The following is a 135,854-nucleotide window of genomic DNA, read 5'->3' on the forward strand; positions in this document are numbered from 1 at the left end:
TACAGAAAGGATGAGTGCTAACAACTGATATGGGTATTTGGGAGAGCTGCTGCAGGGAAGAGAGCATCCTGGGAGCCCGTTACCACTGTAGTGATGCTTCTTATCTGCAGCAGCTCTGGGGTGGGCAGACATACATTAAGTTCACATTTACCAAAAGAAAATACTGAGAATCAGAGAGTCGAAACAGTGAGCAAGATGATTACGTGCTGTTGCTTGGCCTGTCTGCTGTTTAACCGTCTGTTGCTGCACTGAACTACTCTGTGTTGCATTTTCTGGTTTACATTTTTCTTTTAAACAAAACAACTGGCTAGATGCTTTCCTAGATTCTCTGTGTGGGAGCATTAAAGCTCTGTTAAACAAGCTCTGGAAGAGGAGAATTAGTTTGATGGGTGCTGGTCAGTGAACTCCAGTTACTACCAGAGATCTGTGGGATGTCTGTGGGGTGAAGGAGAATGAAATCTTTTCACTACTGACAGCTGTAGTATAAATCTTTATTAGTTTTATTACATTTGATTAAAATAGTTCCCAGCTGGGCTCTGTGTGGAAGTCGAGGCTACACATTGACCCTGTTTTTCACCCTGAATAGGGATTTTGTTCCTATGATCATACCTCTGATGTCATGAGCTTGATTTTACTCTTGATGCGATGCCCACTTGTACTTCTTCCCTGGCTGCCTGCAGCACAGCAACAGCCAGAGGGAGATGAGGGAGCCTGTGTGTCCAGTCATCTACCCACCGGGGCATGGGGCTGAGAACAGAAAAGGAAAATTAATAGAAAGCAGTCCAAATCCCAGTCCGAACGAGCTGAATAAAGTTACAGAATTGGATAAAATAGTCCCTCTCACCTTTGGACCTGCTGTCTCAGCTCTAGAGGCAATAACAAGCCGGTTTTGTTTTCACAATCCAGCCTCTGGTTTGTGGAACAAGGCTGGCAGCCAGCTGCCCTTGCCCTGTGCTGGCAGGGGACCTGGGGGACACTCTCTCCGGGACAGGCAGTGGGGAGTTTGATTTAGACATATCGTGCACACCTCAAAAAGTCTTCATTTTCCAGTACTTTGATGTTGTTTGGGCAAACAAGAACCTTTTCCAAGGAAGGGTTGATACAGTAGAAACAATATGCAATATTTACCAAGTAACTTTTCCCTCACCTACTATCTTAAAAAAATAAATTGATAATATATTCTCAGCATTTACCCTGTTTTAGAATAAAATTACTTGGGAACAGAGCAGAGAAGAAAGGAAGGCAAACAATAACTGCTAGTGATATGTCATTTTCCAGCTAATTTATATTTCAGAGTCTGCTTTTTCATAACACAAAACCAGCACAGGACTTATTGACCATGAAACTCACAAGTGAATGAAGAGTAAACATGTGTGGTAAAGTCTGGCTAAGTCTGTAAGATAACCAAGAAAAATATTGAATTTCAAGTTCTTATTAATTCCTACTTCTAGTAATCACAATTCAGAAAAATCTTGCTAATTCTTCCACATGTGATAAAAATGCTGAAGAAAAGAATGATCACAATGAGTGGTAATATTTTATATTAGCTTGTGAAGGGAGATGTAGAAGTGCACTAATTTGTCTCAGGTGCTACTATATATCTCCACAGAAGATGAGTTAGACGGGAGTTAAAAATCACCATTGAAGAAAAAAGGTGAAAAGAATAAAAAAGGTCTTTGTTGAATTATTCTGCTTTCCAGTAAGATTATTGTAAAACTGCTTAACAACATCAGTTAATACTAAGTTTTCCCCATCATTTCCCTTTTGCAGGTCCTATTCTCAGTTGTGTATCATTTTTCTGAACTCTTCATTTGGACAAAATTTTCCATGTCTAGTGTCTGCTTTAGGCTGCTTTATTTGTGGAAAAATCCAGCCAAAATGATTCACTGGTTTCCAGGTAAGAGGTTAGTTAAAAATACATTGTTTTTCACACAGTAAAAATGTTCTGGTAGCTTTTCCCTGGAGGCACTGAAGCACCCCCCTCATTTGAGACATGGAGTAGAAATTGGGCTTGGCACTAAGACTGGGAGGAGAGGGGTGCTCAGGCAGTGAGCAAGCTTAGAGCACACTCTGATGTATATGTAGTAAACCAGCAAGTCTGATAGTCTCTCCTCACTGGGCTGCTGCCAGCAGATGTCCGTCAAACCTGTTGCTGGGTGGTGCATCTTTTTTCCCTCTTCCTTCTCTGGCACTCCAGTGCAAATCCCCGCCAGGGCTGCCAGCCTCCAGCCTGCTCTTTCTCAAGCTCTTGTTTTAGAAATGCAGTCTCAGACCGCGTGAGCACAGAACAAATCTGCGCTTCTACCCACTGTGGGGTGCCTTGTGTTGTGTCCCAGCTGCTGCTCCAGCCCCCGGCGGCAGCGGTCTGCAGGAACCAGGGAGCTTCGGCCTGTCTGCCCGGACCGCTCCTCAGCTGGTGCAAACTGTCGTGGCCAAAAACTGCAGATGCTTCTCCCTCCTTGTCCAGGAGGAACTGAATTGTAGGCATTTGGCTGTTGAATTGTCAACATCTGGGAAGAGCAGTTGACATTTCTATAGGTAGTATTTAGTGGCATCCCTCTGATTTTCTGTCCTTGTTATTTCAAAGATGAAATTGCAGGGGAAAAAAAATTATTTTGAAGAACATCTCCCAGGATGCAAAGTCAGGTAGTGACAGATTGGCTCTCCCCATGTGCTCCTTTTCATCGTGTGCTGTTGATCTTTGTCGGCTGTCTTATCTCAGCAAAATCCCTGCCTCATCAGTTGTAGAGAATAAAGGGTGGGAAATAGTGAATGGTGTTAAGAACTGGCTGGCAGGTTTAAAGTAACACAGCAGCTGCTTATTCAGCCTATGAAAATATACATTGTTAGTGTGGCTCGTCTCTGTACACAGGAGGAGCACAGAGGCATGGTGCCTGTGGGCAAACCCCAATAATCATCAGAGAAAAGGGGCACTGCCTGGACCCTCCCAATGCATCACAAGGGGAGCGACTGGCCCCATGGAGAGTGACTGGGGTGACAGCCACCACAACAGTTAAGGAGCGAGGGTCTCTGGACCACCCCACAGATTGATAGGGGCTGTGCCTAGGAGTATGGGACTCATTATGGACACAGGCGAAAAGTATTTAGGGATTTATTATAGGATGTTTAGGGGAAGAACTAAAGGCAGGGAAGCAGAGTGATCAAGGTGGTTGGGCAAAAACAAGGGTGGGAAAACACAGGGCTAAGGGGATAAAAGGGGCCAGTTGCACATGAGCAAGCTACTCGTCAGCACGCTTGTCTGTGATGCTCTGTGCCACATCAGCACAGCCTGCCCTGGCTTCTCACTGAACTCAATTTCTAATTATTTACCACTGCATGTGTGCATATAGGGGTCTAAGTGCCAGCAGCTGGAGCAGGACCATGGGTCACAGAGCCATCTGTCCACGTGCCAGCACCTTGAGTGGATGAGGGGATGTGTGTGAGTGTGTGACCATCAGTCAACATCTTACTGGTCTGGCTGGGCAAGGGCAAAGGGTCTAGGAGTTGGGGGGCGGGGGGTGTCTGTGTGTGTGCGTGTATCTGAGCACCAGCAAATGGAGCAGGACATTGGGCCATGGGGGCTCCTAAGTCCAGCAGCCAGCTACTGGAGGGATTCACGTTACATATATGTAGGTATTGCCCACAGGCTGACCTTCATCATGAAATGCCAGAGAAGGGAACAGGATTAGGCTGTTTGTGCTGTCCATGCATGTGTAAGTGTCACTGTTGGTGTTTGTGGGGCCAGCCACATGTATACATATATTTGCATGTATGCATACGTCATGTTTGTGCATGTGTACCTGTAGGGATACATGCTCAGCTTTGCTACTGGCTGGACCTGGGGACGTGCGGTGGCAGCAGCCTCACCTCTGTTGGTAAACCAGATTCAGCAAACTCAAATACATATTGTATTTCTAAATGTAGAGTAAGGATCCCGTGAGCTAATGGAAAGATTAAGATGAAATGGACAAATAAAATAGGAAGCTAAAACTGATAAAAGTCTTTTAATAATTCCCACTAGGTGAGTCCTGAAATGCTAGAATGTTTAAACCCCTGCCTCTCCCACAGCCTGTCATTTCTTTAAACAATGATTGTTGTCGCTACGTTCAAACACAGTAGTCGGGGCGGATGGGGATCTTTCTGCAGCAGGAGCAGAGCCCCAAGAAAGTGCCCCTCTCTGCTGGGCTGTTCCAGCCAGGCGAGGTGATGTGGGCACCCGGCATCCCGGCAATGCTCTGCACAAGAGCCGGAGCTGAAAAACCACCCTGCACTGCTGAGTGCCACGGCCACCGGTAATAGCTACAGCGCTAGAGTTATTCTCCCTTGGTACCACAAGATGGCAGGGCCTTAATTTTAAATCTCTGTTTCATATTTCTATTTTGTATATCCTGCTATTTTCAATTTCCTTTAATTTTGGGAATGTCTGATATGCTCAGGTACTGCTATCTACGTTATTAAGCTTAAAAGAGGAGTTTAAATAAAGCTTTTTTAGTGATGAGGTTTTGTCTGCATAGCAGTTTTGCTTTAAAAAATAAAACTGCTTTACCAGCATAACTTGATGTAAGTGCATCTTTTTGGCTCCTTTTTGGTACCATTTATTTCCTTTTCCTTCTGGGATTAGGCCAGCCACCACAAATATTTTTATACTAGCACAAATTACAGAAGATATAATAGTTTACAGATAAAATGCCTCAGCTTTTGTCCCTGGACAAGACCTTAGCAAAGAGACTTTTATCTGAAGAAGGCAGACGGCTGGGTTGGGTTGACGGCTGTTGTAAAGGTATTTTCTCAATACTGACAAAGCCCATTGCTGGAGCTGCCTGATGTCAGCTCCTCCACTCCTACACCTGCACAGGATGCTAAATCAGTAGGAGATTATCAGGTGGGGACTAAGGATTGTTTTAATGCATGCATGTACACCGAGCCCTCCCCACCTTTCTTTCTCTCATTACTACTGAGCTCTCCCTCTTGCCTGGGAGGGCAAATGGCAGGGTTTAGGACTGGCATCAAAGACTGTTTAACACCATCCCCTCTAGCTCCTTGTCAGAGGAAGGCATTTCTCCCACCCTATGAAGTGTTTAGGCTTGAAAAGCTTCGAGCAGATACCACATGCAAACCTCTCAGGAGGCAGCAGAGAGTGCTGTTCAATAAGCAGTTAGTTTTTCAGCCTGGTTCTCCTTTTTTTTCCAAGTTATTAAAACTTGAAAATCGAAGAGGAAAACATACAAGGAGAAAAAATAAGTACTTGACTGCTTGTAGGAAAGATTCCTCTGTCCTCTGCAGAGTGGTGCACTGAATACCAGCTGGTATTGCACCAAAAAAAAGATGTGAACAGCTTGTCTTGTGCAAGCCCTGTATCTCCCTGTTTGCTTGGCAAGTCCATTCTTCCTGCCTGGGTATCTCAGACCACATTGCTTAAAGGCTAGCGGGTAGGCATAGGGGGGCAGATCTATAGCATACCGTGGTGAAGGTGGCACTTACCTGCTACCAAATCCAGAATTCTGCCCTTTAAAATTTCTCCTCTGCTGTTACCCACTCTGCAGGCAGGAGTAGTGCCCTTGTTCTGGTAGTCATCAGGGCTGAACAAGCAAAATAACTATTTCTTGATGCCAGCCAGAGTAAAGTAAATGGCTTTTCTTCTTAAGAGAAAAAAAAAAAACAAAACCAAAAACAAAAACAAAAACCACCAACCCACAAAACTTGGTAGTAAAAGCAAGATCAACAAGGATCTTGCGTTACACGTGATGAGGTAGCAAAGGAATAGGGAAATTCTAGCTAGGGCTGTGGAATAGGAATAAAAGGAAGAAGCCAGAGAAAGGAAATTATAGTAGTAAACCAGCTGGGAACTAAACCCAAATACAGGAAGATAACCTTTAGACTGGCAAGTACTGACTGAAAGGGAACAGCCCTTTCTGTTAGTGCAGAATTTGGAAACTGAGAGTTTTCAGTGAAAATTAAACTTTGAATAGGACACAGTCGAGATGGATCTATTATACTTTCCATGCTGGAGTTGAGGCTGAACAGTGAATTTGATATGTATATGGAAGAATATATTCATATGGGAAAAGATATGAAATCTTTTCCTCGACTTGCAATTTCCAAAATTTCTAACTTGTACCAATGTCATACAAACACTTTTAAAAAAATAGAGGCAAGCTCTGTGAACCCGTATTTTAGAAAAGAGAAACAACAAAAAACCCAGAAGAGAACCATTTCTGAGTATTAGCTTTGGCAGATATTGGTCCTTTAACACAGTTTTGATTATGAACATGATGCATGCAAAAATATACTTACAGAAAAAAGAGTGTTTGGAAAAGGCATGTTTTATCTTTCTATTTACAAGGGAAAGTTCCTATCTGCTTACCAGACTATCTTCCGCCAATACAGGAATGTTCTTTAAAGTAGACAGTTTTTGTCAAATCTAAGATTACCCTTCCCAGACAATAAAGCCCCAAGACTCAAATAGGAGATGAACAAGCAGTTGGACAGATTTCATAACCAGGAAGTCTCGGCTAATTGTCTTTTCCAGCCTTCCATAACTACAGTTTGCATAATTGTCCCAAAAGTCCCTTTAATAATTCCTTCCCATCTTCTACACCACATATACTCCTTGTATATTTCTGGCTGCCCTCTATCTCTGTGGTATCCAGCTCCCACATGTGCATTTTCACAGATTTAGCCACCATCACCCTGTTTGGAATGGTTTGGAGTACATATTAGTTTAACTGCAGACATGCTTCTGGTGATGGCATGGGTAGGCTGCTGAACCCCGGACTTCTAGGCTTGATTCAGTGCATTAGGAATGAAGCCAGTTGTTCTTTCTATCGTGACTTTCAAAAATATCCACAGATTTCACCTATAGGGATATTTTATCTCTACAGCTCAGTTCTTCCCCACCTTCACTAAAAAGCACTAATCTCTAGAGGTATGTTCAGCTGGACATATTTATCTTTACATTTTTCCTGCTGTCTGATTCCTGTGGCGCCTTTCTCAACTTTCTGACCTGCTTTTCTACATCTTGCCAGCCTTGCAGGGCAAACTCCTCTGTTGCTGAAGGATGAGGCAGACTCATATAGCTCAGTAATGGGTTTGTGTCACCCTACATCAGCAGTGAATCCAACCTGTTAAGTGTAAGAATGTATCCAGGTTCAGTATTTCAATTACAGTCTCCCCAGAGAGGAACAATCTGGGAATAACTTCTCCTAGATTTATTACATGATGCCACAGAAAATGGCTAACCCTTAGGCAGTTTTTATGGCTTTCACAGCATATTGCAGACTTGTAACTTGATGTCTAAAAGACGCAGATATTTATAGAAGTTTGCTGTATTCCCCAGAAATGCCTTGCAAGTTTTTGCACAGGTTATAAAGAAGTTTTCAAACCCTAGCCTCTTAAATATCTTAAGACATCCTCTGATGACAAGCCAATCATACAATCTTAAGACAATCAGTGAAAAAGAAAAATGTACTGCATGACATGTTCTTTTAGACCTGAGTACAGAAATTCTCACTAAAAACAAAAGGAGACTCACAGAAATACTATTTGTTTTGATGAAATAGGTATTTTTAATATGTTTCCTCTTGCACTGATGATCTGTGCTTAAATAAACTTGAAAGGTATTTGAGATTGTCGCATTATTTTTGCTCCTTCATAAAGCAAGGCTCTTCACAGTATTCTGTCAAGCTGTAAGGATCTTTTATTCCTGGCCCCTAGGTTAGTGCAGGGGAAGGAATCAGCAACTTGGATTTTGGCAGATTTCCTTTCCAGAGATTAGAAATTTCCAGTAAAAAAATACCACTATCTTTCTTTAAAATCACTCCAAACAGGGAATTTAAATCATGATTAAATAATGATAATGTGCTGAGGCAACGGTTGCTCAGGTCTATAAAACTGAAAAACAGAGTAATCATTTTGCTTTGCCACTATTTCATAAGGGAGCTGCAAACCACCTGTAATAAGGCTGCCTGGTGGTTAATTAGTAAAAGAACCACATTCAGCTCCCATCTGCTTTCTTGCTCACTGGGATGGAAGAAGCTGGAAGCATTTACAAGGTGATGTATATGTAATCCATAGGAGGCATGCACAGGAAAGGACAGAACAGCCCCACAAAAGGCAATTTACTTTGCCAGTAACTCTCTGAGTATCCAGGAGTATTTATACAATTTGTTTGTGTTTTACAACAAGAGTTTTCTGTCTCTCAGAGCTCACCTCAACAACACAGTGTTAGTTGTCATTGGTAGTGAAATTGCAATATATTTTCCTAGATTGGATGTGATGCCCCAGGCTCGCTGTTACATGAGTCTGTGGCATGTAAAGGAGCAAGAGTAAAAAGGCATTTGCTTAAAGTAAGTATTCTGTTAGTATGATCTTGTGCAAAGTGTTTCTTCGTATGAAATGCTGTCAGGGGAGGGCTGTCCCTCCAGGAGGACCCATGTTCTGCACTGTCCACCTCTGCTACATAGAGCCGCTAGAGGCCTCAGCCGGCTTGAAGCTAGGTAGAGGTAATAACACTTGGAGCCAGTTAAGCAGCTCTGGCACATCCCAGGTAAAATCAACAGTATGTAGGGATGCATGGCAGCTAGGGAAAACAGGCTGCCTTTTGCACAGTAAGTAAAAAAAAAAAAAACAAAAAACCACAACCCACATATGTTTTTAACATCTGAGGCTTAAAATACAAGGAAAAGGTATAAGCTGAATTAAGAATATGTCCCACTGCATATTCTGTATCTTTTCAAAGATTAAAAGGTTGTGATATGTCAAGATAGACAGTGAACTATCTCCCAAAAAGCATGCTCTGCAAGCTAAGAACTGCCGCAATATATATCTATTTTGTTAGTTATCTATATACTGCCTATGACATAATAGAAGTTGATTCCTGCAGTACGATCTGGACGTGACCTTAATAATTAAAAACATAATAGAAAGAGTTTAACTCAAATAATAATAAACAGAAATAATTTAATCCTAATAAGTCTGGAAGATGAAAGCTTTTGGCCTGTCCTAGCTAACACAAGCCATGCTCGGCCCATCCTGGACTCTTCCAGTCAAGGGAGCAAGCAAAGACTCACACAATGATTTTATTCTGAGCAAGGGGTGATAAGGAAGTTGCTACCATCTGAGCCTGTAACATTATCACTTACGCACTCCCAGAATACCACCCTTCCCTCTTCTGAAGTCATTTACTTACACTTTTAGGGTTTATTTGCATTTATCTAAAAAGGTGGATATCTAATTCACAAGACCTTCTTAAAAACCTTGACAATAGAGTTTAAACTTCAGTAATTTTAAAAGGACACTCCAACAAGTATTTAATCAGCCACCTCCACACTGTTCATCAACCTTCGTAACTATGCACGATGGTTTTATGTTATAATGAAGATTTTGCTTCTAAGGCAAGTGTTCACAGGGTTCTGAACGTTTTCCCTGTATACCAAAAAACTATCCTCCTTTGCACTGTTAAAAAGTCCCACTTTCTTTACACCTTTACATTCAGCAGCCATGCATATTTAAAATCCATGTAGTGTATATACAATCCGACTATGTGGTTTCTTCAGTTCAGAGTTCCTGTCGCATATTAAAATACAGTTTTACCCAATTTTGTAAGTGTATTTTAAAAACCAGGAAACATATTTTGCCCACGCCTTACCAGTTTCTTTGAGACCCAAGGCAATTTGCAGGACAGCCATGAAAAAGCTGGTGCCCACAATCAGCTCCAGCCCTCCTTCACCACGGCCAAGGGGCAAAGAGCAGCAGAGCCTCTGAACTTCCCCATGCACAGCCAGCACAGAAGTCACTGCTGAAGTCAGAAATGACAGACCACGATCAGTGCTACAAAGACTGGAAAGGCAGGACATGGAGCAAACAAATGTTGCTGGAGTCAATGGTTCACTCACCCCAGTTGTCTGGGAAAAGTTTCCCGTTCTCTGCATATTTTTACAGCTGTGGTACATGTAGTCTTGAAAGTTTTTACAGGTTGTCTTGAAGGTAGTCAGATTTAGCATAGCTAATGGGAGCAGGAGTTACTATTCTCCTCTGCCTTCTGTAGTTAAATAAGCCAGGGCAAAGTAGATTTTAGAACAATTATGTTAATGATAGCATTTAAAAATCATTTTGCACCATTTAATGTTGGCACTTACACACTATGCGGAACAAAATGGTCCTCCATGAGCATTACCTCATTTGGGTAATACTCATATTATCTTACCTTGAAGAAGAGCAGGATGAGTAGGAGAAATGATCACAAATTCAGCAAACACATTTGTACCTGTAAAAAATTTGCACTGTAAGTGTACCTGTTGAAAACGCTTTTCAACATTGAAGTCTGCAAATACAATGCAAACCAAAGGGTAATAGGAAGAGCCGCATCTGATTATGTGGGATCATTGAAGTGGTGATAGGTGTGATTCTTGCTCAGTGGTTTGGAAGAGCTTGTACTGAATTTTAGCATGTCTTCTTTCGAGCAGGGTGCAATAACTCATCCTAAAATGGCCAGCTCTCAGAAGCAGACTATAAGTCACATTTTTACACATCTCAACTCATCTTATGTTCACCTGATATCTTAGAGTTTTCCTGCAAACTAGAGTTACCACAGAACTAATTCAGTCTGGGAAAATATTCTACTTTGCGAGTTTTGATGTACAAACATAAATTATGTCCATACCTTTATCCTAAGTGAGTGCACTAAACACCAGGCTTTAGGTTTTTGTAGCTGGGGGTGGGCACCTGCACTGCAAGCACTTTGCAGGGGCTTCATGGCTGCACTCATCCTTTTGTTCAGCCACAGGCCACTGGTGTCTAGGGGGCTGATGCTCCCAGGGATATCCATGGCCCAGGGAAACCTCTGTGGGGATGGAGGAAGCAGCCCAGAAGAGCGCTCTGTGTCACAGCTGTCATTTTCTTCTCCCAGCTTTCCCCTCTGCTAAAAGGTTTAGGATAAGTTTGCTATCTTTCTCTCATGCAAGACAGGGATGTACCAAAAATCAGAAATAAGAGGCAGAGAGCGGAAGGAGTAGAAATTCTTAAACATTCCAGAAGTAATAATTGGTCTAAAAATAGTCACTTTCGGCATGAAGGGAGGAAAGAGGAGAATAAGGCCAGTGTTTCTGCTAGGCTTTATTTATTAAATTTGTGCCTCTTTGGCATCTAGGATAATATGGCCATACAGTCCCTCTTTTTGACCAGCCAGTCTGGTTACAAAGCCAGGCCTTCCCAGTGAAAGGGCTTAAGCCCAGCACAGGTGCACTCCCACTGGCTGCTGCTCTGCTTCTCGCCCTTGCGTCGGTCCACACTTGCACCCAGCCTAGATGTCTCTGTGATGCAGGCAGAGATGAGCTGACACCATGGGCCTCATGGATGGGATATGAGAACAGAGAATGACAACCTCCCCTACAGGGGCAAATCAAAGAGCTATGTAAACTCCAATGCTCCTTTCTCAGACTTCCTGCGTCCTGGTCTTACAACAAACAGGCAAAATCCCAAATGGTTGTTGATCTGGGTAACGTGAATATTTGAGGAGAGCCATATGTTCATTAAATGTAAGCTTCATAATGAATAAATAACAAAACCAAAAGGGATTAAACAGTATTAATAATATATCTATAGGTAGTCTACAGGTGACAGGCAGCTGGACCATTGTGTAGGAAATCTGATTTAAGGAGAATGGGATTTTTAACTGATATTCCAGAAAGCAACTCCTTACGCCACTAAAATAGTTACATATTTAGCTTCTCTCTAGAAACTCTTAACACATTTCTTCACACAGAAAAGCTCTGAATAGCAAAATTTTTAAAAGGAGGTATTACATTTAGTCATTTTGTGCTCATCATCTCTAACTTATTGATCTTCCAGTGTATACTCAATATCCTCTCCTCTATCACGGTTTGCTTGAAAACAGTATTTACTGTATATACTTTTAACTATAACTATTATGAAAGCTTTGGGTAACTACACAGTGGCAGAATATATAGTTTAGCATAGCACAATATTGAAAGAAAACCACAGAAATCTGTGCCTCAGGGCTTTTTTCATATGCAGTGTGACTAAGTATCTGTTTGCTCCTCCTGTTTTTTCTTCAGTGGCATGGAATTAGCTTGTGGCATGTTTCACCTCTGTCCTTGCTTTAAATTTTTGACAATTTAAGATTTTGACCTTTTATTTATCCTCTTATTTTAAGTTTCTTTCTTATTGTAATGTGCACATTGGTTTGGATCCTTTTACTAGGAAGTATCCCAGAACAGTATCACCAGTCTCTCCTTTTATTTACCTGTGAAGCAAAATTTTCCTTTCCATTCCTCCAGAAGTCATAAAACAGTTGCAGGTTAAACAAAAGCAAACTTTTAGTGTATATGGCAGGTCTTCCTGATATACTAGCAGTTATCTCTCACAGACATCCTTTCTGGGCTGGCTTTGCTTTACATCATCTTGTGGCCTACTGGATGGCAACAACAAACACCCATCTGTGCACATGTTCTTAGGATGGGTGCCCATGGAAAGGAAATCCCTGTAGATAAGAAACTGCATCAGAACAGAAAACAGCCAAGTGAATGGAAAATAACCCTAGATCTGCTTTACCTTTGTTGCAAACCAAGTCAACAGAGGACTGATGCCAGTAGCCCACGTCTATTAGCAAATGAGAGACAACATTGCATGCAAAGGGCCTCCCCTGTCCAATACAAATGCTCTTTTCTCATTTCATTCCCTATTGGTTTTTCCCTCAACCCCTGACAAAAAGCTGTTCAAACATGCCCACTTTAGGGACAGCTTTAAGTGTAAGAAAGGCCAAGGCTCCCGCTGACTGCTTTTACAGTTAACGTGCACTCTGGACTCTGTGATATCTTAGCTGGAGGATGTCCCAGCTTTTCACTTTCAGAACATATTTGTACAAATAATCACTTGGAAGATTTTTCTGCTGTTACTTGTTTTTCATTTTTCAACTGGTTCTGTTCAGGAACACAAAACAGAAAAGCATAGCTCTTCTGCTGGCAGAAAGGAGACCCCTAAATAGTTACATTTCTTTATTGAAACTTCATGGTTTTGACCAAAAGAAAAATCCATATGCAATTTGGCATACACCTTTTCTTTACCTTATCCAGCACCAGTGAGAAAGATGAAGACATACCACTGTCCAGCTATATAGAGCAAGAAGCTCCCCAACAACAGCAACAAAATTTCCCAGGATTTAGTGGGATTTGCTCTTATCCCAAGTGCAGACTGCAGCATCAGGAGGATTTAGTAGACCCTGGGAACCTCTATCTTCATGCATAAATTTTGTAATGAGACTGTTATAGCTCCTGGAAAAATAACCTATACTCAATTAATTCCTCACCTCTACTTGAGGCATTAGCTGCTTGGCATTGGCTACCCACAAAGGAGACTTACCTGCTTTGTGATGCTTTCCTTTTCACTTCCCACATACAGAGAAGACAGTTCCCAAATCCTCTCATATTCCTTCTCATGTGGTATTTCTTTGCATCAGAACAGCCTGCCCTCATTAAGAGGTGCAACTGCACAGACAGGTATCAGTCATTAACAGTCAATGGACTAAAATGTTCAGAAAGCCAGTTTATCTCGGCTCAGTCAGGTTCTTGATCTGCTCTGGACTCATCACATTGCACCAGGGCGCTCAATGACATCCAATGTACATAACAAAGTCTGTAGAGGTTATTTGTAGTGCAGGTGTTACAGTGGTCAGGGAATCACTCTCAATGTCCAAACCAACTTATTCTTTTAAGTCACATTCCAGTGAAGTTTATGCAGCACTGTGGAAAAATTACAGTTTACTGTAACTGCAGCGTGGCTACGGAAATAAGGGGTTTTTTGGATGGATGTTCAAAGTCCTTTTCTATTGTGTTACATAATTTCATTGGGGAGCAATCAATTAGGTATCTTTTGGGAATCTTCCTAAGACCATCTGAGTAAAAAGGTTGCATATTTCCAAATAAATAAACAACAACAAAAAATTTACACAATATACAAAAAGAACCTCTTAATCAACAGTTTGGCCTATCATGATGCTCGGCATGTGCTAACAATAGCTCCTGGCAGGCTCATACTCCAGTTCCCTGTGCATGCCAGAGCCTGGCTGTGAGACAGATCTTTATTGCTGCTGCTAGCCAGGTCAAATCTAGCAAAGACGTGCCTACCCCTCGCCAAAGCTGTAATCACTGTACAAATACCTTAAAACAAAAGAAACACTGAATTGCCAGGGACTGGGGAAGAGATGAAGAACAGAAAAGGGGCAGAGAAATCCCTGCCAAGTTGAAAGACTCGTACAGCAATTGCTATGGGGAGATCTGGGGTTCATCCCTTTCACACCCATAGTGCTTGCTTCTCTTAACGTGGAGAGACGGCTTGCAATGCGTTGCTCCCATAAACGTCCTCCCTGAATGAATCCTTCCTGTAGTTTTACATCAGGTATCTGTCAGACATACCCAAATACATGTTTGTAAGACCTGTCCATACAGAAATAATTTCATAACCTGCAGACGTCAAGAACCAAGACAAAATAATACAGCACACACCAGGTTGAATGTGGTTAACTAAGTTGCTTTTAGTTTATTAATTTTACTCATATACATAGTTGGTTTTGAAAACGCCACGTGAAAGAGCCAGGACAAAGTGTAACAAAATGGCAGGGGAAAAGATTTCAATATGCAATGCACCAGTGTACCTACTGTGTTTTATACATACTTTACACTGAAAACCAAAAACCCACAGTTTTCAGAGGAAGTACACATTTTATTTTGAACTGGCAAATTTAGTTTATTAATACGTAAAAAAATAAATCTACAATACCAACAGTGCAAACACATCAGAACTCGCATGGCATACAGAACACAAATGAATAAAAATTATTATACAAAGGGCCCAATGTTTCCTAAGGTACTGGCTGTGACATGTACAACAAACAACAGGGTGAGGAATAAACTGCATCGTAAACAGGAAGATGAGCTGCATATTACTGGTTCTGTCTTGTATGGTCTCTCTATTTCAGGGGGTAAAGCTGTCATGCCTTGGATCTGCAATTAGAATAATAAAAATTGATCAGAGCTTCATCACGTAAGATTAGAGATCTGTATTTTGCTCTCTAACTAGTTGGCAGCTTGCATGCGAAATTGTTGTTAGTTTTGTACTGGGGTTGTGACTCTTACTGTGCAGGCATCAAGCTCAGTAAAAATATTAATATATTGTACATCAAATGATCTGCCAGTGTGCACATCCATTATTCTCAGCTTGGGAACAGCTGTACACACTGGCATCCTCTCCAGTAAAACAAGGTTAGCCTTTTGTTGATTTGTATGACCTAATTTTGCTTTGTAGGATTGTTTGGTTGGTTTGGTCTTTGTTTTCATCTTTCTGGCAGATAAAAATGGAAGTTTACAGTGCTACAGTGCTATAGGGATATTGGATGATATTTGAACATCTTCATTTATACATACAAGGCTTACACTTGCCTGTACAAGGCAGTTAATTGTGCACACATTTATTTCACAGAAACACAGAGCGGTCGAGGTTGGAAGGGACCTCTGGACATCATCTGGTCCAATGTCCCTGCTCAGTCAGGGCCACCTACAGCAGTGTCATATTTCTATATATCGAGCATTTTTTACTCTTCAATTTTTATGGAGTTAGGCATAACTACCTGCCTGTGCTGGCTTTGAGATAAAATTGGAGAGATCTGGGTACACTGCTTGGTTATGCTTTAGCTAAAGGTACTCCCTACACATCAAAGAAAAGACACTGTGCGAAAAGCGAGCCCCTGGACACAAATATTTTTGAAAGCTTGAATGCCCACCTGACCAGGGTGTGCTTGCTTTGGGTTTTTTCCATGTTGCAATTACCCTGCACTGCAGAAAAAAAAATCTAAATACTGAATTAATCTTAGCAAACACAACACAAAGCTAAAACTGATCAAGGGACCACCCCTACAGAAGGATGAAGTTCAAGTTCTTTCTTGCTTCAAGTTTTTTCCTTCTTGTAACAATTGTTTGGCAATTCAGGTTAAATCTGTTCTTGATTTTGATGAGGCTGGCCAATTTAATGTAATATCACTAAGAAGGGAAGGGAAGGGAAGGGAAGGGAAGGGAAGGGAAGGGAAGGGAAGGGAAGGGAAGGGAAGGGAAGGGAAGGGAAGGGAAGGGAAGGGAAGGGAAGGGAAGGGAAGGGAAGGGAAGGGAAGGACTCCTAATCTTAGCTTTGATTAATATGCCCTAGTCATTTGAAATAGGAAACTATGATTAAAAGGAAGAACTAAGCACTCCCAGTTACAGTGAGCTCACTCTTTGACTACGTTCTTTAAGTCAAAAGTATTGTTCCTTCATCCCGTAAGATGAATGGGAACAGCATTTTCCAGAAAGCACACCATTTTTCAAAAAAAGAAGCCTATCCCCTCCTGATAAAATTTCTGTGTGCTTTTCATCATCTTAACTTGTCCTCTGACAAATAATTGGTGAAAGAGTGGCTACGCAAAACTGCTACTGGCCAGCAGTTGCAAAGGTCAAGAAGTTTAGCCAAAACTGGTGAACAGTCACATGTACTGTCAATAACTACTTTTCACAGAAGGTCTGCAGTGGGACAAATATTAGAAAAAAACAGAAACTCTTTGATTACTTATAGTATGCAGTATTTCATTGACATCCCATGGGCAGAACAGTCTGATAAATATTGGCAAGAACCGAGAACGTCACTAGGAAGGGCAATTTCTCCCCCACGTGAAAGCACTATGTGACCTACTATGAGGCAACGAGGGCTGTTTTGAGGGGTGAAGAGAATGAGGTAAAGGTCCTTTCCTAGGAAGTATTTCATCAGTAGTATCATCTGGTATCAGGTCTTTTAGGCTGGCCTAAAGTCATGGTAGGAGATAAGCCAGTACAATGAGACAATCTCCCCTTCTGAACAAAAAAGCTCAAAAAATTTAAATGGAGTCTTGATTTTGGACTCTGTAAAGGAGTTCAAGGAGCAATGCATATTTTTCAGCATCTACTTTAGGGATGATACTACATGCACTAGTGGTTCTTTATAAACACGCATCAACACTAAAGATGACAGTTTTTCCCAGCAGTCCTGTAAGAACCTTTAGAAGTAGACATTTAGAATACATAATAACTTACTGGGTAAGACTCTACAGAGTCACTCAGGGAAGAAACCTGATTTAGGGATTTTGAATCATCCATTGCAAGACCCTAAGATAATTCCCTGACAATGGAAGCATCCAGGGGAAAACAGCTTTCTAACTTGGTCACCTAATCTGGACACATATGGTTACTCTCTGATCAGTTCCAGGCACACTGAAAGACTATACTCCTATCACTGATCCCAAGTGCTGATCAAAGCTCCAACCTTTCTATTCTTTTTAAATACTTCTAGAACTCAAGTTAGGTGAAAGCATTGATGAAACATTCTCACCATTTGTTATTGTATGTAAATGCAATATACCTGTGTAAACAGTCTGAAGACATATAACCAGGTACTCATTCATATGTAATGAAGCGCAGTAAATTAGATTTGTTTCATGGCATTGTTGCATCCTTTCCAACACTTAGACTTACCGACCATTCTGCATTATCTGTTTTTGAGCATCTCACATTCACTGGTAGTTTAAGCACAAGTTCATTATAAGAGAGACCCTCTGATCTGGACCATTTGAATTTGTTCATTGCATCCATAAAAGACAGGTTTTTATATTGCTTAGGACTCTTGATTATGAAAGGCCAAGTCCTAAAGGAAAATAAATGAATAGGTTTTTAAAAATAGATAAATGCCATCAAGTTGGAACTAATGAGGAAAAGCTTTTGGAGAATCCATTCAGAAAAACAAATATACTATTAACACGTACATTATGCCTAACTCAGAGTCTCAGCTAAGTTCTCTGCTACTGAAAACTGATGCAGTTTCATTGATTTTAACAGACTTATGAAATGTTGTCAGCAGTTTAGGACTTGCTGCCAGATGCTTTTAGAAATGAAAGACCTTAAGTTAAGAAAAAGAATTTTATTGCTGTTCTCTGATCTACAAACTGAATACACAGGCAATACAAAACAGATCTTCTGATGTAACTTCTCAAAAAAAAAAAACCCCAAACCAAACAAAACAAAAAGCCACACCCTCTACTAGGCTTGGAAGACAGTGTTGTAAAGAAAAGGTTGCCATTAGAAAGCTGCTTCCAGATGGCTCTGCCAGGCTCTGGTCATAACTCAGATAACAGGTCAAAACTCAGCCTAGCACAGGAGTTGCTCTGACAGGCATAAGTTGGCAGCAGTGCCAAAAAGACCAAATGAGGATAACTGGTGTTGTGGACATGGCCTTTTGGCATGCTGCTCCATGCTGACTGCAAGGGGACTTTTGACCAGGGGTGGAATAGAGAGCTGCTGCCCTGCTGTGAGAAAGCTGACTATTTGCACAGGTGTGGGAACCCTCCCTGTGAACAGGTGGGATCAATCTCATTCCCCACCAGCCAAAGATGTGGAAAGGGAAGGAATGAGATTTCTTGTCTTTCACTTAGTAAAGAAAACTCAAAAATAATAACAAAAGAAAACTTTAAAAAACAGCTAAAGAAAACCTTTTCCATTGTTCTTGCTTCCTCTTTGTTTGACTCTACTGGGATGAATGGAAATAACACGATGGATGGGTCAAGTTTTTAAAAACAGAAAGTCCAATACAGAATGAAAGTAGCTAAAATTTTATCTAAGTAATCGAATTAATACTTTGGTTGGAGCCTGGGTTATCTTTTCAAAGCACTTTAGACAGATCTGTATTATCTTGCAGTAGGCTGTGTCCCACTTGCTTTGGGTAAAGTGCTGCCTATGCCAAAGTTGTGCTCTACTCAACACTTAGGCATGGGAGACATAATTTTAATCAAGCACTTATTTTACACTGTTGTGGCCCAATGGCTTTCATCTCAGCTCCCCATGATTTATACCACTGTCTGTGCCACCAGACTGAGGAAAAAGTTTTCAAGTGAGCCACAGCGCCTTGATCCTGCTTCCCGTTTGCCTTCATGTGTAAGTCAAGAGAGACTTTAGAGGAGTCAGTGAAGCAATTCCAGTGCAAGACTGACACAAGAGAGATGAGTATCAGGTCACATATCCTTAGGCTGACAGAGCTTAATGAAACAAGAATTGTGGATTAGGTCATAAATACTAGAGGCATTAATAATCTCTTCTTCTAATTACTATTCCATTTGCGGCAGACAGTCTGCATACTTACTCTATTCAAAACATCTTTATTTCCCCAGGCCAAATGTGCATTTTTTCCTTAAGTAGAGTTATCATGAATGAAAACTCAAAAGAGCATACATTTGTTAGAATATTTTATTTCTAAGCTCAGAAAGGCTCTTTTAGCTAGAACTAATTTAGAAACTGTGTTCTCCCTTTATTAAAAGAGATTTTAAATAGAAATAGTGTGGAAAATGAAGTAGACATTGATTGCATTGTGACTTTCTTCAAACTCTTCTGTCTTGGATATAAATTTCAGAACTAAGACCAGTAAGCCTGTACACCAAATTACTTTGCAATAATAGCTTTATATGGCTTTGTTAAGATAAACTGTATAAGGAAAGGCAACTTTTAAAATTCAAATGTGATTACATACTATTAGTCTATCCATTTTATATTAAAATCTTACTGTTAGTTTAGTGCAACTAACAATGCATGTAATTCTCTTTTCACCAGTAATAGTGCACCCCATTTTCTAATGTTTGATTGTTTCTCTACATTTCATTCATTTGGGAACTTTCCTCTTTAGACTGTTATCACTCTGTATACAACCACTTCCACTGCTCATCTGCTATTGAGATGCTTTAATTTTAAGCACTGTAAGGAACACTTAAAAACTGAAATATGCTATTTATTGATTTTTATATATTCACACACATTTATCCTGTCTATAGTGAGCTTCCTCCCATCTCCTAACAAAATTTATATTTTATTTTAGATTCTGGAAATTGTTTTTGCTCTTAGCAAGCAATATCATTGTGCAGGTCATACCATTGACATTAAAGGGCAGAAAAGACAGACCCAACAACATGCTGGGAAACATTTTGTTCTTCTCGAGGATCCTCATGATGAAGGACAACAAGACTTCTGCTGACTAACTGGAGAAACTGTAACACCTTGTTTAAAATTCACTGGCCTGTGGTTTACCCCAGCAGTCAGATGCCAGCTGAACTGCATGGACCTTCATGGTGGTTGTTGTAGATCCCGAGTTGCCTAAATGGTAACAGCCCCCACCACTCACCATTCACAGAGGGGATATTTAATATTTGTGGAGCACTGAAGTAGACAGATCTTACAACAAAACAATACTACACCTTTTGAGCTGAGCAGCGGGCCAATATTCAGATTCTTGTGGATTATTTTTATTAGGAAGAGGAATTGATGAATGAGTTCAGGACTTTTTCTTTCTGGCACAGATTTACATCTCAAAAATGTGCAGTGTCCTGCTTCCCTGAATAGTAGGAGTCCAAGACTCGGAATACAGTGTCTTTGCACAGAATTGCAAGACCCTGCAGCCTACAGTTCTCCTAAAAAGCTCTTTCCCTCCTCTTGGTTAGATTCCTACCCCTGGTTCCATGTTTTTCTCTCTATTTACCTTGCATATCATCCTCTGACTAACATATTCCAAAATCTCCAATTCTCTTATTTTTCTCCATCATGGTGCTTATCTACCATTTATCTTTTACTATGAAAAATTTAATAATCTCTCAATCCCTCCATTTCCTTTTAACTTACAACTTCTTCCCCTTTTGTGTACTTTTGTCAGTGTCACTGAGACAGCATTAAGCTCTACATGTGAGCAACAGTTCTAGGATCTGGTTGACTAGGAATTGACTTCAGCAGAATTACTGACAACAAATCTACACAGGGTAATTCAATACCTGTGATCCCAAACTCTTTTTTCAAAATTATCTCTATATATTTGAAACACTGATATGCTTCAATAAATTGATAATTTCAACGTTGATATGACATTGATACATAGTCTTTTTACAGATGGTTGTGGTGAAAAAAACCAAACTGTTGTGAGAAATATTTCTTTAACAGAAGAAACTCCTTTTTTACTTTAAAAAAAAAAAAAAAAGATGCAAAATAATTTGGCAGGACAATTAAGTAGCAGCACAGAGTGTTGACCAAGAAGAAGTGGCATGAGTGACCCTGCACCATGTTGCACTACCAGAAAGAAGTAAAGGTTGTATAAAAATGACCCTGTAATTCCACAGACAGAAACAGAGGTGCTACGCATATTCATAAACATATTACTTGCCTGACTGGTCTATAGATTTCCTTAACACCAATGAACTGGAGCTGTTCCATTATATCTGGAATACTTGCACATCTGGTGAGGTTGATTCTCGGGTAATAGAGCAGATATGACAGGCACATTTCATTCCTGGTGCTCAGACCACCCTGAAAATTGGATATTTTAATCAATATAGGATTGGAATTCCACAGATAGAAACACTGATTAGCATTTATATGCTGATGAAACTTGTATCAGGAGGCTCAATTCAACAGGTTTATCTTGCATATTAGGTTATCAAGTAGCAAGAAATTATTACATAATTAATTACAAAATACACTGCAAGCTCAAGCAATAGCTCCTGAGCTTAAAAAATGTCAGAAAGAACAACTATCAATAAAAGATGACTCCTATTATGTTGAAGAATACTAGCTGAGAAGTTCAGGTTTATTTTCAGCTGTCTCCAAGGTACTTATATCTACCATGTTTCAGAAAAAGGGCTTCAAAGTGGAGCAGATGTAGAAAATAACCTGGTAGGAAAATTAGTACATTTAATAAGAAATTAAATGAGCTTTGCCTAGTAAAATGGAGGCCAGGGTGAAATATGTATCTATATGGACTCTCCTTGTAAGTACATATGCAGATAAACAGTAAGAAATAAAAGAGTTATTTAAGCTAACAGATAATGTTGTCTCAAGAACAAATGAGTACTAACTATAAAATAATTAGTTAGACTAAGATTTTTAGCTAGCAGACGAAACAGACTCTAAAACAGTCTTCCACTGAGAGCCATGGGGCAAACAACTAATTTAAAACTAATCTTGGTAAATACGCACCAGGTTATAGGCTGCACATTCCTAAATCGTGTGTGGAACAGTTCCACAAATCTCACAGAACCACAGGAATAGGAATGGAGAAAACAAAACACATGAGCCAAGGGCCAAGAGGTCACCACACAGGAAAATAGGACAAAAACTCAAAAGCCTTCGTTCTCACTCTTTTGCTTTTCTTTATATACCTAATGTATGTGCCTACATGCAAGCCATGATTTGGGGCGAGATATCCCTGTGCTCTCCAGATGCCAGGAACAGGTCTTCCTTGCTGAACAGAAACCCCTCAGGTCTCACCTCCCAGAGGTCTGGATCCAGCGTCTCCTAAGGAAGCGGGATCAGCCCCTGGTGAAGGCTGGCTGCCAGCAGCTATGTCCCACCCATAAGCATAGTGGGTCCGGCATCACTCTCTGGTTTTGTAGCCAGATGGCACAGTCCAGCTCATGTCCAAACAACCAAATTTGCTTTACCTCTAAAACCAAGTGGCCACCTTGCAATGACCAGTACCTGGCCTCTGCTCACCTGGGACACTATGCGCTGCCATGTGCCAAGCCAGCGCCGGACCCCTTTGACCCCGAAGGGGATGTTAACCCCCTGACCATGGCCTTGTCTTGTCCACTGCCCTGGACGTGCACCCAGGGGTGTGGCAGAGCCGCTCCTTGTGCCACGACTGCAAGAAAGTGAGGGCATGGCACGAGCTCCTCCTGCGCCACCCCAGGGGAGGAGCAGCTGTCTGGGAGGGTCCCTGCTGCTGGAAAACCCACCGTGTGAGTGAGAGGGGTAATGTGCAGATGCTCACTGCACCCAGACTCCTCTTCCCAGCACAGAGGACCTGCATTCTGCCTGGATTCTGTGACAGGCACAAAAGCAAGTGTCCCCATCTTGGTCACAGCATAAGAAAAAATCAATACCTAAGAACAGGCAATTATAACTTCAGGGAAAAATATGTAAGAAGTTCATAAAAATAATTCATTAGGATATGCAGAATTTGCATGTAAATACATAGTATGAAGAACGCACTCCTTATACTAGTAAAGTCTGATTTTAAAAGATTTTTTATGAGCTGACTTGCTTATTTTTACAAACTAGTCATGTTAATGCCTTATGCAAGAGATCAGACTATGATCATAACAGTCCTGATGACTCTAAAACCTAAGATTCTATGAAAGGGAATATAATACATAATTATGTGAACACAGGCATTAGCAAGTAAGTTCACACTTCTTAAAAGCATTTTTGAAATAGACCATAGTCCCCAATATTATCTGTGTACTTATTTTGATCCATTAAAAATTTTCTTACCCATGTCATGCGAATTCTATCCACGGTACTGTAGTGACATTCTGTGATTAAATTATCCCCCTGAAACACAAGATTTAGGAAGTTCACAGTTCTGGGGTTTATCAACACCAGCTTCAGGTAACCACAGATGACAGCACATACTTAAGAAATAAAGATCAGAGCATTGCATACGACTTTTTGAAAGAGCAAAGATTAGGTAATGGGCGTATGATAAGGCCTTGGCACTTAGCATTCATATTATCCCAGATCCTCAGGGATCCCCCATGGATTTAAAAGGAGTCTTACTAAAAGTCTGGTCTGTTTTTTTAAAATAGCAATGGAAGTGCCCAGTTATAATCCTATTTTCAGGAAAAGTATGTATGTAGATGATGTATACACATGATTCTTGCTCCAAAACTCACCCAGTGCTACTTTGGATAGCTTTCCCCAGGCTAATTTATCCTGCCAACTTTAACAGAAATACTTGCCAAATGAGGAAAAGAAGGTTTTCCACATCACAATAACAACTATTTATTTGCCAAGCCTGGGAGTAGAGGAGTGGCAGGCAAACACTTAACTAATTGACAGATATATATGGGAAAGGCTGAATACTTATCTTCTCAACACACAATTAAGTTTTTGCTGTCTTGACAAACTGATCTACAGTTTGGTAGTAACTTTCTTCCCAGTACCTAATCAAATACAAATCTCAAAATCACCAGGATAATCAAGTGGAAATTAAAATATTGAAGAAGATAGCCAGACATGAAAAATCTGGTATTTTGCGGCAACTTTATATCACAAGGATGCCAGAGGTTTATTTGCTTTGGTTCCTTTTTTTGTATCATCATCTTCCCTTGTCACCCACTGTATTAATCTTCCCTGAAAAAAATCAGATCACCCTTCAAACGTCGAGAATTTCTCCTTTCCTGCAGGCTGTTTTGTTGCCAGATCAATGCTAGTGCTAACCATACTCTGGGCTGCTGGAAGACGGTGTGTCAGCCTTGTGTTGGCCAAATGGAGAGAGAGCTTTCTGAAGCAGCATGTACTGGCATGGCTTTGCTGCTCCCAGCAGGAATATGCTGGTTCCCACCAGCGAGGTCTCTGGCTCTCATGGCTTACAGACTGGCTAACATTCACTAGAAGTATTCCTTCTGGGAGATTAGATCTTTTGCTTCCAAATTCAGAAGAGAGTGCTAGTATGCGAAGACAACAAATAATCTGGACTCCATGAGCTGAAAGAAGGATTCACCATTGGAAGAGATGGCAGAAGTAGAGAATAGCAAGAACTTCTATGAAATTTTTTAATATTATTAGTTAATTGATTAGACTGTGGTCTGAGTTACACCAGAATGATGTATGTAAAGCTGTACTGGTAGTTTTGTATAAGATGAAAACAATAAAAGACATGAAGAAGGCTCACTTCAGAGAAAGCATTCCAGCTTCTACTCAAGCTGTCTTTTCTAAGTTGCTGATATTATCAAATACCTCTTTTAGTCTTTTTGCTGTCTACTCCCTTTTGTTCTTGAATGTTAAGAGGCCTTTCTCTAGAATCTGCATGGATTTTCCTAAAAATATTAGAGGTTTTCTCTGCAAACCTGTCATCTTCTGCCAGCTGTCTTCCTAAACACTTCAACACTTCTTTCCTTAAAGAGGTAACACCAGTTTGTCTTTGAAGTCCCTGTGGAGTACAAGCAGTTGGACTTCAAAGAGTAAATGCTGCACCTGAACATCCAGATTTCGCTGTAGAAATTAAATTAGAAAGTTAGCATTTTAGCTTCTTGCCTTTAAAGGGCAAATATCAAACTATCCCAGTGTGGGAGAAGAGACATAGGAAAGGAAGGGACTTGAAGAGAAGCCTGGAAGTTTAAATCATGGGGCTCTTCATCATACTTAAGTTCAGTCATTACAACGGTCTTTTCAGCTCCCTTTGCCTTACTGGCTCCGGTCACAAACAAAATCCAATTTTGCACGTGACCAGTTCCATGAAGTAACAGGCTTGTTCATATGCACCAGGACAAGCACATCTCCAACTGCTCTGCTGGCCAGATCTGGAACACCCAACCTTCACAGCATTAAACCTTCTGTCCTCAGGGCAAAGCTTCAAAAATAGATGCTGGCTTGAACTAACAAAGGTTGAGCGAATAATTTTTAGATTAGTGACTCATCCAAAAAAAAAAAATAGACTCTTTTAATGCAATACCTATGGATAGCCACAGCTTTATAATGTAACTGCAGTTGGGATTTTTCTAAAAGATACATTACATTATTCCCACAAAAACACCAGATAGAATTGCATGATTTCCTCTTCTGAAGGGTTTGTTTACTCAGTGCCATCAGATCTGATTGATCACACCTGTGATCCTATAATCTGCTTTGTTCAAACAGGTAATCAATAATTGATTAAATCAATCAATCAGTCAATCAAATCAAGTCATTGCGGACACCAAACACACCCAAAGAATAGCTTGAATTGGTGGGCCAGTCCAGTCTAGTTCTGTAGCGCATTGGGTGGACACTCCTGAGACACTGCAACTTTAACGCATTAGCCACCCTGCGATACGTGGAAAAATGAACAAAACATTCAAGAAATTCTGTAGCAAAATTAATCCTAAATCCGAGTAAATATTAGGCACACAATCTGTTAAACACTTTCAGGGAAAGAATTAAGAGTGTCATACTGGTAAGATGGTTCTTTCTTCTTTCAGATACTGAAACTCCTGGAAGTTGAAGTCAAACTCATCGTCATAAGCAAGGAGCTTCTGCTCCACGCCGTTGTGGAAGTGACGCATCCTGATAGCTCTGCCAGCAAGATGAGCATGAAGAAGTACAGCAAATACATGAATCCCAGAAGGTCTCTCAGCACCTAGAGCCTGGCCAGGGGAAGGCAACGCCATCAGTGTGCCCAGATGCAATGTATTGTAATGTAATGCAAGATACAAACAGAGTGAAAATATATTATTACATGCATTTTACACTCCCTCGGTTTACAGCAAAATGCAGCCTGGAGCAAAAACAAATCCGTATGTGAAATTAGGGTTTTATATACAAAAAAGGCTAGGCTTTTTTTCTGTGTTTTTTATTTTAAATAAAAATGTGTTTGACTCAGGATTTTTAAGAAAATCAACTGGACTGCCAATAATTCTCAGTAGATTAAGACTTTCCAAGGTTATTATACTAAAACCTGCAAATTATCTTACTGTTATTGGGCAGTACTGCTGAATGTGGATGTTTATTATGGAGAAGAATTTCTATGCAGTTATGAATGATGTTATCATCAATATTGTGCCAGGAGAAGCACTTTAAGAGACTGTAGTTACAATATTCTCTATTTCCCATCTTCAAGCCAACTGGTAGTGAAATACTGTAGGTTTATATCTGAATTTTTTTCCAGGTCAAAAACATTTTAAAATGAATCTTTCCAAATTGACACAAATCTGACATCACTCCCATTCCAGTTGAGCTCTACGGATCTTTACTTTTGGTATGCTAGACTTTGATTCTTGTTCAGAGCCCGAACTAGAAATAATCTGTTATTGCAACACCTTTCACGTACAGCTTTAAGCTCAGAAACCTCATGATCGTAGATTACTCAAGTGTTTTTAGGCTGAAATATGCTATGACAATATACAACATTTAACATCACCAAAAACAAACGTAAATTCTGTATCTAATTTGCCCTTCATTCCAAACCACATCATAAAAAGCAGACGTTGATTCAGCCTTTCTCTATAAATGACAAAGTACATAAGAATCTCCCATGATACCTTAATCACAGATTTTAGACAATGCTTCCATTATCTCTAGAAATATTTAAATTATCTTAATGAAACCAAGTGTTTAATTAATGTATAATTTTGTACTTTGGGCCATACAACAAAACCTGTTCGTATCTTTAGTTTCTGTGGTTGGTCTAAGGACACTTTTCAGGCTTTCACTTCCCTGCTAGGAGCCTTTTGCACATGCACAGATCTTAATTAGTCTCTCTCAACATTTTTTCTGGGCTAGCTATTCCCGGCTATTAATAGCTTTGCCATGGAAGGCAATGTATGCTTATATATTGAACACACAATTAAATAATCGCAAGCACTGTGTCATCCAGTATTACTTGTATCAGTAAAGCAGCCTGAATATTGAGCACCCCAAATAAACAGACCAAAAAGACTCAACATTCTGGAGGACAGCATATAGCAGATGCCTTTGCTCACACATCTTTAACTGGTAACTATCAATCTTCCCAAGAAGTTAAAGAGGCTGTCCAAAACTATTTCTAAGAATGAAAACCAATGGATTCAGGCAGGAGACATACCTCTTCCAGACATTCCAGCGTGCAGTGACCCTCTGACACAAATTCAGGCATGCCTGGTGGGATATTATGGAAGAGGCTGACCCAAAGACCAGCTTCAATAACCCCAGCATCGTATTTCCTTAAAACTGGAGTATAAATTAGCCTCAGACCAGAGTTATCTACCAAACCTGCAACAAAAGAACACAGTTAGCTGTGGCTCTAAGACAGTATTTTTTAAAAAAATTAAAAATCAAATTGTTACACATTTTTCAAGGCTTGTCCTAAGTTTTGGACAGGAAAATCAAGGAATCAAGGAATCAACCTCAATAACCTGGAAATGAGTCAAACCATATGCAGGAACCAATAAATAGGGATAGCCCACAGAAGGGTTGTTAAACATGGTATGTTGATATCTGTGGTGTTCAGATGTGAATGAAAAATACATGCTGTTCATAGCCTCCGTGTCCCTTCTGCTAAGTTATCCAACATAGACCTCAGAGAAAAGAAGGTAGATCACAGACAGAGCAAACAATACAAGGAAATAATAATACTTCAAGAGGTGCCATGTATGATTTTCAAATGAAATATTTAAAGCAAAGCTTCAGGTTGCTCTTTAAAAATTTCAAGCCCTGCGTTGTCTTCTGGTTGTGAATTTAACTATTCCTTCACCTTGAGCCCTAGCATTAATTATACTTTTTCTTCATTTTGGATTGTCTGTCACATTACAACATACCTCAGATGACCAAATACATCACTTTTGCAATCTCTCCAATTAAGAGAGCACCAACTAAACATATGAAAATTGGCTTCCTAAATCCCAAACTTGAAGATAATACCAGCACCTTGAGTAAAGTAGACAAGAGAACTACACAGGATTTTAATGTTGCATTCACTCGAGGACTTCTCTTGATTTCAAGAAGTAGTTTAAGGAACCAAAGCCTGATGTAAAAAGGTTGAGGTTTTTAAGACTCAAAATTATATGAATCTATTTCTTTCATTTAAATGTTTAGCCATGTGTGTTTGTGTATCTACTCAGAATTTATGTTGCCCCTATCATCTAACTGCTTATAATTATTTCTCTTACATTAGCCATTTTTATTAGGAAAAATACAGGCAAAAACCAAATACTAACTTGTGTTGCAGAAGCCCTACATTCTGTTAGCTCATCTCTTACCTTCTTTATTGTCCCTTTTCAAATTTCAGCTTTGAAACTTAAAAATGCAGAAAACCTACCAAGTACCTCAAAGAAGGTAAGAGGCTCCCTAGTGACCTATATTGGTCTTCCAAAAAACACAAAAGACACAGCAGTGCCTGAAACCAAATTTTACATCAACATGAAATCAGCAGGCTATTTTAAGATAGGCAAATGACAGAGGGGCAGAGCAGGGACTAAATTACCCAAATACTAAAATACCTAAGAGAGATTAGCATACAATTATTAAGGAAGAAAGATTATTAAGTATTCATAGCCAGTTATGAGTGGCAATCAACCATAAGACATTCTGCTATATACAAATCGTGACATTTCAGGTGATACATGCTGTCCCACAACATCCCAGTTTTCATGTGTTTGGGAATCCATGGTCATTCCCTTTCTGAAGCTATTTGTACAATCTCGTCAACTTGAATTTTTCCTTTGTGGTATTTCCTCTTCAAGCTTGTTGCTAACATCTAAATGCCAGGAATTTTTACGATACGTAGGAGTTTTTGATAAACAATCTCAAAAGAGGCCACCTTTCCAATTGAAAGTGAATGTTAAGGATTTCATAAACAGAAACGTTCAGAACCAGCCAAGGTAAGAGCAGTTCAAACATTTTTGAGCCTAACTGGGAGCTAACACTGACTACCAATCTGAGTTGCTTAGGAAAACGTTACCCCAGATCACAACGTGAGGCTAACAATGCAGCCTTTAGCTGCAAGACCCAGGCTGGGAAAATGCAGATTCCAAAATGGGAGAATCAAGGTGACCCAGTGGCAGGTTGGGTGCTGTGTCAGGACGACTCACGTGCCCCCACCAAAAGCAGTGGGAGCACCCAGCTCTGCTCCCTCCCACTCCTGGCACGATCTTATGCCATGTATTTTGTCAGGGAGGAGAGAAACATGGATTACAGACACCCTGCCCTGCCTATGCTGTCTAAATTTTCCCACGTCAAGACTGTCCCAACAAGGCAAAATTGTCCCTGTTGCTTAAAAACGAAATGAAACATTATTGATTCCCTGGTTTTGTGTGTGCCATTTGAACTAAAACAGAAGTACCACACAGCACAGTTGATTAAAATAAAATAGTGAATTTGGGGACACGACCACTTTGAAAACAGTTTTTTTGCATGTGACTTCTCATGCTTTCAGGTAATATTTGATGAAAAAGCATGCAACGTCAAGGATGCAAATGAAGTTTACTGTATCCCATGCAAATGCGCATGCTGAAGAGCAAGAGTCTGTCATTAAACAAAACAATTTTGAGATAGTTCATCTAGAGCAACAAAAAAGGGGGAATACCAGTGCGACAGGACACCATAATCCACACAGCGGATTTTATTTAAACACATGAGGGTGTGAAGAAAAGCCAGTACACTGCGCTTCACTGGATTTTACTCAGTACATATATAGCAATCATCAGAATATATTCAGGTACAGCGGCTCAACAAATTTTTGTTTAAGACCAAAAATGTATCTTTCCAAAAGTCAGCTTCAAAGTTCCCTAGATTTTCTGGTCCTCCCTGGTTTCTTCCTTCCTTTTGCTTCTTCTAAATATAAATGAATTTTAGAAAGAAGATTTAAAAATACCATTAGAAATGGAAAGCTTACCTTTTCAGATAAACTGCTTTTACCCAGTGAATGGTTTAGCAACCTGAGTCTATACTTCACCTTCAGAAACTGCCCACAGCTCAGGGCAGGTCTTAAAAAAGATTAATAAAAGGTTCGTTTCCTGTGTTAGACTGTCTTAGTCTGGGTGCTGCGCTGCCCTCTCTCAGTCTGATTGGATTTCCCAGCAAAAGGAAAGGAGAGAGAGAAAACATGAAGAATGTACTGGTAAAAGGAGACGTATTCACCTGGTTCACAATTCTTTGTATATCTGAATCTCCCACTGACTTCAGGTTAAGCTTTTGAGTGCAGTGAGAAAAACACTGGGAACCAGGAGCTATTGAGCAGGACAAAATAAGCTTCAGCTTTGTATTTGCTGTTTGCCATGCAATGCAATGAGAAGCACTTGTGTCTAGTACACTTTCCAATCTTTGCATGTTTTAAAGAGTGCGAGGGCACAAACCTTCTGTGTATGATGGATTGTCATAATGCACCTCCATAAGAACAAACTGAGGGTCAGTTGCTGTGCCAATGGATAAGCCAACATGAGGAGGGTAGGTGAAGCCCTGGAAATCAACACACGCATACAGAGTTAAGGTATTTTTGCCATGGTTAAGAGTTATTTTCTTTTCATAAATACAACCTTTTTTTTTTTTTTTTTTGCAATTATACAATGATATTAATTATAAAATCTACAAAGGTTAATTTCTTTTAAAACTTTCTGAACATGGCATTGTGGCGTAATATATTTATTATATATTCGGTGCGCTAAATGACTAGATTAATACAAAATAGGAGATCCTATGCTTGCTAGAGGATAAAGCCCTGAGCAAACTGGTCTGACCTCACCACTGACCCTGCTCTGAGTAGGAGGCTGGAGTAGAGACTTCCTGAGGTCCCTTCCAACCTGCATTATCTTGTGATCTTATGATTATTAGTCTTGTATTTATTGCTTGAGCAGAAAAGGAAAATTCCATTTTAGATGTATAAACATTGCATCATCAACCAGTTCATCTGAAAATAAAACCCTTATGAAAAAGCAACTCTACATTTTAAATGTTCGCCGTTTCTAAAAGCAGTAATTTCCAGGGAATGCTAAGGTTGTACAGAATTAGATTGTTTTTCCTGCACAATTTACTGCACACTAAGTAAAATGATTTGAACAATAAAGATGATCTTCATGGCTACATTTACATTAGCAAGCCATGTAGTCCAAAAGAAATAGCTCTGTACAGTGCAACAGCTTGCGTTGGACCCACTGTCCCCAAACGATGCTCCTTTGGACAAGCTCTGGTCAGACCCCATGCACTGAACTCTATTTATTGCCGGGAGGTGCTGGGTTCACCCCTGCACATTCAGTTTAACTCCTTCCCAAAGGGAGCTGTACAAGTTCTCAAACCACTTGTGATGATAAACAGAGCTTGTAAAGTGGGGATAACCGGGAGATTTCTTTCAAAAGCTCACTCCTGATTCAAACCAAAATACCATCATCTTGTAAGTGAACTCATTTACCAAATTCGGTTTTATAGGTATTAATCAGCATCATTTTATAGTATATAGCTAATATTGTAATATGCCATTTGAGATTTTAACTTTCCGAAATGTGGAATTTGAGATCCCAACTTTCCTGTGCTTGATGGACATTAATGAACTAATTATCACCTCCATTCTACGTAAGGGTAAACTGAAATAAGCGATGTGAGTGCTCCAGTAAACCTAAAGGTAACCCCGATCTGCCAGATTCCTCCCTACAGATCTTTAACAACAGGACCATCCTTGCAAAAGCTTCCATAGTGCTTGTCAAATGGTAACTTATTTATACGAGTTTCATATTTCACTTAGATTAAGACAACTGAAAGTACAAATACTAACTCAGAGCACAGCTGATGGTGAAAATGCACAAAGCATACAACAGGGATAATGCTCATATTGGATTAAACTTCTTTTGATGGGTCTGTGTAGCAGCTCTGGCTTCCTCACATTGCAGCACTCGAAGACAGTTTTGTACCGAAGGCTGGCAAATGAAGGGTCCAGAAATTATCATCACCCCAGTCCCTCTCTGTGCCCACGCCATCATTTCTGTGGGCACACAGTGAATCAAGGGGATAAAGAACAGGTGGGATTCTTTTGGCAGTAATTCTGCCTCATGTCAGCTTAAAGCATTAACTGCAGCCTAAATTAACATATGAAATAAGCTGAAAACACAGCCTGGGGTCAACCTGGCATCAGAGACTGTTTTCTGTATATATGCTCAGTGGCCATGAGACAAGTGGTCTTTGTGCTGGCTCTGCACTGAGATAGGAAACTCCTACACTGAAATGATGTCTCTTTAGACTGGGTAGGAAACTCCAGAATTATATGCATGAATGGAGAAACACTGTAACCAGGTCCTGGTGAGGCACAAAATGAATTAAATCCATGTCTAACTTCATTTGGAAAATCCTGCCTCCATATCTTTTATGCAGTCACCTACAGACTTGCTTTTCTTTCTGTCATTCTCCACAGGTAACAGACACTGGTCATTGCTGGAGGCAGTGTAATTCCCTACCAGACAGGCCAAGCTGATATGTAACCAGCTTCCATGCTTCCAAGTCATCTTTCTTCCCCTAAGGCATCAACTCTCTATATACTATTTTCATTACTTTTAGCTTGTCACTCAAGATGTTAATTGCATTTCATACTTAAGAGGCCAACAAGAAGCTGAGGACTTACTGGTGAGGCATTATGGGATTGGGATTGTGTACCCTTAAAAAAAGTCAGATTAAGGAATCACTAATATACTAGGAAGACGTTTCATTATGATACATACCCTCCTAAAGCCCCATTGATGAACCATGCTAGACAGACATTCAGCCTACCTCTCCTCCAATGGCCCAAGCAAAAATGACCGTCTCACATGTGAGAAAAGAGTCTGGCATGTTGGGGTGGTAGCACTCATGCCCATAGTCCAGCACACTGTCATTCAAATTGCTGCTGCACTGGTAGAGCAGGATATGGTGCACCAGATTCTCATGGCCTTTCTGGATCAATGGCTCGACCTGTCAATGTTAAAATGAAAAAGAAAGAAAACACATCTCAGATGTGACTATTTCAAGCCAGGTATGCAGACAGAACTAAAAACAGTATAGTGCATTTATTTTAAAAGAGGAGACGATGTTAGATTGTAGTTAGGCTGAAATGTTACTTCAGGACTCTGCAACCCCAAGCGTTAAAAAACACCATTGCCCAAGTGCATCAATGGGGGACAGGAAGGAAATTGTGTGTCTTGACGAACACTGTTGCCATCTGTCTTGCTCTGCCTTCTCCCACTCCAGTCTTGCACTGTCACTTGTCCTTCTCCCTGCCCAATCCTGTTTAGCCACATTCCAGCATGAAGGGGATATAAACCAGCTGAAAGTCTGTTCAGCTAAACCAGCTTGGTATCTGAACTATTCAGAAGTTTCATCCCTACTTCTGCCTCTTTTGTCCTATTTCAGACTAGAGCTGCCCATAGATTCTGTACATCTAGGGTGAGCCCGGAGGTATACCCCACATTCCTCAGCAGCTCAAGATGGACTTTCAAATTTTTTTGACATCTACAAGAAATTAGAATTATTTTACAATCTGCTGAGTTGTAAAGACTTTATTAACATGAAGTCATTCCTGGGAGGCCGGGTGTTCCAGCCTGTTTATAGCAGTGATGAGCTGGAGGGCTCTCAGGGATGCCCGGGTGCCCCCAGTATAATTTGACCACCCAACTTCAGGGTAGGCCGAAATGATTTAATTCCCATATAACAGTGTTCACTCTCTATTTGGACGGATGATGTTAAATTATCTCTGTCAGAGATGACATCCCTGGGGCAAACATGAATACTTCTGAAAAATAATTATTTTTCTTTTCAGAAAGACCATATTCCACAAAATATCAGCATATAAAAACAGTATTAAATGAAATGAGTTTTTCCTTTCCTTTTGCTTTCAAAGACTGCATCCCATCCTATCATATCTACATTCAAGTTGAATAAGATAAACATTAATGTTTTCACAAGAAAAGTAAAGCTTTGGCAATGCAATTCTGAAGACGTAGGGTGCCATGGAGTATTCCCTTTTAATATTAGGAAACAGAAGGTATTTTAAACGGACAAAAAATGTATATACATCCTAACTTTGCATCCATTTGTTTTGCAAGCACATGAACCCCAGCCACCAGAGGACCAGAACAGGGTAAGAAAGAGCAGTTTATTACATTAATAAAATATTGTCAGCACAATATTGTTACCAGAAATTTATCTCTCTGCACTTTGTTCAAACCGCTAAGCCAAATACAAAAGACAAAGGGCAGGAAGAAGCAACCAGAGCCTGTGCAGATCAAGATCACCCTCGTTGAGATGAATCTGCAAAATATCATTGAAGTTGGGCTCTCAGGGAGTCCAGCTGCTGCTGAGTACCTGCATGTCTGTCCAAGTGCACAACCCAAAACCACCCACTTCACTGCACTTAGAAGTCAATGGAAGGATGCCAATTTACACGGCTGTACTAAAATTTTATTCTGATGGCAAGACTGAAATACTTCACAAGAGATCTTCTGTACCGTTCTCGGTAATTCCTATATCAGTTAGCGTTACCATCATCATAAATTACTGTACTATGGAAGTAAAACATATGTTTGAAGGAGATAAGAGTCAGTTTTCCCATCAGATAGGTATTTATTTCAAAATATGTCAGACTGACTGACAAAGATACAGAAATCCATTTCAGCTTGTTGTTTCTTCCCTTTGCTCCATCATATACCTGCATATTTATCCAAATACTGCAGAACCAAAACACAGTCATATCATGGCAGCTTATGCATTAAATGGCAATATATATCTCAAGAATTCAGAAGCTCCACATAAAGTACGGAAAATGGTTATGGGAATATTATCCCTGAATATACCAAGAAAAAAAGAGTATTTTTGTCCCAACATGTGATAGTTCTGCCTGCTGCTACAAGATCCCAACACCTGCTGTGCTTACAATCGCTACTTCAAAAACAACTTCCCCTCAAAACAATGGGACATCACCAAAATTAGAAACGCACATCTTGTCACTGCTTTCTTAGTGTCAGTTACCTAAACAATAGCAGCACTTCAAAAAGTAGGTTTGTTTGGCTTTCTTTACTGAAGAGAATAAAAAAACTAGAACAAACCCTTAGGCATCTTTTGAGTGGAACTTGTAGAAAAATTTGTATTCTTCAGATGCACAAATAAATAATGAAATGCAGCAGTGAAGTTACACTTTTTAAACTTTTTTATTACAACTTCGTTAAAGAGGTGCCACATTTCTCTCTCCCCTTTTAAACAGAGAGAGAAAAAATCTATTAACAAAATTCTAGGAAAATCTCAATAATCACAAATTGTTCATTTCCCATAAATGTATGGAAATACTTTAATAGCCAACTCCCTAAGGATCACAGCATCACCGTGATTGAGATGGGAGAAAGAAGAGGAACAGACCCCCCTAGACATGTTGGGTTCCCTTTCTGTGATCCAATGAAGAGCTAACTGTATTAACTTACTAGGATAACTTCAGCAGAAAATTAAGAAATATATTCTGATTCTCTATTGTAGTGATTACCTGGAGCAGGGATTTAAACATGCCATTCTACATCCCAGGTGAGTGCTGCCCTAGTTACTCAGCCATGAGTTATTTTAGCTTACAGAATAAGTGAGTTGTTTAGGCTGCCTCCCTTTTCCTCCCTCGCTTTCCATAAAGAGCATCTGTAAAGCTCAGTTTGCTCCAAACTGAACAGAAATTCCAAAACCTCTTTTTTTTTTTTTTCCAAATAAACAAAATTCTTGTTTTCTGGCCAGCCTTACAAACAATCATGAACAATGACCGAGTTCTTCAAATACGGGTCCAAATTCAGCAAATCACTAATGCATTTAAATGGGCACATAAGTAGTCCCAGGTGTAAAAGTAGTTGCTAGACCACGTATCTACAATTAAATATCTAGATCAGGGTGGCCTGGTTTCCAGAATACTTGCAGCCCCAATGAATGATAAAACAATTTGAAAGGGCTCGTTTCCTACATGGTTATTCCTATTTTAACAGTCCTTTTTCAGCCTTGATCCCTGCCTATAGGCTTTAATCTTTAAAACATAAAGGTTTTGATTCTTCAATAGTCTTTAATCCCCAAATCACACAACTAAAAGCTAAGGTATACTTCTGCAGGTCTCCAGCCTCAGTAACAGTGGACCAACACAGAAGAGTCACCAGGACTGTCTTGCTAATTTGCCTTGGGAAATAGTGCAATTTTTAGAATACTTATAAAAATACAATAATTTACTGTGGCAAATTAGGGCAAAGGAGTGAAATACAGAAAAAAAAAGTGATGAAAGTAGGCATAGTACATAATAGTCAATAAACTCTGCACACCTAAGTGAACAATTAATTTTTATTTGGATTCTTATGTATACATAGCCTGGTTTACTGTGTTCTCATAGTGTAAGGGGACTCTCAGATGACACTTTCAGCCACCAATAACTTGAGTAATTTAGATGACTTGCAGTGAAAATGGGAATCCACCTTTCCCTTTCAATAATTATGAGGAAACCTGTGACCTTGAAATGTAGCTCCTTCCTCTTTCCTTGCTAATTCCTACCCACCTCTTGTTAGCCAAGGGAGTCAAGAAAGAGGCTGAAGGGAGATTGAAAGGGAATGTGCATATAACTACCTATTTTCCCCATTTTGCCTCATTCTTTGAGTAGCTCTCTCTTGCCAACACGCAAGGAGGACCCAGCTGTCAGGGTTCATCTCTTTGCCATGTCATGAATAAGCCTGCAGAGATACTACACCACTGGGGCACCTCAGTGTCTTCTTCCCCTGCAGGCAAAGTGCATTTTCTGCTTGACATTTCCTAACTGCCAGAGGCTCAGATAACAAAAGCCCTGTATCCACCCTACATCAAAATGCCGAAAGCATTTGGGACTGCAAAAAATAAGTGTATGCAACAAGACACAATCTCCCCTGCTTTTCACAAAACCCACAGAAAGAAACTCCTGTTTTATTATTCATGATGACTTACTTTCTCCATCGTCTCTACCTTTCTTGAAAGCGTGGGCAAAAGATCTTTCTAAGTGAGCACACTGACATATATTAACCTATCTGACTTCCACTAACAGAGATAAAAAAATAATAGATGGACTATAATCCACCACCACATCAAATCAGGGTTTCCAAAGATGCTGTATTTAAAATACAGCACGTTCAAATGCAAAATGAAAACACTGCCTTCTGCAACCAGAAGTATGTGTTACGGTTATGGTGTTGGATTAGCATGACCTGTACTCATCAGGCAGGTTGAGAGGTTTTACAGAGCTCCTTTCATCATACTGTATCTCTTAGCACTTCTCAAAACACTGACTTTCAGAGACTACAACATGAAAATTTTCGATTTATTAACAAGTTAGTTAACACAGATAAGAGGTGTGCTTTCCACCTGTTAATTTAACAGAAGCTCTATTCTAGTCAACAGGCTGACATCACGTGAACAAAGAAAACGTTTATATCTGCCACTGCTGGGTTACTCAGCTTCAAGTATTCTTCCTCTCTTCTGTATTTCCTATTATCCCTTTACCTACTCCACAAACTAAATGCACCATGTGTCTTTGTTTCTTTAAAAAAAAATAAGCCAAAATTGTAACATAATAGAGCCTTGCATCTCAAGCTGCTGATAAGCAGGGTCAAGATACTCATGTACAACGTAGTAAACAGGATGAAAATGCAAATGGTTCAAATGGTCCAAGAAGTTAGATTCCCTACAAGGGAAAAATATGTCCAGAAACCTGGAAGTCTTTCTTTGTTCCTTCCTGGTTTTCTCCCTTTTTATTTGCTTTGCTTTCTTTGATGTTAACAGCTGTGGTTTGTTCTTCATGCTTGCTTGTACAGATGATGAAAGTTAGTAAACTCTAGCCACAGTCCATAGTGTCCCTGTTAGAAAATAGAGCCCACTGAAATTCAGAATACAAAATGCTACATTTATTTTTATATATGAAAATGGCAATGGGTTTTTTATCTTGTTGCAGTGATGCTCCTACTCTGAAATGTCAGCAAAAAATACGACATTATTTTTTCCTCCTCAACAGGTATCTTCAACTTAATCTTACATTTTAAAGATGCAATGGGATGGTATATTGCCATATAAATGACTCTGAATGAGGTCTTAGCCTTACACAACACCTTGTGTTTATAGTTGGCAGTGACCAGGGAAAAAACGTTATTCTATAATCTCAAAATTGGGAGCAAAACTTTGACACAAGATTTTGTCCTGGCACTGCTGCATCTAAGAGAGTTTCTATCTAGCCTGTGGTTGGTTATTTTATTTATATGAGTTTGCCATGCCCCTGATTAACTCAGACCAAAAAGTGATGGTTATGAAACCAAGTACTGACTGAGTTTACCTGAGAGAATATTTCTAGCAGAAGACCAGGTTATAGGTTCTCTGCTTTCTATACTTATCCTCAGGAAGAACCATTACTTTCTTACTGATTACTCTGGTCTTTGCATTTCTTTCACAAATGTGTACCATGTATATATATTGAAATATTTGTCTAACTTAGTTCTAAGTTCTTCAAAGGTAGACATGATGTCTTCTTATTAGGAATCATCAAGATTTTTTTCTGATTTTTTTTTTTTTTTGCTTTTCAAAAGTGCAGTTGTGGAATGAGCAAATATTTATCTAAAATATCTCCTTCAAGGTTTCAGATTTTTCTTCAGAAAAGCAAATACTTAGAATGCTTGGCTTGATAAAGTTGGGTCTTTTTCAGCAAAAACCCCATGTATTCCAGAAAAAAACTCAATAATATGGTTTTATTTTCATAGAAAAGTTCTGAAAGAAAAACACTAGTTGCTTTCTTCCTAACATTGCTTCTTGCATACAACCCAGAGCTATGCTGAGCCAAAACCCAAGAGCTGGAAACGTACCTCTGAGCTGGGGTAGTTACGTCCATGACTCCAGGGCAGACCAGGACTTTAACCCTAACAACCTAGCAGCTATCTCATGTCAGGAGAAAAGCCTGCCTAGGCCAGCGTCACGTCTGGGACACTAATCTGCTGCAGACGTTCAGCCCAGAGTTCAGGCATGCTGGGGTCAGGCAGGGACCACCCTCCCAGTTCCCCCACCCCACCCTGTCTGTCAGAAAGCATTAAATTAATGCCACAGAATAGTTACAGCTGAAAGAGATACCTCCAATGCTCAACCGGCTGCAGTCTAGCATGGACTAGCTGCCACAACCTTTCCTTAGATCAGCCGTGTCAGTTGCATATACACGGCTAAGTGCCCATTCCTGGTTTTCTCACCGTACCATCCAGATCCTAAATTCAGTCTTCATTATTAACAAAGCCCTTTAAATTGCTTTCTGTCCCAAGTGCTTCTGCATTTATACTGTGCTGTGTACCTAGAAAGGTATATATTTTGGTGACTGAACTGCAGGAGGCAGAGCTAAACTACTGCTTCTGGTTCACTGATAGCTATCTATGTACAACAGGGAGCATTACTGCTTAACTTGAATTGTCCTTCAAACACAAAAATGTTCATCCAAATTATTTTCATACACATTTTTCACATCTTCCAGCTGGAGGAAAACATAACCTGTGAGGTTAGTGACATATCTTGCTTCTCATATTTTAATACAAAAGAGATGGAGATGAAAGAAAGGTCCAAGCAACAGCAACCATCCCCACCCCCAACCTCATAATGTGATTAGGTAAGGTTTCCTTGGAGGATGGAAATTTTCCAGACCAAAAATAGAGGTTTCATACAACTTCAGGCATTTAAATTTGCATGATTTGTCTTTAATATGTGTGGAGGGGTTTTTCTCCAACACAAGATTCAAATACAGGACATAATCCCAAATTGAAATAACAGTCCTGAGTTGTTTATTTACTTATTTAAGCTATATTGTTGGCATTTGGGTTTAACTGATTTGGGGTATACTTTAAAATGCAAAACAAAAATTCTAACATCACTGTGGAGAAGTAGTCCTTACCGCATGAATGGAAAACCTTATTCAAAGCACAGATGTTTCCTGTCCTTGATGTAAAGAAGAAAGTATTTGTTTACTCAGTGACTGAATTGTTCAATGAAGGCTCTTAATAAAGTTTTATTAATATACCACATTAAGAAGTAATTACCACACCTCTGTTTTAAGCTGCAGAATTTTTATTGGAAGAGGAAATGTACTTTCAAGTAAAAGTTACTGTTGCTGTGCTGTTGTTAGCTTGAAGAGGAGGCTGCATCTCTAATTCACGTAAATGCTTCCGTCCCCACAAAATACTGTCAATGATTACACTGTACATCCAGAATTTCTATAGGTTAGTGTGCAGAACAACTTAAAATATTTTAACTAGGAAAGAGGAATCAAACAACACAATAACCAATAGAAACAAACATTTTAAAATGAGAACTAGAGATGCGTTTAGGGCTTCTTATTCTCTCTGCCGTCAAGTCCATTCCTAAGTTCTTATTCCTGATTAATTGCCTGGAACTCTGCCACTCATAAAGAGTTTCAGACTTTAAAGGCATGCAGTAATTTAGACTAAATCCAAAAGAAGTATACCTCAAAGAAATATTCATAAAACATTGTTTCTGCCTGAGGTATGTCTGAAGATTTAAGATAAGGCATTTAGTAACAGTTAAAAAGTATAACCCTGAGGAGCAATCTGATAAAATGCTCAGGTCAATAAAAAACATGTTTCATTTGGTTAGGCTCCCCGGCAATACACTCATTGCACTCCTAAGCAGCAGAAACACCAGCAGAGTGGTTGTGGTATTCGGTACAGCCATAGACTCTCAGCACAGTTGATATACACCAAGCAGAATTAATCAGCAATTAATCAGCAACATCATTACTTCCTTGTGAAAACAATATAATAATAAGGTAATATGTAACCAAATACATTTCAGATCTAAAGCCAAAATGGATAGCACATAAAGAGTTTATATTTATTCAAGAGGAACAAATAATTTGAATAGTATAAATAATAAAGTCAAGGAAGGTACTCCCTTTTGTTCACAAAATCACCATCCATGCACAGTGCTGTTTATCTATTTATTTGAGATGGCAATGGATAAGGTTTTAATTCTATTGTACAGCTGCAAAATGTTTCCTTCGATAGTGTAGCTTAATAGCATTATACTTTTCCTCCTCCTGCTTGGGAGTGAATGCGCAGCTTTGCCCAAAGACAGAGTGCCTGAGAACTTACAGTGTGTCCGTTTCTTGTTTTACACATAATGGGGTATACTGTTAGGAAACATGTTTTCTGACAAGGAAATGCTGACTTCTGTGAAAGAGTACCAAAAGGGAACACAGACAAGAAAGACCTTAGGCATTCAGATATTGAGCTTCTGCAGGAGTCACCAACCTGGATGCTCTGGCACCTAAAGTTCACTGAAGGGAAAGCATGGGATAAAATAAGCACAAGGCTCATGATTTTGACACGACACAGCCTCCTGAGTCAGCAGAACAAATCTCAGGAACTATTGCTCATAACCCTCTAAAAATTTCTGTTTACAGGGTTAGCATATAAACATGAGATGACCTACAAAACAAGTGCGGTTAGGTAATGTCTACATTAATACTATGATTTCCACATTTTCTCAACCCAAGCCAGATACTGGTACCATTGTGCAGGGCTCCAGCACCTCTCAACGGCACCATGAAGCCACACAAGGGCCATTTCAGATGACATGGTTCTTTTGAAGTCACTTGAGAATAATGAATTAAAATTACGCTGTATTAATTCTCTAGAAACCAAAACTGTAATTGACACTTCATAAAACAGAAAGACACAGTTCCAGTCCAAGCAACTTAACAGATAGTAATAGGTCACTGAAACGAGGGGATGGAGAAAGGAGACTGAAGAGCATTAGTCTGCAGTTTATAATAATTTGCTTAGATATTTGTTTTATCAGTTAGGGTGTTTTGGGTTTGGGGTTCTTTTTGTGTATTTTAGTTATATCCAAGATGTGAATTATTTTCATACCAGTTAACACTTCAGTCTTGATGAAAACAGAAACTATTCACCATCTACCTCATCCCAGTTGTCATCTGTGCGGATTTTGATGTCATGTATGCTATGTGTGGACATGGTGGAGTGGTATTGTCTATTTTTTCACTGTTATTAATTTTTTTTGTTTCTATTTTACCCCGAGAGTCAATGAATGTATGCTCTGGACATAGCTGCAACTACTGTGCATTTCAAGTGGAAGCAGAGATGGAGAGGGTATCATAGCATTATTCTCTGAAAACTAACCCCAAGTAGCTACTGCTGGGGCTGCAGAGCGAGAGGTCGGCACTGAAGAGAAGCACTGTAAACACTTAGATAGGAAATTAAATTTCTTCTCCATTTAAATTACATTGGAGCAATTAAATGTGGCCCTATAGAAAATTTGCTTAAGATGCTGCTACTGTGTGACTTGTCTGAATTAGAAGTTGATCTTAAGAAGCAAAGCCAAGATGCTAGTAGGACCAAGGTAGATCTGTTCTGTGATCCATCCAGATACTCACCTCACAGTGTGCAACCCCCATCAAGTCAGATTTTACTATCTATGCACCTGCTGTTCTGGTGTTTGCATAGAAGATGCTTTGTATTGCTCATCTAAGGCCCAGTTCTACCCTGAAATATTTTATTGCCTGCTACGATAAGAAGTGTTAATCGGTTGGCTGCAGACAATTCCTAGGTGCAATTTTTCTTATCTTTTCAGCGCACTATCTAATCACAGGCTTAATCTAAAACCATACACAAAGCTAAGGCTGAAGAAGAAAAAGCAAAGACATGGCACAAGACAAAACGGGGTTAATCAACTACAATCCCCTGCTGAAGATCACCCCACAGATCATCTCAGAACTGGGAGGTGAAACTCAGAGCTTCACAAAAATTGTACCCTCCCCTTCTCCATGCTCAGTGTTGGTCATATTTTACGTTAAGGCTGCGGTCACCTAACACCTGTATGTAACTAGAAATTACGTAACTTTTGACTTTCACTTAACCAGAAAATCACATGAAATACCTATTTCCCAACCACATGCTAGCATAGTCAATACATTGCCATACTGGATGGATGATGTTTTAATTAAAAAAAGAAAAATCAAAGAAACTGGATTAAATTAACTAGCTGTTCAAGTTTGCTGATGACAGAAATGAAGTAGACTATTTTTGCATAGCAAGTATGGAATAAATAATGCAGCAATAGCTGCATAGTTTAAGTATTCTTATTGTAAAGATATATAAGTGAAATGAAAGAAGACTACTGCAAAATAAGAGTAAGTTTCACTAAGAAATATAAATTTTGGTGTGACAGTAGAATCTGTGGTCCTACGTAGTTTCATCTTTGATCGCAGAATGAAGTAATATATGAAATACCTTTACATATGAAATAATTTAGCAGAATATGAGAGAAGACAGTATTTCTGTTATTTCCTGAGACAGTTGCTTGGGAAACTTTTAATTTCCAGCCAGTTCAGTTATATGATTCTTTAACACTGCAAAGCCTAATGGGCCAATTCAGGCTTACACTGAAAAGACAACCCTCCAGATCAAAGGGCAGTAGCTTGCAAGCTCTGCAGCATAAGATGATCATTTGGTTGCCAATCTCATTTACCAAGGCTGAAATTGCTTTGTGGGGGAACATACAGGAAAATACAGAAGATTTGTTTATGTCAGGCTGCATGATGCAATTTGCTAGAGTTATCACATTTAGCAAAACATAAAAGTTCAAGCCAGAGAACAACAAGCAGTTACTGTCTGGTATCACTCAAGTTAAAAATCAGAGCCCCAATTTAGGTGCTGAAGGCTACAAGCTGCCCTTCTGGCTTTCAATCAATCACTCTCTTAAACTGGAGTCCCTTTGTATTTTCACACTGGGGTCTTTGGTATTACTAAAGCATTCCACTGTCAAAAAGCAGAGTTACCCTTGGCAACAAGTTTTTTTTGGAGTTTTTACTTCCTTATCAGAGATTGCTCTGAAACTGAACATTAAGATTAACCAGCAGCTGCTGGTATGTTCTAATACAGGCCTTTCTTTAATTGAAAAGAGGCTCCCTTCTCTAAGATGATCAACAACGGAAAACTTTGGTGCTTAAATAAAAATATGCCCAATGTAACGCTTCTCAGTTAATGCTAAGTAATTAAGTTTTTTCTGGTGACACGCTTGGCCTGTTTTCACTAGTTACATCCTAAGTTCAGTGCCAAAAAATTACATAGGGTTATGGTTGAGAAAAATCCATTTTCCTAAAGGCAAATTTAAAATAAAAAAATTATTTTGCAGTTTTTGCTCTTATCACAATCTCTTCTGTCCCCTGACCATTTTGGTAGGACACATGTCCCCTGATTCACCCAGCTGAGAGTTACGTATGTAATACAGGCTGGTTATCTGGGTTTTCTCTGACTGAACCATAGAGGTGATGCTTGAGCTCATGTATTTCAGACACCACCTCTATGATGATACAAAAGGTTATTTTTGCCACTGTAAGGTCATTTAAGCACCTGGCTCAAACCTGTAGATAAGTCAAGTTACAGGAGAGGAAGCCCATCTTCATGGTTGGAAATTTACTGTCTTAAATATGTTGACTGAGTTTAAGTTAATATGCATGAGGTGTACTTAAGAGATACTGAATTTTGACCACATAGTCTAATCCCCAGCATGGGACTTCTTCCCCATTTCAGCAGCGCTACACCTGCTCACTCCATTCTCATAAGCATGTTCCAATAATGCACACAAAAGGAGTTCTTTATACAGGCATCCAAAGGTTTAAGAGCTTACAAAACGCAACCAACTATCCCCCTTTCCAATGCCAACGCCCTCTAAAACTGGGCATCCCATTTAAAAAGTTCTCTTACAGAATCTGAAGTATTTTATGCTCTTGAGCACAGCCACACGGCAGCCTTTCTGCCAGTATTTCTCTGACTATACTAGCTTCAAAAAAAACCCAGAAAGTTTGGAACTATAGGATAATGAGTAATTCATAGAGAAAAGTCATGTAGATACAGCTAAATGACCCTACCTACAATATTGTATTTATTTTACATGAACTGTTTTTCCTACTCTTAAGAGTGGAATTCAATGTCTGACATGGTTTTGTCTATGGGGTTATTGCTACTGAAGCCCGAGGAATTACTTTCCCTGAGGAAAACAGTATATTTCAAAGAAATTAAGAAAATAAAAAGAGGGAAAATTTATAGAGTGTTGAAACTAGCATGGACATGCTATACACTGAAGCTGAAAAGCTTCTCACAAATTGATTATGGCACATCTGGCATGTAGGATATACATACCATTCCCTCACCAGTATATACTGTAAATTTTCAGAAGTTTACACACAGCATTAAACAATTTGTCAGGTGTAGTGGGAGACCACAGGTATAGATAATTCACAGAAAATCTAAAGGCAGTAGAGGAAATACTGTATCTTGAGTTTTTTTAATTGCAGTAGAAGAAACAGTGGAGCACACGGGAGACCTACAGTTAATGCAAAGCCAAAGTAATGAATCTTTAGCAGATGCAGTTACATTCATAAGCAATACAATTAAATTAAACAAATGGAAGTCATGGAGTATTGAAACCTAAGCTAAAGACAGTAATAAAAAAAAGCTGTATCTTTAGAATGACAAGTAGAAAGAGCAATAAAAACAAGCTTTGCACATAGAGCAAAAGCTGTATTTACCAAAATACTGGGAAGTATTTCTCATGAATGTGAAACAAATTTTCATTTTCATGCCACTGGCAAACATCTGCATGATGCCAGGTCATGGTAAGAAAAATATAAATTCAGCAAATAGGCAGAAAAACCCAATCATAAACAAATAGTCTTACAAACTGTCAAAGTAGAGAGGGATGTGTCAGGACACATACATATCCACGCACATTGAAAATCAGGAAATCAAGCATTTTGATGGTACAAGAATTAAAGAGTCTCAGAAGCTCCAGTGTGCTGCCACTGAATAACTTTAAAAACTGTAAGAGCAATAAGAAAGAGACTTTTAAAATGGGCGATTTACACGAGGGAGGGTGCTGCAGAGACTCCCCTTTTCAGTGTGTGCTCCTCTGGGCAAGCACCTCTCACTCCGCAAGCCCCGGCTCCCAGCCCTGGCGCAGCACTGACTCTGCCTGCAAGGGCCCTCCACACCCAAGGAGCTGCCCTCAGCTTGGCTTCAGCAGGGAGACAGAAACCTTTTCATGCAGAGGTCAGTGCATGGACATGCCCGTGTCTCTGTTCTACCAGCGAATCCCTCCCTCCCTCTGAGAGGTCCTGCTGGAGGCGAGGTCCTTCCCCAGGTGCAGTCGGTGAAACTAGAGAACTTTCTGTAGGGATGCAATTAAGAGGCATTCAGGACCAGTCAGAATAACGAAATTTACAGAGAACTGCAAAAATCCTAGCAAGAAATAACCTTAAACCCACCTCCGGAAAGTCTGGGCTAATAAGTGGAATGTCTTTTTTCTAAGAAAGCTACTTCTGAGAAAGCTCCTGGCTAGCTTCCGTATGTGAGAAAAGTAAAAATCCCTGTAGGGTAGTAAGCCTGAGGCACATACCACAGCCTGAAGCTCAAAGCAGCAAAACAGGCCAATGCACATGTAGCTGGCAGGAGGATTTTGCAGCCAGGCAGTAATGTGCACCCTCCCACACAAGGAGCAGGCAGGGCCCACCGCTCCAGAACCACTGCAGAGCCATCCTGCAAAGAGCTGACTCGAAGATGGTTGCCTGCGATTACCTCCAAGCAAACTCTTTCATCTGTTCAGCATATTGTTATTTTCAAAATTGACCTATTACCCTGATAATTGGTTCTGCTAACAAAAAACACATGGGAGGGAAAACCTGTAGAAGTTTAACAAATTTTCAAGAAGCCACCACTCAGCCAGGTAGGCAGCTTGAAGCTGAGGAGTGATGTACTCCGTCAGAGTCACAAAACCAGCTTCGGTGCCTGGTGTTGGCTGTAATCTGGGTAACTCTTATCACTATTATGGCCAGCTATTGAGAAAACATGTTACTTTGTTTTATTTCTTAGCAGGCATAATGTTATTATGAGTTATTTCTCCGGGAGTTCCTGGAGGCATCGGAGAAGATCTCATAGCAGAAGGCATTGTAGGGACATGTAGGAAGACACAATCTCTTCGCTAGGGAAAAAGTTGCAAGAGATATGACACAAAGGAAGATTAAACAGAGAAGTCCGAACCCTGGCTGGGTGCCTTGTTATCACAGTGCAGCTCTGTTCTCCATTCGTAAATGCAGCATAAGGAGCATAAGTAATTTCTTATCCATGTCCTTATTCTACCTATGAGACGAATGCAAGATTGCAGTTATCTCTTGCACAATTTGCATGTCATGTAGTGCAGCTTGATCAAAAACACTCAATGAAAATATGCTGTTTCTCATTACCTGAGGTTCTTGGAAAGTAGCATAAATATTATGTAAAGAGAAAGAAAAGACATAAGATCTTACATAATTTACCTTTGACTGATTTTGAGATCTCTTATGCTAGTTGTGTCTTTACCTTGTGAAGAACCCAGATCTTCCAATCGTTACCCAAACACGCCCTTTGATTCACTTCAAATCAACAGCTTGCTCATGCAAGCCATCAGGGTGGAGGGCTGTGCCTGAGCTACCCGGAAGATGAAGGCAGTATATTGGGACATCTGCAAAACAGCTTCTCATCGTCCAGGGAGTCATTCAGTTTGTGGGACGCTTTTACCATGAGAAAAAAAAAAACACAAAAGAGGAAAAGGATGTGGTCCTGGCATCCAGACTATCCAGCGTCAGAAATGTTTTATTTGGACAAGTGCCAGTCTGGTCCCATGAGCTGATGGCCCATTTCCACCTGGGGGACTTCTGATGTGCTCCTGACGCACAACCTCCTGTTGAGTTTCACCCAAAGGGATTCAGGTCATGAGCTCCATGATTGCTCCATGGCAGTAACGACGCCTAACTAAGCAAGATTAACTTGAAGATTCACTTCAAAAGCATGCTTCCCATCCAAACTAAAACACTACTGCAGATGCACCCTAAGACCAAGTGTTATCACTTACCCAGCTGTTGCACCGCTAGACTGTATTTACGAAATATATTTGCAAGTGCTGTGAATATGTTCTGCCTGACAGCATAGAGGTACTCTTTTTTAAAATAATGCATGGTCAAAGGAAGTTAAAAAGTCCTTTTTAACTCAGAATCTGGATTCAGAATCTGGCATTTGTTAACCAGAGGCAATTAAATAAATGTCTTGGCCCCTACCTTTAATGAAGGTCTAATTTTTTCTCAGACAGTTTTCTTCATTAAATATTGAGTTTTCCTGATGAAACTGATATTTTTAAAAATGCATTATTATAAAATGCTCAGAGCAATTTTCAGGAAGAAAGGAATGACAGAGAACAGCTGAACAGTATCAAGAAAATTCTTATTGTGGCTGTTGCACCTACTTGAGACTCCAGATCACCAGCAGATTTATGCATATGCACAGCTAAGTGCACACTTCAACAGTGTTGATGGCACACACTGCCCAACAAGAGCTGAACTGCACTTTGGTGCTCCACAGAATCATACAGGAGGATAGAAAGGCCAAACTCAGCTCACATGTAAGCTACATAAGTAGACTGAATTATGCCTGAGAGGAATTTGTACCATTTTCTAAACTTTTTTTTTTCCTGACTGTAAAAATGAGATGTGGAGGTTTGTATGAAAATGGTGCTAAAGGAAGAATCCAGAATCAACACCTATGTAAGTGTTTAACTAAGACAGCTTGATCAGGCCATATAATTCATCTGTCCTCCCCTGGGTGAAATTCAACCTTTGTTTGCATAGCTAATATCCTCCTGAGTAGCCATAAGCCCCATCCTTTGTGTATCAGTAGGCTTTAGGAAATGTTTAATCAGTTTGCAAGAGTGCATAGATACAATCCCACAATAACCCTCTGTATGTCTACAAAAGTCATATATATGAAAATATAAGTTGTGGCCCTGAAAGAAATGCTAAGGAAGTGTTCCTACATAATTCTTCTCCCTTTCTGTAATCATTTTTCTCTCTCTAAACATTTTTAAGCAGCAAGATGAAAGTTGTTTGCTTTTCTGAAAGTGGAAAAACACTGAGGATTCTACTAATTTCTAACTTTATAAGAAAAAAACGCAAATAAATCACTGATTTCAAAATATTTCTAAATTTATAATATTCTTTATACATCATTGTAAAAATAAAGAATATAAATCTATTCTGAAAAATTAGCCAATGTATTTCTGAGCTAAAATCATAGTTTAGCTTCAACCAACCACAATATTTTTTAAAAAATGAGCAACCGTATGTGCAGTCAGGCAAAACATTTTAAAAATTAATTCAGAATACATAAATAATAAATAGTTCCAGAGAACTTTATAGCAGAACAGCATGTATCTACAAATTCCACCAAACTTAACATGGAAAGCATGACTCTGATACTACCATTTTGAAACTTTCTCACTTGAAAGCAGAAAGCTAGGAATCCTGACATATATGCTGTATTACAAGCAAACTCTGCTTTTCATACAGATCTGTGAAAGTAGCTGTCACACATTTCAAATGTGATTAAAGATCAAGTACCTGAAGGCAGAAATTTGGACCTTGCAGTTCTTCATTCTGACAAAGTGCAGAAGTCCACAGTATTTCGGAGCAACTATAGGTATTTCTCAGACATACACTGGAGATCACATTAAGATCTCTGAGTTAATTTAACATTTCGGACTTACCGAATGCATTGGAGAAAAATGACTGACAATAATCCAAAAAATGGAATAGCATTGTATACTTAAAATCATTGATGAGTTCAAAGAAAGATAAAAATGTGGGCCAGAGCTATCATCTCACTGTGCTATCTTAAGCAGTCTTGAACAATAATAAGAAACTGCTCTTTTATCAGCCTTCAGAATGTTGCTTCTGGAAAGGAATGTGAGAACCATCCTGGCCCCAGCACTCTTAAGCTTTTAGTTCCAAACAGAAAGAACAGTTAGAAAATGTACTATAGGAAAACATGTTTATGCATGTGGGTTTTGAAATCACCTTGGATCCTGCTGAACCTTGTGTAGATGTTTACACACTTTCACTAATTTTTAAATAAACTACAGCTTCCATCTCTTTTTTCATAATATTTGGATTTTACACAGCTGAAGATAACAAATCCTGTGCTCACATGATGTAATGTGGCAGAACTCCACTGCGGCCACCGCAAGATTGGTGACTGGTGTCAAATAAGAACCTCGCGATTTATTTGAACAAACTTCACCATTTCAGTACTGGTTTAATCTACAGTTACTCTCCATTAAAAGAAATTAATGACATTCCTATATAGAAGTAGAAACCTGATGGAACGTGCTTTTAGAAAATTTTACTTAGTCTTTGCCAAAAATGTTTATGAACAGAAATAATTTTCAACCTAATTTTCTTACGGGAGAAAGGACATAGGAGAAGAGAAAGAAAGGGGCTCTGTCACTGGGCGTGCCAGTTGTCAGGGCACACTAGAATCAGATCCCAGGCACACACACACACACTTTACCCATGTTTGTGAAGACAGACAAGAGGTCTTGTTTTCGCTCCAGTAAGTATTGAAACAAATTTTGAAAGTGCAATAATGAAGAGTAATTTTTATCTGAGCTCCTCTAAATTTGCTCAGTCAGAATCACTCACCTTTGTCACATGGTGCTTTTCATGTTGTACTGGAATCTTAAACATTTGGCACCAATATGTTGTATCCTTGTCTGGTACAGGCACCTGTCTTAATAAAAAGGACAAGAACACAATATTATAAAAGTCATATTACCCTGTTGCAGAAGCCCAAAGCTTTGGCTGCCACTTTATCCCCATGTCTACATAAACCCAAAACCCAGAGTAACTTACGTCTTTGTTTGTCAAGTCGAAGTATGGCAAAGAGGCAGATAAGACTTCTTCTTTCTCAGGATTCAGCAAGCGTAGACTCTTTGTACCACGATTAGACCCATGGTAATTTTGACCTGCTTCTCCCATGTCTTTGTGGTGGTAGGCCCATATTACCCGCACTGTGCTCTCCTGGGTTAAAAAAAACCCAACCAAACCAAAAAGTCTGTAAGGAATAGGAACAATATCTTTCTTACATAGTTCACATAATTCCTATGATAGGTATGATGTAGGTGTTGCTGTATTTGAACAATGACAATGTATACCAGAGCAGCAGCCACCCAGTGACACAATTTTGCCGTTAAAATTAATAATGCTTTCTACTCATAGGGTTCATTGGAGATATGCAGAAGCTGAAACTCTCTCTGACAGACTCCTTCATTACTGTCATGAATTTAAATCGTATCTGCAAATAGCAGAACAGACTCATAAAGAGGTAACCAACAACATGCATGAAAAAGGTTTTTCTAGCGAGGCCAGCAATCAGAAGGCTTCCCCCCAAAACATCTTCCAGGCTCAGCTCTGTAAAGATGTGAATACCTTCTGTGAACTGCTGTCCTTACATGCTAGGGAAGATAGAAACTCAATTACAGAACAGATTTACACTTTAAAAATCCATCTACAGCCATAGCACAGATCAATTCTCTGTAAAACATTCTCAGATTGCAATAATCACCCTTGAGACAAAGCACTCTAATAAATCCTGAAGTGTCCCAGAATGTTGAATTATACTGAGAATTTGGAGCAGGTGTGAAAACCATAGATCTATTGACTGCCTGGAAATGTGGCAGTTTATACAGCTGTGGTTTGCTTCCTGTATCTTTCAGCTCATCATGTTGTTATTATTGCATATATTGTGAAAACATAGATAATTAAAATAGTGTTGAACTACTATAGCCATGCTTCCAAAATTAGTAGTAAACAAGCCAAGGCACAGAAAACCCTGCAAATCTCTCTAGCCTACCTGTCATTTCCAATACAGAAGTTATGAACTTCATATTATTTAAAATTCTGCTTAGGAAACAGTACAGCAGTCCCTAAGGCAACAGAAGAATTTACGATGAAAAGTAGTTTAACCTGGAAAGAGTTTTATCATAAAACTCTTCTACTTCTTAATTTTGAATAAAGAAATAAAACAAATATATACTTTAAATATATCTGCTCCAAACTTTTTAAAAAGTCTATCTTTAAGATCAATTACAAGTTAGTGTAAGACCTGAAAAGTGTTTCTCAACTCTTGAATGATTGCAACTGTGGGATATGGCACTTGATGGCCCAGAGGTACCTCTTTCAATCCTGTGTTCACTTCGTGTGTTAGAAAATAGAGAACATAATGCATTAAAGTAGAAGGACAAAGAAAGCTGAAATTAAAATATAAGAGCTTAATAGAAAGAGCACAAGTATTTTACATGGTTTATTTAAGTTGACCAAACAGATGTTTTGGAAACTGAATTTCTCTAATTCTATCCTTTTACTAAGATGAGATTGTAATAACCAGCTTCAGAACCACGTATACATTCGGCCTGTATTAATTACTTCATCTATCTACATCTAGGCAGAGCCTCTTACCGTTATGCTTTTGTCATTTGTATCACAAGTGTGCAGTTCTCTGCTAAATGCCAATATTGTATGTGTGCTGTTTTCCATGGCATATTCCAGATGGTAATCCTGTTGGGGGTCCTTTTTAAGTACTCTGTTTTCATCTGTAAAATAATCCTGTCAAAAATAAAAGGTGGGCCATTATTAAAATCTAATATTAAATTAAAAAGAAAACTTTATGTCCAATACTGAAGCCTCTTAAAACATATCTTTATATAAAACGCCGAAGTATCATAGTTTTGTATCAAATTATAATTTTAATGTGGCACTGAACATTTTTTTCATTAAAAATCTTCAGGAAAGCAAGTATCCTTGATAAGAAGCTTAAAGAATGTCTTCAGCAACTTCAGCAACATGCTGCCTGTATTTAACTGCAGAAATAAAGGCTGTACCAACAACCAAGAAGCCTAATTTATTGTGACTGGGGTGTCATGAACTTCAGGGGAAATTACAGAGACAACAAATTTAGCTTAAGATTCACATCAACACGACTTTTTCTTTCTTTTTTCTTCCCCACAAAAAGCAAACCTCTTGAACGAACATTGACTAGAACCAGAAACCCTATGGCTTAACTAGCTCGGAAAGTGCTCAGTTCATACAAAAGGTGCTGGGTTGGGGTTGGGTTGGGGCTCTGAGGGCAGGGGGAGCTGCTTGTAAAACAGACGCTCCCCGTGTGGGGTTCAGCAGAGGCACGGTACAATAGAGGAGCGGCTGCAGCAATGCCAGGTCATTAACCTCCTCACCCCAAATTCCTGCGGCCCCGCGCAGCTGGGACCCAGCCCTCCCTCCCCTCCCACCCCAGCCACCTGGAAAGGGCTCAACAACACCTCAGATGCACCTCCTCCGGTCACCCTCCTTTGAGATTCAGGCTGTTTCTGGGACGGGGAGGGGGGGCTTTTAACTAATAGCTATATTTCTCACGCCGAACAGGCTACAGGCAGACACCATTAATCATGCAGCACCCTTGCAGAATAATGCAGTGCTGGCTGTTCCTAGAAGGCATTTACTTCTGTAGCTGTTTGGACCTCCATTCACTTTTAGAGAGATTTCTGTCTTTCCCCTTTTGTTGAAGTGGAGGGAACCGAGATGAAAAATTGTAAAATATTACGTCCAAGTATTTTGATACCAGTAACAGTAGCTGATACCTTATTAATTCACTAAAGGATCATTTAAGAGCTGTAATCTTCAGTTTAACCCCACCCTAGAAATCTGCGTGTGTGCAAGAGACGACATGCACACCAGTCAGAGTTCACAAGCTGGTCTGCCTTTTATTGATGTACAAATAACTGCATGCCCAAACATTTCATTAAGGTATATTAATTTGGATGAAAATTTGTATAAAATAGTCTCAGTCAAGATTCAGACTTAAGGAAGAAAAGGGTAAAAAGCTAACCATTTTTTATCAGCATGAAAATACTTAGATTTAATTCTGTCTTGCCAAAACAAATGAAAGAGTTGGATTTTTTCAGTTCTGGAACAAATCTAAATTTTGAAGATTCTGAAAGGTACTGAAAACAGTCCTCCTTTTCCTGTCAGCACTTCTCGTGACTACAAATGAATGAGTACATATATGAAAGAATACACACATGGAAAAATAATCACCAAAAAGAGCAAAAGACCTGAAGCTGTATGCTGAAAGAAAGGGAACTGCTGACTTATGTTTGTCTAGAGAAAGAGTTTTGGATTAACTTTTCCAGAGGGAAATAATGGGCCTGTTCTGCGATGGTACTTGAAGAGGGATACTTTATGGGGTCAAAACACTCCCTGCATCAGAGCTTGGAAAGAGGCAGTGTGCATCTATACGCAGTATCATCCCGGCTCTGAAAACACTCCTCTGTGGAATCTCCACTTCCATCTTAAAAATAGTAAGGGCTTGCCTGGACGAGAAATGTAACCTTGTGAACATCAGCTTTTATTAAAGTGTGATATCGTTGCTGAAGTGTTACAATAAATTGGAATAAGGCATCCTTGTATTAGAATAAGCACCCATACATTGAATTATTGAAGAATACAAATTCAGGAATAGCTTTTCCTCATGTGAACAGGTTGAAAATCTTTGGCTGAAACCATTGTGAAGGAAAACTCAGAAACAGGAAGCAAAGTTAGGTGTGCACACTCAAATATTTTGCCAGTAAACTTCATCATTTCTTAAGAAGTCTAGAGGACACAGCCGTAACCAAAAAAACCTCTTGTAGCCCTGACTTCCACAAGCCTGTGGGGAGAATGCAAAAATAACTCAAAGAAGCTGTGTAATTAAGGTATTAGATCAGATTTGGCTTGATAACGTGATTGCCAGTGTAATTATTTCACTCGCCTGGACAACAGACAAAGACAGGTCACAGCTCTGCCTCACTGCGAGGGGCTCATTTTGTGGCTGCTAGCGAATGCTTTGGGAAAGTTGGTCCCAAAGCCCAGGAGAGGACCACGCCGCTCCCCGCAGGAGGAGAGCCATGTTGGGGGAGCTGCGTTGGGTGCTCGCAGCGCTGCCTGCCCGGGCACTCGCTGCCTACCTGTCGATGCTGAACAGTGCCTCGCTCCGTGACTCACCTTAAATTATTTTGCGGGTAGATGCTAATCTGACCAACTAACATTAATCTTTCCCATGTGAAAATATCTGTGAAGTAATGAATTCCTTGGCTTTACTTACTCTCTTTGCCTGATTTGCCTGATGCACACCACCTTGCAACAGCCCTTGAATATCAGGGTGCTGAGAATACCTGGGAAGCAAATTTTTGTGGCACACAGTAAGACAGAGACACCCATTTATGCCCCAAATCCTACAACTCCACTCAGTGCAGTGGGACTGCCCTAGAGGAATCAAGTGTGAGTACACTTGCCATGAGCTATTTAGGAGTTAGCGAACTGCCTCTATTACTACTTTTATTTCCTTTGTTGAAAATTATCCAGATGATCATCACAAAAATAAAATCAAATAATATAACAAAAAAATATTTCTGAATAGCTCAGAATTTGATTGCTCAACCGCTAACATGAAAATTATTTGTTTACCAGTTTTAAAACAAAATAAGGCCACATTGCCAAGGAAACATGCTGATCTCTTTCTGTTCACAGAGAAGAGTTTTAAGTCAAACTACGTTGACTTTGCTAGTTTGCTCATCAGAGCTTAAAAGCCTTTAAGACACTTATACGTGTACAAAATGTAATGAACAAAAGGAGATTATAAAAAATGAAGACACACTGCAAACTGTGATGCCACATCCTTTTCAGCAGCATCTTGGAAAAGTAAGAGAAAGTTAGTTGTAGTTATATCTATATAGATATATGTCTGTATCTTTATACATCCCTTAAGCTTCCTTTCAGAGTAGAAAAATAAGAATAAATGAAAGTCTGCTCCTATGGTACAAATGCAATCAAATCCACCACATCTGGACAGCCCACACACCATTTAACTCCTTGTGTCTAGTCAAAGAAGAAAGCTGGGTACCTCTGAAGGCCTTTGAAAAGTGACTTGTAAGGCCAAAGGACAGCACAGAGGATGGATCCACCAGAGGTCAGAGAGAGGATGTTAGGCATCTGGGCTTCAGCTGAACTGAGGATATCTAAATATGGTTCAAAACTCTGTCCAGGCCAGACTATCATAACACAGATCTCATCTAAATTCACAAATTTCACTCATGTAATTCTGTAGAGAAAGGAGTGTGACATTTGCATCAACAGAATTACAGTGCTTTGTTATCTGTCACAGATGGGCTGAAATGTGCCTCATATTGGAATAGTTTATTCTTCCTACTGGGTAGCAAAAGGCTCTGACGTGGTGACCTCTTTTACACATACTTGGTTTTGCCACTCCACACAGTTAGCTAGAAAACCTGTGTCTTTTGTAGGACAAATTACACTTATACAAGTCCCCATGAATTTCATGGAGTCCTAACAGAGACCTACAACAATTAGCAAGTCCTTAAAACTGAATTTCTGAAACACTAACAGCACAAACCTGACAACATGGATTTATGTACTGATTCAGCACTTGCATCCAGATTCTTCTGGTTCTTATACTCACAAAAGTATATATCATACGGTAAATGAAGATTTCAAGTTCCACATCAACTTTACAAAAGTGTAAGCATTACAGAAAGAGAAGATAATGGTGAAACGACTACATTTTTCTAGTATGAATACCTTATTTTGGTTATTTAAATCATGTTTCAAACAAAGTTTTGGAAGTATTACTGGTCATGCTACATAATAACAAAGATGTTATTTTTATTTCAGAATTTTCTTATGTAAACTGTTTACATGTGAAACATTTAAAGTTTCTGCACTCCATTTGATAACATTGCATAAAATGGTATTTTAAACTCTGGACTAAGTTGTGCAATCACTCAAATAATTAGGTATCTCCTTCCTCACATTACCTAGAAATTGAAACAACATACGGAAAATGAAAAATCTTCCTGACAGTACAAATTATTTTACGTTCTTTTCCAGATGTGAAGCCAATCATGTTATACTGTTTTTCAGATCCCATTAACCTTTCTCTTTCTTAAAAAAAAAATGTTTTGCGGCGTATAGAATTTCTGATTGCTGCTCTACAAACAGTCAGGGAGAATAATTTCTGAAGGATGTGAAAAGAGACTGGTTTCTCCTTTGAGAATGTAAGCACAGCTGCAGAGGGAAGCCTGACCCCTAAAGCACCTCCAGCTGTCATCGCAGACTTGAACAGGTGTTTATGGGACTCCCTCCCCAGATCTTTACAATGTACAAGATCGGACTTTTTATGATATCCATTTCCCATCCTAAATTATATACAGCACCTTTCCATCTCAAGAAGCATAAAATAACTCTCAAACTGTGGCCCCATCCAGCAATTGCCTTGTGGGCTCGGCTTGTGAGCAGCTCTGTTGCCGGGATTTGTACACGCTGTCCTCCTCTAACCAGGAGATCGCTTCCATTTCGGCAGCAATTTAACACTTACAAGCGAGTAAAGGGACAAGCCAGGAATGGGAAACGAGGGAAAAACAAGCTCTGTTGCAACTAGTCCTCGCCTGTGGTATGTAGCCAACCCAAGGAGTTTTGAACATCCCCAAACTACCAAACTGATGTCTAAGACCAGGGCTGAGGACAAGTTTGGCAAAAGGAATCGGGAAGCTGTAACCAAGATGAAAGTTGGCGCAGGAGGGGATCTATCTGTGTATAAATAGGATGGATAAATTGCTACAGTACGCAAAAGAACTGACCAAAACGTTTGTTTGAAATAAGCACCAAGCTATGCCTTTCTGGGTTTCCAAAAAAATAAATGTGGTTAACATTTCTCTTCTTTATTGTTGCATTCAACTTAGATGGAATCCCGCTGCTCATGGTTCCAGCACACACTGGATGTTACCACCAAAAAGAAGCTGTTTTTACATTGTATTTGGCAAGAAGCAAACAGAGCATGAGTTTACAAATAAGCAAACCAAACTTTTTTGCAACCTCAAATAAATTTCAGCTTGAGTTTCAAGCAAAGATCTTACTATGCTCTTACGTTAGGGAAAAACAGAGCCCACCCACAGAAAACTAGCAGAAAGCAGGAATCTGAAAGCATCATTGCTCCGTATAAAAATTACCTTAAGAGCATTAGAGTTGGCTGATCCAATCTTGGGATTGGCCCCAAATGAAAAAATATCCACAGAAAGAGTACAGTGACAGCTATCAAGGAGCTGCAAGAAGTTCCTAAAGTAACGAGGATCAGTTAAGTTCAGCTGTTGCCCTGTGAGCGGTCTGTTTGTAATTAATTTACTGATTGATTTATTTATTTCTACCTACATAACAGATGAGTATGAAGTGATTCACTTCTTGCTAGGAAGCCTGGATCTCACTCATGCAGGCGGTTCCGAGAAGCTGTACACAATTCCTGGCAAAATTCCAATTAAACTGAATTACACTGGAGTAAATGTGTCTTATTTACTTCAGGTGTACCACTAACTTAAAAAAGGACAGAAAATTTTTATCTATAACAAATAATCGTGGGTGTGTCTGTATTTTAAATGCATACACATATGAGCAAAGACACACATTTTCCACTTGTGTGTTTACAGAAACAGATAATGGATGTATGCGCGTGGCATGTACATATATTTTGTTTGCAAAAAGAGGGTGTGTATTTTTTACACATGGAACACAGTTATTTACTTAGAGACATGCCTTTCTTCATTCAAACTGGAAGTCATCTGAATAGACTTCAGCGTATTTCTTGTATCTAGCTAAATGCTGCCTGGGGCGGCTTCCCGGTAGCCTACAGCTGGCAGTCTGTTGGCTTGTACCCTTGGTTTCTGTGGCATTCCCCTGGGAGAGATAAAAATATCGCATTCTCCACACACAAATGAAAAACACCGAAATGGGGAGAGCTTTCTGATTTACCACACAAAGGTGTAAGAAGCACGAGCGGTTAGAAGTTAAAATACGACATCGCGTATTGGCGTGGATAATTTGACTTCGCAGCAGAGTTCCAAGGACCTATCCAAGTCTTTACATCAAGAATAAATCTTCATTTAAGAGGTTATATTCTAGTTTTATCAGAAGCTATAAAGCTAGATTAAAGGCTGTCCTAACACAAACTGACTAGACAAAACATGTAGCAATGTGTTTTAAAGGGAAGAAAACCTGTAAGTAGGAGATGCTGCGTGATCCAATCTCACAACTATACTTTATCACAAGGAACATTCCTTACATGGGAGCCACAGTTAACCAGCACAAGTTTTCTTGTTTTAATTACTTTAATTACTTCAATTACTTCAATTATGAGGAAGTTTGAAAAACACTTAAGGGATTTTTGCGCACAACTATCAGCGATACTCATTCCCAAAATCTCTGTATGTTCCTTCAAAAATCTCCCCTCCTCCCTCTCCTACTTCTAAGATACTTGTTTATATTGAGAATGAAATCATTCCCCCATTATTTTAAGCCTTTGCATCACTCATGGTGGCTACATGTCCATTCTGCTCCAGGTACTTATTTTTGGGGAGTGTTAAGGAAATTTCATTTCCTTGGTGTTCCCAAAATCCACAGGGCAAGAAAAAACACCACAAAGAACAAAACAAAACTTGCAGAATAGCCCCCCAAAGCCTGCAAAATACAAGAGCTACAGAATTCTTCTCATGTTTTGTTCACCAGCTGTTGCTTCCTTGTCCTAACTATTGTACTTCTGAGAGGGAACTGCAAAGCGCCCAGCCAGCGGAGATGTACGCTGGAGTGTCTCTTTATGCCCCACATGGAAGCCAAGAGGGACTCATTAGTCATCTGGAGATTTTGCCCCATTGCCCAAAGGCATGAAATACCTCCAACAAAGCACCAACTGAGATATGTCAGTGTGGCACTCACTTTGCATCTCTCTCTTGGTGCCTTTCAAGTTGTTTTCTAAACACTTCTTTTGTTGCTGTTGGCATGAGTGCACTTAAAAGCAGCATATCGTTAAGCATAGAGAATGCTCGCTGTTGTCCGTCCTTTAAAATCTCTTCCAAGTACTTCCCTATGAGCAATTAAGCTAACTCTATGGGATACATTTGATAACAGATATTCTTTAGTTTGGGTGACAGTTAACAAGCAAGGCTGTAATGAATAATAAAGTACTTTTTAGTGACACACAGTCCCTATTCACCCTGAGTAGGGACTATTTTTGTGCAAGTTCAACAGAAGATTCGAACAATGCAACCCTCTTGTATAACTTGCACAAAATAGGCATTCATCAAGGAGGATTACTCTCCCCAAAATGGGGCTCTCAGCAGCTACGTGCTGTGGGTGGGGATGCACAATTCCAGACAGGGGTGGAGACCAAGGAAAAGGCATGGGTCTAGCATGAAAAATGCATGCTGTGTCAATTCATAAGCACAAAAGAGATGCATTTAAAAAAAAAAATAAAAGAAAGAAAGAAAGGGGGGGGGGGGGGGGAAGGAGAAACGAAAACTAGATGCAAAAGCTGAGGCTGCCCCAAGAACTTTTATGAAGAATAACACATGCTGCAAATGACCACGGTGATATTTCAAGTTAACATGTTGCCACATACAAACTCCCCTTCCAAGTACACCCTATCCCTCTAGAGACAAAGGCAGCTCCCAGCTTTCCAACACCAGCCCCCATTGGTATCTTCCACCTGTTCTCAAACGTGCTCACCCAAACCCCAAATAATCTGCCACTCTGTCACCACCACAGGGCTCTCAGTAACGTGCTAGAATAATTTTTTCACGGATGTCCGTCTTTTTCTCCCTCTGCTTGGTAGAGGTGTGTCCCTCACAACAATGCAGTAAAGCTCTATGTATATATGTATATATACATACATGTATATATGTATATGTATATCTGTATATATGTATTCATGCTATGTCCTCTACATCCTCCCAAAATACGTCTAGGTCCCCATTCCAAATACTGAACTTCTGAAACATTAGGACAGTAAATGTCTAACTCTCCGATTGTTCAATGCTCTCCAAAAAACTACTCTGGTACACCATGAAGGCTTGTTCTTCTCTCATGACATCAAAACACTTTTCACCTTGATATATTTAGAAGGAACTAAACCTCAGGCATTCAAATCATTTTAGCCTTTATTTATTATGCCAGACACCCTTTTAGCTCAAATACAGCTCAAATACGGAGAAGCAAACCAAAACAAATAACTCATTACACCCAAGTTCAGCATACACCTAAAAACTAAGGAAGTCAAACCCAATCTCGGATATCCAGAACTTTGAGTCACCAGATTTTTCCAAGGAAAGCACTGCGTGCTGTCGGTGGGAATAGCACCTACTTGCGCTGAGACGATAAGAATAAATGCCAGAGGAAACGTTTTTTCTCATCTCTGAAAACTATCTGGAAGTTTTCCTCTACCTCAACACCCCGATCCTCCACAGACTAAGGAGTATCTGCTTTTACCTCTCCTGACAGCTGTAGTCTGACTACATTTACATGTTTGCTCCCAGAAGAGAACTCCTTCCTCTGCAAACACTTTCTATTTTTAAAGGAGGAGAGAGAATTTAAGGGGGGGAAAGGAGGCTAAATTCTCCCAAGAGACTAGCAATTTCAATGCCCACTTGAAAGGCTATAAAGGTGTTTCAGGACATCTTCTGAAAATCAGGCCATGAACAAGCATCTCAGAACTTTCAAAGAAACCAAAAAATGACCCTTCGAAGAGTTTAGACCACGATGCACATTTTCCAACTGATGATCATGGAATAAAAACATATTTCTAAAACCAAAAAGAAAAGTAAGTTCTTTCATTATAGGGTGTACATATTTTATAGAGCGCAGCTAGGCATAAAACCACGTACTTTCAAGGGTATTATCTATGAAAAATTCTTTTTTAGTAGTAAATAATGTAAATGATGATGATGTACACTTAACACAGAACGTGTTTTTAAAATGTTAACTGTATATGTGTGTCCAGTAAAGGGAAGAATTAGAGGTTATTGAAATAGCATCCTAGAACAAGTTATTCATTCTATAGCAATCCCTGCTGACTGGCCAGAAGAAGCTTTTGCATGAAGTTTGATTCTCCATTGTCTTTGTACCTGGCATTTCCTTGTTGGTGCCAGTATGGAAATACTTAAACCGAGCAACTTTTTTAAAGGATGTCATTACAGTTTAAAAAGAAACCTTGCTGCCTAGAACTGAAGAAAAAATCGAGAAAACCTCAGCCTGCAAGCAAGCTTAACAGATAGAAGTGTTTCTTCTGTGCCTTACCTACTCAGAAGTTCCACAAAATAACTCGTAGCGCTTAGCGTAGCTGTTGTTCATGTGCTAAATTAGCGTTTCGGGAAAAATATCAGGTGCTCTGTAAGAGGAGGTGCTTGCTACGGCCCTTTCCTTTTCTATCGCAGTTGTATTTGTCATGGGATGCCAGTGAATAAAATCTTACAAAGAAGAATGGAATTTGTATGAAGCCATTTTTAAAGGACACTGAAAACCTGTGAGAGGTGCTGGAAAGAGCCACAGACGTGCTTTGAGCCCTGGGAAAAAATGTCCAGCAGTGGGATACTTGAAGAGCTCGATCTGTTTATTTTATGCAAAAGAAAATTGAGGATTGACTCGATTACAGCATATAAATAACTTTATGGAGGTGGGATGGGGGAAAGTAGACTTTGTAATATAGTAGAGAAAATACATAGCCGGAATCTGAACCCAGATGAACTAATACTGGAAAGCAGGAACAGCAAAGACTCACCATTGCCACAAACTATCAAGGGAAGTGATGCATCCTCTATCACTGGATGTCTTCACGCTAGCTTTGAGTGCCTTTCTAAAAGGCTTGCTTTACCCTAATAACAGGATCTATGAACTAACCAAGCACAAAGTTTGTGTTTCTTTTAATGGTTAATAGGTGTATCTTCTAAAATGTAAAGCTCCAGCAAGCCTTACATTCTGTGAGCTAAGAGCTCATTGCTTGATAACCAGATCATGTTTTATAAATTACTATTATTATTGTTGATTGATTTAGACTGAGGGTCTGGGAAAAATTACCTTAGTTTTGAAATATGGAGGAAAAATATTCTAAAAATCATCACTCAGAGAGTAGTTAAAACAAATATTTTCCTAAACTTCTCATAGTGAACTAATAGGGGAAAAAAGAAAAGAAAAAAATTATGCTAAAGACTTCCTTTTCCTGGAAAAGGTTTGATTTTATAAAATCTTGACAAATAGTAGGGGGAGCATATCAAGTATTTCGTTTTCTTATAATGAAATGTTAGTCAAAATTCATATTCTTAAAGCAAAACCTTGCAAAATTTAAGCAGCAGCTTCAAAGATCAACTAGTTCTAGCACGACGATGAAAAGACAGACTTCTAACAACTGGGTGTTGCTCTGCTCTTGAACTGTCTCTCTAGAAGTTATTATTCAGGCAACTGGAGCGACAAGTCGCCATGCTGGGCCTGATTCCCCTTTCACTCACCCGCGGGACAAGGTGTACCCTGCTCCCCCCGCCCCAGAGCTGCTCCTCCAGGCTGGATCTCAGGTCGCTGAGCGGGGACCAAAGGTGTGGGTCCCTTCCCCTCTCATGGCTCCTACCCCGCCGGCCACCGGTGCCCCGTGGAGGGGATGCTTCGCTGGAAGCCCCAGCGGAGCTGATGTACCACACTCCTGTGCCCAGCCGCAGCCCTGGCAATATCTGGACAACTACAGAGACGTACCTACAGAATTATGCCAATACACTTGGGCTCCTCTGAGGTTGCTTTACCAGACCAAGGACAAGTAGCTGGAGCCCCAGTGGTTACTCTGTGGGTCCTTTTCAATCTCTGGGTCAGAACAGCTCCAGGTGAGGAGAGCAGGAACACCAGGGGCAGGAGCAGCACCGCCTGCGCCCCAGCAGACGGGTATGTCAGCAGGCTGGGAAGCTGGTGGGATCGTGCCCTCGCGCCAGCGGGATTACAAAGAGGCGCACCAGGACATCCAAGCTCGGTCGCCTGCTGGCAGGGGGAGGGGGAGGGTGCCGCACCTCGCTGCGAGAGACTCTGCCGTCCCTCCCTTCCCCTCCTCGGGTCTGGGCTCCGAGGGCAGGCAGGGAGAGAGCGCCCAAGGAGAGAGCAGGGGGCTGTTGCGCTCTCGGGATGAAGAGGAAGGAAACCCGACACCTTTAAACCCGTGTAGTAGTTTAGAGGGAAGGCTGGCAGGGAGCGGACCGAAAAGGCAGAGCTCCTCCAGGGACGGACGGGGGGGGGGGGGGGGACGGGGACGGGACGGGACACACGCAGAACAATAGGAATAACCGAAAAGCTGGAAGGATGAGGCGCGGAGGTACGGGGTTGAGGGGCGAGGAGGCTCAGAAGAGGGGCAGGGATAGAGGGGCGTCCCGACACCGAGGCAGCAGGGGGAAGGCGGGCGGACAAAGGGGAGCCGGGACGCGGGGCGGGAGCGGGGTGCCGGCAGCGCTGCCCCCCGCAGGGGACGGCAGCGGGGCCTTACCTGCAGGTAGGGCTGGCCCCTCTCCACGCCCCCCACCACGATGTCGGCGGAGGCCATGCCGCCGCCGGCCGAGAGCCCGAAGCCCACGTAGCCGCGGGTGCGCACCTCCAGGCGGAAGGCGAGGGCGCTGCCGCGGCGGCCCCAGCGCAGGCGGTACGCGGCCGCGCCGTCCAGCACCGCGCTGTGCGGGTAGCTCCGCGGCGGCCCGGCGGCGGCGGCGGCACACAGCAGCCCGCCCAGCACCAGCGCCCAGGGGCGCAGCCGCCGCATCCTCCTCCCGCCGCGCACCGGCGGCCGCCGCTGTCTCTGCGTGGGCCCGGGCGCGCGTGTGCGCGTGAGGAGAAGGGGAGTGGGTGGATGGGTGGGTGGTTGGGGGGTGGGGGGGGCCGGGTGCCCCCGTCACCCCGCCCCCGCTGCGGGCGGCACCGTCCCGGCCGGCCCCGTCGGGGCAGCGCGGCCTCGTCGGCGGCCGCTTTGTTCCCTCGCCGCCCCGGCCCGGCGCTGGCGGCCGCCCCCGGTTCTCCCGCGCCGCCCGTCGGGGCCGGGCCGAGCCCCCGGCGCGCCGGCAGCACCTGCCGAGCTCCCCGGTGCTCCCGCGGGGGCTTGCCGGCGAGGCGCTCGCCCTTCGCCTTAACGAGCGCAAACCTTCCTCCCGACGGGGGGGAGCGGAGAGGAGGCGGTGGTGGACGGGCTCCCCCGCTGCTGGCTGGAACCGCCCCCCCAGCCCAACGGGAGCTTTAACTCCAGTGGAGGAAGTCCGCGGGAGGCATCCCGGCGGCTGAACGAGCGCTTCCCAGCTCTCACCAGCTTCTCCGCTTCGTGCGAGCGCGGGGAGCCGCGGGCGGAGGGCTGCGCAGGAGATCCCCCGTCGGGAGAGTTGGCTGTGCTCCGTAAGCGGAAAACGAGGCCTCCCCCAGAGTGATTTGCCCCGAGACGGCTCCAAAAGCAGAGCCCCAAAGCCCACCCGCGTCCCTTGACCCCCCAGCCGGTGCCACCATCCCTCGGCCAGCCTGGCCGTGCCGTCCCAGACACACCAGTAAGAGAAGGTCCATCCCCTTCCCGGCCGCGCACCGCCACCGCCATTTCGGCAGGAAAGATCAGAAAGATGTTTTTGGAGGCATGTTTCCCCAGCCCCCTGCAAACGTGTACGGAAAGGAAAAAATAGCGTAGCACCCGAAACGGGAAGGTCGTGGTCCGCCGCCAGTCGTATTGGCTCTCGAAAGCTCCGAGCAATACGAAATCAGTTTTAATTTGAAGTTATGCTGTTTGAGTTGTGCTTAAACGTCAGAGAAAGAGCCTGGCGCTCAACAGAAATTAAACATTAATTTTATGAAAACCAATCAAACTTGTACATAAGCGAAATTAGTAATGCTTCCTTTGTAGGCTTTTGCATGAAAATATTTCACAAATATCGCCGGGGCTTCCAGAATATCACCACCTACTGTGATGTGAGGAATATATCAAACTACAAAACAATTTCTAGGAAAGAACATGCATAAAAAAGTGATAAGCACCAAAAATTACTTTTACCTAAAACATCATAAGAAATGAAAGAAAACCAATAATGAGATACTGGTGAAATGAAAATAATTTTTACAGGAATAGAATTGGTGTGACCTTTCTTCCAATTGTAGCAGTAACTTCAAAGGTTCAAACTCAGACGACTGACAAAATAGTAAACGATGAGATGCTGAGTGTGTAGATTGTCTTCTAAAAAATTACTGACGCCTACAAGTGGATGTGGATTAATTTAAGCAGAAATTGCAAGTCCACGATACCCCTCAAGGCCAAAGGTGTGACCTCAGCACTCAGCTGGGGGGACGCACCCTTTGGAAATCTGCGTGTTAAAGAAGGGATCCTTAGGACAGTTACAAAAAAAATACATTTATGTTTTCTGGGGGCAGGGGCAAAGAAGGAATGAAGGACATTTCTTAAAATCAGCTTTTTTCTTAAATTTCTTATACGACTATATATTATGTTCTTACATAACAGAAACCCCGAGACAAAGTTTCAGTCATGTGGACATGACAACCTCGCTACAGCAACTTTACCCTCAGAAAGAACAATTGAATTACACACCTGGTAGGAGGATCACTGCCTTTCGACCACCACAGTGGGCACCAAAGTCTAACTAGTGCTTTCTATAGCAAGTGTTGTATAAGCATTTGTACAAAATAATGGAAAATACTCACTTTAAAGTGCTCCATGACGTCTCAGTTTGGTAAGGATGGTACTGACGACATTTAGAAGCCTGTACACAACACGGGGTATTGTTATACAGGGAAGGATGACGGAATATCCCGTACAGCGCCCTATGCTGCGCAGCACAGCAAGCAGCAATAGGGTTCCCCAGCTCGCCTGGATGCGGGTGTCATGAGGGAAGCAGAGCTGCAGGCCGGTGTGCACCGGAGAGGTCGTTGTTAGTAAAGGCTGCACACACCCCCGTACGGAAAGCCTGGCCTCCACCCCCTGCACCTCCGTCCAACTCCCTGCTCCTCTTACAGCAAACAGGCACAGACAGAAAACTGAAAACAAGCTCTAAAGAACTCAAACTTGGGGGTCAGCTGAGATCATACCAGTAATTCAACCAAAAGCCAAGACAGAAGGATTACCTGGTGACTTGGACAAACTGCAGTATCTCAGAAAAGCCAGGGGTTTGTTACAGTGGGTCTGGAATAAGTGGTAACACTCACAGAAAACAGTCTGGTGTTTCTGGTGCCCTGCAGGGGCCGTGGAGAGTGGACAGCCCCTGCACAGCCCAGCATGCGAGTGTCCCGTGCAGATAGAGCCTGTGGCCGCGACATCCCTCTTCCATGGCTCTGGAGCTAACCCCAGATTTCTCCCAGGCTTTATTTTCTTTTGAGGAGAAAAATGACATTTTGGAGGCTGAGAGCTGGAATGGAAACAATGCTCGAGTTCTTGAAATCTCCCATGGGAGTGAATAATCTTCTCTCCACACAGCTTGAGGGTCAGTTCGCTGCTTCTCAGCAGCTCTGAAGACTTTATGCCCAAAGCCCTTGTGGCCTTTTACCAAAACCTGGGGGTGATGGTAACCTGTCTTCCAGCAATGGAACTGCACTCAGCACCCCTGCTCACCCCATCACGCTTGCCACGTTTGGACTAGTACAAGTGCAGGAATAGCAGCCCTATTGCCTTCCAATCTCCAGCAGATATTTTTCCATTAAAACAAACCATCCAAACAGTTTTGCAGAGCTGCGCACTTGATCTGCAAATACTGTGACAAAACCAACCTTTTTCAACATGCTGCTATTTATAATCCTAAGAACAATACTCATGTAATAAAACTTTCCTAGTAGAGTTAGAAGAGGCATTTTGTGGGCAGAGTAGTACAATTCCCAAAACTCGCATTAAGAGACTTTGGTGACTTCATGAAAATTTTTTTGCATCATTAAGAGACCAAACTCATCTGAAGAAAACAGTCTAAGTCTGAGCCTTGGCCTAGAAGCAGTGGTGCTGGCAGGAGCACAGGGCAACATCAGATTACCACCTTCTCCTGGCTGAACTCAATTGCACCGCTTCTCTTCGAGAGGAAGGCAGTCGCCTAACCAAAACCAGAAAGATTCAGTGACTGGTCTTCTTTTTAAAATCTCTTGCTACCATTACTGAAGATGATCTTGCCAATTGCTCCCTTGCACCATTGCACAGCATGGTTCATATACTAAAATACTGATTTAAAAATGGCACTTTTTTATTCATATCACAAATACTTGAGGAAAAAAAAGCACAAAATCTATAAAGCATTAGAAACTTAGTAAAAACGTAGATATCTCTTGACACAAACCAGTGCACTTTGCTGTAGGAGACACTCCACCCATCAATTCCCGAAACTGGAAGGACAGAAAGAACACGGCACAGCTGAAACAACAACCTGTGACTATGCAGAAGAAAGCTGGCCCTCAGCCAGTGAGCTAATTAAGCTGCCTCAGAAAAATCTTAAAAATCACTTGGAGCTGACAGTGACACTGAGTTTCATCCAGAGCAACAACAATAATGTCTTAGCTTACTTTAAAACATAAACACGCCTCCTGCGCCAGATGCCCTTCATCTAATTAGTATAGAAACATTTGAAACCGTCTGTGTAAGGACCTTCTCGGGACTTGCAAGAAATACATGCAAATGCATTGCGTACAAGCGTGGCACGAAGTACCTGTGAGTAATGCTGTGAAGAAGAGTACATAGCGATTACTGTAAAAAAAAAAGCTGCTATGAAACCTAGGCAAAAAGCATTTGAACTCTGTATGCCCTGTGTGACAGATAGATGGACAGACAGGTAGAATTGTAATTACATGTGTATTAACTTCGTAGAGATATATACGAAGCATAAGTAACCATTTAAAAATGGTACTTATACTTAAATGTACATATGTTAAAAGGTATTCCTCTTGAGGGAACATCAGTGCCAGAACAGATACACCCAGTGAAAAGTATAAAAATTGAGACCGGGTTAAATTCATGCAAAGGGAACGATTTCTTTCCCACACCTGAGGAGATACAACCGTGTAGAAATGCCACTGCTGAGGTATGCCCTTGAGGCACTTGCTGTGAATCAGCTCCCAGCATTACACTGCACGACTGACTGCAGCTAAGTGCCTCCTTTCGCAGAGGTACTCGTAAAAGAAGGGAAAAGACAACAACCACAACCAAGAGAAATGAGAGACTCTTTGCTGTAAAGCCTGTCGGCTTTTCCAACTGGTCTAATAAAACTCTTGCCCTCCAATTTTCTCTCCCAAGAGAAGTGAGACGTTTTTATGAACTTGAGTCAAGGTATTTGGAAATTTGGCAAGGCCTGCAGAAACCAGCCTGCCAGCGTGGAAAAGAAAGCTAAATCATTCTGCTAGTGCCCCGAGCACAGGATTAGGAAAATAATTTTTTTCTAACATTGGTTTTATTTTTCTGTCCTCAGGCAAGTCGTTTAAAACATCAACCAACATGAGTACAAACTCGTCATAAGAATAGCTGAAAGTATGCTAGTCTTTATTTATACTAGTTTGAGTTTAACAGAGCATTTAAAACGTAGGTTGTAGGTAGCACAGGAGAGCCCAAAACTATCCTAACCTGAGCCAAGGTCAGGCTGCTTCAGGAACAGAAAGGTAGAAATGCACCTCCTCGGTACCCGCTGGTGCCAAACGTCGCTTCCAGCTCCAGTGATTAATGTATATTACTTCATAAGAAAAATTTGTATCTCTTTGGTATGCCAACCTGAAAGCAAAACCAACTGTGTCTTCTTCTCTCCTATGCCCAGCAAAAGAAAATAAAAATGCAAACCCGGTACATAAAATGCATAGAAAGAGAATTAAAAAGACTTATAAAAGTCTTCATGTAGTTACTGTGTTTGCAGCAATGAATTTAATTAAGTTGTAGGCATTTTCCACTTTACAATGTAAAAATAATTTTCAAGTATTAGGGAAATGGGGCGGAAAAGGGACAAGGGGAAAAATAAAACGTTAAAAGACCAAAAGATGAAGTAATAGAGCAAATTTCAGAAGAAAGAAAAAAAGTATGCTGAAATGCTGGAGAGTTTGTATCCCCACTTTGACTGATACCTCGTTTTTAGAGGGTGTCCATTTTCAGAAGGCGCAATGGAGCCATGTACTTCCCCTCTCAGACCTAGCCAACGCCTTTGATAACTTTTCAGAAAGACACAGGAGTGCATGGGAACGGTGAATACACAACTTCTGGTGTATTTGCGTGGCCATGTTGCTGTTCTCCTAAACGCAGCTTTAATAAACATCAGTAAAACAAGCACAATGCTCTGTTCTCCCACCTTACTCAGGTAGGTCAAGACAAAACAGTTGTTCCTAACTTGAAGGTTTTTTAATACTTTAAGCAAATGTTTAAGAGCAGCCAGATCACCGCGTGTGCCCGAGGGAATGTTTGGCGCTGGCGGAGGCACAGGTGGAACATTTCCACCTTCCTCTTCTTGAAGAAAAGTTGGCCTTGGATCAACACAGAAGAGTTTTCCAGCTCCTCTTACTTGTGCTGGTAATAATGTTCCCCAGGAGCCCATTCTGCTGGCTCAGCATTTCGGAGACACCACCAAGTTCAACCCACAAACCTTCCCGCTCTCCGTCCCCCATCTACATTGAACACAAACAGGATCATCAGTGAAGCTGAGCTTATTCTGTGTAGGTGGTCTCCCACTGTAACAAGCTTCCAGCTGGATCTGCAAGCTGCTTCTCTAACCCTCTTGCATCCTGTCAAAATCTAGGTTTATGTAGGTCATTCCAATGGGGATAGAAATCATTAAATTTACAGGGTAAATAAAAGGTGCTTCCTTTCATTTTCACAGGTGAGAACAGATTTCTTGTTGCCTTCTGTTAGCAAGATGGTATTGTTATTGGCTCGGTGGTTTATACAACGTTTATAAAAGACTTTGCATTGATTAGTACTGTATAATCAACGTTCAATATTCATGGATTTCCGGGATATCCTGCCTGCAAATAGACAGAACACGCAGCTCTGCTGGGCTGTCCTTTAGTAAGAATGCCTCAATGCCACAACACACCAGCACGGGTAAATTAGGTGCTAGGTCACTACCCATAATCAGGCTAAATCTTCATAATTAATTGTCTCGTTAAGGAACAATAGAAAGGCATCATCTCTTTGCCCTTTGCTCCCCAGCTCCTGTCAACACTCAGGAGCATCCTCAATAGGGTAGCACCAGGAGGCAGAGTGCATCTTTTATTTCCCAGAACTTGCTACCATTTGCTAAATCCGGGTATTCCACGCAGCACCCAAACCTGCCACGTTTAGTTTATGTACAGGTGTGACAGGTGTAACGTGTAGGCCTGAATTAATGAGTAATTCTGTGTATATAATGAGTATGAAAACAGTACATATTTTGGAGAGAAATCTTTCTAACTTTAAATGCACATAATCTATAGCTGAACCAATTAAACCAACAAAATTTAGAGTTGCATACATTAATTTTTCAAAACAAATGAGGAGTCTGAGGCTTCTGGTTTTGGGTGGTTTATGGTACACTTCTAAATTGGTTTCTCATAGTTCCATTAAAAATTCCATCCATATTTTTGAGTAGTATTTCAACGATTTTGGCGATTACATGAAACACCTGGTTGGATTATACACTTTAAAATAGTTCCTCTTTTCTGACATTTCTTCATCTAAAAAGTACCTCCATAATCTTCCTCTCATATGGCCAGATAAATCTATTTATCTGGAGCAGAGGCAGAGTGCAGGAAGCCAGCTGGCCCCAGGAAGAACAACAGCTGGTGTCAGGTGGACTTTCACCACAAAGACTCCAGTGAAAAAAATAGAGTCAAACTGCTTCTCTCTGTTGTGTCTTCATAATTTCAAACATGAGCAGATATCTAGAAAACCAAGGTTATTAAACTAATTTTTTTACTGATTATAACAAGATTGTAGAGAGATTATAATAGATTTTATTGGTGATTTAAATATCATCTGTTGCTATCTCCACGTAATACTAAATTTCTGAGAAAGTATATACTAATGCGTTAATAAGGATTTAATATTAACATCTCTTTTACTAAAAAATATAAATACTGCAGGCTGTCAGATTGAGAGTAGACCTGTGGATTTTTTTTCTTAAGACAGGCTGTCTAAAACCAAAATTGGAGTCTTCATCAGAGTAATGCATTTCCCAGGTGAGAATTAACTTCCTGAGACCATCTAAGCCAAGCCCTGACACCAGGACAGGATCAGCTTTTACCTGTGTCAGACCAGGAGGTGTCTGTCCAGCCTCCCCTTCAGGATGTCCATCAGCGTGGATTTTTTTCTCTTCCCCTCTTTCCTTCTCCCTTTGCATAAAATTGACTCCGATCCATCATCTTTTTTCCCAATAGAAAGCTCTGTTCGGTGGCTAATCTTTATAGCAGCAACTTAAGCCCATAACTGCTGCTCTGCACTTTATATATTGATTTGACTGACTGGAAGCCAGCACAGCTGCTCTTGGAGGGAAGGAAGGTGCTTCCTGCTGCCTACCACTTGCTGCCTTGCTCTCTGTCTTGGTTCTTGGTTGTTGGTTCAGAAAACAATGGGTGGATGTAGGTTTTCAACCTGTATGACTTTTATAAGAAGCTGTGCAGCCTTCACAAAGCTTGATAGGCATCCAGTTTTCTAAATATAAATGAACAATCTCTACTGTTTTCCTAATTGGACAGATGGATTCAGAATTCAGAAAGCATAATTTACCTCTGGGATTAATTTCCCTCTCTTATTTATGTCAAAATTAGCAGAACAAACAGAAAACAGGAGGAGACCAGAAAGTGGGACTTGATGCCTTTGGAAGAACGTGTTGTTCTGCAGAAGTGGAGAGCATCCCCGTGCCCTACCCTCTGTGCAAACAGCCTGCATAGCTAGTCAAAGCTATAAATACACGCAAGAAACAGAAATGTAGCAGAAAGAGGGTGCCACATGTACTGCATCCTTTGCACAACAATGGTAGCATCTGTCTTCCCAACGAATTATGAAGATTAGCTTGCAATTACACCATCACACAAAAGTTTCCAGAATTTTTCAACACAGCAAACTATTGAACCCAATCCTGTTTCCACTGAAGTCAGTGGTAAATTCCCAATGCAAACAGGAGAAGTAACCTTGCTTTGGAGAAGGAAAACATTCCTTGGTGGAAAAAAAATACCCCTCTCTCAAACTTTCAAGCTGAGAATTTTACTCAGAACTGATGCAATACATTTTGCTCCTATATATATCACACACTCCCCCAAAGACTTAACACACACACACAAGATGGCTTGTATTTAAGCAAATAAAAAAGCTTTGTTGAAATGTGGACTTTATATATAAAGTGTATGCGTATAAAGTGCACACAGGTCGAGGAACAAGATTCTTGCCTGCTGATTTGAAGGTAAGTTTACTATAAGATTTCCAAAATATGGTGTTTAACATGGTCATCATTAAAATGTCTGTATTTTTCTCCTAGATTCGTTGAGTTCCTTATCATGGTCATAGATGCTTTTGTCAATTTTCAAACCTAGAATAACAAGCATCGTTACTTTCCAGTCAAAATGAATATGACAGAGGCAAAGAAATTAAAATCCTTAGTATTAGCAAATGACATAATCTCTTAACATCAGCGATGTCAGGAGTGGATCGCTAACTTCAGGGGGCACAAAGAGGACCTGAAGAAGGAATGCAAAAATGCAAGACCATAACATCAAGTGTAGAGAAAAATAAAGTCCCAGGTATGTGATAGGAAAAGTACCCTGGAAGCAGTGATGCGGAAAGAGACTGAGGCATCGTGCTAAATAATCTACTGAGCAGGAACCCCCAGTGTGAAACGGTGGAGCTGTGCCTCCAGGGAAGGAGGCAAGCACTGCTGTGCTATTCCCCCTCTTCTTGAGTCCACACACTGAAAAGGTAGTTAAGAAACTGAAAATATATGGGAAATGACTGAAGGACACACTGAAGGCCTCGAAAACCTGCTTCCATTTCTTAGCTCTGAGTCAAAGGTAAGACATGACTTGATCACAGCCTGTAAACACCAATAGATAAAATTACAGTAGAAAAGATAATCTGTAAATAACAATATTACCCAACTGCAACACCGAAAGCAAAAGCCATTCAAATTCAAAACAAGAAGGACAATTGTATGAAAACATTAAATGGTAACCATAAATGCCTGACCAGCTTCCCAAAAGATGCGGTGGGTCCTCAGGCCCTGCAGTCTTCAAGGCAGGACCCATGGCCCTATATGCAGGTACATGCTGGCTCAATCCGGAGCTGTGAATTGGGTGCAGAAATTTCTGGGCAATACTCCATGGTGATCAGGCACCAGAGTCACAGTAGCCATCCTGGCCTTTATATTGGCAGGGGATAGCAGGACATAAATTTTAAATAAAAAATAATCTTTATGGGAAAGCTAAGTTCCAACGCTACTGGCAAATTATCATTGTAAGGGATTGTAATTGATGGAATACAACCTGAAGTGTGTTCAGGCTGCTGCACATGCCCTGTTCTTACTGCATCTGAACTGGGTAAAAAGATTGCTGTCCCAGCCAAGACCCAGATATTCACCATCACTTTCCTAGTCGGGAGTTACCACTTTTCCCCCATCTCTCCCTTCCTTCCCTACACTGCTTCTGCTCCTCTGTTTACTGCCCTAATCACTCCCTAACCCAGGGCTTCCCAAATGAGTGGACCCAAAATTGTGCTTTTAAAGCTTTTAAACCAGCCTAGCTCATTATCGTTTTGACAAGAAATCACCTTTTTTCTCAGGTTTGTTATACATCCTTGCCCCATGTGTGTACAAGGAAGACTTGTACTCTCTTTGCAGCAATGCCACTCACCTTCTCAGTAGCTGGCTGTGTAGAGAGGGGTCTGCACAGGTGGTTTATGACCATATGAGAATGCCGTATCCGGTAAAGTATTCTCCCATGCTCAGTTTGGTAATTTAAGAGTTACTCAAATATATTTATTTATACTTTTGCATTCTTATTCTTTTATAATACAGCTGTGTTGTGGACACAGTGTCATCAGTACATATTATTTTATGAGTCACTGACATGTTTTCGAAGATGTTATGTAAGCGTTGCAGAAGAAACAGTAAGTATGATGGAGTGATTTCTAGACTTTCTGGTAAAGCTTAAGTCCAGACCATAGCAGATCACAGATATTTCTTCTAAACATCAGGAGAAAACCAGCTGTCAGATGTTCCCATGTAAGCACCACTGTACAGATTGTAGCTGTCTAATGTTCATAGGCGCAAATATTTTCAAATTAGGGCTCACTTCCCCAAAGCTGGAGTCTTCCAAACAAAACAAAACAAATCATTGCTTGGAGCAAAAAATACCAATCCAAAGCATGAACACATGTTATTTCAATTTTCAGTGATGACAGGTTTGTTAATATAACCACAAGACTGAAGCCTAGAACTCATACTTATATATGCAACCTTTCTACATGTGACTGTTACCATCTGAGCTCAATAGCTCAATAGCGGGAACTCCTGCGTGGGGCTGTATTTAACACTTTCTGCTGCTGATATGAATTTGGGTCCTTGTGTGAGGGGAGAGCAAAGATCACGTGGAAGCGACCACCTGTTTGCTGGCTTTTGTTTTAACCAAGGCTTTAATTCCTTCTGTATTAGGCACAAGTCATGATATTAACAAAACACATAGATAATCCACTTTTGACAAAACATCGCTGGACTGTGGCAAAAAGAAACTGCCTCTTCCCATAACGAAGCTTGCTTCGAACTTCCAGGAGCTGCAGTTCTTTAATATGAAAAGCTGACAAGTAAAAAAAATAAAAAACCTTAAATATTTGTTTTAATTTAGGAAAACATTGGTTTTTAAATATGAGGATCAAGACTGATTACTTGATTCCTAAATTTACTTCAGGTCAGGTAGTATGGTCACGTCACAGTTGGGGTGGAGGAAAGCAGGGAAGAGGTTGCACAAGAAGAGAGGGAGCCCCCCCTTCCCGCTTTTACTCTCCTACAGGAGCGCCAAAGCAGAGGCTGTCCTTTCCCCACTCCCAAAGAGAAACTATTTATATGAGAAAAAGTCATAAAGATAGGAAAACAGCCCTGACCCCCATTCCTGCAGGCTTGGGGGTTAGAGCTGGCCAGTCTACAAGCTGTAAATCAAGAGGAGTGCTCCTTTCACAAAGGCAGGGGCTCCGAGGGTGCGCTGGGGGCTGGGCAAGCAAGACTTCTGCAGCAATTGCACAAGCAAACGATTAACAGTGCAAATATAAGAGCAGTGGCTTTTGTGCAATCTGGATATGGGAATGTGTGTGTAAAAAACAGTCTTCTCAAACCTCTCTCCCAGTAGGGGTCACAGGCATCCCCAGACTGCTTTTTTGCAAAGGATTGGGGGTTTTTGCCTTAAATATCCCATGCTGGTGCCAAGATTTCAAGCAGCTGACTTGGGTGATGCTGCGTGATGCACCTTGCAAACAGGAAATTCTTCCACAGTCCATTATTTCTTTATGATACAGCATTTTGAAGACAAGTAATGTTTTCATACAGTACTTTAGCTTAGAGCAGGAAAAGAGGCTTTACCCCCCCACCTTTTCTTCCCCCAGTAAGAGAAAAATCACCCTACTGAGATCAACAGCATACAAAAATTGCTCAGCAGGGAAAACTACAGGGAATTAGTCCCTGCTGGGAGGGGCAATTCTGTTAGAGACGATCTCCATTTCTCCTTTGGGAAGGGATATACAATAAAGTAAGACAGGCCACTGAGACAGCAGTGTTGGGGAATCGCTCTGAGTGCAGCAGAGCTCTCTTTCTTCAGAGACTGGTCCCAGTGGCTCTTGCACTTCCACCACCACTTCGCAGACTTCCCGTCTCTGAAGCTAAGCCCTTTGAAGACACTGTTTCCCAATACCATATCTTCCTTTTCCAGATAACACACTACTAGCACTTATCAGCAAAACTTGCCAACAGCATTTGCTTTCTGATGGCCCCTTACCCTGTTAGTGTTTTACAGATCTGCTTTAGGATACTGATACCGCTATTGCCAGCAGACAATGGTTTGTTCTGTCAGCAAACGCTCTAGAGCTCATACATCTGGGCCCATAATAGTTCTGCTTTTGGAACAGAGCTCCTCGAGGAAGCAGTGAATTCGGTGCTCTCCCCCAAACCCTCTGTGGAAGCTGGAGAAGGCAGTCACAGTACAATTCCCTCTGTGGTCACAACTGAAAAGACTCATGTGATACCAATGCTGTTGTGGACCACTTCTTCCCAACCTAGTTGCACAGTGTGTCATTTTCAGTAAGCTTCATGGACTTTAAATCATAGTGTATTTTTTTGTTTAGCATCATTCATCTCTCTCTGTTCCTACAAGCCTGACATTGCAGCAGCCAAACTCTCAGTTTTCCATTAGATAGATGGCCTGTGAATAATGAACTTTGGTTTGTTGGTGCTGTACTGTAATTTCACAGTGGTAAGTATAGATCAGAGTCTGACTCCTCAGCATTTTTCAGGAGCTTCTATATTATTTTAACACCATACTCTTGTTATCCCTAGTAGGATGAGAGGTTACAGTCCAAACCGAAGACTTCCCTGCAAATTGCTAGTTTACGTGCTCACAGCCTCTTGTCAGAGATTTCTCTGTGAAGTACATCACCGCTAGTTCAAGAGACATCCGCAGTCACCTGCTTATTCTTCTAGCAAATCTTCATCTGGACTGATGATCTAAAAAACATCCTCGAGGGTTTTCCAGACAGCATCTGCAGGTCTTGGGCAGAGCTTGCCCTGCATATCACCAGTTTGGGCTCTTACAGCTGCTCAGAAAATGTCACCAATAGGGTGACTGCTGTGCAGGTTGTCCAGGCTGTTCTGATCCTCTTTGAGGGAAAAGATAGCCTAGGCAGGTACGCCACAGCATCTCAGGCTTCAGACTCTACCGCTAGGCTGTTGCACGAGTTTCAAGCAGTTACGGTTTGTTGGTTTGACTTGGTTTTGGGTTTGGGTTTTTTTTCTTAATAATAAATTATTTCTCCATCACTACCTCAGAAACAGCATGGTTCTGAGGTGCAGTTGTCACCTATTTGTTCTCATCTGACATGATACCCACGCACCAGCCTGACTAGCCCCACTCTTGTGCTATCCTTTTAAGTCTACTTCATCCCCTTGCCCACAGCATCTTTAACAAAGTAAACACTCAAGGTGCTTTGGCACCCATTAAAAGCAAATCAGTACTATTAGTACTGTGATGACTAATAGTCGTTAAGTACTACTCAGCACAGTGGGAAGTATTCTGTAATGCATATCCACGGGAAAATTTTACAACCCTGGGTAAGTATGAAAAACAAAGCACAACAAACAGCTCCTAAGAAGAGCTCATGTTAGAGGCTGGGTTAAACCTTGTTAAATTTGCATTCTCCTTTCCCATTTTGATTTACAAACCCCATATTTTTTTTCTTTAGCACTCAGGAATTTTTGGTCGGACAAATGGTTTCCTGATAAAACATTTGATAATGTTGTACTACTTCTTGCCTTCCTTAAATGCTTCTGGGCTGTTTTCTTTAAGGACCTTATCAAAAGATCCTCTGTGTATCTACATGGCAAAGCCTTTAGGAACCAGTACTGAAGGCCAGCCCAAAACTGGGACTCCACAAAAACCAGTTTAGTTGCCAGATGAAAATATTCAAGGTGTCCTTGGCATCAAAGAGCAGCATGTCAGATAAGCATAAGATTTTACTACATCTTCAGTACCTGCAGTGGTATTTTGAAAACATATTTTAAAAAATCAGTCTCAACCAGTTTTGCCCTTGTGTTCCTTTGGGGATCAGAGTTGCTGCATCCAAGCGGAGAACACAACTTGGGGAAGAAGGTTGCAAGAACCATAACTGGGAAGTCAAGAAGAGTTCAGGGATCTGAGTGCTTCCCTAGACTAGTAACAAAAATGACTCCACCAGGCTGCTGAAGCCTTAGGATACAAATGAAACACAACATGCAGAAAAGCTCCTGGGTTTTTTTCCCTCCCAAAGCTGTAAAACAACAACAGCAAAGATGGTTTTTCTGGCCATAGAAAAGGCCAGCTTCAGAAGGCTATTCATAGAAGTGCAATTTCCAAAATTTGAGTCATCTGTACTGGGTGACAGTCAGCCACCATTTATTGCCCAGAACAATGTTGCATAGTGTTATTCAGTACAGCCCTCTGCAGTCATGTCCAGTTTCTCAGACCTACAGTTATATTTGTTTCTGCCCTTTCTATAGCACAAGCTATAGAAAGATCCTTTTCTGTCTCCTCTACCTCATCCTCTCCCCTCAAATATTTTTCTTACTTTCGTTTAGTCTTGTGGTCTTTATGTAATATTTCTGGGTTTTCAGAGCTCTTCTAGTCTATGTGCATGGTTTACAAAATATCCCTTCAAACTTTTTATGCAGAGCTGTGTTTGCAAATGGATGAATCACAAACCTCATACTTTTATTTTTTTTAGGAAATAATTTCTACTGAAAATCCAGAGGAGTTGCAATTTAGCTAGAGAGTTTATGGATATCTTATGTCTAGGGGAAAAGAGAAACTTAAGGTCAAACCTTCACTGTCCTGGCAACGTTCAGATGTAAATCAGGGCGGGGCAGGGGATGGAGACAGATGGGGAGGAGATGACAAGGAGGGTTGACTAGCAAAGAAATGCTTGGCTCAGTGGGTACTTGCCTGTTTTCAGGTGCAGTTCCATCATAAAATTCGAACTGTAGGGTTTTAAAAAAAGTAAATCTCACTCCAGTGTCTGCCAGAGGAAACAAACTGAATTTTCCCCTTCACTGGGAAGAGCTACACTGAGATCAAGGCTACAACTGGTTGAGAAGTTCATGGAAGTTACTGAATTGATGATGTCAAATTGCTCCACCACTGAATGCCTTTGACACCAAGTGAATAAAATGTTTGTTCCCAGCCTAGAACTACTGACTTGCATAGCAATCATGTAGCCAACCTAAATGACCTTATTTGCAAAAAGAAAGTCGGCACAATGGGGTAGGCAGAACCCTAAAGCAGAGCTGGTTCTGACCATATGGGCTGCCAGGCAAAGGCAGGAGCAAGGGAAAAGCTGCTGGTAGAAATGTAAGACCAGGAAAAATTATGCAAAGAGTTGCCTTAAAAAAAAAAAGTGCCTTTTTCTGGGTGAGTTGGTGCGGGGAACATAGGGAAGATGCTGAAGGAGGTGAGTTTGAGCCCTGGAGAGGGACCTTGGCTCCTGAGGGTACCACTCCAAGGGTGGCAAAGCCTGAAAGGTGGACTGTAGCACTGGCTGCCTTCTCTGTGCTGGTTTGTGCATCTCCCACAGTCTGTCTGTGAATCAGATGCAACCCCCCTTGCATAAAACAGTGATTGCTTCTTCTGTTAAGTTTCTGCAAGGAGGAAACGTAAGCGGTGCTTCACAGACAGCTTCAAAGGGAGAGGGACACTACGTGGTTAAGCTGACAGGGTCTCAGTCCACGCAGTAACGATCTGCCCCAAATCAAGGGTTATGGAAACGCTACTGAAACAGCCCATCTTTCTAAGTAGCTGCTTGTTTAGTTTAGCATAATGAGCAACCAGGAAAATATCTTACACATCCTACAGAATCGTGCTGATATTTTTCCTGAACAAATCTCAAATATCATATAATCCACTACCCTCAGTTTATACAGCACTGAAAAGAATTCTGTATACTTCAAAATATATTTTGCATTCCAAACACATTTAACAAAATTCTTTCTCCTCAAAACAGATTAGAGGCAGGTAATTTCCACCCTTTATTGGAACCTCCAGATACCAAAACTGTGAAAGAAACTTCCACAAAAAGAATAACAAAGAAATTCTTCACTCATCTCAAGGCACCACAGACTCTAACAAGAGCCAGTCCAACATTCATCTGCAAAATAACTGTGAAGAGATACCCAAGTGACTCTCACCAACAATCCAGCTGCATTTTCTCACTGTACTTTCAGATTCTTCAAGCATTCAAACACTTGACTCTATTTGCAACCGGGCAAGCTTAAATAACTACCACATCCCACCCCAGCACACGATGGCCGACCAGGCTGCAGAAGAGCCCCTTCCCTGACTCTAAACCGCAAGTCAGGCATCGGAGAGAGGCATGCATCTATTCCTCTTGCAGCAGCTGTTGTTTGAAGTATTTCATCCTCTGAATGAAAAGCCTGATTTTGTCGTAAGACTTGAAAGTTAATGATGCTCTGTGCTTTTGTCTGGCCACTCAGGTGCCAGGCTTCCCTCTTCCAGGGATGCCACTGTAGGCCTGCAGTGGAAGATGGATGGGGCTCATGGCTGCAGAGACAGCCCCTCTCCCCCTAGAGCTTCAAGGTCTGCGATTCCCTGCTTGCGAATTTACAACCTAGTTTATATACTAATCAAAACAATGCAGACCAGGGGAAAATGCTCTAGTTTCCTTCTCCATTTAAAGTTCTAATGATTTGCTGAAGACATCAAAACCAAGGCTGACACAGGATGAGAAAGCCTCAACTTGTTTTTGTCATTTTACAAAGACAGTTTAAATCTAATTTTAATAAGCATTTCTAATCCTCCAAGCTTCTTCAGCCTAATTCTCCCTGACAACACAGTGGCTAGTCTCCAAGATTATATTTATTCTTTAACTGCTTGAAGAAGAGCTGTCAGGGAACGGCCTATCAGACAATGAGGCTTCTCGCTACTTCAGTTACATTTTGTGGCAGAGAAGTTCTTGAAGAGCATGAGATACAAAGGCCTAATTCTTCCCTTGTGCTGGGCTCTGGGAACCCAGTTTTGGGTTTTCAGTTCCCTCTGCAGAAAGAACATCCAGACGTATGGGAGGGTGGGTGCGAGGGAGCAAACACAGCACAGATGGCAGGGAATATATTTATCTATCCTCTCCGCAAATTGCTGGCTGATGTTCTCCTTTAGAGCAGAAAAGATCCTCCCCTTGTCGCTACTTACCTCCTTTAGACAAAGGTCCACCCAGTGCGCAGCTGAAGCTGTCGCTGAGGCACTCGCTGTGGGTCTTGAGTATAGTCGAGTCCTCCCTCCTAAGCTGCGAGATTGGCACTTACAGGAATAGCTCCAGCAGCTCTCCCTTTTTAGAGTAAGGCTGGGAACGTATAGTATCGTCTATACTGCCTGGATTATGCAGTTTGCCTGCTCCTTCCCACTCTTATTACCTCTTCAGACTTCAGTCTGTGCTGCCAAAGACCGAACATTTTCTGCATAAGCATTAAATAAAAGAAAAACATGACTCAGTCCAGGATGAGTCTTGAAGAACTTGGCGGGGGAGGGGAGGGGGAGGGTGAACAACGCTGCTTGTAACCTCCAGTTTTTTTATTTGTTATTTTTACTTCCCCCCCCTCTTTTTGCAAGACATATTTTAAAATATGTTACATTAATAAAAACAAAGCTGCAATGTGATTAATTCTCCTGTGCTAACAAGCCTTTTAAACTGGGTTATTTTTTTGTCTTAAATCTGTTTTCTCAGCAGTTGCAGAAAAGTGCTGTGTTGTGGACTGAAGCATGACTATTAATGAGGAGACACAGTATTTCTTCTGCAGAATATTCTTGCAAATATCAGAAAGTGTGATGCATTCCCTTACCCCACATACCTTTCTGATGTTTGGAATAGGAGCAAAAAGAACCATCGCAGCTGTGTTGAAGCCTAGACATTCAAAATAGCCAACAGGAAAAGTAGAGAATCAATTGTATAAATAGCAAATTACAACATCGTTTGGTGCTTTCATGATGTTCCACTTGAGGAAATACAGCATGTCTTTCAAAAGTGAACATTTTGTTACTTTTTCTGGTTATTCCTGGGTTTGTAGAGTTCCTTACTGTTGTGCAAACACTTGGCTTCCTTTATCACTGAATTCGTTCAGGACACACAAAGAACTAAATAAATGTCTTATTATTTGCATGCTTAAGGTATAGAAACTTCTGCAGCTTCAGGGGCACCACGTACAAGAACAAAGATGTCTGAAAGCCGATCGCTTTCAGATATTTATTCTTGCAACTCTGTGTTGCAGTAGCATCTAGAATGGCTCTGCAGGTGGGCACCTCATCAGAGAATAATTACTCCTCACTCCACAGCAGCTTTGGGTGAGAGATTTGAACTTAATTGCAAACTGAAAAGGAAAGCTGCATGCTATGCACTTAAGCACCACTTTGCACCGTAGGCATCAAAAGAAACAGAAATTCATCAAATGTTGATATCCAGCAGCAAGAAGATCTCTGCTCTTTCCTCTCTCACTAACCTTCTGCTCCTGAAAGCATCAAATGGGATAAACCAGAACTAAACAAAAGCAAAGCCAGTCATCTCTTCCAAACGTGATACCCAGCAACACAGACGGTCCTTGAAACATTGCAAAACAGTGATCAACTACAAGAGTATTTGATCTTTCAAACTTTACTAGCAGATTATGTCATTATCTCCCTCCCCCCCACCTTTTGACCCCTTAATTCCCAAGATTAATTTTTTTTTCCTGATTTAAAACTACTTTTGATGCCCAAAATCTAGCCCATACCTCCAACATCAGACATAGTTGCTGACTACATGCGCACAGTGTGGGTGCCTTAAGAATGCTCTTAGGTATGAAGTTAGTTTGGGGATATTGTATACCCCGCTGATTACGAAGAACAATTTCCAAAGGGGGAGGTGCAGGAAAAAAAAAAAAAAAGTGCCCTTAAAAAGCTGTCTGCCCCTGTGATTTTCAGCGCTTTGAAAAAAACAAGAAAGAACAGAAAAGCACCCCTGGTGTGTGGTTAAGATAACTACAAAGGAACTATTCTTACCAGGTTCCTTCAGTAAAATGAAGGGTGCTTTGATTGCATTTTTTGGCCTTGCTAATCTGGCATATATTGATGGATAATTTGGAACAGCCAAAATCTTTGTTCTAAAAACACTGACTCACATATGTTACATCCAGATGTTTTACTGGGTTCTTAGTAGATATCAAAGCTTTCTTTAAATACTTGGAAACTGCATTTTATACAGTTAAATGTGTATGCATGCAGGGGAGGGAAAAAACAGGAGAGGAACTCCATTAAGAGCAGATTAAAAAGGAGTATTTAGGCCCCCAACAAAGACACTCTAAATAGAAAAAAGCCAACACTTTGTTTCTGCCTAATCAAGTTTGAAAATTAATAGCACCAAGATTCTTAATGAGCAATTAGGGCCTTGCAGGCTGGTCCCTCCAGCAGGCACAGGAGCCTGTGTGTAAACACTCCAGCGCTGACTTCCCCACCACCCTCTCAGCCAGGTCAGCAGGGCAGTGGCCTCGGCAGCCCAGCCTGCTGGCACCAGCCAGCCCCCAGCTGGTTGCCCAGGCAGAGACATCCCCATGACTTCTGACAGCTGGCCCTTCATCTCTTCCAGAGGTAAAGGGCTCCAGAGCCTCCCCTCCACTGGGGTTCAAGAAAAGAAGAAATCTGTCATCTGAGAGTACATGGGAAGGGACCCCCACCCCATAAGTAGTTTTTATGAGCAGGAGATCATGAATGAAGCAAGCAATGCATGCACCATGGGTCTCAGCAGCGCTCTTCTTCCTGACAGTGCCTGAATCACTACCACCAGAGAGCATCTGAAGAGATAAGGGCACAACTATCTAACAAGAAAGAGCTGACTGCATGGGGGAAATAACGACATGCAGACAAATCGGATGCAGAACAAGAACAGAGGTAGCAGGCTGCAGTGTGGGTTTGGGAAATGCGATGCTGTGCAACTTGCGGAGTTTAAGTCACTCGAAATTGTTGCCCCTGTCTGATTCTCACCAGCTCCTGATGGATGAAGCTTTATGCACTGGCTATGCTGCTTTACAGTCACTGCTGGATAAACACAATAAGGAAAGTATTCAGCCCTTCATAAGGTAAATAGGTAATCAGTAAATACACCATTTCATTCCAAGAGGAGCAATATTCTTCAACTTGATACGTCTTTTAAAGAGATCCCTCCTAACAGAAAAACAGACAAATCGCAACACACATGAAATGTGACAAGTATCAAGCGCAGACACAATTTCTGACCCGCCAGGAGTCGGGGCTGAAGATCTGCTACTGAAGTGCTGCTTTTCCACCCCAAAGCATGTCAGCGGAATCCGTCAGTTACGGACAGAAGCAGGTGTTAGGTATTGCCACAGAGGAAAGTATCTCCTGGGCAAGCAGGATCAGGCCATTCCCCTGCGCCTGTTTGCAATGGTGCAAAGAGTTTGTTAAATGTTAAGGTCAGGAAACTTCCAAAGTCAGTTTTAGACAGTTCATTGGTGAGAAAGCTACTCAGCCAAAACACAGATTGTTCTTCTAGTTTAGACTAGTGCAGTCTAGAAACAAAAAAAGGCATCAGCATTAGTAGTGCCAGCCTTACCATGGCTGCGAGTGGCCCAAAGCATAACCGATGGTTATTTAACAAGTCAGGGTAACGGAGTCCCACACGCAGCACAAAGGCAGCCACAGGAACACAGCAGCTGGGACCTCGACACGCAAGAGTCAATACCGCAACTTGCATCAAAATGGAATTCCCCTTTCAATCTCAGAGGTGTTTTCCATGTTACATAGAATGTAATCATGCAGTGTCACAGGACTTGCTTTTGGGGATCCAAATACAGCAGCACAAGCTTCCCTCCCGCACCATGGATTCCTGTCCCTCAAGTTTCATGCTGTGCCAAAGGAGAGCTAGTAACAGTCTACCCCCAGCACCCACAGAAAGTGAAGCAACCTCTCCTCCTGAGACCGGGCTCACACACCTGGCAGTGCAAGATCGAGGAGCATTTTCATTAACGGTATGAAGTGCACCACAGGAACCGAGGTCTCTCTGGGCCGATTAGCCCGCAGAGCTGAAATTTTCTGGGGTTGTTCAGAGAAGTTTCAATCATTTATATAAAAGCAAAGATGACAGCTCTGCTTATAAAGATAGATTCTGAAAAAAAGGAACTACTAGAAAAAAGTACTCTTTTAAAGACCTTTATTTTGGTTGCATAGTTACAATTATGAAGTCCATTTATGCCTACAGTTAGATTGTTCCCAAATAATATTTCATAGTTCGCCATGTAAACAGTGCATTCTTTATCAGTCTAGTGTACAATAACGTCATAAAATACAGATTAAGTGACTTTTTTCATCTGTACACTTTTCAGATTAGTTCACCAAGATCAATTAAAAAGGCAAATAGATTAATTGGCAAAAAAGTGTTGTTACATTTTTAATATATTAGTACAAAATGGCACAAAAGGAAAAAGGTCATTTAAAGAGCTATAAGCGTCAACCGTCTTAAACAGTTTGAATCCGTTCAACCAATTTCAACGTAATTTCTAATTGCACTGTTGAACTTGGAATTGAACTTTCAATCTTCTTTTCTTCAGCTGTATGAAAGACCTCACATACAACTTTGGGTCTGTTCATGGAAACAGAGTCACAGCAGTTTCAGAACAGCGACATTCAAGTGCAGTTAGGAAGTTGGGAATTTCTATTCTTCCCAGTAAATCTAAGAATTCACAGACTAGAGCTTATTTTCATCTAGACAAGCTCATTGATGCACACTTCAGATGCAAAGATACCAGATGTGTGCACACAGAACACAGTATTTCTTAATGCAAGAACTGAAACAAAAAATCCACATACTTACAGCATCCACCTTACCGACCTCCTTTGCAGGAGGCTTCCAGGCATAACTATACTCAATGCCAGTTACAGAGATATATGAAGCATCTAAAAGATTTCAGGCAAACTGAAGGCTTAATTCAAAAGCTTCAGTTATAAAAGAGAGATCACACCAACTTCTGCAACCTACATTTTATTTTTGAACCACCCATATCAAATGGGCAGGTGAGTGGGATGGAAGGGAAAGATAGAAAGACATTTCTAACTTAAATTCTTACGTGTGAATTCGTTGCCTCAAGCAACAGTTCAGGAGTTTGTTTTGGCAGCAACACTTAGCAATAGCCCAAAAGATAATTACCCACCCCGTCAAAACAAATTATCAGGATTTTGATTAGCCCCCTCAACCTTAAGAGGTTTTTATGTTTAAGTTAACAGAAGTGTTTATGACCTTGACTGGTTTTTTCTGGTAAGACAGCACCCACATCCAAGAGGGCAGGCACTTCTACTGACGGCAGTACTGAAAACGTTACTTCTCAGGTTAAAACAAAAAGTCTTATAAAAAAAGTAAGTGTGATGAAGTATTATTTTACTCAGCTTCACAATGAGCAAACCATGATGAGGAGTTTCCTTTCATAATTTAAATACCAATTACAACACTTTCTCCAGGAACTTATCTTGTAGATAACCATATGATAATTCCAAGGAGCAATACTCCAACAGCAAGTATAATCATGAGGATACACATCTTCTTTCGGGACCTTTGCTGCCAATAGAGAAAAAAAATCAAGTTGATGGAAAACTGCACCACCACATCAGAAGACTGCTCAAATGCTTTTACAGTACTACTGCTTCTGCAATCTAACTAAATTGTGTCCTTACTAACAAGTCATATAAAATTGTTCAAGAAAAAAAAAAAAAGAGCGAAGTTATCCATGACTTACTTTTATGGCTATATTATTCAACAGAATGATTTCAGTGGTATTTTCTGGCATACATAATAAACTAGTGAAAGAGAATGCAGTAACGCAATGAATGGATGTAATTAGGGTACTGGGGGAAAGAAAATGTGAGAGAGCAGACAACCACGTACAGAGGAAAACAGACAATTGATCTGCACAGCAGAGGAGGTAGAAATGATCTGCTAGAAAAAAAAATATTTAAAGCCTGTTCATGTATATACAGACAGGGACAAAGGACTGCAATTTAGACTTCTGGAAGACTGGCTTTGCATCTATTCACAGAGTTATTTTAAAGTTGTTTTTGTGAAGTTTCTTAGGTACAACTTGCTCTTAAAGGAAGAAAAGAAGGAAAAAAAAAACCCAAAAGAGAGACCTGGCTAGAGACCCAGTTACACAGATGTCACTACAATAAACTAAGTTATGAATATGTCCAGAACTTTTGCACCTCCCATACAGGTCTGTAACTTGAGATGCCAGAGCACCCAAGTCTAGCAGCAGTCTGTCATCCTTTGTCTGAAGGATATGGAATCTGAAGGTTTCCTTCACAGCAGGAAAAGAAATAACCAGTGGGTTTCACAGGCTTTTGTTGACATCCAAGGGACAATAACACTCAAATCTGGAGATTCTAGGCCACAGCTCCAGAGGCAAAGCCACACTTTGCTGGATTTGGCAGAGATTCTTCTGCCTGGGTGTTTTTGGTTATTTTCTCCCCCTGCAGAACACATCTGTGTCAGATCCTCACTGGAGCTGCCAGTTCTCTGCCCAGTACCAGCCACACTACCAAGTTTATTGTCTTAACCGTTCTCTTCTGGTTTAGTATCTCACTGTCACGTCTCCCATTGCCAGGCTAAGATTTCTTCATTTCATCATTTTACTTGCTACAACTCAATCTGTTTGCTAGAGTATCTTTCTTGTTATTTAATATGCGTCCGGATTCTCTCCTTACACTCCCAGTCTCTTCCTTTTTCATGCTGGAGACCACCTCTTGCCAACGTTGCATGGAAGTCAAAACAACTTCCAGGTAACACTGCTTAAGCAAGCTAGTGGATTAAAGACAGGGAGATCTTATCTCCTCATACGCTTGATCATCATTTCCCTGACTGCTGAAGCAGCAGTGGTCAAGGGGGAAAGAAAGGAGAGGAGCCTGGCTTTGCCAAAACAGCTCTGCTGTGTGAATGCACCCCACATGGCAGAAGGGTGGTGCGTACCTCGTCCAACCACAGGCAGGAGTTGTGAGGGTACCAGCCATGTGCAGCCTCACCTCTGCCAGCATGCCTGGGCCTCTAACACTTCCTTGAGGAGGTCAGGGCATACAGATATAATAGTTGTTGAAATTAAAGTAAGCCTGCTGAAAGTAGAAATGATTTTTCAGGCTCTTGGAACAAGGATGAGTTTTCAAGCAAAGGCAAGTTCAAATCCGAAGCAAACTATACAGTCCTTTCTAACACAGGCCAACTCTGCGGAGTAGTTGGTCTCTGCTGCAAGACCCACTGAACAGAAGCTTGTCAAAAGTCTTGATAATCTTCCTTCGAGATCAGAAGATATTAATATATATATAAATAAAGCACAAAGTTTTTCATTTAAAATTTCAACCAGAAAATGAACACCTTCCACAGAAAATTTTGGCTACTACTATTTTCTTTGATACTTCGTCAGTATCGAAATGGAAGTCATCAACCATACTTAATGTAGCAGGTAGTGCCACCTAGAATACAGTTCAAGGATGCATCTACCTCTTCTCCTCTCCCACTTCGGAAATCAGCAGGCAATCCTTCAGATACTCTGTCATTGATTTACTGTCCTGGCTACTGCTAACATACATAAGAGGATAAAAAAAAAAAAGTCTTAAGGACTAACTCTGACTAAAGAGAGAAGATTTATTACTAATAAGATTATTTCTAACAAGTTCAAAAATGCTATAAAGAAGTGGCATTTAAAGGTATTTAAAAGGCTTTTCAAAAATGTTTGAGAGTGTGAAATACATTTTTAGCATCAGGGTAGCAAATAACAGAAGCTGGATATATACAGCTTTGAGAAGATTCTAGACAGCAAAAATTGATGCTAGGTGGCAGCATCTTAAGACTTCCCTGCCTACCTTCCCTACTCCTCCAGTGATCTTTAGAGGCTCACTCTCTGTACACAAAAGCCTTTTACTTCTTGAGCTGTAAAAGTTGGTTGGTTTGGGTTTGTTTTTTTTTTTTTAAATAGTTATAACTCCAGGTGCTGTGCAACAGCCTGGCTAATTTTACAGGAAACTGAAAGTTTTCAGAGGTCACTGACTTTTGTTTTATAGTGACCTAGAAATACCATCGTAGTCTAACATAAACCTTTAAGTAAGTCTCCAAGTCTTGAGGAAACTGATAAGCAAAATCTGAACTGTGTAAGTGGAAATCAGGACTGCTGAGAAGGAACAGTTACACACAACTGGCTGTCAGCATTGACATTACCTGGTAGTTTGCTGCTCTTGACAACTGCTGGTTTGCTTGCTGCACATGTACTTCTGTATTTTCCACATTGGCTTCTATGCTGTCTTTATTTTAAAAGGAAAGATTTCAAATTTTGGTTAGTTGTAACCCAGTCAAAGGTTTGGAATGCTGGAATACACTTGAGAGCATATGTAATAACTGCCCCTCAGCTGCTGGTGTCTTCATCAATATCCAAAGTTTTATACCTTGCATTATGGAAGTTTGACCCATCTGATATTTATGACTGAGTCCATTTCTGAACCACCCAGGCAATGAATGGCTGAATTCATGTCAGTAACAGCTCCCCTGCTCTAGAAGTAGGGCTGAACCTTAGAAACTGACCAGGGTAGAAACTTTCAGTACTTTTCTGTCCTCCAACTTCCTACTGACTGCCCTCTGCTCAGATTAAAAAGGCCCTAAGGCCTATGAAGTCAGAAGAAACAGAGAGACAGAACACCCCAAAAGGCACGACTCCAGTTTGGTGTTCTATCATACTGACACAGATTATTTTTCTTTTGTGAAAAAATATGATGGGATCTTGAACAAATTATGGGCTACGGTGATAGAAAAACCCCTGGAAATGTATGCTGGACACAGACAACAGTGTGGTTTAACAGTACACTCAGAAAATGTATTTTCCAGTCACATTTCATTAAAAGAATAAGCTTGTCTGCATGGATGGTGAAGCAGGAACCTTTGCTGAATTTGCACACTTATATCGCTACTCAGTACAGTAAAACTCCCCACACGAAGTCCAATTTTATGTACAAACAGTTCCCAAAACTACTTTTAAACACATTTTGTAAAAACAAAAAAAACCCCAAAACACCAAACATATTTTTCTTAAATTACACTTTAAGCACACTTTCTTAATCTATTCCGAGTCACCTCAGCCAGTCTACCCATGATCACCTTGCACCTGACTTGCTTTAGCACTGATATTCTCATTACAGGAATTTTTCCAGCAAAAAAGTTCTACATTGTTGCAGAGAGACAGAATTAAAAAATTTCCAGAGAAAAATTGAGTTGGACTTACCTATCATATCACCTTGCTCATGAATCATCATTCCCAAATCTTTAAAAATTTCATTGATATCCATAATATCTGCCTGCAAGGAAACAATCAGCACATCAATTGACATAACATATTCCAGGATGTCTGTGCGTTTAGAGACAGATACTGCTCCTTCTCCTCCCAAGTAGGCATCCATGACTCTTTACACTATAGGATGAAAAAACACCTGAATATGTTCATTTGGAAGGCATTTCTTGTATTATGACAGCAAGTTTATTATAATCAAACTAACTGAAGATGAGTATGTGCACAGAGTACACTTCATGTCACATCACAAACAGGATCTCTCACGGCTGACTGCTCGTCTACACACATACTTGTATTAGTTTAACTGAAGAGGCAGGCTCATGCCAACTTTGCTTAAAAGCTATCCCTTTAACCCAAATGAATAAAAGCATGTGCAGAAAGTATTTTGCATTAGTTTTAGTACATCTATTTAATCAAACTCACACAAATTTCAGAAGCAGCACAGTTTACAGAAATTACCTCTAGAATAGGCCAGGCTGCTGCACCTATATTACATTATCCTATTACTGTCTGGTTATGATGAAGTGATAGATGCCACGTTACCACTGTGCATATGATCTCTTCTCAACTAATGATTGATACATGTTTAGTTCAATTCACTGTATGTAACGTATGGGTGTCAAGGGAGTGATTATTGCAAAATTTATGCATAGAATGGATTTTGCTACATGCATTTTCTGACAAACCCTAGTTCCAGTATCTTTCTTGTTGATGGCAGAGATGCTGATTCCAGACTGGCTGGAAAAATTCATTTTGTCTTCACAGAGTCTCTTGATGTCAGTATTTCATCACGTGGCATTTTTCTGTGTAGTTTACATCTTGTTTTTAAATGCTTTAACTTTTTGACAAGACCTTAATTACAGTATTTCCAGAAGAAGAGTTCAAAAAAGAAAAAGTTTACAAAATGAAAATGCTGAACAATACATTGGAAATACATGGGAGGAAAGGTATGAATTTACTTCTTTTATAGTCACTGTTAAAAAAGGTTACATAATATGACCACTGTGTTGGGAAAAAAGGATATATATTTTTTTCATGCAATCACATGAGCACTCTTTTATTCCATAACTGAACCACTGAAGTTAAACACAGTATCAAAGCATGGCTTTCATACAGTAGATTTCTATTGAACATTTCACAGACCATCTAAAAGCAATACCTGTAGTTTTGAAGAAAAAAAACCCACACCCACAAACAAACCCTAACCCCTCAAGACTAATGTCTGCAGTTAAGGCTCATACCACTATAAGATGTTTTTTCTTTGGAAACATTAGAAGCATATTCTGCTGTAAAACCACTTGTACATACCTCAAGCTGCCTAATGGAAGATTCCCTCTCCTCAATAAGACGGAGGTCATCTTCTGTAATTTCTTCATCTTGCACTTGTGCTTGCGGTTGACTGTCAAACAAACAAACAAAAAAAACCACCCATAATTGAACAGGCATGATGAGAAATAACTCAGAAGAATAAAACGACAGTTAAATACATAGAACATACTTTACATTATCAGTTAACAAAATGCATATTTTTACCCTTGCCTGTCTAGCTAACAGGGAAGGTCTAGCAATCACACCTTTAGCATAGGAAGCTGCTGCTGTAGTAAAGTTGCACGTAGCGTTGAGTTAGCTGATTGGAAATTCCCACTATAAATACAAGGGCAAAGTTTCTTCTGAATTATGAACTGCAGAGTTTGTATCCATCTGAAGCAAAAGCAAGCTAGTCAACAAAACAGAATCTGAGACTGAGAAGCAGTTTTGGAGAGTATGAAAGCAACGTGAGATCCCAGTAAACACTGGACCCTTTTATCACAGATTAACGTTTTTACTCTATTCACAGTTTGGACCGTGCTTACCTAAGTTTGGGTCTCACAAAGCCCAGGTACAGACTTGGGGCAGCTTAAGACGATGACTGAAGCCAAAGCATGGGGAAAAAGGGGGAGATGATGTGAACTGCTCCTCTTTCTTCCCACCTATCCCACCAAAAAGCCTCTTCTCTACACTTACCCTGTGGAAGAAAACCTGACTGAACAACCTATCCCAATTCCCTCAAAGAAAAGGCAATTGATCAGAAAAAGAAATATAAAGGAAAAACAAAGGATTTCGTCAGCTGGCTTCCCCACAGGCCATTTATTATTCTGAGCTAGGTTAAGACTCATTAAAAAGTTCAGCCTACCTGTCCCAAGAGACAAGTGTTCCTTCTTTGTAGCTATCTTCAGGAGCACCACCCTACATGATCAGTGTTTAAAAAAATAAATAAAAATGTTATGGCCCTGAAAGAAGCACTGTCAGCATTTCTATAATGAGTCAATATTACGAGGTTTATAAGTAGTCAACTTCAAACTGAAACATGATTTAACATGTTCTCATCCTGATTTTGCTTTATGCATACATAAAGCTGAAATATAAGCAAAAACATTCAGCTCAGTAACTGCCTGCTAAAATTTACAAGTACAGCAATGTGTGTTTGGCACAGAGTAAAAAGGCAAGATTAATATGTTAACAAGGAAAAGCTTGAGCTCTTCAGCACTTCTTCACTTTAATACTGCATAAAAATTTGGCAAGTTATTCTTCTCCGTAGGAAAAAAATCTGTTGATACCTAAAAGTCCAGCAAAAGCATTTCAAAATCTACTAAAACTTGCTTTTGCAAGATTATGACATGAAACCAGGGGCAGTTCATGCCTTTGTGTAACAAAGGGAAAAGTTACAGTTTTCAGTGGGGGTTCATTACAGCTTACTTCAGCCTTTACTATAAAGTGAACTGTGTAATTCAGCTATGCAGAAAAATGAGCAAAGAAAGCTTACAATTATATGCTTATAATTGTATTGCATACATTCTGCAGTATTTGGAGTTAGACATGAGCTTTCGTAAGTAGCATTACAGAGGCAAGTCTAATACCGAACACCACTAACACCATTGTAATCACAGTATAATGGCTCATTTTCTGATACTTACAGATACCCTTGAGCTGGCTCTTACTCTGGCTACAAAGTCTTTTTCTTTCTCAGCAGCTTGCCTTTGGAGTCGTTGGAAATTTGTTAGTGCTGTGGTGAACTCGCCCACAAGACGGTCTTTCTGTATTTTTCTCTGACGCTATAGGAAAAAAGGTTTTACCAAGTCAAATGAGCTCAGGCTTTTCAAGGCTCTGTCATTTCCAGGCTGCTCAATGCTAAGGCATGTACTGTTTTTTTCTAAGTAGGTATAAGCGAAGGCTGTCTACAAAACCATTGGCAACTGCACGGACAACCTTCCTTCCCTCTGGGATCACACAACTCTGCCACAATTTAAGGCATTTAAAGAGGAAACCAATATATTGTTTAATTTAACAGATAGAAATGAGAAATGGGCAGAGACAAGAAATTTTCTACCTTCCTTATTATCTGTTGATTATAAAACCTACTGTTTAAGTGTGAAATATTTTGAAGCTAAAATATGCAAAAAGGTGACTGAATGGGGGCGAAAAGTGCAGAAAATGAACAGGGCACTTCACGTGTATTTCACATAAATGCTGGAAATACATATTGAGCTGCATCCAGGAGTGGGTTTGCATCCTTCCTTGAGTGCTTAAGAGCTGGTACAAACATACGTGTTCTAACTTTTTTTTTTTCTCTCTAAATGTAGGGGAGGGAAGAGGAATACTAGGCACTTAGGAGAGCCTGCACCATATTTCCCTAAATGTATATATTACATCAACCCTTCCTTCCAAATTTCTGAGAGGCTACAATTTGCCATTCATTCAAGCTGTTATTTGTGCATTTCACTGGGAGGTAGCTTTGAAGAAGATGGTCATGGTAAAAGATGTAACATTAAAGAGTAAAACATCTCAGCACCAACTTTTCAGCTCCAAGATTAAGAAAAAGAGACATCATTTAAAAAAAAAAAAAACCCCAAACATACTTTGCCTGACCTAGAGGTTCTATACCAAGACCAAGTTTTAATGCCTCTATTAGAAGTCTACAGCTTGACAGAATGAGTACACATGGATCATAGCCTGGCATTCAAATTCAGTGTTTCAGGGCAATTCATTTTTCTAAGGGCTCTTTGGTAACCAGCCACAGACCAGGCAAGTTGTCTGAGAGACAATAACCTGAATCCATGTTTTCTGGGATCCTGTTGCTCTTCCCTTATTTAAGTGACAGATTTTGCTAGGATAAGAAACCACAGGATGGCAGACAGGAGTGTGCTAATGACAACAGCCACTTCACACATTACCTCCTGCCTAGATTTTACACAGACCTGGGAAGGAAGCAGTTTAAAGACTGCAGAAGTTGTTTTAGTAATAGGTTCTGTCCAGTCCTCCTAAGAAAGTAAAAGCCTGTAGACAAGTCATAGCATATATGCTGAGCTGAGTGATGTAGAACAGACCCACTATGCATAATCAAATTATTTTGACAGTGGGTTAACAGGTCTGGCCACCTGCCCTGCAAGAAGTTTTGGCACACAATTCCTTGACCCTGGAAGCAGTCAGAGTGCCTATGGAGTCTCTTAGCATCATTGCAATGGGTCACAAAGTGCCCAGCTACCTGAAATCACAGACACAGCGCACTGCCTTGATTCCTACCATTTCAGTCAAACTACCTTGTTCCTGATACATAAAACCAACCTTAGAACAAGTCTGGACTGCAACAAAATATTCTTATGTTGTAAATGTCCCTGTTGTGCAAATGTGTTGACTAATTAAACAGCACTTTGAAGGCCTGGTGAGGTGCACAAGAATGAAGACAAAAGGAGAACTGAAGTCACCCAAATACTCTACATGAGCCAATGTGACAGTCAAACAAGCCATGCTCTTTGTTTTTTTTTACCTGTTCGCTTGTTGCAGGCAAAGATCCAAACTCTTTAATGTATTTGTCAGTTTCTTTGGCAAGCTGATTGGTATATTGCTGCTTCTGTTGCCTAAAACCAAACACAAAGTTTCATTAGAGACCCTTCAGTTCCTTTGTTTGAATGTCACTAATTCTCAGAAAAGCAGCAGTACTAAATGCTTCTCTAAAATGGACGAAGCCGCCTTTATTCTGTTCTTCACTGTAAACGTTTGACACCATGGATTTCAGGCAGGACAGATGCTAAAGGTGTGTTCCTCCGTGTGACAGCATCTCATTAATCACCCTTTTTTTGTTTGGGGTTTTTTTTTTTGAGGTTTCTTCTCTTTTCCTGGTGTGCAGCAATAGGTTTCTAGTTATTATGAATATCTAAACATGCTTTTCATAGTCCTTTTGAGGCTATCAATAGCTGGAAACACCTGGTCATTTCTGAGTTCAGAATAACTGTAGAAAAGACCAAGTTTTTTCTATACAGAAGAACATACTGTGGCTTGAATATAATTCCAATACTGCAGTTCATGAAAGGTTAATTCCTGATAGTTACTGGGAAGCTTATCCAAAGAGATCTATATTCTCCCAGCTGCAAACTTAGCTGCAAACTTAAAAAAAGAAAAAAGGTCTCTTCAGCAGCATTGCTATTTTTGGGGCTTCATCTCTTTGCTTCTGATATTGTCGCACACTCCTTTACCAAATTTCATATTTTTTCCCTGGAACAACTCAAACTCTTTACCTGCTTTTGCATCCTCCTCCCCAGTGTATATAAAAAGGTTTTATCTGGAAACCTACAATCAACATCAATATTTAAAGTAATCAAATAACTTCAGATACATACCAACATGAAAGGAAGGGCCAGATGTTCAGACAAGTGAAAAAGGGACAGAAGAAAACTCAGAGAAGCTTACCATATATATTACCTCCAGAAAGGGACTGGAAGGTGTCCTTCACAACAGTTTCAATCCTGTTTACTTGTGAATTTATGCCTAGATCCTGTCTGGTTAACTGCATAAACTATATGTTGATCTTCACCTATTCGCAGTCTCCAGTAGGACATCCACTGTGGATTGTGCCTGGCTAATGCTACGTGCCCTAAACTCTGGCTATTATAAAGCAATTTGGCTGTTCACACAAGATGAATATGCCTTTGGTCCAATACACACCTCCTTCTCCTAGTCAACGGCCACAGTGCGGCATTAACCACACTGAAGACTGCCAACTTTCTCACCCACAGAGTTAGCACAACGCGTCGCTTACATGCATGTATGATGCTGAGATTAATGTGGTCAAGGAATTTAATGGAAAAACCCATACCAGTTCATTAGGCTATGCAGAGAAGTAGAGAGCAGCTGACTGTCTCTGCTGGTGGCGTATTAATGAAAGTCCCCCTTCAGATGACTGAACTACACCACAGCATCTGCCTTGGAGCTTTATTTCACTTCTGCTATTTTAGTATTTCTGGTACATGTTTATTCTATAATGCCATCCCTTACTGTAGCTTTCATCACTAAAAAGACATTCCCCTCTCTACCCCAATATCACATTTCAAAAAAAACCCAAATATATTCATTACCTTGTGAAACTTATACAGATAGATTTGAAGAGTTGACTGCAGTGGAGGGGTGTGGGTGTTTGGTTTTAAAACAGTGACATTGCTTTCTGGTCCTGCCCCTTTCCCTTTGCTGACATACAACATAGGTTTTATAGATGTATGGATACTGCTGATTCTAGTTTACAAAGGTGATCCAAGATTAATTTTTAAAAGGGCATCGCAACATTTAAATTTCAAGCATTTGTCTATACTCTACTTTCTCAGTGAGATCAAGCGCTCTGCCTAACAAAAAAACACCTCATCACCTACCAGGAGATTGTTTACAATGCAATAAAATTAAACATTTTCATGTGAAGTACTCACAGCTGTTGCCTCAACTCAGGCGTGTCTTGGGGTGTTCCGAGCTGATGTAGTATTCTTTGTATTTCAGCAGCTGTTTGTGAAGAGGAAGAGAAATTTTAATGGGGCACAGACAATTCCCACTTAATTTTACGCATTTTTGCTTGACAATTCTAAAGCCATAAAAGTTAACAGAAGCTGATACTCCGGACTTTTTCAACCTACTACAAAGACTTCACTTAAGAAGCCCCAGAACAACTAGTGAATGGTTTTTGCCAAGTCAAAGACAAAGCCTAGGGTTTCTTATAAAGGATGGGAATTTATTCAAGTGTCTAGACAGAAACAGGCAATTTAACTATCAGTTAATAGTTTCACTATAATAAGTATAAATCAGGCTTTTTAATTTTTAAAATAACCAGCACAATTCTTATTCTAGTTTAATAATATTTTAAGCATGTCCTTTTGGAAAGCCATACAAAAGACTGCCATGACATTTTCATACACAAATATCTAAGAACCTGTCCATTAATGAAGAAACAGCAACAAAGCATTCAGGGGCTTACAGCACATTAAAAAACAAAGAAAAAAGGGTCCAGGTTTAAATTGTAATTTTGAGATCCTTAAATTTTTAAATGTGGGATACAAACCACGCATGATTTTTAAGTGTATTTCATAAAACATAGTTTTGAACTGCAAAAAGCGACACATCATCTGAGCTTTCTTTTCAGTGTAATACATTTTACTGTCACATGAGAAAGCAAGGACAAAAATGGACAGACACTTCAAGAATATGCAGTTTATCACACTGCAAAACTAATATCTTCAGTGTGCTTTATCTCAGCTTAACATCCTCACATCTTCTAAAATGAAAGAATACATAGGCAAAATAACTTATTTTTGCTTGAGCTCAGCTAGTAGTAGACTTGCCTTTCCTGTATTTCTGTAGGTCTCCCCAGGCAGACTGGTGTACCACACAGTCCGTAGAAAATATGACGGTATGATAGTACGTGGGATCCTCACTTTACTAGCACACTATCTTTTATTTTTCCTAAATAGAGTTAAAATTGCAGTAAAATACATCTCTAACTAATGAAGAAAACTATTTAAAAAAAAAAAAAAGGGTTTTTTCCATATACCATGGAAGAGATCTTTAACGCACAGAGCTTCAGTTACAAGAAGTAAGTTACCTGTGACTTACATTAAGTAGTTAGATAAAACTGGAATTCCTTAGAACATTAATCCTAATCTCTATTTCATAATGAATCTCCAGCGAATTAGAGGAGACTGGGTTTTCTACACTGCTTTACATAATGTCACGATGTTGACTGCTGCTAGTACCTATTCCCTCTGTGCACACCCAGGTAATGAAGATACCAAAAAAAGGGGAAACTTAGTACCCAAGTTTTGCATGAGATGAAAATCAAATACATCAAGGCAGAAGTCTTTGGGGAATTGAGTGGACATGAACTACTAAAAAAATGACTGAGGGGAACAGCACTGTAAGATGGGTTTCACGCAGCTTGTATTTTAATTGAGCTGAAAAGCAGCAAAACATAAGTGAAAATGTTTTAATTTTGTCTACAGTCGCCACCTGCTGCCGAGCGCCAGCCCTTCCCTGGCCGGTGGGGATCTCCTGCCTGCCGGGGCTGACAGGTCCTCCGTCCCGCTCCTCGGCAGCTGGAGCTGGTCACACGTACTGAGAAATACCGGCTTTGGATAAATAAGCCTTCCTTTTATGTTCAGCATAACGCATTGTTTTAAAACAAACAAACAAAAAGGTAACTGGCCAGTGTTCCCTTCAACAGTGTGAAGTTTTAGTATCTATAAAACTGAACACAAATTATCCTGTATTTGTTCCAAGGCACCCTCCCTTCTGATTCATGAGCCAAGGTGCTCGGGTATTCTGGATGTACTTTTACAGGGAGAATAAAAAACAAAACCAAAACAAACTGCAAGGACTCTGTTAACAGCTGTTTTGCAGATGGAAAAAGTACCGGTGTGTCCTACCGCCACCTAGAGATGCATAATTTAACTGCAAATAAAGAAACTACAGGCTTGTGTTTTAAACAAAGGCTCTCACTTGAAAAATTCTATGAAACAAAGCCTAAACTTAAAATATTTGCATGTCAAGTTAATTAGATATTTATCCTACTTCTAAAACTAAACACAAGTATTGAGGGAAAACTAAAAGCCAGCACCACGTAGCTGTTCAGTTATACAATCCCAGGCAGAGGGAAGTTCATCCCAGTTCAGGTCTTGTGATTCAAGAATTCAGCACAAAATTAAAACACACGTCACCAAGAAGTCTGTAAGCATGCATCAAAATAGCAAAGTGCTAACAGGATCTCAAACCTCAAGGAGAAAAAACAGGGACTGAAATGACACCAATTTTTCTGGGCCTTCCTGTAATTTAGCATTTTCCACCTTAACATTTTACAATAAGGATATTATCCAGAAAAAAACAACAGCATTTCTCTTTTTAATTTTTTGTTCATATGAAATATGCTGCATTGCAAAGTGAAACTTTGCTTATTCAAGTAAGCAAACAGAAAAAGGCAGAGCAGTACAAATAAATTGTGGTCAACAGTCTCCAGCAGCACTTGTGAAGCTGTCTTCATAAAAAAAGCCAAGGCAAGTTGGTAGGACCAGTATAACATATTAAGCAGAGAAGGTGACTCTCCTGAAATCTGGATTTACAGTATATACCTGCAGGTTCATGGGTTAAAGAAATCCATCTTATTAATACAAATATGTTAGAGTATATACAGACAAAAAACCAAAAGCATTTGATATAATATTACATATATAATCACAAAACCACCTAAACTCCAGGCATTTGTCCAGACTCACAAACTTGTATAGCTTTACTGATAAAAAACAAACTTTAAAATAGGCTTTAAGACATTACTACCTGGATCACAGAGGTAAAGGGTCTTGTTCCCTCACATGTACACATAGAGACCTTACAAAATTTGACCCAAAGCTCAAAGCAAGAAATGGCTTAGAAACTTCTTAGATAAAAGTCACTACCCGTACCTTTCCTCAAAGGAAAAGCGGGGTAGCCTTAGTGTCTCCTCCTGAAGGTTAGACTGTAGAAACGTCTCTGTTGGCTCCTTCCACAGCCCCATTTGGGAAACAAGCAGGAAGGTGGTTTTGGCACTGAAGAAGGAGAGCAAAACTTCTGGAAACCTAGGATTACTCTTCACAAAACAGAGGCTCCAAAGTTCCTAGCTTCACTGCTGGTGGTGGTATTTATAATGGTACTGCCTTGCCCATATAACCAGCTTTTCACCCTTGTGCAGGGCGTTCAGGCTGGCACATCAAGGTACCTGGCAGCTGCTTTGGCAATGCTCAAGTGTCCTGGACAGCCAAACGCTTAGGCCTAACTCACAAAGTCCTAGCTCTGCACTGCAAGCATACCGGTAACAGTCAGGGACCAAAGATCAGAGCACAGTTTTGATGGGTTCCTAGGTTACCTCACCCTTTATAGTCTTCCTTTCCCCACTTCCTGATTCTTCCAACTTCCCAAGGAACCCTGAAAGACAGGAGTAATAAGACTACCAGACATCCCTCCTGTCCTTCTGGGCACTACCAATCCTGTAACAGAGCCTGACTGGATCTTGTAAATTATTTTAATACACTTCAGTGCAAAGTCTGACTTTAGCTCAGGTTCCTTGGGTACGCACAGGTAGCTGCTGGACTTTGCTCAGGAGCTGCAGAAGGGCACACACCACGTGCATGCAGGTGTGTTCCTCACCAAAGTCACCAGGATATGGCAACAGCCTCCGTCTGATGCGTGCTAACTCCTGCACCCACTTCTACGCTGAAGATCAGGGCAGATGTTTGCATATAATGAAGATCAACAGCGCTTTCAGGGCTCATACTGCAATCCTGCAGGAGCAGCACCTTGATAGCTGTGGGCTGGCAATGAGCCACTGCAGAAGGCAAGTCCCCCTTGGGAACGGGGCAGCGCAGGAAGCAGGGTGCACGATACCATGCAAACAAAATGCATTTTCTCCAAGCAACTGCTCTCTCACATGCAAAAGAAAAGAATCTCACTTTTTCCACCTGAAATTGAGACTGTATTAGGAAGAAGCAATACCGTATTAGTACGAAGATTTTTCACTTGGCTTTGTGGCATTCCTGATCTAGATCTCATGATACATAACTATTACCTGATGAAAGCTACTCGACTACTCTCAGACCGGTCACATGCTCAGGAACAGGTCAGACACAGTTAATGATGAGCCAGAGAAACAATTAAGACCTAACCTGAATTCCTGCAGAGAAAATGATTTAACCGTCAGCTCATGTTTACTTTTACCAAGTCAAACAGTGGCTCCCTTTCTAGTCAGTGGAAGCTCTCCTTCTAGTTAAAGACAACAGAAAAAGGGCACAGGAAAAAATAGTAATACTGTCTCATATAAAAATCCTCCTTTTCTCCACATGAGCTACAGGAGTAGTGAGATTTACAGTGCAAATATTTACATTCTTTAGCAGGTAGGAGTATTTGAGAAACATGTTCCTGCCAGATCTGCATTACATATTATTTTTTCCATAGGTAAGAATGTATTTCACATATTGGATCACACGCTATCCTTGCTTAACAGCCGGCTTTTAGCTAGCTGGGAAAGAAGAAAGTTTCGTCTCCTTTCTCCTCATCTTCCCTTGTTTTTCAGTCACATCTGCAAAGCTGTTCCATTGCCACAAGTAAATGCTGTTTCTGCTCCTTGAACAGGAAAATGTTTAAGATGACACAGAAAGTTTCAAACTTAAAGATACAAATAAATAATTTAACACAATGAAGACCAAAATGTAAATAACTTCTTGCTTCCAAGAACACAGGAGCAAACAAAGTTATCCCCAACTAAGAATTAGTAATCACTGTACAGGCTGTAAAACCATAGTATTTTCACAGAAGAAAAGGTTAAAAAAAAAACAACCAAAACCCTTGAGTAAAATCCTAGTGTTTGAAAGGCAAAGAACTAACTAACAGGAGGGAAACTGTAGGTCCCACCTTCTCTGGCAGGGCTGAGAAGCGTCCACGCACCACGTTCATCCCTACCATGAGACAAGGTAAGCTAAGGATGTTCTTACTTTGGAACACTCACCAGTAACTCCAGCTACAGGGGCGAAGCTTTCCCAGGTTACCTGTAATCAGCTATCTTCCCATCTCAACCTCCGTTCTATTTAACGTTTGGAGAAGTAAACTTTAAACCCTTAAGTGGCCATGACCAAGCTTTTTGCAGCTTTATAGCTGGAGAGTGAGGTAAATCAAAATCATAACCCAGACAGTCCTAAAAAGAAGGCCACAACATAGAAGCATGAAATTAGCAGGGGAAAGGGCAGAAATATGTTTAATGGCTGCTGCTTATTACCCCTTTGCGTCCTGGAACCTCACTTCTTACTTGGATCACACAAGATCACATTATAGCCACGCAGCAGCAGTTTCCTTCAGTGCTACAGTCCGAGCCAGACCCACCACACTGCCCAATTTCATAAAGCTACAGCCTAACGCTTCCACAGGAAATGTGGCACCCATTGGGTGTGCTTGGAAGAAACTCTGGCAATAACAGGAGCAACAAACACCGAGGCATTGTACTACAGAGGACAAGAACCAGACAAGCAGGCAGGGCGAGTACAATGAAACCTGCCTTACAGAACAGCAAGGCTTGGCACCTGTCACAGGAAGGAGCAGCTACAGCTACAGCTGCTCCTGAATGTAATGGTGAGGGTCCTCCCATGCCATCATCTTTACTTGAAAAGAGACAGATAGGGTTGTAGTTACTGCCGAAGGTTCACAGGACTAAAACTAACAATGGGGATTTTCAGCCATGGATTTTCAGCCATTTTCCTACTTCCTGAGCCCAAGTAGAATAAGCAGAATCAGCAAAGCATTCCTTTGTGTGCACCAAACACACACCGCTCCACGTGAGGCTCAGGCTCAGCTATGGCTTAGTATGGCAAATAAGCGGTGTATACAACACCAGCACAGTCACCATTCAGAAATGCTTTGTCAAAGACCTTACACACTGCCACCAGTTGGGTAACTATGAAGAAATCTCCTACTTTCTTCCAGCTGAACAAGTGAGTCAACAAAGACCACATCCAGTTACAGATTAAGTTGTGGGGAATCTAATAAACTTCAGAGCCACTTCAGAGCAGGTTACTGGAACAGAAGAACTATTTGTAAAATTTACACCAGTTCAAACTGCCTTTGCCTGGGGATGACAGGCTTCCTCAATTTATTCAAATCCAATTCAGAGTGTTTTCCTTCTGCACTTCGACTGAAAGTACTTAATTAAATATAGATAGATGCTGCAGGAAAGTCATCGATCAATCTTTCATGAAAGCTGTGACATACAGCAATGTAACGTAGTTGCAATAAATCCAGCAGATCAGAGTTTTCTGTATGAGTGTAAGTACGTCTTTAAAGCTACTAGAGTAGTTCACACTCACTACAGATTTTAACTAAATTACCACACCACCGTGCTGTACACTTTGCTATCCCTACTTTAACCAAGAGTGACAGTTCCCTAGAGGAATCAAACCCAGGACATCAGTCAAAAAGACACTAACTTAGTAAAAAAGGCAGCCCATGCCCAAGAGCTTACCTAATTGGAATTAAGTATCTAAAAACTTCAGCAATTTGGTTTTAAGTGATTTGCTTTATTCTGTCTTAATGTATAACACTGATTATTCTAAAACAGGATAATACATTGGCACAGAGAAACAGTAACTGAAGTATATACAGGAAGAAGAAAATAAAATGCGGATGGGGATGAAGATTGTTCTCCAAGCTCTAAGGACTAAAGACTCAGTAAAGTACGTAAGAGTGGGAAAACACCAAGTCTTGTACCTTTTCCTCTTGGATTTTATTAGAGCTTCTAGGATTTCTAAACAGAATCATGTCCTGTCCTGGTTTTAGCTGGGATAGCATTAATTTTCTTCCTAGTAGCTGGTATAGTGCGTGTTTTGGAATTAGTATGAGAATAATGTTGATAACATACTGATATTTTAGTTGTTGCTAAGCAGTAGTTATGCTAAATCAAGGACTTTTCAGCTCCCCATGCTCTGCCAGGTGCACAAGAAGCTGGGAGGGGACACAGCTGGGACAGCTGACCCAAACTGGCCAAAGGGATATTCCATACCAAATGACACTCAGTGCATAAACTGAGGGGAACTGGCCAGGGGGGCAGTGATCACTGCTCAGGGACAGGCTGGGCATCAGTCAGCAGGTGGTGAGTAATTGCATTGTGCATCACTTGCTTTGTACACTCTATTATTATTATTTTCTCTTCCTTTGCTGTCCTATTAAACTGTCTTTATCTCAACACACAGGTTTTACTTTTCTTTTTCTGATTCTCTTCCCCATCCCACTGGGGTAGGGGGGCAGGGAGGGTGGTGAGTGAGGGGCTGTGTGGTGCTTAGTTGCCGGCTGGGGTTAAACCACAACATGTCCCCAAGTGACTAGGAGCATCAGTAACAATGTCTGGAGTTCAGGACCTGCCTTCAGTTTTTTCAGTGCAGCGTAATTATTTCATGCTTAGCATACTACCATTTACAGTGATCTTCAATCCCACTTCCCAGTGTCCTTGGAAGTAGTGCCTGTTCTAATGTGGGCATAGAGCACGCTAAATACATATTAAGTGCACAGTAACTGACCATGTGACCAATTATTATAGCTCAGCCAAGGGGAAGTCATTAAATCAAGCTGTAATCACTTAATGCTCTATATTCATATCCTAAAATGTCCCTGGTAACTCCCTGAAGCCCCAAAGTTCGAACATTTCTCTAAAGAATACTGGTAGCCTATTAAGTTATGAAAACAATGTATGATTCTGCAGTAAACAGTAGCTGCACAAACACCAAAAACCCAACCCACCTACATGAAGAAAGCTTGGTTTTTTAAGAGGTCAGGTCATTAACACAGGAAGGTAACTCAGGAGCTAACATGGAAGCAAAGACATGCAACACATCACAGACTGGTCAACACAAGGGAGTAGCTGTTACCCGGGGGTCACTCACAATCAACCACTGACCTGGGTTTATTCTGAGCCATAACTGGAGTGCAGCCTCCAGCCCAGCAGTTTTATGGGAGATTTGATAGAGGGCTCTCTGGATAATGAAACTGCCATGCCATTTCCTCTTCTGTCCGCAAGGAGGAAAATCCAACAGAATTGGACGGGAATAGGTATTTTAAGTACCTCAGAGAGGCTCTGAAATGTAACTCTCTAAAGATAGAAAGGAGCTTGAGGACCCTGGCCACATCCCCTCCCCTCTCTGCTGCAAATGCAGGCTGTTCTGCAAAAGTTATCTTGTCTGGGCGAGTCCATTTATAATTACTCCATCAGGAAAAGCAACAGTTGCAGACAATTGTGGATGTATTCATCGGTCACCTTACTATTTGTGAATTGCACAGTGGTTTTACCATTGTTATTTAAACCACTTCCAAACTAAGGTGGCTTAATCTACAGAGCTCTTTCATCCCCACCTCACCCTGACTAGCTGACAAAGGTAATGCAAAGCAGTGTGGGGCAAGGAAAAATTCTGCCTTTTCTGCACGTACTAACACAAATAGCATGCTGGGGTGTACACAGAAGACACAATTTCACTCTGTTCTGCTGTAGCATAAATAAATCCCTGTCCCTCTTGTGCAATGTTATCCACTGTGTCATACATCATTATCCATAGAACCAAAATACTTTTAACAAACAAGACAAAACACAGAAAAATATTAACAAAAGTCTCCAAATTCATAAACAAATCCGTGAGGCATACTACCTTAAATATATATGCTACTTTACATAGAAGAAAGCCTTTAGGAACAGCGTGCAAATAATTGATGCTTGAAGTTTCCAGAAATAGTTTATTTCTAAAAGAACTGCAGGCTTCATTATTTCACCTCGTTGCAGAAAGACAGGCATTTATAAAGACCCAAAATATCAGAATTCCTCCTCCTGTTACCCTTCACATTCAGGTTATGAATTGGATATAGCAGATTCAAGTTCCATTCCTCAAGCCTTGGAAAAGTCCACAAAATGGAACATGGGGAACCACGATGGGTGCTTAGAGCCCGTAAATAAGCAGCCTTTTCTAGGTTTTAGTGAAACTTCATCCTAAATCCAGGAAACCTTCTTGACAACAGCAACAGTAATAAAAAAAAGATTTGTTCCAACTAGTAGTTCCCACAAAGTTAAATTCTGGTTAACTGCAGCTAATTGGAAATTTCTGACATCATCGTTGCCAAAAATCTCAACAAGCTCTACTTCAAATCTATCTGCTTTAAAACAACACCTGTACAAAACCGCAGCTTAAATATAGACAAAACAGAATTTTGTTTTTGTACAGATGCCGATTTCAACACATCGGTGATTTCATTTACTTCTCACTTGCCCATCTGTATCCTTTTTAGCTAAAGAATAACCATGCGAATCTGCTGGTGTTACATAGTGGCAGAATTTTCATCAATGTTTCAGCCTGTTTAAGCAGAACCTTTTAGCTACCTACAAGGCCTAAGCCACAACAAAAAGGCATGTGTCAGATATCTAATTTTTTCAGGGTTTGATCTGTGTTTATGATTTTCTACAGTTACATACAGTGAAAGAGAAAGTCATATGATTGATGTAATTCAACTCCCATTTTAACAACATTCAGTGAAAATACTGCTTATACTTAGGATGCAACAGAAATTGGACGAACTTGCTGTCACAGGAGAGTTATCACATGACAGAGGGATCTCCGCTGGCTGAAGCTGACCTTCTGGGAATGTGCTCTACATGAATTGGTGTTTGTGCTACCTTAACAAACAGAAAAGAAAGTCAGCAGAAAGTAAGAGTCCTTATGCGAAAGAATCTCTCAAAGCCAGGCAGACTCCCTCTAGCCATGTAGACTGTGGCTACTGAATTTTGTTTTATTATCTTGCAGTAGGCACAGCATATGTTTCTCCAGCTGGACTGATTTTCAGTGCGCATGAACAAGTCAAACACACTATCACTGACCTTGCCAACACTAAGCAAGGGTAGATTATGCCATTCTTACTGACTTTGCAGCTACCACTGCACAAAATCCTGCCATGACCTTTATAAACTGGGGGAGTTGGGAAAGGAGAGGTAGGGAGAGAATATGAACACCTCACTTCAGTTAGCAGAGGTTTTGTAACTGATTACAGTTTGTAAAACAGAAATTCTCTAAAACTCAAAGACTGGATGTACTTTATCAATGCCAGGCTTTGTTCTGTGCTCCTAAGCAAAAGGCAGCATTCTAAACAGCTTCTAAACCAACAGCTCCCAAAGCCCAGCTTATGATGCCGGTAGAAACATGACAGTTATCTATCTAGCCTGTATCATTCTTGCTTTTCTTTGGGGATGGCACTGCGTGACATATTTGGTAGCTACAAAGAGAATACTAGGAGCAAAGCAAAACAAAGGCATACAAGTCTGCTTCCTCAATGACCCCACACATCAGAGAGAGACTTGATAAGAAGTACGTGGGGGGAGGAAAAACCGCAGCTGGTTACTTCCTCTTGCACAGTTCCTGTCAGAGACACGAGTCAAATCTTTCCAGCTGAGTAGAAGAGGCCCCTATTCCTCTAACCATATCCTTCCCACTCTTATAACTGTGGAGTTGTCCCAGTAGATGAATGCAACTCCCATTTTGCTCCCTATTGGGAACATCTCTTTAAACAAAACACTTTCCCTCTTTTTGCTACACACAGAGAATCAATTCTATAAAACGCAGAAGGCTGTCAGATTTCAAACAACTGCTCCCTCTCATCCTCACAGTTGTAAGATGTCTAATATATTTTAAAGATGTTAAATTAGGCTTGTTTGTGTTACTTATTCTACCTTAATCTTTCAATTTGTTTAAAAACCAGACTTCCTCTTGTACAATTCGCTACGTGCTCTTCAAGGGGAGAAGGAAGGGGGGAAAAAAAAGAAAAAGAAAAAAGAAATCACAATATGGACTCATGCCACTAGGCATATCCCTAGTATGGTAAATGAACATGCCTGGTAGAAATACAGATTTGTAAGCAGGCAGGACTTGTTTTGTCACAAAGAAATATTTTTTGCTACCTCATCTTGTTTCTGTGCATCACACTCATTCCTTGTCTATCCAGCTGGTGTAAATGAGTGACCAACAGGAAACATTTCAAGGAAAAATTGAAGGAAGGCATTGAGATTTCTCTCAAGTTAATAACAGCTGCCCTCAAGCTGCCACATAAGCGAGAGTGCAACCTATGAAACCCAGTTCTGGAACTACTGCTCCTTCAGTAAATACTGATTAAATCACCTAGATAATAGGTTCTCCCTCTGCAAAGCCCAGACAGGTTGGAGCTCTACACCATGCATCATTCCATATATTCTGTTTTCCATATTCCTATTCTTCATATTCAGAAAATTAGGACAAACCTCAATGACCTTTAAATTTATATTTTGAGAGTCCAACACAATGCGTGTCATCTAGATTTTTATAATCAGATATAAGATAGGTCTGGAATGAGAATTACAGTGACTTTGGACCAGATTCCAGACAGAGAGACTTTCAAACCCTAATCATAAATAGTGTTCTAGTAATACATAAATTTAGCAGCTGCCTAAGCCTAAGAGGTGCCAAAGCTCATTATAAACTTCATTGGTTTTATTATTTAAATCTGAAGGTTGCCTAGCTGTTTGCAGATCTGCTTCTCATCACTGTTAACACAGAACCAAAACCAAACCCACGAGACACTGCTTGCAGGCATCACTGACCTCACCAAGGTTCAGAGCACAACACTGCAGCTCATTCAAGCACATGTGATTCAGGCTCCCCAGGTTTTACAGCACTGCTCAGTGTCACATGGCTTCTCCAAAAATGCTAGGACTGGGTCTGAGAGCCTAACTCTCCCTCTCCTGCCTGATGCCTGCCACTCTACATTGGATCTCAAGAGCCTTAAGTTTTGCAATTCCGGCTGCTCAGAGGAACAGTTTTAACACACAGACTTCTAAAACCATGGAGAAAGCAGGCTAGTTCCCTAAATCTCAGCTTGGAGGTGTCACTGATAAGCAAAACATGAGTTTCAGAGTGACTCTATTCCCTAGATGTTGCTAAGTGATGTTATAATCACTTATTTCTGCAGAAATGCTGGAAACGCAAACCAGAGCATGGATCTTTGTTTGAAGAATAGCCAAAAGAACCTTCTTTTCACCGAATGCTCTGGGGTTTGGGATCCCAACCACACACAGGTGCCCCCCGGCTTAAGTTTCAGAGAGAGCTCAGAGTACAGACAGCAGCGTATGCTGCTTCCTGTTAGCTTGCTCAATTATATCTTCAGGGTCCTAAAAACGACCCACCAACACACCCTCCTCCAAAGAAACTCAAACAGCTCACTACAGATAGCATTTACTGTACTAGTTCACCAGCAGTTCAGGCAGGGCAGAAGCAATTTACAAGTCTTAACACATCTTCAACGTAACAATCAACTGCCAGACTGGATCAATAAAATCTGTTCTTTAAAGTTAAAAGGGTGCTATGCTAACCCATCTGTTACCTGATAAAAATATAGATCCTCTCCATTACCACAGAACCACTCAAACCAAAAAGAATACTACCTTGCAACTGATTTAATTATTGAAACGGTGTGCTAAACTAGTGCTTGTCAATCAGTAATAGTGGGCTACATAAACTAGGAAAGAAGGGAGGTAAGGATCACAAGTATTAGTATAACAGCAGTGTCGGGTGGACGCATTATGAAATGTGAGATGTTTAATATATGTATTTTATCTTGTATATGTATGGCATATTAAAAACAGTTAATCAAGACCCAGATCAAATGTATTACTTGGAGGGGGTGCATGTAATAATTCAACCTCAAAGAAATGTTACAGTAAAGATTGCTTTTCCGACCAATGCTAATTCCTATAAAACTCCGGCATATTATGAAATCTCAGCAGCACAGTGTTGTCTAACTCAGGCAGTTCTTCTGTATTTTTCCCAGAAGGTAAAGGGCCAGTTTCTAGCTGGAAGAGCCAGCTACCTTTCAACTAATCTGTACCTCATCGATATCTCTGTAGTAGTATTCACAGTTTGCTTGCATGTTAGCAGAAGTGTGAATTACTTTTGAGGGACCTCCTGAAATGGTTCAGTAACCTGAAACGAAAGTCTCTTACTCTATTAATCTCACTCTGAAAACCAGAGTACCTACACAACTCCAGGTTAACCAAGAAGACTTCAAATGTGTCGACACACTTCACAAATGCTAAGCATTTCTAGTCAGAAGTGCAAAATCAAGTCAACTGCTGAGAAAACCGTGGATTTAGGGTCAAGGTTCCTGTTTCTCTCCCTCCCTCCCTCACCAAGGTCGTAAATTGCAGTATGAGACACCTGCTCAGCAGCTGACTAGCTCTATAGGTCCCTAAGCTTGCAGGTTTCTCCCCATTTGACCGGGAAGTTCCTGCAGCTCACACCATCCAACAGAAAACTGGACAGGTACTACACATGGGAACAAAATAGCTAGAAAAGTGTACATAAGCCCTTAGAGAGCTCAGTCTGGGAAACGTGTTCAGCATGCCCATAGGATCCAGATCCTCATAAAAACTACCAGACGAGAATGGACTACAAGAGTAAGTGAGTAGTTACAGTTCAGTTGGATCTACAGAGGAGCGAGGGATGGAATCCAGCTGTGTACTTCTCAGTCCTAGGAAAGTGCTTGGCTGGAGCTTTTGAAGGCAAAGCTCCTGTTTTCGAAGCCATGCAGCTGTAGGGCTAAGAGAGATTTGGATTTGGGTCTTGGAAAGGCAAACACCTGTCTATTGCTCAGCCTTTAGCCATCTAATTTTCAAAAAGAAAAGGAGAGCAGGATTGCAAGGTAACCCCTGTGGCATGCCTCCTTTTATTTAAGCCTGGGCAGCCTGCTTTTAGTACGCCTTGCTTGTGACAAGGGGAGGGGAGACACAGCAGAAGCAAGAGAGGAGATGGAAGAGGCAGGATGAGCCTAAGGAATTGCTAAGTCCAGCACAAGGTGATTAATTATGTTCAGAAACTGTCTTCACAATGCTCCAGTTTCAACCATTGATTTCACTTCACATTTTCTCCTGACAACCAAGACTTCTTTTTTACATCTTGGAGCCTTGGTGCTTGTCACAGGTTGGCAGGTATCTCCGGAAGACCAGGTTAGAAACCATGAGACTGAGTAAACTCACTGAGCAGATTTTAGGAAATAAAGCACAAGGGCTTCTACAGAGCCAGTCTGTTAATTTTAGGTTGAGGAAACACAACTCTGATGTACAGAATCTTTTCAATAAGGTGAAATTACAATTTTTCTTTCTATCTGTTGAGACTAAAAGAAATTCATTCTGGAAGAAAATACAAAATGTAGCTGAAAAAATAGGCAAAAGCCCAATCTGTGCCATTAACCTGTGCTAAAAATACCGACTCCTGAAACTTTTCCTCCAAAACAAAGATTAAAGTTTTAATAAACACCGACATACTTAACTGATCAGAATTAATTTGAAGTTTTAATAATAAAATACCCATTTCTGCATGCACACTGCATCCTCCACGACATTAAAAACATGCATGCCAAAACCTAGCCATATGCTGTTCATAGCTAGCTCCCTTCAGATGAACAGTATACTTTGCATAATTTGTGAGATCACGTCCTATTTGCTTTATATACACACACATATTAAAAAATATAATGGAAAATGGAATGAAAGGGAAGAGGACTGAAAACCCTGGCAGCCTAACTTACCTCTAACTTGAACACTCCAGTTAGGTGACTAAAAAAATTAGGTGGCATGAATCCAAGCACAGGTATACTAAAACTTACACAATCCGATTTATGTAGCTAATATGCACTTCCAAGGGCAAGCTGCAAGGCCACGGCTTCTGTCCTTGCTAAACAATTCAAGCTCCAGCAAATATTTGATGCAATCCTTGCTCACAAAAATCTCAACCTACAATCTTAAGGTGCCACATAACTGGCCATCACAAAACTGGCTTATTATCAGCAGCCATCTTACTAATTCTTTATTAATTTGGTGAATACAGAGTGGTACTATACTTTCCCAGGATAAATCACACTTAACCGTACATATGAAGGACTGAATCTGCTGTGTGAGGTGCCACAAACCTGTCAAAAGAGCAGGTGAAGTCAAAGAGTAAATTCGAATGAATAAGTCCAAGAAACTAACGTCAGATATGGGGTACCACCACCATTATTAAACTTTTATGTAAAACATGGATAAATGCAACTTACAGCACTGCGTTATCTTCTGTATGTTAGAAGTTATGCGTTGGGCTAGTTGATTAGGATCCCCAAAACCTGCACCGTACGACATGGCTGAGTAGATTCGCTGTCACGTTCATCCACGATGGGAACAAGTCAGACAGTCTTCACCTATTAAGGACACCTAAACCCCCCGCCAGAAAACAAAGTTATGTCTTGGTCATTGGTTTAAAAAGGTCTTCATCATCTTCAAGAAGAATATTTAGGAAAGGATTAAAGAAAACTCCACGTACTAATGTTTATTCTCTCCGAAAACACAGTACTTCGAAGATGGAATTTAAGGGAACGCTTTCTTAAAAAAGTATCAAATAAGAATACGCATCCTTTTTTAATTTCCTACAATAACTCTTACTATTGACATTCTTAGTAATACACATGGCTTAAGATCTGCAATTACTCTACAGGAGCTACATCGCAGAAACTACATCCTTTGTCAAACTTCTTACATGTTTTCCCCACTGTAAGCAAAGAAAAAGTATGCATTTTCATTTGTTGCCATTCCAGAAAAAAAGCTGTATGTTTAAACTGTCATTGCCAAATCCTCTGATTAATTATGTCCCAAACCAATTATAAGGTTATTCCCATATAGTGAATCACCCATCCCACCAACACAGCCTAGCATATATAAACCACTGGAAAAAAGCCCAGCAGCTATCACACAAGATACCAGAATGAAGGAGACACCCACCAATCACTTGTGTCAACTTCAGTTTTATTTGTAATCCACTTTCATCTGAATTCTATGAACTGCTACTTTATCCTGTTTCAGCTGCTATGTTTCTCAATATGAACCCATTTTTCAACAACTTGGGTATAAAAATGCATTTTAAGGGTGTTTTTTGCACCCAGAACTATCATATCTTATCCAAAAAGGTCAAAATCTGACAACAGAAATACTCACAAATACACTTGCCCTAAAAGCACACATATGCAATCACGCAGCACGTAACTACTAGAGATGTCTTAGCCCGCTTCCCATCAATACTGACTGAATTTCAGCACAAGCTCAGAGATATCCTAAATTAATAAGACATAGCTTAGGATATACATGCAAATCAAAACTGGCAATTTTTCTGTTCTGCAGTGAGAACACACACTAATCAAACATACACACATCTAACACAATCCCACAATTTCATCCAGGCTGTGCTTAGTCTTAACTTTATCCTTTCCACTCTCCTGTGCATTGCTTTCACAGGTTCAATCTTTAAACCTCACCAGTTCCCCACACTTCCACTGTTCAACACAAACCAGGTGCCTTCCAAGCAACGTCCTCTTCTCCTGGCCCGTCAGCTTCGGGTTAACAGACACTACTAGAATTCAATTTCAGGTAGAGAGAGAAAGCACATTTAAATGTTTAAACAGAAAAGAAGGAAATGAAAAGGCCAGCTGATTTGTCAAGTGTGATACCAGCTGTGCTACAGTTTGCAAACTCAAGTCCTTATGAGCTTTTTTATTTTTAAAAACCAAATAACAGTCCTTGTTGCCAAATACTATTTTCTTTCACCTTCAGAAATGCCTGTATTAATACCGCACAGCAACACCCTGGTTGCTTTAAAAATTACTGTTTTCATATCTCTGTGATATGAAATGATCTCTAGTGGAGCTGCCAAGACAGTGCACTGGTCAGACACATACCACCAGCACTTCGCTAGGGATATAACTACAGAGGTCAGGCTCATCCCTGCTGCCCTGCAGGTTACGTTACCTATGTCAGATGAACAAGCTCCTGCTACTGTGAAGACAAACCCACACGATTTTGAAACAGCTGCTGCACCAGGGTCCCAAACCCTTCTTGGAGTCTTTGGGCCCTGAAGTATCCCCTAGTAATGAACAACCTGATCGCAGATGAGGCGACAGGGAGTGTATTTGCACTCTTCTCTGTACTTGCTGCACAATTGCCCACAAGTCATACTGGCTCTCTGCAGTATTGTTTCCTGTCTTTGTCTGTAGCACATGCAGATTCAAGTTATTTTGGGTCACAGACTAAAGTCTGAAGTCAGTCAGCCAGCCAGCCTAAACACCACTTATCTGGTCCGAGGCTGGTATGACAACCCTTGATCTTTTTGGAAACTCCAGGCAATACTGCATTGAATTCGTACAGTAAGACTAAACCCATGCAAACTTTATAGTGAATAAATGGTTCTATGCCTTGGTGTATTGACTAAGTAAGGAAATTCTATCAGTTTAGCGGAAAACAGAATCACAAGCATAAAACCCAACAAAACCACCCAGAAGAAGTTAGTTTGAACAAAGAAGATTTCTCAGGACTGTGGATGTTGTTTCTTTTAAAAGTTACAACTATTTGTAGACACATTAGTAGCATGTTAACTACAAAGATAGCACATGTTAAAAATGCATTAAAATGCAGTTGCTCAGGATAAGGGACAGCAAGAGACCAAATTACGTTGTGTAGAAAGGCTACTGAACTGACTGAAACAGCCCTTCACGATTGTTTTCCCTTCATATTCACCAGACAGCTGCCTGTAACACTGTTCCCAGCAACAGCATTACAATCAAGAGATATACACAGAATGTTTCATTCAAGTCTTGACAAAAGCAGTGATCGACTTTCTATTTTTGTCCTGAAAATTTCTAAGCTAACCATAAGTATCTTTAAACAATTTACACTGCACTATACTGACAAGTGTACAGATTGTACAATACAAAGACTCTGAGCTTTTCAACTTTCTAGCTACATAGTTGGGCAGCCAAACACAACACATAATGAGAGGATGTTCAGATGATAGATTACAAAGTCCACAGGATATAGCTTAGCTTTTCATCTGCATGTATAGATCTCTCTGTTAACACAATTCTTTCTATCAACACACATGTTTCAGTTGAGATTCATAGTGAATTTGTAGGATAGCAGTGTAAATTCACAGCTGTTTTACTCCATACAGATTCTTCCACCAGCGATGCTATTCTCGAGCATGTTAACAATACATGTTAGTGACAGGGTAGGCTACTGGTCTGGGAAACAGAGAGGTAAGGGGTCAGCCATCAGCTCTCATCACTTTCCAATCTTCACCACAGACTCCCCAAGTCAAGAAAAAACAAGCTGAACAGCCCAAAGAAAAGGGAAATTTGGTAGTTGTTATTATTATTATTATTATTTTTAAACAGGAAGGATGAACTTCTTCCTCATTCCAGTTCTCACAGCAACACGGGCGTCTGAACCGAATGAACACACTACTTCCACTGACACACCCTTCACTTGTTAGTGCTGAGTTACTCAAACTCCTCTGAAAACACAGATAGCTGAGCCCTTGGGAAGGCCATAGGAGTTTTGCTAATGGCTTTGACAAGGTCAGGGTTTCAACCACCAGGAAACAAAACAGACATGTGCACCAAGCATTTCCTTCCATACCAAGGTGATAGGAGCATTCATCAAGCTTCTGCATTTCCATAGAAATTACCCCTTTTCACTTCCACAGCATTTAACTACTCTGTCGTGATGTATTTTGGTATTACTGCCTGCATTACTTTTAATATGGGAAAGTTAATAATCAGCTGCAGTGGGTGGAAGTACACTTTGCATTCAAACTGGAACAGAACTCCGTCTGCCGTAGTCTTCAGTTCCTCTAAAAGTTTCAGTCAGGTGTGAGCTTTTGACTGTACCTTTTATCTTCCACTCAACATCTCTGTCTTTGAATGGGAGAATATCTAGTGGCAACTTGGCTTGTCAAGCTACTGAAGAAAGTCCGAAGAACTGAGTCTACTGGCACAAATGAAATAAAGATTCAGAACACTTCATCAGCACTCACTGAAGCAAGACCTCTCCGTACATACATGAAGTTTAAAAAATTCAAAGGATTGCTATATATAATTTCCTAATTTCTGCAGTAACTGGTTCCTGCATCACACTGTCACTCCATACCCAAGTGAAAAAATTGACCTTAGTATTAACTTGATTTCTAGAAAGGTGTTTGTCAGTCATGGAAAAAAATCCAATTTTCCCTTGGGTGTTACCAGTAAGATCACTGCGGAATGCAAAGACAAGAAAGTGGGAACTCCACAACTGAGCAGCTCGCCAATGCCATTCTTGAAAGCTCCATCAGGGCAAAATGATGTGACACGACAAGCGCGGCACATGTTAGATCTCAGCAGCAGTCACCTAACTATCTTGCAGGCTCCAGTCAGCTACGGGTAATAAGCAGCTAATTTATTTTGTATTTTCCTTCTTCTATAAATCTAGCTCATATACATCACGATAAGAACCCTTAAGCAGTAATTTTACTGTTTAAGCAATGTTTTAGTATCAGGACCTAGAACTGTTTACATGGATCCTTAACTTTCAAAACGCAAAAAGTACACGCTGCATTCCACAGAAATGCTTGAAATTTAAAATCTGACCTGAATTTAGATTTTATGCTTTTAAACATCCAGAGAGAAGTCATGGGGCTTTCTTGTATGTGATTTTTTTTTTCTAAATAAAGATCACAGAAACAAAACTTCTCCCAAACAACTCCTAAATGTGACTTCCTTTGTAAATTACTGCAAAAAAAATGGTGCAGAATCCTTCAAGCAGGGTGAAAACACAGGCAAAAATTATCAACTGCTGAAAACTTTGCAAAAAAAAATTGCAGCCAGTCACAATGTTAGCTACAGAAAATCTGTATCACAGTAGCAGCCATGATTACTAAGATTTCTGCAATATAACACTGTTCAATCTGTTTTACCTCAGTAGTTTTTGCCACCCAAAGACTGAGATGAGACAAGATGCATCTACAGAGTGACTCTGGCACCTACGTAAGGCAGCCCAAAACACATTACCATCTTTGGACAGCATCTACTGCTGACTTCAGTTGTAACTTTGCAGCAGGTAAAATTAATTGTAAAAAAAAAAAAATAAAAAAGCTTAGCTTTCACAAGCCTAACAGAACGTATTAGTTCTGTTAAGGGGAAAGGCCTTAAGTAAGGGGAGCGCACAAAGCGTTTAGAGACTTGATGATGAAGTAGGAAGAAGAAAATGAATGCTGGGTACTGGAACTATTGGGGAGGGGAAGGAACGGGAGGACTGAAAATGGACCCGAAATGACTGTTTCGAAGTGCTAAGTTTCTTGCGTTGCCGGTAGACAAACAACACCTCATGGGAAAACAAAGAAGACCCAGGACCACGGGACATCTAGTGCACTACGTGTTCTCACCCAAATCTCCCTAACAGCAACTGTTCATTTTGAACCAAATGTCTGAGTCAAGTACACTGAGGGAGAAGCTATCGTTGCACAAAACCGGATTGCGCTGGATGCTGAGTTTCTCTGAGGCTTACCAGGATGCTAAGGACTGTGTATAGCTCTTTTCCCTCCCCCCACCCTGTCCCCCAAAGAGTTTCACTTCAATGTAAGCCACCATGAAGAGTGCTACTTAATATTCTGATATAAAGCTGTGAGAGGTATCTTCATGGAAGGAACACAAATACCGTTATAACGACACCACCATTCAGCATCACTTACTTTAACATATTTTAACAATTTTAACATATTTTAACCTTCCTTCTTTTCTATTAACAGTGCTTGCAGAAAACCACAAGCACCAAGCAGAAGGGCTGCGCTGCCAGCAAAGCGCCCGCCCGCACGATGATCGGTCAGGAGGGCTCCAGTCGCCCTGCTGGCGCAGCTCTCTGCCTTTGCATGGCTTGCTCACCAGTGGAGCGGGTCACAACACATGAGTACATCGCTTCTGGCAATAAGTACCCTGGGATCTTGACACTGAGCTTCAATTAAGATGCAGTGCCTTACACTTCATGCAAACCAGAGTGAAACCTTCCACTTCCTTCTACAGTTTCAAGAAGCGCCCATTTCTGATGCAGCGGTGAGTGGCTCAGCAGGAAAGCAGTGACAACGTCAGGCCAGAAGCCTGACACGCCAGGTCCAGGAGTGTTATTTACGTAGGTGTTTTTTATAGTCTCCCTTCCTCCTGCTGACCTGCTTTGCTCACCTCGGATCTGGAACAGCACGAAGGGTGTTTCGGTACGGCCGAAGTGACCATCCTACCCTACATGTCGACATAAGCTGCTGTAAAACACCAGCTGCAGGCACCGAGTCTCTCCTTGGAGCATCACGGTCAGCATCAAACCCAAAGCCGTGACATCAGGGGGATGTCACGGGCAGGGGTGGGGGGGAAAGGGGAGGGGTGGTGGTGACACAACCTACCTCACTCCAAAACGGCGACACCCCCCCGCCCCTGCCCGCCCCCATCCCGGTCACCCCCTCCCGCCCGCCTCGCCCCAGGCCCCGACGCTGGCGAGGGCCCGCGGAGCGCCCCGGCCCTCTGCGGCCCTTCCCACCGCCCTCCCACAGGCTCCCCCGGGCCCGGCAGCCCCTTCCCGGCTGGCCGCACACCGCCCTGCCTGCCCGCCCCTCCCTCCGGACGGACGAGCGGGCGAGGGGCGGCCGCCCCCGACACCACAGCGGAGCTCCCGCTCGCTCTTACCCGGCCCCGGCGGACCTGCTGCGGGCGGGCGGCGGCGGCGGCTACAGGGCGGGCAGAGGCGGACAGGGCCCGGCCCGGCCCCGCCCCGGCCCGGCCCGCCGTGACGGCGGAGGCGTGGGGAGGAGGGGCCGCGCCGCCGCCCCACCCGGCGGATCTGGGAGGGCTGGGGCGAACCGGGCGGGGAGAAGCGGGGCCCGGCAGCAGGCGGCGGCCATCCGCAGGCCCGAGCGCGACCGCCCGCCGGCGCCCTCGCCGCCAGCGCCCGGCCGCTGCCTGCTGCCAGGCCCGGCTTCTCCCAAGGGGGAGCGGGCGGCCTTGGCCCCTCCGGGAGCGCAGCCCTCCGCGGGTGGGAAGAATGGTGGTGGTGAGGGGGGAGTGTAATTTAAGTGAAAGATGTCGTTGCATCAGGATTAAGGGAAGAACACGAGTAAGGAAGCAATATTACAGTGAAAAATGCAATGTTATGGCCTTAACATCCTGCTTTGAAGCACTGCCTTGGGTTTTGGTCGCACCATCTCTAAATCAGAATGGACGCTTAGAAGAAAGTGAGTGGGAAATTATAGATATATCTGAAGAAACCTTTAAACAAAAAGATTTACAATATTTAGCTGAGAGAGGGGCCAAGTGATGCCAGTGTTTTCCCAAAAAGTTGGTTCATTCGCCCGGGGTGCAAAATTCCAAACTACACATGGAGAAGAGGTATTTTATTCAGTTCATTTTTGCGCAAAGATGGGTGCTAGGTGGTAACTCCACACAGCTAGCACACCGCACCGAGAAACTACAAGCCATTTATACAGTTAAATGTGTCAGTCACAGCTAATAGTCACACCTCTCAGCCAATAATTAGTTTGTTTCTCATTTTGACTTAAAGTTACAGCTGTCTTTAAATTTACCACACATGCTCAGAGAGTAAGGGGCTTATTTGAGGGGGGGGGGGTTTCTGGCCTGTGGGTGTGATTTTTAGTATTGCAATGAGGATAGTTCACTTAAGGGACCCTTAGTTTCAGTTCTTATCAATGTCGCAATTAGTTGTTCTCTTTGACTGTACGCTTTTATCACCCAGTTCTCAGCATCTTCTGAGGTGGGATGTTCCCTTTTGTCAGTCTCTCAGCTCTCTTCATGGATATAGTCATAAAACAAATGCTTCCCTATCTCTCAGCTGCTTTCTCTGGCCGCCAAATTCTGGTTTGCCAAGCTCACATGGTTCATTGTTATTGCTTAGGAGAAAATTCTATTGTCTTCAGGATATCACCAGGACCAACAGGAAAGGAAGGCTGTGTGCACATGGCTGAGAGCACTGGGTTCAGTGTGTCAGAGGAGAAGCAGGCCACGCTTGGCTGTGAGGGCAGCAGGAGCTATGGCACCAGACAGTGGCGGGAGCAGAGACGTGGGGAAATCCAATCTCCTTCTGACCCAGCTGCCTGAGAAGAATCAACAGGTGAAACTCAAGGCCACCTGCATAGCAGATAGGGCGGTTCTGCACCCTCCCCAGTTCTTCAAAGGGAAAATTATAGGACCAGATGCTCCCCAAAGCCCTGGGGCTGGGCTGCTTCATCTGCAGGATACCCCCCTGTGTGCATTTAATACTAGAGAGCATGCAGCACCTGATTGCTGGGAACGCTGTCTCCTCTGCAAAGCCCAGCCTTGGCAAGTGAAGAGCTGCAGAAGTTGGGAAGTGCAAGTTTATTTCTGCTATGTCATAGATCTCAGTCATCACTAAGATTTAGAAATAACTTGAGCAGTGGAAACCTTAATAACATCCTAACCGAATAACACTAATAGAAAAGTCCAATAAAATGCCAGCACAGTAGAGTGAAGCTAAAGGCCTGAAGTAGGCAGACTACCTTTGACATAGGTGGCTCATGATGTGTCTCAAAGTATGCTGAAGGGTGAGAGTCCTCTGAGGATCGTATGCCTACATGTAGTTCTTTTGTTAGCTGGTGCTTGGAAAGGTCCTTTTTTCACTTTCATAAATTTAAGTTACTAAGCAAAAAACATTCTGATATGCCTGTTTGATGCAGGAATGCTGTATACATCTTCATTCTTGTTTTAATAGGCTATTTTGATTAGCAATGATTTCAGTGCTGCTACATGCACGGGTGTTTGCCCCTATGCTATTGACGTACTGAACCTGATACATGATGATCCCACCAGATGGTGAACTATAGAGTATAATGCATGCCCCTCCTGAATTAAGGCCTTGTCTTGATTTTTATCTTCAAGTGTTTGTCATATAAACTCCGTTGAATGAGCCTGGTCACTCTTGTTTATAAAGCTTCAGCTGAGGTCTGTCAGTTTTTTCCTCCAGAAAACAATACATCTTTTGCTATCTGATTTCAAATATATACTTCCAAGTAAAAATATTGAGAAGCAGCCCTTTTTCAGTCAGAATACTTTATCTAGAGATCAGCTGTTGTTACTTTTTCTTTTTGTAAGTTGGAGGTAATACACAGTCATCGCTGATCAATGTTCATTCTCGTGCTATGGAAAAGAGGTATCCAAACAGTTCGTTAGTGATACTGGATGTTTTGTGAATAAAATGCTGATGCTCACCTGCTGTTAGCTCACTTATCGTTAGCATCCAACTTTTATTGTTCAATAACTAACTATCTTTGTGATACGATGCTTTAAGGTAACCAGTTGCAGCAAAGATACTGAAGCCTAGGAGGAAAAGCTGGATCATTAAACTTTTCATTAAAATATTGTTCATACTATGAAAAGATTTCAATGGCCTCTTTAATACAATCATTTAAAATTATTATGAAGATACAGTTAAGAGACCAGCTAGAGAGTCCTATTTATTGATCAGATACTGCTAAGCGCATAATATGTCCTCAGAAGGTTTTTGTTAACTCCTGTAGAAAAGCTGTTGGCTGGGAGAAAGTGGTCTGTTTCACCCTTTTAGATAAAACAGGAGGATTTCTTCAGTTTCTGCATGCTTTCATTGCTAGCAAAACAGAATAAATTCAGTGATGCGTAATCCATGGACAGGAGTTGTAAAGAAGCCTTCTCCAAGTGTTATCATCAGGGCTGCTGAAGAGGACTGCTGCTACACAATTCTGTCTCTAAGCTCATTTAATTGGCTTACTTCTAGAGCTCCCACAATAGTGTTACTCAGGGTTTGAGTTTGGAATCATATACTCACCTACTTATGGACCTTTCCTGTTGCTTTTGGAGCATGATCAGGTTTCAGTTGATTAAATGAAACAAGGAAATCTCTGGGGAAAAAAGGGGAAAATATTGAGGCCCTGCTATTCATAGGTAAAACATACCATGGAGAATGATAACCGAAGATCAGAGTATATACCATTTATATTCCTGTTAATGCACATAAAACTGAGCTAAAAGGAATGTCACTTCAAACACATGCTGTTTGAGGATCCGTACTCAGTACGGTAGCTGATGTTTGAAAGAACTGGAAATTAAACCAAAACCAGCATAGCGTGATTTTGAAAGGGCACACCTTCCTCCTACCTCAGTATCTGAATCTGCCCCACCTTACTGGCTCTCTGTTGGTGCCTCCCACCTCCTGCTCCTGCCCTGGCGCTGAACCGGCAGGCACGCAGGTGCAGCTGGATGGGTGGCACAAGTGTCACGGCTGCCTGTGACGCAGGAACAGGGCACTTGTTCCCGTGCAGCTCCCCAGGCCTGCATGATGCATGATGAAATGAGGGGGAAGCAGCCCAACCCTGCCCTTTTATTCCTGATGAGCACCCTCTTTCCGAGGCGTGAGCGGTGCCTAAGTGGTGCGTAATTTACCTTATGGGCTAATTTCAGTCTCTGCTATCGCATTTCACTTGCGTGTCTCTAACTTTAGATAGGAAGAGCAATGCTGCCAGTATTTGATACTGTCGGCAAACCGCCTGGCAGATCTTCCTAGGTGGTTGTTACTGATGCATTCCACCAGCTGGAAGAGTTCCTGTTGTCATCGTCATCATCTCCATTTGCTAATTTAATTAAAATATCAGCTCCAGGACCTGAAATGAGATTAGGTTCCTATTACACCCAGTGCTGTACAAAATTATAATGGGCCATGTTTTCCAGCATGAACAAGCTTATGGGTTAATTATATTGCAGAATGGCCCATAAAACCTATTTGTTTAAAAAAACTGTATTGACCATTTGCATGTTATTTAAGCTGGTACTTGCTCCCCCAGCAGCAGTAATTAATGTGATAGCACGCAGTTCACATAAACCAAATAAACAGAGAAAAATTCTGTTCCTTACATTGATAATGTTTCAGTAAAAAAAAAAAAAAACAAACCACCAAAAAACCAAAATGAAGTTTACTAGCAACTTATTTACTTATTTTCAAATCTTTCTTGGCCTTTCTGTTAATTTTCAAAGACCATAATATAATTTCATCTGCACTAGTGGAATGAGCTGACATTATCATTATTTCAAAGCTCAGACTTTAATTAAGAAGTACCTGCAAATACGTAACCTTTCTAACTTCAACCAGACCATTTTAAAATGTTGAAGAGTTATAATGTGCATAAAATTAAATGACAATATTTTTTTTAGATAAAGAAATACAGATCTACAGAAGGAAATATATTAAAAAGAATAAAATTTGTGGACTTTGAGGTCAGCAACTAGCTCTGATAGAATCCAATAGATTGTAATTTTGAAAATGAGGTCATTGTTGAGCAATCAATCTTCATCATTTTACAGGTCCTCCTTCTCCTCCTTCTCCTCATTTTACAATTCATAATTACCTTCATTGCTTTTTGAAACCATGGAGGAAAAAAACACACAAAGGGGTCCTAATGGAATTTGGCTAGGTAAACCAAACAGACGTCAAAGGCAAGGGGACGGAGGGGGAGTTACCAAGATGAGGAAAACATCATTTAATGACAGTTGCAAAATGCAGTGTCAGAAAATCGGGAAAGTGGTTCCCAGATACTCCTAGAGTTTTAGCAGCTTTTCCTTCTCGCTTGTTTGCTCTGCCACTGTCACTGTACATATCAGTGGTCATGTTCTGCTTTTTCCTCTCTCCATCATTCCAGCCTGCTGTTTAGCCAAAAAGGAGATCTAACAACAATCACCCGATGTTATGGCATAGACAGTGGTAACCCATTAAGGGAATAAGTCTCATCCACTTCCATGGAAGAAAAGAACATTATAAAGACATATTATGCAGTGGGACTCAAAAAAGAAGTGGCCAGTTGGGTACATTCATGACATAGCCCTCTGTAATCTGTTGAGGACTGGTAGAAAATATCTCAAACAACTGGAAATTCAGGGGAAATAGCCTTTCTCTATTGCTTTGGCTGCAGTGAGCTCAGAGGAAGAGGTGTTAATGAAAGATGTTGTTAAGATGCCACTATAACATGACTCAGTTTGAGACCTGCAGATTTCTACATATCTAAATGTCTAAACTTCTATTTATGCCTTGCTTAAGCTCGATGCCCCACAGATGGGTATCTAGTGCTATTTTAGCTGCCCAGATGTGTCCCACCTGGTTCTCAGCTGCTGCTTCATTGGTGCTGGATGCCCCACGTAGACACCTCAGGTTCCCTAAGGCACCTTAGGTGGCACTGGGCAAATGATTCATATCCTAAATATCCACTGACTACAGCCTGAGTTTAAACAGCCATTCTGGCTGTAGCTATAATCACTGCTTAGACATTTACCATAATTATAAACACCTACCCATACACACTAAATTTAAGAGTCTTAATCTTGAAACTTGTCCCACAGTCTAGATCTTTCAAGAAATACCACAGCTTTCCTATGTATTTCTATGGTAATTTGGCACATGAATTTTTCTAAGAATCTGATTCTGCCTTCCAGTCTTTAGCCTCGTCCCTGGGTTTGGTACCCTTATTATAGAAAGTCTACAGCTGTATGCAGTAGGGGTCAGGTTTCTTCCTTCTGCTACGGCATGAGCAGACAGAGGAACAGTAGAAGCAGCCTTGGCTTCTGTCCTAAAAAACAATGAAGATTAATATAGCAAACTGGGGGTATATCAGACACTGGGAGAATGAAGTGAGATTGAACCGTTCTTGCTGTGCAAAAAACATAATGATAATATAAAAAAGAGGGAAAAGAGTTTTACCATTTAGTTTATTGCATACATTAACAAATGCAGCTGCTACAGCAATCACTGTATTGTACTGTTTTCCTACAGAATATCTGCTGTGCAATTCCTTTCATTTGTTCTTACGCATGTGGGGCCTGATGGATTTGCCTACTGTATTTAGTGAAAAATTGACCACTTTTCTCAGTAGGTATGGGGCATCTGCTTGTTTCTTACTATTAGTTACATGCTTTCTGTAGCTTTGTGTTCTTTTGGTGTTTGTCACTCAGAAAATATGCAGATGACTGTAGGACAGAATGACTTTTTTAAGAAGGCACTAAGAAGATGAACAACCTTCAAACCTAATAATAGTTTTAAATACTATTAACAGAAAAAAGAAAAAAATATTATATTTGTTATTTAGCTGCTTGTTATTTAACTGCTTACTACAGTTTATATTTTTTTTCTGATAAAATATTCATAACAGTGAGGTAGAAAATAACATCCTTACAAATAGTAAAAAATTTTAACATGTGGCCTGCTTCTGAACAGAGATCTCAACTTATCAGCATCTACAGTTTTGAAATCGGCTTCGTGAAAGTAATTTTAATAAATGGTCATTTAGATTATGATTGTCAGAGGCTTTTAGATAGTTCTTGATATTAACAATAGGTTTTTTGTCCTTAGTGGTCTGGCATTTTCATTAGTTTCCATTTTTCCTGTATTTTATATGCAAGAAAGTATCATTCTCATCCAAGTACTTTATCATTCAAATTCCAAGTAAAATCACATCCTGGTCAGAATACTTACCCTGTCTAGCCATCTAGCTACCGTGATGTTTCTGGAATGATTATCACCACCCCTAAAGGGAACAACTTGTAACAAAACAATCTCAGCTCGCCCTTCCTGCACACATTCCTTGCAGAGTTCCACATTACTTGTTGGAATGACTCTGCATTTTTTCCTCTCTCTTCTCATGTGGTCATGGGAAAAGAGACCACTTCACAATTAAGAGGAGGCTCAAATAGTAACAATGAAGGGTCTTTATACTTTGGAACCAGAAGAGCTTTTTAACATGTATCAACTTCAAAAGTAAGAATGCTATCACAAAACAAAGGGTGCCAATCATACTCAGGATGTTCCTTCTCTTTACCCTTCCTTCTTCAGACAAAATTGCTGGATATAGTCCCAGACTTAATTTTTGTTGAATGTACTATGCAACCTAGTAATCCACAGGAACACACATGAAAATATAGAAGGATAAGTGTGCTACCCGATAGGTTTTGATCTGCAGTGAAGACATGCATAGATAGTATCTCTTTTTATTGAAACTGCTGCACATAACCTCTAAGATCTAAATTCCTCTAAGTAACTTCTGAGTCCGAGTTCCTTAAAATAGAACAAGACAGTTTCAAAGGATTACAGACTTTCTAAGAGGGCCATCATCAGTGCCCCTTTGCCGTGAAATTTTTCTTCACAGCTTCCAAGAGAGTCAGTCTGGGATCCCTAAATAGAATATAATAGTATGAGAAGGCTATGGGCTTACTAAGATGACCTAAACTGAGCTGGTGAACCTAAACCTCAAATCTTCCATCACGTGTACTACAGCCATATAGCCTATAGCGCGGCCTTTTGCTCTCCCTTGTAGTAGAGAGCAGTGATCGTCTCTGAAGAAGTCAGTGTATCATGAGTGTTTTACCATTACTGCAGAGTGGCAGAAATGTTTATAGAGTAACTACTCACCCAGTCCAGGTTAAGATTCTGCTATATGTAGTGCACACCGCCCCAGTGCAGACAGGGGGTCTCCATAGGGTGCAGTGTATTTTTAGTTCATATTTCTTAAAGAAATAGCAGTATTTGGCCTTCAGTTTTGTAACTATGGAAAATTCTTGTCCACAGCACTCACAAAAAATAGTTCTACCTGCTGCATCCATTTCTAGGTAACTTTTATATTTTCCGGCTCTTGGTTACACTGGTCTGTGTTCTGTCCATTCAAGTGCTCATATAGGACACACCTCTGTGAGAAGTTTTAGAAGCAGTAACTCTGTAAGTGAACTGTGGAAGCTTAAACCATGTTAAAAGTGGAAGTGAAGATGGAGAGAAAAGAACTCACTGGCGATGTCCCCATCTGTAGCATCTTTGTCCAAATTAGTCAGCTGAAGGATTAAAACCAAGGAGATTGTGGATTAGAGAAGGAGTAAAAAAAGGATATTTTATTTTGGGAAGTTAATAAAAAGAATTAATACATTCCAATATTTTATCTGTTATCTTTAAAATTAACAACTCATATATTTGTTTCAGTCTAGGATTGTCTTAACCCCAAATGAAATGTTTTCCTTCAGTTTATTGATCTTGTTATGCTCTTACTGTCTCCTTTTTTTCCCATTTATGTCAAATTTAAAATTATTAATAGCATAATAAAGTGAAAAATTCCAACAGTTCATCATCATCAAAACTGTCCCTCTCATCATTTTTTTCTGTCCCAACTTTTTTCTGAATGTGACCCCAAAGTGCAGTTTTTAGTGAACTTAGTGTTTAGTGATGGGGCAGAGGAATTACAAAAGATATGACAGAAAAAGTCAAACTATACACACAAAAAAATTGTATGTAACATACTCTGGTTCAAGAATTCTCTGCAGAAGAATTCATTATTAACAGGTGTGAAAGGTAATCTGAAGACTGCAAAAATGGGCTGCAGGTACAACTGATATAGCCCTTCCCCAGAGCTCCTGATTCCCTTTGCTGTTGTTTGCAGCGCGGAAAATGCAAGTCAACTGAGAACAATCTAACCAAAACAAGCAATATGTTAACAGGGCCTGTTAATTCACATTTCAAAAGAAAAATTAGAAACTTAAGATATTTTAAGCTGGTAAAACAGAAGGGAGAGGGAGAAGCAAGGTGCTGTACTGCACAGTACTGGCAGAACAAAATGAAGGAAGAGTTAATCCTAAACTATAAGCCAAGTAGTCCAGCCTGTGAAAAGCATCAAATGGCCTTCAACCATCTGGATATGGCCCATGCATAGCTGCCTTTTTATACTGGGTAATTTTTTGGCGGCACAAAGCAGGCAGAGACAGCTGAAGTCCCCTGGCCAGGGAGCAGGAGAACAGATGGCAGGTTAAAACAGGTGTCCCCATCTCCCATCTTCTGCTGGTTTGAGGCACCTGCACGGCACTGACCTACGGCCAGACCACTGATCCCAGACTGGGCAGATATCACTCACTCCCTGCAATTTCCACCAAAGGCAGCAGAAATGGCTGATATAATTGCCCACAATTTCTTCTTTGCTTGGTTGGTGTGGGACCTGCAAGACTAGGGTGGATGTTCTGGTCCAGGGCTGCTCCATGGGCATCAAACATCACTTTCAAACTCTATAGAAACAAATTTTCTTCCTGTCTGACCTGGCAATGTTGCACTGCTGGTATGGAACGAGATACTGATTTCTGCTAAACTGTCCAACGAAGAATAAAAATCACTTTTCTGCCCATAATAATATTAGCAAAACCAGATGTGCTGCATCACCAAATAGGAGCATGATCCTTTTGTACTCACACAGCAGAGCAGCTGCATGGCAGCGCCCGGCCATCACCTTGGTGTCCTGACTGTGGGGAAGGGGCACAGTGCAGTAACTACTGGGAGGACAGAACTGAAGCTTTGCCCATGAAACCTTTGACAAATATGATGAGATTTTTAAAATTTATATTTGATTTGCTCCCTTTTTAAGAATCTAACCTTTAATTCCTCTGAGGAAATGTACCCACCTTCATAGATGGCAATTTGATAACTTATTTTCAGCAGCAGTGCAATGCAGCATATGGAGAGAGGGGCAGTTGTTCAGAGGCTCGACCATCGTTGCCTAAATCATCCACATTTAAAATATTTTTCAGTTACAGAATGAAAAATTATGTTTATAAAAGCAGGCTGAGGTTGGTTTACCAGTGCTTGTAAGACTGTGTCTGGAGTCCTGTGAGTAGATAAAGACAATGGAGTGTTTTCAGCTAGAAAAAAGGTGTTTTGGCTTTATTCTGCTACCCTGGTCTGTTTGGAAAGTTTGGCTACCAGATCTGGATGACTCGGGTGCTAATTTTCAGATGATGATATCTAAATAATTACCTCATGCAGCTTAAACATGAGAGTTCACACTGGCCGTTGGACACAAAGGTTTTTCAGTGACGTGGCCACGTAGCTTGTGTCTCTGTGCACGCAGAAGAGAATCTGGATAATGTATCCTGTATATGTTGTCAGCGTGCTGGGTCCTTTCCTAACATCTGCACACAACATTTCTTAGGATGTTGTATTACCTTGCTGAATGTAAGTCCACCCATAGGTTACCTGTAATTATATTTGACAGTATATGGGAATACTGTAAAGATAAAAGAACCCATATAAATACTTGCAAAGTTTTTTGAAAGTAATTCCAGGAGTCACTAATTCATTTATAAAGAATGTGACTAGTTAACCAAGTTTTTACAGGAAGGCAGGAAACTACGCTGAACATAGCACAGTCTGAATATTGCACCTGCAATGACCACTTTCAAAGGTTTTTTGAAACAAATGCTAAAACAAACCATAAAAGATAGGGCTGCAGGCAGAGCTGAAATAATTCAGCCAGAAGGTGGCATTGCACAAGCCCTTAGGTGCTGAGAAATTAATAAAAAGATCAACTATTGCAAGAAAGGCAGCCAAGAACAATAGAACCAGCCAACCAAACAACAAAAAAACCCCCCAAATTTCCATGATTATGCATGGTGTTTCAGTTACTTTATTTTTGTTTTGAAGGAATTCTGATTCTTGTGACACGTGGAGAATTTTAGTAATTATTCAGCAATGTTTTCTTGCTACAGAAAATATGTGGACTTGTATCTCTACCATCACTGTACCTGGAAAAGAGGATGCAAAGGGAGAAGCCAGCACTCCTCAGCATTTGTTAAGTATAAGAGAAACACAGAAACTGCTGCAGGCAATAGGTGCAAAATATTCTCCAATAATGTCAATATTTAACCCTGAGAAATCCATGCTAAAGGTGAACAAGAATAAAATTGACTCTCTGTCTAAGAAAATTACTTCATCCATAGGGATGGTCATTTTGGTGATGTAATGCAGTGGGTCAAAGACGGTGCAATTAGAGTCAAGAGAGAGAAATCAGACAGGAAGGTGAGGTGCGATACACAACTGCATCACAAGATGTGTAGAGTTTGAGGAGAGTCCCCCCGCAAGGTACCAGCACGATTTGATGGAGCGGCTGTGCTGTGGGGCATAACATGACACTAAAAAAAAGTCAGTTTTGACCATGGAGCAGACCAGAAACTTGGTGGGAGAGTGGATTGCTGGAGATGATGGATGGAAGCATCATGAAGGACATATTTACCCCTGTTTTAGACAGGATGGTTCCACCCGTGTACATGTGTGTAGCACAGGGGCAAAGCCCACGCCTTGCATTTCTAGGCCCTAAAATCTTAACAATGTCAAAGCAATACTACAGCAGCTGTGAGCTCCAGAGGCTGGATGAAGTAATGATTTGGCAGCATGAAGTATTCACCAAAGTGTTGCAACACAGCCAGTCCTGGGGAAGAAAAACAGATAAAACAGAATTGCTTAAACATTGCAGAAGAAAGTTTTTTAGGGAAAAAGAAGTTCTTGAGTACACAATCCCTTCTTTGTGTAAAATCTTGCCTCTCCTGATTTATTTAAAACATATCTTTATCTTCAGCAGTATCTTTAAACCATCATGATTACAGTTTTACATCAAGTCTAGAGACAAATGTGGCAGTTGCAACTGCTGTGACTCTCTCTTCTGTCACTCGGCATCTGAACTGGAGAACGAGGGGACAAAATCTGGCCCTTAGCTCTGCTGATGTCAGGTACCTGCAGTGTCAGTGTACCTCTGACATGTGCAGGCCCTGAAGTTAAAGTATCTGAGGGCAGGATCCCAGGCGCACGGTGGTGCTCAGATGTCCCTGGATGCCTGATACGAAAACGCTGAAGCAGGCTGGTGTCCCAGGCCAGCTGCGACCCTACCAGCTGGCCTCACCTGCGAGCTGCTGCAGCTACAGCCCCTGCTTGCAGGCACGGAGCAAGAGAAGGCTGCTCCCAGACACAGTCAAAGGAACGTTTGCCTGTTTTCCTCTCTCCTCCTGCCTCAGAAGGCTCCTTTCCTTTGTCTCTCTATCTTATCCCATTCTACACCCCAGACCACAACCAGATACATTTTTTTGTGTGTTTAAATATCCTTTCTCTTATTAAAATCCAAAGCTGCTTTGAGTGTTCTTTTTCTCCATCCTGCCTTTTGGTGGAAATGTGTAATTAAAAATATAAACAAAAGCACTCCTCCTCTCTTACAAGAAGAACTGGAATGTTCTTGGTTTATATATAGCTAAAAAGACTCGTGGCTGTCTCTGAGAAACTGCACATCCTTTTCCATGTCAGTTTTCTCTGTAATGCTTCATCAATGCTTTGTTCCTGCTGCAGTCAGGAAGACTGACATGCAACCAATCCAGTGGGAAGATGATCTGACTAGGTTATGTAAGTGGAAGAATAAAGAAATTATTTCATATATTACAGTTACAGCTGTATATGCCCCTTTGTCAGGAGCTTCTTGGAACAGTTACTTTCATTTACTTGATTTTCACTAAAGCTGTTTAAAATGTTGTGGGGTTTTTTGTCAAAAAACATTATAACTGAAAATTGGATGCTGACTATTGTGCATTAATTTATATGAACTTATCTGACTTCTTTGACATATTTTCATTTTGAATAAAAAATAATAATGCCTGTAAACCAAAACTTTCAATTTAAATCTTGAATAATTTATTTTGGAAATTCTACTGGAGTGTGTCTGGAGAACTGCTATTTGGATGTTTTATGCTATTGCTCACTTCCTTCACCTCCAGAAGATGCCTGCCTTCAGAACCATAGTTAATCAGTGACTTCATACTAAATACTTGTTAAGTGCTCTGCAGCATTAAGGTATAAAATAAAAGTCATCACAGACCTTGCAAAAATAATCAATCGATTTCTTAAAAAGTGTTCAGTTAGTGCTTTGCCACTCAAGGATTTAACTTTTTTTTTTTAACCCAGTCTTAATAATAGATGTTGACGTTTTCTTTAAAGCTGCCTTTGCCTGTGGAGTCCACAAGGGGGTAGGAAATCCTTTCTCACAGTTTACCTGTAACAGGAAAGATCAAAAGAGAAAAAAATAGTGAACTTAACTGTTCTGACCACAAACCATTGAAGAATAAAAATATAGAAATTTATTAAATAAAAATCACTGGCTTTGAAGACAGCTCTGAATGTTGCTGTTAAAGGCATTGCAGGTCGGAGGCTGAGCTGGATTAGCTGGCTGGGATGCTCTTAAACATGTCTTGCTGTCCTGCATGTTCAAACCAGGGTGTACCAGAGAAGAGGACCATGGGGTGCTCTTAGACTGAGGTGGCCACCTGGATGTGAGAGCTTGAACTCCCTACTGAATCCAGGATTGGAAACATATCCTAAGAGGGCAACATTAGCTTTTGCTGGAATAATTAACAGTAAAAAAGATAAAAGTCCTAACCCTTCTGGCTGCTGCCCTGAGGAGAAGAACATGGTCTGGACATGATGTAGACCAGAATTCATGCTCAAACAGTTCACTGTGTAGTTTGGGAAAAGTAGATTAATGGGTGAACATGTATTTCAGGAAAAAGTAATACAAAACAACTTACCATATTTAAGGAGAGGAGGAAATTAAGAGATCTGCAGTGGTTGCATCTGAACATAAATGGTGAACCCTATTGAAATGAATGTGGTTAATATGTTATAGGAAAACCCACAGACACGCAGGTTCTCCTGTGCACTAGCAGGTGTGGTCCGCAAAAAATCCCTGTTACTCTGATGCCTTAGGTGTTGTGCAAAGCAGTTCTTTGTTTAGCACCAAGTTTAGCACCAGCATCACGTTTAACAGGAGGGGGAAAAGCATGGCATGCCACAAAGTCGTTCAGGAACCAAATCCTACTGTCTGACAGATCTGCAAGTCCCCTCGGCCAGAAGAACTGCTGAAGAAGATCTAGCTGCAGTCTGCAAGTTGGGTAGTAAGACTAACACAGCAGATACTCCTTTAACATCCAAGGGCACACACTGGACACACATAGGCACGACACACTGAAGCCTCACAGATAGCTCAAAATCATTCCCCGAAGACTTGCAGTCTGGAAGAAACGTTGTCTGTGTAAGAGATGACTCTGAATTATTTATGCCACATGTTAATGAAGTAATTTAATCATTACTTAGAATGTCTCCAATTGCATCATGTGTCACCACCTAAACATTTAATACATAGAAGAATTTTCAGAAATGCCTAAGCGTGGACTTAGAGACTCAGAAACCTAACATTAACTTAACACACTCTTGTGTAACTAACAGAAGGGATTATAACTCTCTCTGCAGAAGAGTTGAGTACACTGGCAAATACTACTCACAGCAAGTATTGTGAAGACTTTTATAAAAGATCTTTAGTTGCCTCCAAGTCTAGTGTTATACCTAATTTTTTGTAGCCCATCACCTGACTCATGGTTTAACTGCTGGAAGGATGTCAGGGACATTTAGCGTTTGTTAGCTTTCAATTAAAAACCCTCACGGACTAGTTTTAACATGAAGACAGATCCGATGGCACACAAGTCTCTCTGAAGAAGCTGCATTGAGCTGCATGCAGACATGACCTGGCACAGCTGGCCATGACACTGTCTCTGCCGCATCCCCCATCACCTGGCATGGGGCTCCCCTCTCCCTGCCAGCACTGGCACACAGCAGGCTGTCCATATCGCTCCCAAACACTATGTGTTTCATGTGGCTCAGATGCAAAAGGAGAAGAAGAACGTTCCTGATAGCATTCCAGATGGTACCCTGGCCAGTGAGGCATTGTGTGAAACATATGCAAAGGTTGCCCACTGCTTTACCAGAGCTTCCAGAGAGCTGTCCCCCAGGAAAGCACTGCAGGAGCAAAAACAGATTAAGAGGGGTCTAGACAAACCTGAGGCGACAACACAGGCTCCGAAAGTCAGGACTGGGCTGTGTTAGAGATCCAGCTTTCCAGAGCTGGGCCATTGGCCACAAGCAACCTGCTGTTCAGTTTTCATGCTCCCCCTGAGCATCACTCCCTCTGTGCTTGTGTTTAGTCCAGAGTTGTCCCTTGGCATATATTGAGCAATGATACAGGACAATGTATTATCCAACTTCTAGGTGCCTAAAGTCTTTACTGCACCCAGCTCTGCTCTCTTCCCTGCCCTAGCTGTTCAGCTAGTGACAATTGTGCACAGAGAGAGTATTTGCATCAACTTAAAGACCTTGGGGTTTACATTTCTTATTACAAAAGGTGAGATCATTACACACCACCCCAGACAAGACCTTGCAGCTCCTTCCCCACTCAAGTGTTTCAGGGTTGGGGTGAAATTGGGATTCTCCAGATCCAACATAGAATGTGTTCATGTTATCACAGATCCATTAAAAAGTTTTCAGCAGAGAAAACGAGCGGCTGTCACTGGCATGCCATACTAATATAGATGTGATAAGTGAAGAAGTGAATACAGATGTGGGTGGCTTTTTGGTAGTCAGACTTTAATAAGGGTAGAGCATACACTGTATGCATATCGTGACAGTATGTCAGAGGAACAATTCACAATAAAAAGACTGCAGTAGTTGAATTCAGTGAGGACAACTCGGCCAACCTTATTTTAAGCGTGTAACTGATATGAACTCTGGCAGTGACTCTTGCTCACTGCAGAGGGAGCTTAGCAAGGCAAGGACCTCAATTAGAGCATCCAGTTCAGTGTGAAAGTGTGATGGGGTGAATATGGGGCGGGCTGTCAGCAAGCATATTTTGTAACATCTGGAGCCTGATGTCTAAACAAAGAAAGGACAAGCACATACCTGAGTGTGAGCAGTACCCTTGTTCCGGAGTACTCCTCCTCAACACAAAGCACATGGAGGATAAAGTCTGAAAACCTAATTCTGTTGTTTTCAGAGGAAAAGATCAGCTTCAAGCCAAATTTACACTTACATTCTAT

The 135,854-nt window shown here is 41.0% G+C and overlaps 2 protein-coding genes across 4 annotated transcripts; both read right to left on the minus strand.

Annotated features, from left to right (window-relative positions):
* Nucleotides 1–14,523: 14,523 nt before the first annotated feature.
* MOXD1 (monooxygenase DBH like 1) lies at nucleotides 14,524–82,465 on the minus strand. 2 transcript variants are annotated; one of them, XM_075087651.1, is made up of 12 exons: nucleotides 82,222–82,465; nucleotides 52,912–53,058; nucleotides 51,307–51,474; nucleotides 51,097–51,180; nucleotides 33,297–33,476; nucleotides 30,902–31,004; nucleotides 27,655–27,821; nucleotides 26,027–26,218; nucleotides 23,367–23,426; nucleotides 21,259–21,401; nucleotides 17,547–17,715; nucleotides 14,524–15,017 (listed from the first exon to the last, which is right to left on the minus strand). In XM_075087651.1, exons 2-12 carry the CDS (start codon nucleotides 52,987–52,989, stop codon nucleotides 14,853–14,855), a joined length of 1,509 nt encoding a protein of 502 aa, XP_074943752.1. In that variant the 5' UTR covers nucleotides 52,990–53,058; nucleotides 82,222–82,465; the 3' UTR covers nucleotides 14,524–14,852. The 2 variants fall into 2 exon arrangements, with proteins under 2 accessions (XP_074943752.1, XP_074943751.1); XM_075087650.1 differs by lacking the exon at nucleotides 82,222–82,465 and adding an exon at nucleotides 64,832–65,170.
* A 3,742-nt stretch (nucleotides 82,466–86,207) lies between these two features.
* Nucleotides 86,208–119,898, minus strand: STX7 (syntaxin 7). Of its 2 annotated transcripts, none has more exons than XM_075087653.1 (10): nucleotides 119,799–119,898; nucleotides 113,331–113,484; nucleotides 98,117–98,186; nucleotides 96,190–96,280; nucleotides 94,340–94,477; nucleotides 93,559–93,611; nucleotides 92,694–92,784; nucleotides 91,320–91,392; nucleotides 90,266–90,348; nucleotides 86,208–87,622 (listed from the first exon to the last, which is right to left on the minus strand). In XM_075087653.1, exons 2-10 carry the CDS (start codon nucleotides 113,410–113,412, stop codon nucleotides 87,530–87,532), a joined length of 774 nt encoding a protein of 257 aa, XP_074943754.1. In that variant the 5' UTR covers nucleotides 113,413–113,484; nucleotides 119,799–119,898; the 3' UTR covers nucleotides 86,208–87,529. The 2 variants fall into 2 exon arrangements, with proteins under 2 accessions (XP_074943754.1, XP_074943755.1); XM_075087654.1 differs by lacking the exon at nucleotides 119,799–119,898 and adding an exon at nucleotides 119,304–119,451.
* Nucleotides 119,899–135,854: the final 15,956 nt, after the last annotated feature.

This window comes from Phalacrocorax aristotelis, chromosome 3, assembly GCF_949628215.1.
Source record: "Phalacrocorax aristotelis chromosome 3, bGulAri2.1, whole genome shotgun sequence".
NCBI classification, from domain to species: domain Eukaryota; kingdom Metazoa; phylum Chordata; class Aves; order Suliformes; family Phalacrocoracidae; genus Phalacrocorax; species Phalacrocorax aristotelis.

Coding starts and splice junctions, on each gene's coding strand:
- STX7 (XM_075087653.1), bottom strand. CDS start 113,412: ATGTCGTACGGTGCAGGTTTTGGGGATCCTAATCAACTAGCCCAACGC. Junction 92,785..93,558: donor ACACTTGTCTCTTGGGACAG/GTAGGCTGAACT, acceptor TTTGTTTGACAG/TCAACCGCAAGCACAAGTGC. Junction 91,393..92,693: donor CTTCCATTAGGCAGCTTGAG/GTATGTACAAGT, acceptor GTTTCCTTGCAG/GCAGATATTATGGATATCAA.
- MOXD1 (XM_075087650.1), bottom strand. CDS start 65,101: ATGCGGCGGCTGCGCCCCTGGGCGCTGGTGCTGGGCGGGCTGCTGTGT. Junction 27,822..30,901: donor CAATCCATCATACACAGAAG/GTTTGTGCCCTC, acceptor CTTTTGTTGCAG/GTTTGGTAGATAACTCTGGT. Junction 26,219..27,654: donor CGCTGGAATGTCTGGAAGAG/GTATGTCTCCTG, acceptor TCCCCTGGCCAG/GCTCTAGGTGCTGAGAGACC.